Genomic DNA, 144,179 nt, shown 5'->3' on the forward strand with positions numbered 1-144,179 from the left:
AAATGCATTTAGAATCATTTTGTTTTCAGTCCATCATTCCAACCACATTTTGATGATTTTTGGGGGTGACACAATCAAATGCTTTTATCATTTGCTACTTATTATAACTTGATTGGTATACAAGTGAGCCTCAATGAGAACTAGAGCTGAATAACTGGATTAGGCATTCACTTGACAGGTAGATGATCTATGAAGTTTAATGTTTTTGAGTGTGACTTGATGTGATGAGTTTGGGTTTTTTAGAGCTTGAAATAATAGGAATAAAATAATTGACCAAACAATTAATTTTAATGTAAAAAATATCGGGGGGGGGGGGATATGATTCATAATCCTTGCATAAATGTAAATGGAGAGAGCACCCCTCGCTTTTTTTTACATTAAAGTTGTTTGGTCAAGTATTTTGTTCCTATTGTTTCAAGCTAATTTTTAAACATAACTTACTTAGTTGTGTGACATTGTCTTACTGATAAACATATTTTACATTAAATATTATTTTTAACTTTTTCTTTCATTTTGCTACAATAGCATGTTTATTTAGTTTTTAACTATTATTTTATTAAACACAGATTTTAGTTTTTTTTTTTGCTATTTTGGCAAACTATTAAAGACAGAAATTTAGACTAGCGTCAGTCAAGGATAATGACATTTTAGTACTAAATTTGAGCCTTCACATAAATAAGCACTACTTAGCAGTGTTAAATTCCTTTTTGTTCTTTTTGGAAGGTTGCAAACAAATGATAACAAGAAAAGAAATAGAAAATGCTTCATTCATATTGCCATTTCAAAAATTTCAGTCTTCAGAAAATTTTACGTGAGTCAACTATCACCCCTGGTTACCTTCTAGTGGGTCAATTTTTAACCAAAATTAAAGTTTTCCCTTCTGTTCAAATATCTGTCAGTTTGTTGAAAAGTGCAACATTTGATACTTTATTAAAATCTTTTTGGAAGTCAATATAGACATTTACACACTGTTTGTTATCTAAAGTCATGGTTAACTTGTCATTTCAATGTAATTAATTGGTAGCACATTATTATTATCATTATTGGTTTCATTTTAAATAATTTTTATTTTGGAGGGGGGGGGGAGCACAGCTGCTCTCCCTTGTATAGGGGCAGCTGCCTCTCTGTATAAAGACATACCGAATAGTTTTATCTCAGCTGCTTTTGCATAAATATGATTTGAATCAGTATTTACATTTTCTGAAGCCTTTCATTTAGTTATAATCCATGTAGCCAAATGTTGTTTCAGTGTGACAAATTAATTAGAAAAGTAGAGCAAGGAAAGGATGCTTGTTGTTAGTGACATGTGGCTGAAAATGTGCTGTCTTCCTCACAAATGGAGCATAGTACACAATTCTAGTCTGGCACTTTGCCAGTCAAACTCTCTCCTCATAAATAGTTGGTTGGAGTCTATTTTAATCTTTCCCTAAGCAGTGAGCAATTTGAATGTTTGCTGCTTTGCTTTTATTGTGACAAGTCAAATCTGTCATTTTTATATTTGAATAAAAAAATAATTGTATGCCAAAAGTATCTAAACTATTTTCTGAATGCAAATAAAGATTACAATATATTAAAGTTAAGATTTACATAGAGTGCTAATGATAATCTAACTCTGTCATAAACTAAAGGAAAATAACTGGAAGATATTTTAAAAAAGCAAGTTAATAATAATGTTAAATAATAGTTATAGTTCAAAAAATATAGTTTTGAAAATAATTTTTTCGATGTTTGGATAGAATTTTTTCAGCATGCCATTTTTTAAGTGCCAAAGCTTTAATTTAGTTTACTAACTTCACTTTACTGAATATACATTATGGTTACTACTATCAGGGCCCAATACAGGCTGTTTTTGCTACCGTTTTTCGGTACCTTCACAAAAATCTTGTTTTGAAATCGGTACTTTCACAAAAATCAAGTAATGAAATCCGTAGCTTCACAAAAAAATCGAAAATTTTACAAAAATTAGCATTTTAAAATATAAAATTTGTTTCTCTGTTTAAACAAAAATTTACTCATAAAATAAAATCTAAGCAGGTTTATATGAACAATCGCTTAAATAGAAACCTTTTTGTAGTGTTTTAACTAATTTTTAGCTGTTTCTCGCCTAAGTGTATTTATGCAATATTTTCGCAATCTTTCAACATCTGTTTTGAGAAACCGTTTTTCTCATAACTTCCTATATTGTACACAGTACATAGCCTATTAAGCTGAAATTACGATGGTATTTTTCATACTTCTTAGGTTTTTAGCTCCCCCCCACCCTCTTAAGAAACGAAATCTGTTAAAAATAGTACTAGATGACATTTACACTTTTCAAACTAAAATTTCACTTGTTCTACTTTTATAAAAATTAGGATGTCTCTAAAATTTCACAAACAATGCTGATAAAAAAAAAAAAATTTTCACAAAAATAGGTAGCGAGAAAAAAAATCCTGGATTGGCCCCTGACTATTAACAGTTTGATAGTAAAGTATTACAGCTATAAATATCTTAGGTAAATATTGTTAAATGCAACTTTTATTTACCCAATAAAATGATAATCATCCAAAACTGTTTTTTGTCTATGCAGATTAAAATCATTTCTTGATCACAAACAAACTTTATGGTTTGCTTCTTGTGTTCTTATTTATTATTAAAATTTGAAAAGATTTTTTTTTCAATTGGAAATTTTAAATAGCCCGTAATAAAAAATAAGTGTAAATCGTAAAATGGCACAAAAGAGAAAATATTGAATTAGAGATATTTTACTTGTAATATGAAAAATTATTTGTAAATTACTGAAGTGTACCCCCTTGTGGCTGCCTGCTTTTCTGTACTCATGGCTATAAATGTGGGATTAATATTTTATGTGGTGTATTTTGTAGTTTGGCTTTATTTAATAAATTTTAATTTATTTTTTAAAATCAAGGGATATGAAAATACCCCTCTTGCGCCCTTGTACCTGTGCTCGTGCACAGGAAATTGAGATTAATGATTTATGTGATGTTTTGTAGTTTTAAATGTATTTATTACTTTGTAACTTTTTTATTAATTAAATTTAATTTTCAAAAACTAGTCAATATATTCCTTGCTTTAAAACATTGAAGGTTTTTGTAGTAATATTTTATAATTCTCTAGACTTGAAAAATGTGAAATAACTCTGTAAAAACAACAGTGTAAAATTTCAAATAACATTAAAACCTCCTGTGTGAAACATTTTGAAAAAAAAAAAAATATTTAAAAACATTATTTACAGCAGTTCAGAAATAATAAAAAACAGTAAAAACTTCTCCAATTTTCAATTTTTCGTTATATATTTTCCAGGTATAACTATGTTTAATGACTGATAATTTTAGGAATTTATACAAAAGCTTATTTATGAGTATTTCTGAGTCTCATTTTTCTGCAGGTAAATCAAAACCACCTCTTCTTCCCAAGCCATGTATAAGTTCTCCTGCTGGCTCTGGAGAACATGTTATCCCACAAATGGTTATTACATCTGCTGATGATGTACCCGAAGAGCTGCAGAATGGTAGTGAAGCCACCACAGTACCTATTCCCACCTCTATTGAAGCAGCAAGCGCTGCTGCTAATGTTGAGGAAGAAGCGAAAAACGAATCAACTGAAGCTGTGCACCAAAGACCCTTAACTATTGGGTATTATTTTTAAAATGCTTTTATTTTCCCCTCAACATATTAATTAACTTTAAATAGCTTCAACCCCTTGAAAACATCATTAATTAAATGTACCATTGCAGTCTTACTTCGATGTCTTGAAGACTCATTTTATGTGCCATTACAAACTCTTTGAGTTTCATGAAACATCATCGTATGTTGAGAAGTTAATTGATGATTTTTTTAAAAGTCAGTTTAATGTTTAATTTTCTCAATCTGCGGTTCAAGTCTTAAATTTATGAGTTTCGAAGTAACACAAAAATATTTCTGCATTTAAAAAGCTACTTTCATGGTCATCAATAATATAACTACTTTCCAGTCCATGCTCCCTCCATTATATATCCTGGATTCCTGTTTTTTTTTTTTTTTTTTTGAGAAAATTTAATGCAGTAATAAACATCTTCTTTATAATATGAATTGTAGTAAATATCAACAAGGAAAATGGTTTGCATGCTAACCCATACATGTGTCTTCTGGGGTCAAAGCTTGTATTAGTTGTGGAATATTTTAATTTATTACATTTTATTTTGTCGAGTTTCCTTTTTAAATTTCTATGGACATGTAAATTAAAGAATTTTTTTAAATAAATGAATAAATAAAGGTATTATAAGTCATCTATTTTCTCATTAGAACTCATACATCAGCTACTGTGTTATGATGTCGTACTTTATAAATAACTAGCTGTACCCGCACGGCGATGCCCGTTCTAAGAATTTAGAAAGTCCGTTGAATAAGAAAATCCACTCCCCTCCACCCTTTTTTTACGCCAAGTTTGACGCCTACGACAGTTGTTTAAATAAATTTGGCAGTGGTATTAATTAATCAATATCTTTCTTTTTCATATTTTCTATACCTATTTCCAGAAATCACGGTATATCTAGGACAAAAAGGAAATCCCGCACCCCATTTGAAAAATTTAACTATAGAAGAGCTATCGTCTGAGGGAAAAAAAAAAAAAACTCTCGAATTAAAAAAAAAAATATTTTGCAAAATAAACAAATAATCCTCAGCTACATTGTTTATCGCCAAATTCGCCAAGTGACTTTCAAATTAAAAAGAAAATCAATTAACATTCACACAATGAATTTAACAAAAATGACAACAGCGCAATAAGAAATCCAGAATTTACCGGTTCTACTATTCGAACGCAACCGTATACCGAAGATGACGTCTCTGCAGGAACAAAAATCAAGTTTAGCCTTGAAAATTGGCTTAATTAGGATCACAATTAGAATCGCTTATATCTCCTGTTATAACTAAGTGAGAGAAATGAGGCAAGCATCATCTTGTTTGGAAAGGAAAGCTCTTTCCAACGACATATGATGTTAGGGGGTGGGAGGATTTTTTACCGCCTAATTAGGCAAAAAACCTGAAATTTCAGCTTAATTCGTTAATTATGAAAAACTAATTAGATTTTTAGAATTCAGGCTTTGAGGTTCAGTCCCCCGCGGTGCATTCAAATTTTGAGCCAAGTTTCAGGGCTGTAGGTGCTATGGGGTCTTCTGGCCATCGAGTACAAACAAAGAAACACCGTCACCTTTATATAATTAGATATACAGTCGACTCTTGATAACACAACTTCTGACATATACATTACAATCCATGATTAATCATGCTAATTCTATGGCTTTTCAGAAATACTTAGAGAAAACTAAATTTTAAGTATTTTCTGTTTTAGTGCATGTGAAGATGCGCCAGTTGATTCAATACCAAATACACCTGAAGCTAAATCTTCAGATGGCCTAATTCATTCAACAGCTCAAAGACCTTTAATGTTCGAGTAAGTTCTTTATAATATTGTGTATAGTTTGAAAATTATAATATTCACATTTATATCTTCAGTCAAAATAGATGAAATATTAATTTCATTTTATTCCATGTGCAAGAATGAAATATTTTGAAAATCCAATTTTTAAACATTGCGAATGTATTTTAAATACAGTGAAGCACTGTTTATATGTTTTTGAAAGGACACTATGCAGGGTCGGATTTAGGGGAGGGCATGCAGGCTGCTGCCCCTGGGCCTCCACAACAAAAGGGCCCCCAAATTAAAATTTTTACAAAATATCCTAACTTTCACGGGTCAGCAAATTTTACGTGTTTTCTCCCAGACATTTTTTTTTTTTTTTTGCATTTATACAAAGAATGTATTTCTAAATATCATATGAAAATAATCTTAAAAGTACATAACTTTTAAAATGAAATGTATGTTTAGATATAAATAAGAAACAGTAATTTTAAGTCTATAAATAATAATAATAATATTAAAAAATAAATAGCAGTAACTTCAGGATGTATTTACTATTAAAGTGCTGATCGAAAATATCGTATATATACATATATATCAAAATATTTGGATATATATATCAAAGTATCAGATATTTTCAAAAATATGATGATCTTTTCAAACCCTGATTAGGGGCCTCCACTCCTTCATTGCCCCGGAGCCTCCACACTTTCAAATCCGGCCCTGACTGTATGAAAAAAGCGTAAAAATGGAAAAACGTATAATAGGTTTAGGTTAATGTGTATTAGACTCTGCAGGGGCCCATTTTAAAAACATATAAAAGAGAAACTTATAAACGGTGCTTCACTGTAAAAGTGCTGCTCTTAAGATCACCTGTTTATATTGTGAGTTGAAAAAAATGCCTGAGACATTTGTGTGAAGCAAAATATATTAATTTTATGCATTTTGTAATTAAGATTTGTCTGGTATTTTTTTCTTTATAATTGAGTTAGGTCATCTCTGAATAGTGGAATACATTTACTACATTATTATTACATAACTGCGCTGCACATTGCTTTTGATTGGGCATGGCTTGAAGTTGAACTAGATTTTAACAAGCTAAATTTGAATTATTTTAGTTTTCTCTTGTGCAGGTAGAATTTTTGCTGTAATAGAGCAGAGGTGGGGAATGTGTGGCCATCAGTTTCTTGTGTAGCCTTTATGAAAGCTAACTCTTGAATTAATATTTATCCATATTGTGACAGTTTGAAATTGAGTTTAAAAAAATGTTTGTATAAAATTGTCCGAGTTATGTGCGAAATAAGTCACATGTCGAGTCGGAACTATTGTCAATTGTCTGCTTAAAAGTTAGGGATTCCAAGTATAGTAGTATTCAATTAGTTTCAAGTAAAAAAAAAAGAAAAGCAACTATCCCACTAAATTTTTTGTCATTTTTCATGTTAAAAATAGTTCTACTTCGTTATTTCTGTTTGAAGTAGTATAAAACTACATAGTTTTCTTTTAATTTCATTTTTGAAATGCAGAAAATTTGCAAGCATCCTTGTGTAAGTACGAAAAACATTTTTCCTGCAACTTCCCATGTTAAAGAACAAATAAAGGACTTAATGTTTTTTCCTCTATTGCTATTTCTATGCAGTGCAATGAGGTGATAAAACTGTACAGAGACTATAATAGTTACATTCATGTTACATTTATAGGTTTATCAACATATGCAGCCTCCTTTACCACTGCCTAATCAAAATGGCTTCCAGTGGCAAAAAGTGTCCCCACCTCTGTAATAGATCATCAAATTAGGACGATAAAAGAAGTTCCATCTCTTTTATGTGCCTTTTCATTAATCCTTATAACATTATAGCCTAATTTATCACATTAGTTTCTCATTTCTATGCAGGGGCAACATTGCATTGCAATTCTTGAGAACTTGAATAAGTTAAAGAGAATTAACCCAGGGTTTTGAGCCCAAAATTTGTCATTGTGAGAATACCAAAAAGAATTAAAATAATGTTGCTAGTAAAAGTGATAATATAATATTTCTTTTTCTCTCTCTCCAAAAACATAGCGCACATAAAACTTGGAAGTCTCCACTTAAAAATTAGATTTTTTGCCCATGCTTAAATAAGAGACCCTTACACAATTTGCTGTGCAGTTTTAGCTTTGTAGTTTTCAGTTTTTGAATCCTTTTTTTTGCTCGTTTTATGTCTATGCCTACACACTACAAGGTAATAAAAGGCTTCATTTACGTTGTTAAGGTGTGGAAGTAAAAAGTATCTTATGACCTTTGAGACTGCTGATTGGCTTTGTAGACACCATAAAGAAAACAGTACTTTGTATGTAAATTTTTTATTTAAGATTGGGAAAATTTCTAAACCATTCTCATTTCCCAATTTAGTCTTTCATATGAATAGTACTTCATCAGAACTGCTCTCTAAATCTTACAGCCTCTTAAATGATTGATGAAAATTGCTTAAATAGGGAAGTTGCAACCTATTAAATGTTCATATTTTGTCTATCGGATATTGTTAATTGAGCCTCAAAACTAAAAAATTCACCATCGCCGAATTTTAAAACACCGTGGTTGATTTTTAATGAATTTTTAAAAATCCACGCGCAAAAGTGCGCTCTTCTGAAACGTCACGAGCCTACGTCACAGGGCGCGAATGGGCTGCCTTCCGCCGAAGATCCCTTGTTTTCGCTAGGGACATTTTGAGCGCGCTGATATTTTTATTTTTTAGAAATTCAATAATCCTTTTGAACACACTATGGATACCGGATTCGTTAAAGCACAATCTAAATAATCTTCCTCAAGCAATATCAATGATGATATTCGAATATTTAAGAGAGGATGAGAGGTTTAATGTTCCAGATCATCGAAGTCGAAAGCATGTTCTTCGGTTTTTCCCATGACATGGGAACCGGTTCGCTAGCGTTTCTCTCCTATCGGAAGACGCATGACGTCACTTCCTATGCCATTTGACGTCACAAGGGCTTGAACTTTAAAAATTAATTTAAAAAAAACTACTTATCATATCGCAAAAATTTTTTCACCTATGATGTTCATGCATGTTACTCTGTCATATAAAAATAAAATTGAAAAATCGAAAACTTCCCTATTACATGATTTAAATTACTTGAATACTGGATAACTCCAAACCCAGTGGCACGGCAGCCTATAGGGGCCAAGGCCTACTGTGCCCATCTCAGTTTTCCTGACCAAGGACTCTGGTGTGCTAGGCAGATGTTCCAGTTAAGAGGTCAGCCTAATGCGAAACCTCGAGGGTTTAATTTCCTTCATGAATGGAACTCATTTTATCGACCCACTGAAGGGATGAACCATCGAGTCGACCATGCCCGACCCGGGGATAGAACCTGGACCTGTGGCGTGAAAGCGCTAAGCTCTACCACTGAGCCACGCAGCTTCTAAATACTGGGTAACAAGGGTGGTATCTTTACTTGTATTACACGAATGATGAGTCATGTTTTCATCTTTGTCTGAACCTTTGCACCAGTTTAGCAAATCCCAACTTAGTTTGTTTGTTATTGTGTAGTCTATAAAGTTTGTAGTTTATTTTCACTGTTTATAAATAAAGTATTAACTATCTCAAAACATGATAACCCCTTAGATTTTGCTCTTCACATCAATGTGTAAAAATATGTCATACTCAAAAATTCAGACATTTTTAAAATTTTGGTGTATAAACATAAAATAATGTTTTCTTTACTTCTAATTCTGAGTATTTATGTTTTTTTTTTTTTTAATCTTCCTTTTTACTTTTCACTAATCTATAATCCTAAATACTTTTCAGGTCCGAGAAACCCCTTAGTCATGTTGACAGTTCTGGTTTGGAAACAGACTTAAATGGTTCTTCATCCCCTACCTCTTCATCTCAAATGCCAGCACCTACTACATTGCAGAGACCCCTAGTGTTTGAGTATGTCTGGACTTTGTGTGTCCTAGAATGACTATGAAATGTTTAATGATATAAATAAATGAAATTTATTTTAGTTCCACCTTAGATTTTTTTTTTAAACAAAAGAGATTCTAAATATAAAGTTGTATTTTATCCTACTTTTATTTATTTCTCAGAGCTTGAGAATTTGGTTTGAAATCATCAAAATTTAAGTTTAAGTATTGGTAAATGTGATGCGCATGAAGTGATGTTCATGCTGTTCATTGTAGATGCTTTCAACTGTTAGTAACATGCATAGTCACATTATTGGTTAACAGCTGTTTGGCTGTAAAATTGGTAACTGTAAAAGATTACGTACTGAGCTTTAAATAATTTTTGCTTAATATTTTTTAATTTACGCAAATTTCTCATTATTTATTATGGTAAATAATTTTAAATTTCAAGCTTTATTTAATTATATCATTTTAAGTAATTTAAAAAATTTAAGCTGTCTGCCAATATATTTAAAAGTTTCTCTAGAAATTTTGTAGGCTCGTTTAGTTCTGGACAGATCTTCTTGTAAAGTCATGAAACTTGCATGTAACACCTCTAAATACAGACAAAATAAACAAAATACCTGCTTCCCCCCCTCATTTTTTTTCAATTAACAAAGACATGAAAGTGTGTGTAGCTTCTAGGTAAGGGCATTGCCTCTGCATAAAATAATGTTGTACATTTTTTTGCTTTTATTTTTTTGAAAATAATTTATTTTTTAACACTGGCAGGTAAAACTCTCCATAGACTGGTCAGATTTCCCCCCAACGAGTGCTAGTCCATAGAACCAGCGGTTGAGAGTCACTGTTATGGATAATTTACTCAGAGCTACTTATTGATTTGATTGCAAATTGTTACCATGTATTTTACATTTTTTAAAATTTTTTCATTGGATTTATTTTGTGATTTCAGTGGCTCTGCATCACAAACAGAAACTGTTAATACTACAAGTTCTGAGCCAGGACATATTGGGGCAGACTATATACAAGAAGCGTATGTATTATCACAAAATCTCTCTCTTTTTTTAATACAATAATTATGTACTATTTAATGCATTCATTGCTAATGTCAGTTTTATGAGGAAATATTTGAGTTGAATACAGTGAAACCGGATTTTGCATTTCTCAATAAACTAGGTAAAAAAAAAAAAAAAAGAAATATACGGAAAATACATAGAAAGCAAAAATCAAATAGAAAAAATTGAGGTAGTAAAGATGACTTTACTACCTCAATAGAGAAATAGCAACTCTTGTATGAGACTCTTTCAAAAAGTATCATACAAGAGTTGCTATTTATATATATAGCCTAATAATAATAAAACAAATAGCTCTGCTTAAAATCGGTTTTATTGTTTTTCAAAATATTCTCCATGTAGATCAATGCACTTTTGCATACATATGAACCAATTTTCAAAGCATTTTTTTGCCATTCTATCTAAGGTATTTCAAAAATGTTCATATTGAAAGCATTAACCATCTCTTGGGGTGTCGAAAATCGTTGACCTCTTAATTTATTTTTGATGTTTGGAAGTTAAGCTAAGTCTTTAGATGCCAAATTAGGGCTGCATGGCGTATGACCCACCAATTCAAGGTTTTGTCAAATCAAAAACTGTGTTCTGCCTTGTGTCTTGACAAACCGGTAAGGCCGATGAAACAAGCGACCATTTGCTTTGAAATGCTTCTTCCACTAACAACTTTCCTTGGATTTGGTTCATCATGGAAGACCCAAACAGTCAATTGCTGTTTTTTTTTGAACTCATATGCATTGATCCATGATTTGTCACCTGTGTGAATGTTATGCACCGCCTTTGATGTACCTTAAACGAAATTTTTCAGCATATCCATGCACTAATCAACATGAGCCGTCTTTTGAGCATTTGTCAGATTATGTAGGAGCCAACAGGAACAAAATTTGTCATATGATGGTCTTGCTTTATCAGTTCAGGAACAGAATCGATATTTTCTTCCACAACAGATTTTGGATGACCTTCACAGAATTCATCCTGGAGTGAACACCGACCACGATTAAATTCGTTGTACTAATTTTTTAATGCTGTGAGGTGGTGCTTTACCGCTATATAAATAATTAAGTCCATGGATGCACTTTTAACTTGTTAATCCACGTCGAAACTTATGAAAAATAATTGCCCGAAAATGTTCATGATTCAATTCCATTTTCTGTCCGAGATGAAATTTTCAATTAACTGTAAACAACAAATTGCAATAAAAAATGACGAACTGTTTTAAAGCATTTATTGTTAAAAGCATCAAATTTTTGTTTGGAATCTTCTGCGGTCGCTTAGCAGCTCTAAATGTTTCCACGGCCAGAAATATAAATGGCAACCCTCGTATCTATATTTTATGAAAACAACATTATAAGTATCATTTTAGATAATTTCAACACATTTAGTTGCGAATACGGGCGTTTAAGTTGAAAAAAGCCCTTAATAGCGGATTGCTTTTTAGTCTTTGAGTTCAAATTAAATGCAGCATCTTCCAGGATGAAAATACTATGTAAGTTTTTTTCCGTGGTTTTTATGAGAAAGAAAATAGTCTTTTACTATTTGTAAGCTATTTAATGCAATATTGAAAGAAATGACGGGCTGTGCTTCTGTTTTTTTCTTGTTAATCATCATTGTTGGATGTAAAGTCTGATAGCATTTCTGTTTTCATTAACTTTCAACAATGTGGATTATCTTTAAAAAAGTGCAAATGAAGCATATTGCTTATCTTAGAACATTTCTTTTCTTTTTTACTTCCCAGAGAAAATGGAAAAGGCAGGAAATTCATAAATAAAAAACTTACAATCCACACTAAATTAACATTATTAGTATGCAGAAAAAAAAACTGGGACCTGATAAAAAAATGTTAAATGCAGGGAAAACGTAGATTCGTGCGACATAAAATCGGGGTTTCATTGTATTTATTTGGGCGATACATTTTGAACTTTTATTAATTTGATGATTTTTTTAAAAATTTTCTGCTTATGATACTTTTTAAAATAAGTAAAACTAAAAAATATGTTTATATTTATTGCTGCAGTGTTTTTGGATGACATTTCAAGGTAAGAACCATAAGTTATACAACTATTTAATGAAGTTCTCTTTCTCTCTAGTTTCCCCCTCTTTCTATGATCCATCCATTTGCAACAAGTTGATAAAAGAGTGTATATTCTTTAAAAACTCCGTTTTCCCAGAAAATCCATTTTTGTCCCAAATTTTATTTCATTTTTTCTTTTTTTTTAACTTCAAACATTAGTTTCAGTGCCCCCCCCCCCCAATTTTCCATGTTATCTTTTTAATCCCTTCAGCAGCTATTATGTTTCATTTTAACTGTTTTATGGGAACCTAATTTATTCATATACCCAGACTACTTTGTGAGGTTCTGCAGTATAAAGTCATGTGACCAAAATTGTTCTACAAGTGCTTCAAGCATTGTACACATAGAGCATCAAGCATTGTACACACACATGACTTTTCCCACAAATGGGGATCTGAAATTCAAAACTCCTCTTTTCATACAAGAGTATGAAAGAAAAACTTTATTTATCTGTTCAGTACTTAGTCTTATTGCAGAAAAGAGCATGATATCAAAATTTCAAGCACACATTCTTGACAGAAAATGCCAAATCATGATCTATGCCTCATTCTCGTGCCTTTTCTTTTCCTACAAACATCAAAGAGTTTTGAGTGCTTTGATACCAGTTCAGAGTATCTCATTGTATTAGTAATGGTATTTTCCCTCAAAATAACAGCACATGGCCAATAGTAAGACCAAAAGATGGCTACACAAAGATGTTGAACAGAAATATTTTGGCTAATAGCCAATGGTTTATGGATTGACCTTCCAGGCAGGAATGAGAGTGGTCAGAGAGCAAAAAGGAAAAAATCTAAAAATATACCGAAATGTTTCCAGTAGGAGGATACCCTAAAAAGTGTTTAAACTTATCAATTTTAAACAAAAATACTAAGAAAAGCTTCCCCCACTAATTAGCTTCAAATATTTGGGAATAACTTAAGATTACACATATGGTTTATTCTCAAAGCATGGTATTCTAGTATTCTTCAAATTTCAGTCATAAAAAACATCAGAGCTTACAATTTTGCACACAATAAACAAATGCACTAATTTAGCAGGTGCACTAATCAAATGATTTAATATATGTTTAAGAAAATAGCTCACATTTAACCAGTAACAAAACTCACCACAGTAAAAATATATAAATTCTGAGATTTTTTCTTTTTTTCAGTATATATATATATATATATATATATATATATATTAGGGATGCACCGGATAGTGATTTTGCCGAATACCGGATATCCGATGCCCCCTTACCTGCCGGATTCGGATATCCGGGCCAGATATCCGACGGATATCCGACATTTCGATTGCATTGCATGTTCGCGTATTTTCTATAACGCCGTTTCAAAACAATAAATCAAACTTGTTCCACATATCATTTCTTTAAAAACATGTTAAGTACATTCAAATATACTTTTTTAGAGCCTCTATAATTTAATTTAGGAATTGTGCTATAGATAAAATGAAACATTAAAATATTGTTTTATTTCGACAGTTTTTTCGAAAGAGACAAACTTTCGGCAAAAATTAATTCTGTATGTAATGTACACATGGTTTAAACTTTTAATTATTCATAGTTGAAAACTTAAAGGTCGTATAATGAGTCATATTTGTTATTAGATTTGCATGACGTGTAGAAATTTTTTTAAACTTCATCATAAAGTAATACATTTTCTTGTTTCCAATTTAGAAATAACAAAAAATAAAACTTTGCTTTCAAATCATTTTTATTACAGATAATACACATGTAAAATTTTTCTAACATACAAGTTAAAAAAGAAACTATTAAAACAGGGCCAGTTTGACTTAAAAAATAAATAAATAAACTTAAATAATCAACTTAAAATTTTACTTTAATTCCACAAATAAAGGTACATTTTCTCTAAAGATGCAAATTAGCATATTAAATACAGGGATGCCCCCCCTAAGAGCAAGGGCCCACCCCCTAAAAACCATAAATACCCCCCCCCCCCCCCATACTGGTTTCTTGATGGTTCTTCATCCTTTTAGTATCACTGAAAACGGGAGTTTCCACACCGTACTACTCTAAACATTGCTTTGTTTCAATGCAACTATTCCGCATTTTTCATTAGTTTCTTTCATTCTTCGTTTTAATGTTCATGAGATATAATGGCACCAAAGTGTGCATTATTAAATTATTAATGCACTGTAACTATATTATTGTTTTATTTACATGTCTCTCTCCCATTGACCATTAATTTTGTACATCGTAACAGAGTTTTATGTTGAATAATACAGCTTTTTTTTATGCAAGACGGTAATATATAGTTAAGAAATGGTTCGAAATAGCGTGAGAGGTGTTTACAAATGCCTAAAATTTTTTAGTGTGTTTTTAAAAATCCGAATTCATACATTTTTCTACTACGCTAAGTTTCAAATTATGCAAGAGGAGAAGTGGAATGCATTCCTCCTGCAAGTCGGAACTTGACTGTATTTTAATTTTCAACACGGCCGCTCCTCCAACTTCAAGCGCTTTGATATGAACCATTTCAAGGTCGACTTTTCACTTCAGCATGTTAAAGCAGAGAGAGTGAGAGAGGGAGGGAGAAATTATTGGCAAAATACCTTCAGCAGATTCGCGAAGGAGAGGGGGGGGACGACGCGGGGGAATACCAGAAGCTAGGTTTGAAGAGGAATGGTCGTTATTGAAGCAGCAATTAAAAGAGAAAGCATCATCGAAAAATTTATGAAACAGTGAAAGCTTTATTCAGTAAATTACCGCCCATTAGCCAGGGCTAAAGCAGAAATACGTGAAATACACCGCCAGCTCAGTCATTTCCAGCTGAGGATTGCAGTTTCGTGCTTATTAGCACTCATCAGCCCGGCATAGGAAAGTGACTGAGCTGGAGATGGAAAACCTCTTAAGGAAGTCAAGAGTGCGAAACAAACTGGTAGCTAATATAGAATTAGCAGACCAATGCTTCGAGTTGAACCGAACCATTGCTTCGGTCACTCGTCTGGTCTGCTAATTCTATATTAGCTACCAGTTTGTTTCGGACTCTTGGCTTCCTTAAGAGGTTTTCCATCTCCAGCTCAGTCACTTTCCTATGCCGGGCTGATGAGTGCTAATAAGCACGAAACTGCAGTCCTCAGCTGGAAATGACTGAGCTGGCGGTGTATTTCAAGTGAAAGCTTTAACTGGAATTTTTGCAAAAGTAAATTCAAAATTAAACCCTCATTTCGTACCAGATAACCCAACATCAACCCCGTATATCTCTCACATTTTTACCTGATAACTGCCCAGATATCCTGCAAAAAACTGTCGGATATCCGGATCCGGAGTGGCTTGCCAGATCGGATACCTCATAGTTCCGGTTAGTTAAAAAATCAGCCGGATACCGGATAGTTACCGGATATCCGGTGCACATCCCTAATATATACATATAAAACTTTACTGTTGCTATGCATTTTTATGAAAATTAGATACTTCCGAAAACATTACAGCTTTCAACCAAAAAAGATGAATTAAAGATTTCACTGAATTTGCAAAATTAGTTAATCATGAAAACTATAAAATCCCAAAACTTTTAGCAGGTTGTTAAATCGCAACTGATTGAGATTTTCCAAAAATATTTTATAAATGCATAGAAAGAGTGAAGATACAAAGTTTTATAAAAATCTGAACTTGGGTGTCAAACCACAATTTTTTTGGTTAACTTTACATGGCATGAACAAGCAATTAAAATAATGTTAACAACTAAATACATTTTTAAAATGATAACTAAAATAAGTCAAGGTTGTAGTAGCATATAATAAAACATCTCAAAACTTTCTAAATAATTAAAATAGATTCAGGATGCTAAGGTACTGAAATCTTAAATATGGCATGCAATTTTCGAGAAGGCACGTGTTTCGATGTAGACATGTTTCCTAAACATATGTTAACGGTGGAAATTGCAGTAGATTAAGATCGATTGGAAAAATAAGGAAAACCAAGAGCTCTTTAGATTTATAAGAAATGTAGGATTGTTCTGAAACCTGAAAAAGTAAAACAAGGAGAAAGACTAAACAAAACATGCATAAAAAACTGGAATTCTGGCAAAAGCTGGAAAAATCTCATGCCTGTAATGTGCTTACAGGCATAAAACAGGTAAAGGCAGTCAGAGTATATTCTGCAAAAAACGGTAAAATTTCTGCAACTATCTGAATTTTGCACAAAATCTGCAGATTTCTACAAGTTCAAAGTAAATCTCAAGTTCCTGCAAATGACTCAGCAAATTCATTATTTTGCGTAAGCTTTCCGCCGAATAAGCGTAACTTCCGAGAATTTTATATTCCTCTTAACTTCAAGAAATCTGCGGAAATTGTGCAGAATTTCTGCAAAATTATATCTTTATTTGGTCGATATTTGCAGGGAATCTGCAGAAAACCTGCAGCTGTAGAAACAGCAGACAATCTGCGGGTTTTCTGCAGAAACTCTACAGAAGTCTGTAGAATTTCTGCAGAAAATTTGTCAGAGGTTTCTCTCACATTTTGAACGGAGTTGTTGTGCAGCTCAGACATCTGTTCTGTGGCGTACATCCCAAATTTAATAGACACAAAAACAATAAAGTAATCAGTTCCATAAAAAAAAATTACTTTCTACAGATGCAATGGAAAATGGCAGTGATGTGTACTATTTTGGTTTTTAACATTTAGAATGTTTTACAATTTGAATTAAAAAAAAAAGTTCAAATGTAATAGTTTAAAATATGTGTAAGTATAATAGACATTGTAATATTTTAAAAAATCCAATTGTTTTCTACCTCTATATTTCAAAATACTAAATTTTAATTCAAAATACAAAGCTTGAAAAATGCTTGACTAAAGTTTTGAAGGGCATTTCTGATTTTCATTACCTGAAATACACTTGTACAGACGTTGAAAATATCTTTGCTGCTCATAATGGTCATAAGGTGGCCTCCCAATATCATCTATCATGTGAGATTTTTTAAAATTTTGATTTCTTTTTTTTATTTAAATGTCTGAATGTTTTAAAAAAATCAAATAAGTTAGGATCACTGCGAAGTTCAGTACAAGCATTTCTATCTTTTATAATTTCTGTCCATTTAATTTCATTTTTATGGTTATCTAATTGTGGTTAGTGCTTGTATAGTACACTTACGTTAAATTATCATAGATTTCCAATTTTCTCTAAATTATACACCATGAATAAATTGTTTGATTCTATATTTTTTATGTTCAGGCCTGCTGGTGAAAAATCTACATCTGTTCTTGATGTTGTTGATCAAGAAGAAACAGAATTTATAACAAATACTGAAAAATCAAAAGTGAATAATTTTTCCTGGATTCCCAATTTTTCAAAAATGCATGCTTCATCTAAAGAAGCAAAATCGGTTCATGATGAGCCTGTTAAAAAAGATCATTTGACTTCTCAGAGGGATGAAAAGGCTCACTCAAAGAAAGATGGAATGCATGGGGATGAACACGCTCATTCTAAGAAAGATGAAATGCATGGGGATGAAAAAGCACATTCTAAGAAAGATGGAATGCATGGTGTTAAGAAATTCTTTGATTCTTTTAGACAAGATACAACTCATGAAACAAAAGATAAATCTGAACAGCTAAACAAAGATGCTCTTGTGTGTGAGTCAGCCAAAGAAGAACATAAAGAAAAGCATGGTTTGAAAAACTTATTTGGTTTTTCCAAGCCTGACTGTGAAGTAAATGAGAAGAATAACTCAAGCAAAGATTCAAAAATGGTCAACAAGGATCATAAAGACATCAAAGATAACGTGAAATATTTTTTTGATTCTTTTAAACATGATACTGCAAACCAGAAACACGTTCCTACATTGCAAGATGAAACAGTTCAGTCTTCAGACAGGGAAACAGTGCAAAAAATGCACAGTAAGGAATCAAAGCATGGATTAAAAAATTTCTTTGATTCATTTGTACATGAAAGTAGTGATCTTGAAAAAAGGAAGTCAAAAAATTTGGATGAAATAAATAATGAAATGAAAAATATTGAAGATAAAACAATTGTCAATAAATTTCTAGATAATTTTCGTCATGAAAAAGAGCAAAAAGAAAAACCAAAAACAGCTGTTTTTCATAATGATCAAGAAGTAGCTACGAGTATGAAATGTGTTGTAGAATCTCCCAAACAAGTAAAATTCTTTTCAAATCAAGAAATAGATGCAATCCCAGATAAAACGAAAACTGAGGGGGAATCAAAAGCTTCTGGTAAAAATTCTACTCATGGAGTTAAAAAGTTTTTTGACTCTTTCAAACATGAAACAGTAAAAGATCAAAATGTTCCAGAATCACCAAAACCTCTTGAAGATAAACAGAAAGATAGTGTACACGGAATGAAAAAGTTCTTTGATTCCTTTAAGCATGAAGAGCAAAATACAGCTTGTTCAAGTATACCCAAAACTTCGGAAACTTGTGATAAAAAGCAAAAAGATAATTTGTCTGCTGTGAAGAAGTTCTTTGATTCACTGAAACATGAGGAGCATGATTCTAATAGAAGCCCTGAAGCCTCAGTACCCTCCGACAAAATGGTTAAAAAAGAAAAGGACAACGACATGAAAGTATCCTTTCAGCAAGGGAAGGAGGCAGAATATTCTCAAGAATATGATGCTAGCAAAGTTAGTAAGAGCAATGAGCATGGCATCTCCATTGCTATCACTCAGGAAGGGGACAAAGCAGTTGAAATTATTGATTTTCCTAAGCCTGCTATAGTAAGTGAAAAGAAAGAAAAAGAAACTTTACATGGGGTAAAGAAGTTTTTTGATTCATTTAAACATGAAGCACATCCGGAACAAAAAAATACAGAATTAGTTAAAGATCCAGAGCAAGGAGATAAGGTGCATAAAGAAAAGCATGGTGTCAAAAAATTTTTTGAGTCTTTCAAACATGAAACTCCTGAAAATAAAGATACAAAAGAAAGAGTTGATTCAAAGCATGGTGGAATAAAACGCTCTCAATCTTTTAAAGAAACTACTTCTGAGAAAGAGCCAGGAAGAAGTGTTAAAAATTTCTTTGATTTTAGTCACAAAGGTATTACTAAAGTGTCTAGTCAACCTCATGTTTCTTTTGATAAAGATGAACATATTTATGACTTTGTTGACACATCAGTTACACAATCCTGTAGTGCTGGTGCTCCAAATCAAGCAGGTTCTTCAAAACATTCTGAAGAAAAGCACAAAGATAGTCACCAAAGTGTGAAGAAACTTTTTGATTCTTTTCGTTTTAAGGATTCGAAACCAAAAGTTACAAAACACTCTGAAGCTGCCCCAAGAAATAGTTCAGAAATTCCATTGGAAGGATCTGAATCTATTAATGCTACTGCTATCAGAAAAATTGAATCTCAAAGTTCAAAGACAACTGAATTAGTTAGTCATGCAAAAGTTCCTGATCCAACTACCAAATCAGTTCCAAAGTCTTCTGAACAACCCCAGAAAGTTGAAATAAAAAGTGTTCCACAGATTCAAATTCAGGAACCATCTGCTGCAGTTGAGACTAAACATTCTGTCTTAAGCACAATTGGAGAAAACATCCTTGCCATGAAAGATAAAGTAATGAGTTCGAAAGAAGTAAAGAAGAAAGAAGTGTCAAAAATTGACAATTCTAAATTTCAAGAATATGATTTACAAAACTGTGAACAAAGACAATCAGATGAACTCCCGGGCACCTATAAACCTTTGTCTGATTCAATACCTTCTCAGGATAAATATGTCAGGCCGAAAGTTTCCCCCTCTACCTCTGCAGCTACTCTGCCTTCTGATGGTGCAAAAAATTCCAAACAGAAAGCAAACCTTGAGTCTAGCACTCCTGAGACTTTGTACGATACTTGTTGTTTGAGGATAGCTGTCTTATTAAGAGATAAGGCTTTGGAAATAGTTTCTGATCAGACAAAAACACCACCTCAAAAACCTCCAAAGCCATCGGCTGAAGCTATTGCAAAAGCTCGTGCGGCATCTGTTTCAAAGCGACTTCAAGAGCTGCAGTGCAAAAGTCACAGTATTGGTGATAACATTCCTGTAGGTTTTGACGGTATTAGATTTGCTGATGATGAGACTGAGTCATCATGTGATTACAAAGATGTTGAGAATTTTGATTACATTATGGATTATGAATTAATTAATAGATATAAATTTGACAATAAATTTGATACTTTTAGTGTTCCTAGTACTTGTAGTGGTATGACTAGTTATTATACTGCTGACACAGTGACCTTGAAGGATGAAACTTATTCTGATGCTCTGATGGAGACAATAAGCCTAACAGATGCTGAATCTTGTGTAAGGAACCTATCAACTTCCAATGTTGCTGCTACAAAAAGTACACCATCTTTAAATTCCACCTCTAAATTAAAAGATTCCAAAAAGCAGCCATTAATTAAAATATTTAGCAGTGAAAAAGAAAAAGTAACCAAAAAACAATTTGTGCCTGAAGTAAAACCAAGAGCACTCAGTACTGGCCAAAGTGGTGTGAAAAAAGTCCCACCTCCTCTGCCGCCTAAGCCAGTTTTGACACCCAAACCAAAGTCTCCTTTCACTTCTTCAATGTCACCTCAAGAAAATAAACCAGTGTCTCCATGTATAAATGGATTATCTCTTTCTCCTAGACTGCAAACAAAATTTTCGAAAGAATCGGTTGCTACTCAGAAACGACCTCTTATGGTAGCTGATGTGAAAGAGACTCACTTCTTAAGCTTACGCCAAGTCAAATCCAAAGATAGTCAAGGAAAGACACTAAAAGATAGAAAATTTGATACTGTCTTGAAAAATGAATCCTTAAAGCATATACCATCTGCAGTACACTCTCCTCTTTCTGCCTCTAAGTCATCTCCTCCAGATTTTACAGAGAATACTAATGATGTGACTTCAGTAATGTCTAGAAAAATATCTCCTCAAAGGCCACCTCCACCTATAATATCAATTCGTAAAGAAGATTCTAAGCAAGTTGTGAGAGAATACAAACCCTCTCCACCTCAAAAACCAAAGCGTGATGGCATGTCTATGGCATCAAAAATTAACAAAGAAAAGAGAACTATTTCTCCACCAAGACCACCACCTCCTAGCAAAAGTGCCTTAGCTAAATGTCCTCCAAGGCCACCACCACCTACTTCTGCTGATTTAAATTTTAGTAAGTCAACTGATCCAATTCTTACTCAAAGTTCTGAAAAAAATGTTGATGATAATGCAAATAACATTGACGATAGTTTAAAATTATATAATGTAGAAGTAAGACAAAATGAGATAGATGGTCAAGCTCATGATGTAATGGTCAATATTCCCTCAACTTCTTACGAAACAACACATTTAGCTTCTGAGAGTCCGGTTACTTTTGATGTATCAGGAGTAGATCTTGAGAATAATGTTATTTCAACTGAGACTGCTCAGGATGTTAAAATTAGTTCTTTTGTTGCTAATGAACAAGAATCTTCATTGCCAGAAGTATCGAAAAAAGTCACAAGTCACTTTGACCTCAAAGCTGAAGTACCAAAGCCACCTCCTAGAACTCGTAGAATACGGTCTAGAACTGTAGAAATAGTTCCTCTTGAAAAATCAGTAGATTCAAGACTTCGAAGAAGTCAATCCTTATCTGATGTTGATGAAGAAAAAAAGGTGTCTTTTCTGAATGCAGACAAGTCTTCTAAAGCAAATGAATTAAAATCTTTATACACAAAAATCAATAAAGAAGTTAAAAAATCCCCATCAAATATTTCAATTAACAATGAGCCTGGTCTATCAAGTGCAGAAAATGTTTCATCTCGTCCCTTGCCTGCTCCACCCCCACCACCTCGTAGATTCCGGTCCCTTGATAGGAAGTCCATGAAAAAAGACAAAGAAACAGATGACAAAGTTAAGCAAGAAGTCAAAGAATCAAAATTTTCTACAGAAGCGGAAAGTAGACATTTTTCTTCTATTAATAACAGTGAAGAACATCCTGAAACTGAGGATGTTTCTAAATCTCTTCAGCGTGATCTGCATTTTGACAGCTCAAGTTTGAGGCCCCCTAGGAAGAAAAGAACTGAAAAACACAGGTTTCTCAGTCTTCATGGAGATGAAAAAATTCAGAAAATTAGTTCATTTAAGCATGACTTAGAATCCAAACTTCAGCGTTCATCAAGTGAACCTTTAAAGCCAGACAGGAGATTGAAGCAGCTTTCTGATCCTAAATATGATGAAAATGCAAATGTTGCTTTTCCAGTTCTGGCTGAAGTTCATTGCAATCCGAAGCTAGATGAATGTGGAAATGAAATTCTTGAGCTGTCAACTGAGTTACCTGAGCAAAATGTAGCTCCTCTTCCTCATAAGAGAAGAAATCCAAGAACTAAATCTCAATCAAGTTGGTATGATCAACATGAGCCTGAGGAAGAACCTTGGGAAATGATGAATTGGAGTGCAGCTGATGATGCTGAGATTAAGACACACATCTACCCAACTGCTCCTTTGAGACGTAAATCAGATCCTGGGAAAAAAATTCGTGAAACTTCAAAATTTTATGTAGATGTAGAGCAAGGTACAGAAACATTGCCATTGGTGGATAAAGAAACTTCTCCACTTCCTCTAGATTGTTCAGAAAAATCTGTCCAAACTTCTTTAGAAACATTATCACATGGAATTGAATCTCGTGAAGAGGAATCAGAAGATACTGATGAATTATTGAATCTTGCCCAAAATTTACAAAATGAGTTGAAGATTATAATAAATAGGCATAAGTCTGTGAGTGAAGGGCTTGATGACGATAGCAACACACCTCCTTTGTCTGCTGCAAGTTCAGAAAAAAATTTGGAGGATTCAGACAGCAAACTGCGAGAGAAGAGCGCACTCAGTGTTCGTTCTTCCACTTCCGACTTGTGGCCCTTGTCTTCTTCTGATGAAAGTGAAGGTGAGTTGGCTCAAGAAGGATCATCAAGCCTAACAGAAATTGCACGGACTAGGAAGCAGAAGAAAATTTTCTATGTTGCTCAAGAAATAATGACATCTGAGGAAGTGTTTGTTGATGCTTTGAAATTATTAAATGTGGTGAGTTTTTTTTTTTTTTTCTCTCCTGAGTTTGTTTATTTTTGCTAAAACCATCATTTACTGTAAAATTTATTGATTTCAACACTTAATGATAATGTTAGTTGGAAAGTTATTTCTAAAGTTGTATGTGGTTTTTTAATTGATTGATTTTTTTTTACTAATTTCTTTTTGGATAAACTAGTTGAAATTTAATTCATCATTACCTGAAAGGATAATATGCTACAGAAAACAATTCATAAAACTGATTTAATGAACTTGAGAGCTAAAATTGGGTTGGATGTGATTATGGATTTAAAGAATTGTCATTTTTGCACATTCGATAGTTAACCTTTCTACCAAAAATTAACTAAAATTAAATCTTTTTTTTTTTCTTTGAATGCTTAATATTTATTTCCTATGTTTTTATAAAATTTTCTCCTAATCTTCTTTCTTTTAACATTTTTTTTTCCCAATTAACTTTTTCCATGATAAAACTATTGGATCTGCTGAAGCTATCTTGTATTTTTTTCAGGATTTCAAAGCTGCTGTGGATAGTGCAAACAAGCAACGAAATTCAGTTGTTATACCAGATGATGTACTGAGCCAGATATTTAACCATCTACCTCAATTACAGCATTTGAATGAAAATTTGCTCATGGAATTAAAAGATCGAATTGAAAATTGGTACAGTTCTTCTCATTTTTTTAATTGCTGTTGTTATTAATATTATCATTGTTGTTCTTTCATTTTATTTATTAAAAAAGGGGGGGGGGGATATTTTCTGCACAATTATGTATTTTACATTTTTATCAGTATTTCATCTTGTGAAGTATTTAGAACAAAGCAGTACAACTGAAATCAGGAAAAGAAAACAAAAAATGACCTACCTTTTTAGCATTGCTGACTAAACAAATTTCAGGATAAATATTTTTCTACTTCATACCTTACCTATTTGTATAAAGCCTTAGCATAATCTTATTTCATAGACGGAGAGGACGAGAGCTAAATTAAGCATGCATTATAAAAAATCGGTTTTAAAATGTAAGCAGAGTGAGTTAAAAATTTAATTTTCTGAGAAGAATTAAAAATGTGAAAAATATACACTAGGAGTAACGAAAGAAAACACCATAAGCAAGAAAATTACCTTTAATCTGAAAGGTAGGAATGATTTGAGAATGTCCACTGTATTGAATTGATGAGTGAAAGATTCAAATCACAATGAACTGACATAAAAGAATACTCATAAACTTTTTCTAAATCTGTAAAGTAAACTGAAATTGTTAGAACACTTATGAAAGATATGTTTTGTTTTTCCATCAAAGGGACAGGACAGGGAAGATTGCTGATGTTATTGTGAAAATGGGGCCATTTCTGAAACTGTATTCATGGTATATACATGACTTTGAAGCAAATCTCTCATTATTGGAAGAGTCAAAAAAGAAGTATCCGTTGTTTGCTCAAGTTGTCAAAGAATTTGAGGTAAATTTATGTTACTTGTTGAATTTCAAATGAGTAGGGGAGACTAGGACTAGTATGCGAAGGTGTTAGTGTGCGAATGTTAAATAATTTTCTTGTTTTTGGTTTGAAAGCTTGGAGTGAGCTGTTACATAACGGCGTAGCTGCCTCGCTACTGTTAGTGTATTTTCAGTGCAATCTGCCAAACTGATCGTGTTGCTCAAGAAAAAGTTGTTTTTTCGCAGTGTTTAGTGATTTTTTTCATCCTTAGTTATTTTCTTATAAAACATATATAATAGTAGAGTAATTTACCAAAACTTATTAGTATTGAATAACCCATGCTTCTATGCGACAAATGACGTCTTATTCAGATTGTTTTATGAAACCAGTGTAACTTGATTTCAATACAACCAGTTGGGGCTAGTAGGCGAACTTTTCTCGACGTAAGTGTGCGAATTCGCATACTTGTCCCAATGATAAACTTTCACTACAATAAATAAACATAACTAAAGCAACAACTTTCATAAGCTTAAAAGAGTTAAGAATGTTGACTGTAAAAAATAAAATAATGACAGACGATAAAATAAAGGCCATGTCCAAATAGGAGCAACCAATTTTAAACTAATTTAAAGTGAAATTCTGGATGAAACGTTTTAAGATTTGGACAGCAGCCAAAAAAATCTCTTTTAAAACAATTATTAGAATTTTATTTGCTCACCCATACGCAAAATGGCAACACGAAAAAATAAAAATTCCTGAATAACGTTATGTTAATTAATGTTTTAATTAATATCTCCACTAATTAAAGTCGTACAGTCACGAGATTGGTTCTATTGCTTTCTTTGGAAAATTTCAAATTGATCGGTATCTCGTTCAACTCTCGATTCGCTGCGGTTCTCGAGAAGATCGATCTTCAGACAGACAGACGGACGCGAACAGATTTTAATACATAGTAGATGGTTTCAAGGGAGCTAGTGTGTTTCCTTGCAATTCAAACATTTTTCAGGACGGTGACTTCATGCCAAGTTATATCACTGATCGTTCAGACTCCCAATCTCCTGGATCTATGAGTGAATCTGTTTGTCCCAGCAGAAAACCATGTTGGAAGAAAGTAGTAAAACTGGATGTACCTGTCCTAGATCAAATTCAGTTGCTACTGCATTCAATAATTTAGATTTAGAGTTTCTTACTGAAGATAGTGCAATGTCTCAGCAAAACCCACATACGTGTTTGAGCATTGCTCCAGATCGTATGCGGCCTTATCCTAAATCTGGAGAGTTTCAAATCAAAAAAAGATGAAAATGAAAGAGGTTTACTGCAATACTCTTTAATACTCCAGTCAAAAAGGCTCTGCAGGAAGAAAGAATCGCAGCAGGAAAACGCAAATCATCACAAAAAGTCCCCAAAACATACAAGACATCTCTGAATCCAAAAAAAAGGGAATGTAAACCCAAAAGAAACATAAAAAAAGGAATGCAAGCAAATAAAATAGTTCATTTCAAATAATGTTTGCATTTTTCAGCATTTATTTCTACTATCAAAGCTAAACCTTTTATATGGTGTAACACACCTAATTTCAAAGCAATTACAATCCTAATGTCACTTTTTTTCATTCATTGGTAAATTTTACTTGCTTATTTAAAGCATCATTGAAGCTGAATGTGAAATTTTCTGTGTCTATTATGAATTTTTTTCAGTTCGCTAGCTTACCCCCATACAGCTCGCCAACTTACCCCGTGAAGGGGCAAGTGTGCAAACTCTGAAGGTTCACAAAAAATTATATCAAAAATAGACAAAGCATAGTACTGTTAAAACAAAATTACGACTTAAGTGTATTACTGATACCATACAGATTATCCAAGCAAAAAAAGAAAAAATTTCTACTTTATTTACAACCTGAAAAAAAAAAAGTTTAAAAAGTTCGCCAACCATCCTGGGTCTCCCCTACTTCAATTTTCAATTGTATGTGCAATAAGAAGTTATTCTTTTTACAAAAGTGGAATTTTCATTGCTCTAAATTTCAATAAATTTTGGATCAGTTGACCAAAATAATTATTCAGTTTTCAAAGTGGCTTAACTTAATTAATGAAACTCCACAGTTAAGAGGAGTAAAAATGCATATACAATATTAAAATGAAATCATATACAACATTAATTAGGGACAAGTAACTTTTCTGATTAGTGTAAATAAATAATACAGAAAATATATATTTTAAATAATTATTTTGGTCAGCTTTTTTCTTAAACCAAATTGTGATCATAAACACAAAGTTACAAAGTACACAAACACAAGTCACAAGGAGAAATTTTGGTGTAATGAAAAAATAATTTTAGTTACATGAAGTGCAAGAAACATTTGCAATTCATTTGTCATATTTCAGTATAGAATATTTTATAAAACCATAGGCAAATTTATAAACATTCAAACAAATCTGTGGTTTTAGATTCACTAAGTGGCTAGAATTACTTTTTATGCTTTATTAGCTCCCTTTCACATCAGATAGAATCATGTGTCTTATTTTTTTTCAGTTTTTTTCTTAACCACTTGAACAGTGGTGGCGCTAGGAAATCCTCAAGAGGGAGGGGGGCAAGCTTACTAAGCGAGGGGCATAGCCACATTTTAGTTTGCAAGATTCTCCTCCCCCCTCCAATTTAGGTGATAAAGAAACTAATCATTCTTGCGTCTAACAACAAATTCCCATAAAATTAAAAGCAAAAAATAAAATTTTTAAAATAGATAAAATGAAATATGTGGGGAAAAAATCAAATTTAAAAAAATGAAAAACATGAAACTAGGCTTTTGTGAGCAGGGTCATCGCAAGATCAATAAACTAAAACTGTCTGAGAATCAGAATTTGGCGAAAAATCTGAATATGATGTAAAATTATTATAAATATGTGCTCTACAGAGTTTATGCAGAGAAAGAAAATTAACAACAGGAATTTAGTTGTAAATGTATAGAAATTAGGGGGGTCTGGGAATTTTTTCGAAATTGTAGATCTGAAAACGCAATTTTCGATGATCTTCGATGATTTCATGTAGAGAAAGGTTTCGTGCTCACCCCCAAAAAATTTTAAAAAATTGAAGTCCAATAAACGAGATTTTAGTCAATCTGTAATGGTATTTTATAAGGAGTGAGAATCAATGTGCACCCCCAAAAAAGTTTCAAAATTAAAGTATCAAAAACGCAATTGTAGGTCATGTTTGGTAACGTTAGGGTGATGGGGTTAGTGACCGATTAAGATATTGGGGGTTCCTCCCCACCCCACCTCCTTCCAGGGCTAGCTCTAGTAGTTCTGACGCTCTAGGCAATATTAACAAGTTCTGCCCCCCCCCCCCCCCCGCATTGAATGATAATATTAAGGAATAATATATTAATAATAAAAATAACAGTAAAGCCACGTCTGCACTTGAAAGAAGTGGATGGCTTCCCGCTATCAGACTCTGCTGGAGCAATTCAAGGAAAGAATAGATACAAAACATAAAATAATGAAGAGAAAACATCTCTCCCCACACCTTGCAAAACATAAGATAATTTTGTTGCCCTTGCAAGGATATGATTCTCTTTTGTGTTTCGTACATAGCCATAGTCAAGAGGTTAATATATACTTTTATAGAAACTATTTACTGACATGGCATAAATATTTTGTTTATTTAGTTTGATTTAAATATATTGCATAAGGAAATAATGTTCTGATTCCTGTGTCTGCACTTTATGACTGAATTTAGCCAATTTTCATGCCTAGGAGAACAACATTCTAGAAGCAATTGTTACATTATCATCTATCTTAATTTTATGATTCATGTAATTTTCACTTTTTGATTGCCAAGCATATCACTGAAAGGTTTAATTTTTTGAAAATCGTTGAATAGATGAGTGCACGGTGCAAAAGATTGGCCTTGAATCACTTCATGCTGAAACCCATTCAGCGAATACCACAATATCGTCTGTTGCTTCAAGAATACCTACACCATTTATCCGAAGAATCTCCCGACTACCAAGACACAGTTGCTGCCCTTCAGATTGTCAGTGAAGTAGCTAACCATGCTAACGAAAGTATGAAACAAGGTGTAAGTTTCCTTTTTTAAAATAAGTTCTAAAATTTCTAACTGAAATTTCTAACTTCTGTTAATTTTCTTCTAACGGTAATATAGTTCCATGATGTTTTCTTTTTTCCTTTTCCTTTTATATCCTCTGTTTGATTTCAAAAGGTGCAATTTAATATGCTAGTGATAGGGTTAATTTCTCTGAGTTTTTTCCTTGCTTATGAATACTTTCTGTTTTCATAAGTTTTATGGCATTGCTATTATTTTATTAGAATATTTGCTAATTGATGCTCAACTATTAGAAATTAATTTTTTGAGAATGAATTTTGCTTACCGTTTTGAAAATTAATACAGTTTTTAATGTTGCAAAACTTATCTTTAATTTTCTGTAAAGGAATACAGTACATTCTGAATATCTCAAATCTCTTGGATAAAGGGAAAAAATCATGATATAGAATTATTGATTTGTCAAAGTTTTGAAAAAGTTGTGCACTGGAGTAGAAACTTTTATTTGAATACGCTTAAAACAAATTTCTGCTAAGACAAACTACATTTGCAATCCCCATCTTATTTTTTATTGTTTGTCAGATAAGAAGACCTACAATTAAGACAAATTGAGTTAAAGTTCCCTTCAAGCTCATTTTAACAAGGTAGCAACTCTGACAATAACACACACATTCTGTGTGACCACTCCACTCTCCGTAATGATTAAGAATTTATTCTCCAAGACATTTTGCTAGAGTGAAAATTTATTTAAATACCTTTTTCAATCTAATATCTACTGTCCAATTTTTCAACTTGATATCTCGATGTTGTTAGCTGCTTCTGAATGAGCAGACTTCCAAATTTTTATTTTTAAATAATTTCTTTTGTCATAGTTTTTGCAATGACTTTATGTTTTTTGTTTTTATTATTATTTTTAATTTACTTTTGTGGAAGATATAACTGGAAAATATATGAAATGAACAACAAATTTCAACCTTCTTTTTAGGTTGTTTTTATCCACAAGTTTGAATATTCTAGTTTTTTCTTCAAGTAATAGCCCATTCAAAAGCTTCCACCAGCTTTTTTGTAGGAATTTAAAAAGCAGAATGATGAGGTTTTCAGGTTTTTGCTTTGAAAACTGGTCGCTTTGAAAACTCAACCCTCTGTAGTCACAGTTGGCATAGCTGTAGAACAGTGCAAGGAATGGACTTGGTAAAAATTCTTTGAGGAAAAAAAAAGAGTTCAATACCTGAATAGGGTTCAGGTGCTGTACACAAGTTTTGTACTGTCAGGTACTAAACAGTATGAGAGTACCTGCTTATATTCTCACTCCCTTATTATCTTACCCCCATCATCTTTAGATAATAGTGTTTTTGTATATCCAACTAGCACTTAATAGAAAAAATATTATTTTTTTTTTGATTTCATTGATGTTTTTGACATCAGTTTTTCATTTTAGTTTGTGTAAATTATCTTGCTCCCATACCCTATTCATACACTTTTTATGAAAAAAGGATGACAGACTACAAGCAGATTTCTCTAACACTGGTTTTACTACAGAATTTGCAAAGGCTCAGCTAAGCCTTGCTTTTCTGACCAAAAATTTTAAGTGTCAAGGACTTAGAAAAAGACTTTTTGAATATCAGTAGAAAATACATGAGAGATTTTTGATGTATAATGCAGGGAGAAAATTATTTTGTGAGTCATCCAAGCTTCCAAGTTAAGTTCAGATATCAAGGTTTGACTGTAGTTGGGTTGATTTTAAAAGTAATAAATTACATGTAAAATTTGAGGATGCTGCATTCAACTAACTCAAGCATTTTCGCCATTTTTTCTATGCCTTCAAAATTATTTAATTGTTCAAACTGTTCTACTTATCTGCTTTCTATCCATGTATAGTGTGTAACGCATTATTACCATGTTTGAACAATTGTGAAATATCCCAACAGTTTCATTATGTGTAAGATTTTCTTAAAATATTTTTGCATTTGAAATCTTTATTGGGTTGTTTCCAATAAAGTTTGATTACCTGTATGTTTTTGTATGCATTTATTTATTTATTTATTGTTTTACTTTTGTTAGTAGCTAAATTTTTTAATGATTAAATTCTACTGTTATTTGAATTCTTTATTTAACTGCATAGTGGAAATGAAAACTAAAATTTCTTTTTCTTTCATTAGGATAATGCTCAGAAGCTGATATCAATACAAAACAGCATCATGGGACACAAAGAAATTATCAAACCTGGAAGAGTAAGCATTTATAATTTTCAGTGCAACATCGTATTGATCTTGCTAAACATTGGTGTTTATTTGGTTGATCAACAATCAAATAAACAAAGTGACACTTAGAGCAAAATGTTTTGAGTAAAAGTGACACTTTTACTCAAGTTACACAAGTTACTCAAAACTGTTGAATTAAATCTTCAACTATTGAATAAGTTGAACTGACACTAGTTTAAATAGTTCCAAGTTTTCCACAATTTGCAAAGCTCCCATATATCCTATTTTTCCATTTATTTTTTTAAAATTTTACAATTTTAAAAGATTTTTCTTTGTTTCACATTTTTTTTTTTTTTTTTTACTATGACTTCTTGCTAACAAATTTTTATCCACTATGTCTACTTTTATAAAAGAGCACCTTGATCTGTTTGCAATATCCCAATGAATCTACCATATTTATAGTCACAAAATTTGGTGCAAAAATAGTCTGAAAGATGGGATATTGGTTCTCATTTAAAATTCAAAATTTAAAAAATGATGTTTTGTGTGTGTGCTAAAAGAAAAACTTTGCCTGAGGGTATAAAAAGAAATTAATGCATCATCAGAAAGAACAAGGAATCAGCATCAAAGTGATGTTTGTTTAAATCTTCTGTCATAGTTATTCAAATCTGAAAAAATTTTTGCAGAAAAATCACTATAGTTGGGGTAAACCTAACTTGGCAGTGTGCTCTAATTAGTGCTCTAAATAATGCTCTAATTAAGATCTGAATAGTCTTCACAATGCCCCCAGGTTTGGTTTGCCCTAAGTATAGAAAATTTTTGAAACTAAAATCCCTGCTTCAAAATTTTAATTCAGTTATGTTGGCAAAAAATGTTTTAGGTAATAATTCAAACAGTTTGACCTACTTTAAAAGGACAATAGTCAAAACTTGTGTTTAAAAAAAAATCATTCTTTTCTTCATGTGTCCAAAGATTTTATGCACAAATCTGAAAAATGCCCCCTAGTGTTTCTTCAGTTTTCTACTGATTTAAACTTTTATGTAATATTATGATCATATGAATTTGTCTTTCCTTTGCTTGCAAATTTGATTATTCTTTGTGTGATGTTTTCCAGCATGGTCTTGGTCCTGCTAGTTCATACGGTTTTATTCAACCCTTATTAACTGCTTTCTTTTATTCCCCTCTCCTGGTTGTGTTTTACCGAACAGAGATTTCAATGTAATTTGTAAGTTACCTAGAAATTCAGTTGTACTCTATCATCTTTAGTTAATGATTCTGTGTATCAAACTAGCAATTAATAGAAAAAATATTATTCATTTTTTGGTTTGTTGATATTTTTGACATTAATTTTCCATTTTAGTTTGTAAATATCTGTACTTTTTTCTGATTTTGATCTTGCAAAGTTTTGGTATTTTGTTTTTAATTTCACTAACATTAATTTATCTATGTTCTTTACAAGCATAAATTGATTTTTATTGCATACATGTCCTCTTCCAATCTGTACCCCCTTCCCAATCCATTCATTTTTAAGTGATGTTTAATCATAATAATAAAATCGGAACCCACATCAGACTTTTTTTTTTGCCATATTTTTATTGTTTTTATTTTTGTGGGTTTTTTTTCATTCCTTTTAGTTCATTAGTTTATTAATTATATTCTTTTTTTTTAATTCTCATTTCAGTCCCTGCTTTTCTTATATTTATTTACATATATTCTCCTATCATTTGAATTCCTTTTTATAAAAGAAAAAAAAGGAGTTCAGATTTTGTATAGCCTAGTTATTCATCTCTCTTGTGCTCTAGTGGTTAAGACCGTGCCTTTGTCCTGAAGACCTGAGTACGGTTCTCAACATGGGGAAATACTTAACCTCTTCGCACATGCCATACAGCAACGAATGGTACTTTTTGCGAGTGGGTCCATTCGGGGAAATACTTACATCAGCTTCAATTTTGAAAGTTGAAATTTTATTTCACATGGTTTAACATAAAAACACATGTGGCTAACTTCTAACATGAAAATATTTTTCCATGATATATATTTGGAGCACTTGATTTTCTATATAAATTTTTCCATCTGCAGGGTTTAGTAGATTCCTCTAATTTTAGATACTTTGAATTCAGGTCTTCAAGTTAAACTTGTTAGTCAGAGCTTCTTAATGTCCTGAAGCTCATTTTATTTGTTTTCTTTGCAGATATTTATTAAGGAAGGAGAATTAATGAAATTATCCAGAAAAGGAATGCAACCAAGGTGGTTTGTTTTGGTAATTATTTTTATTTATTTTATTTAATTTTTAAATACAAAAAATCAATAGCATTGTTTTTATTATTAATATCTTTCAATTAAAATGGATTTGATAAATTTATTTTTTTGTTGCAACTAGCATTTAAAAAGTTATATGCTCAGTAAGCATAAGAAATTTTGTTTAAGTTAAAAAACTTTTATTACTATGTTGTTTTATGGCGATATATGATAGAGAGTAAAATTCCTTAATATCTTTCACATTTAGCTTCATACTGGCTTAGGTGGTAACTTGCTACAAATTAAGGGAGGGGGGCTGCCTGTTATAATTGTACTTTTTGCTGAATTCAGTAGATTGATTAGATTGAACATTTTATTACTATATTATCTGTATAAATCTATTCTTCCTTTTACAGTTCAATGACTTGCTGTTGTACCTTACACCTGTTCAGCAGGGTCTGTACAGAATAAACCATGAATTGCCCTTAACTGGCATGAAAGTAGCTATCCCAATACAGCAAGACTATCAAAATGAATTCAGTATTATATCTGTCACTCGTTCTTTTACTTTAGCAGCAAAGTAAGTTTTTGTGTTTTACAGCTAAAATTAATAAAGGCTGAATGTTTTATTTTTCAATTTCTTAAATATCAAAAGAATGAAATTTGTTTAAATTTTATAATTTTTTAAAAATCTACCATGTTTGAATGTTTTCTGGAATTTCATATGTATTCCTTACTACCTGATATACCTGGCGGTTTGCAGGCTATTTCAAATATTGACAGAGAAAACTTACAGTGGAGGAAAAAAGTAATGTTTTGGGAAATGTGTCCAATATGCTGTCTTAATGAATAATAAAAAATGTAAGTTAAAAATGCCCCGTAGAAAAAGGACAAGAGTGTGTGTGAGAAAGATATTGAGAGAAAGGTGTACATTCTTATCAGATGTACACCTTTCATTCAATGACCGCAACACACTGGTTACAAAGAAGGAGAGAGTTTTTGTGTCTTCAGATCCTAGCGTTCGCAAATCGCAAAAGATGGTTTAATGTCAGAACCTTGTGTGTGGTCTTTGGTTATAGAGAGTCGTTATATAGCTTTTTAGGCTCTTATATGCCTTGTAAAGATGCAGTGAATTATCTCCTGAATATTTAAATTTATTTCATTTCAATGTGTAATTTTTTTTTATGGAGGAAAGTTTTGTAATAAAAAAAAACTTTTACAGGTTAGTATCTTAAACTCTTTATTTTCTGACATCACTGTTGTAGAACCTTAGAATATTAAAAATTCATTTTTTTTTAATGCTGGAGCGATTTTAAAACTGCTGAAAGCATACTGATTTGTTATTATTATTTATTATTGTTAAATGCTAAATCTAAAAGAATAAATAAAATATAAGTCTCACTCAATGATGTTGCAAAATTTGTTATTTTTGAAATTATTTTTTTTTTTTTTTTTTTTTTTTTTCCCCTTTCAGATCTCCAGAAGAAAGACAGGAATGGATTGTAGCTTTGACTAAATCCATTGAAGAAAATGCTTCAAAGAGAAGAACATTCCCAAATGCCAGACTTCAGCAAAAAGTACATTTATAAACTTTTTATACTAACTATTTTAATGCTTGCAAAGTTTCCGAACTAAGATCTTTTCTCAATTATATTTCCTCATAATTTGCTGTAATTTTCTCAACTTCACCTTAATGTTTTGTTTAATTGTACAGGGATCAAAACATTTAACCACTAAAACAGTTCAGTTCTAAAACTGATAAATACTTTTTGCTTCAAACATTCAGAATTAAAGTTGCTCTAAATCCACAATGTTGTCTGGATCATTATAATTTTAGGTTAGACAGAGATTAAAACTGTTAGCCAATAATATAGTTACGTGCGAAAACTGATAAATATTTTTTACTGAAAACATTCAGAGTTACAGTTGCTCTAAATCCACAATGTTGTCTGGATCAAGATAATTTTAGATTAGACGGATATTAAAACAGTTAGCCAATAAAAAAGTTCCGTACTAAACTGACAAATACTTTTTACTGAAAAAATTCAGAATTGCAGTTTCTCTAAATCCACAATGCTGTCCAGATCAAGATAATTTTATATAAGCTGCTGAATTGAGCATAAAATGCTACTGCTCTTGATCAATGGTGCGCAAGGGGTGGCCCTCAAAGCTGATCTATATGTCCTGTTATTATGTTCAATGTTACAAATAGAAAACTACTTTCTGGAACCGTCCAAAATAGCTGATCATCTTTATGCTGTAAGAACGATTCTTGCAAATTTGGAGCTAAATGGTCAGAAGTTGTTTTCTAAAATGCAGATGTAAACTTTGTGTTAATAAAATAAGCATATAATAGTGATAACAGCTAGGGTTTGTTGATTTAAATCAGCTTGATTTTAATCATGATTTAAATCAAGTGATTTTTTTTTTAAATCAAGTGATTTTTTTTTTAAATCACTGATTCAAATCAAATGATTTTCACTGATTCAAATCAAAGTGATTTGAATCAAATGATTTTCTAAACAAAATCATTACGAAATCAGTTCATTTTATATTTATAAATTAGTTTTGCATTTTTAGAATCTGTTGTTTTAAATTTTAACTACACTGCATTATACAATCTTAACAACATACAAAACTACATAGTGTATGTGCAGGGCCGGATTTGGAAGTGTGGAGGCCCTGGGGCAATGAAGGAGTGGAGGCCCCTAATCAGGGTTCGAAAAGATCATATTTTCGAAAATATCCGATAATTTGATACATATCCGAATATTTTGATATATATATATATATATGCATATATCCGATATTTTCGACCCGTGAAAGTTAGGATATTTTGTAAAATTTTTATTGTGGGGGCCCCGGGACAGTAGCCCCGCCTGCCCTCCCCTAAATCCGGCCCTGTGTGTGTGTGAAACAGATTTTCCCTCTTCCAATATTGTTTTCACTCCAAAATTACAGTTCAATTCAGCACAGAACCAAATAATAATTTGCAGTTTTTCTTATACACCATCACTAATATAGTTCAGAAAAATAATTACTCAACATATTCTTTTACACTAAAACATACATGATGATGGAAACCTTATTTTTAAGCAAAGCATAAAACAAAAGCACTTCTTATCTAAGTATTATAATATATTTATAAATCTTTAAAATGTATTGAATAGATAGAGAACTTGTCTTAGTTTTAAAAGTAAGCTGAATGGATTCATCTATTGTATGAAATATATTATGTTAAAATGTAAAGTAATTAATAACTACAAATTTTTGAAGATTTGAAAGAAATTATAAACCCTGATAACAATCATTCTTGGTTTAATGTTTTTTTCCTTTTCTGTGTTTTCCCATGTAATCTAGAAAATTTTAAATACAGTATAACCACGATTTAACAATGGTCAAGGGATTGGAAAAAGTTATTGTTAAATCAAGAATATCGTAAAATCGAGAAGCATAGACACTCAATGCAGTCAAATCCGAACCAGTGAAATGTATCACTAGAGTGAGGAAATTGTTTGATCAAAGGTATACTGTACAGTTAAATTTTCTCGTTATTTTGACTGGCAAAATTCATCTTAACATGACATGCAGCCTTCTGGAAAAAAAGCTTGGCCACCATTGCTACAGATCAAGGACGCCCATATAGGAGGGTAAGAGGGGGCTCGAGCCCCCCCCCCCCCCCCCGTTAGAAATTAGCACTTCCTTGCTTTTAGTACTTTTTTCTTTGCAAAAATTTAAAAACATTTCTTCTCCTGCCATTAAGTTATTAAAAATGTCAAATTTTAATGACTCTAATCTGTCCTGAAATTGATTTCCATAGGGAAAATATCGTGCTAAACCATGATTAAAATAGCTGAGCCCCCCCCCCCTTACAATTTTCCATATGGACACCCATGCTCTAGATTATAGTTATCCCCCCCCCCTCCAAAAAAAGGGGAAGAGAAGAAAAGAAAAATAAACAAACCATATAATTAAGTTTTTAATTAGGTAAAGGGAAACTTTTTTTTTTTGCTAGAATTGTTTTTCATACCTCTACAAATTGTTTGTTATGTTATGCTATGTTATGCTTGCATCAAATTTTTCTACATAAAACTTAAGAGAATATCTTAGGCAATTCATATGATTAAAATTTTTAGTGCAGCAAGCTTAACTTATTTACTCATAAATTTTGTTTATTAAGCATTATTGAATAATGATTAAATGCTAGTTCAACATCTTAGAAGCTTGATCTTTTTATGTTTTGTTAAAAAAATGATTTCATATTCTTTTGACAGGATCCATTTTCTAGATTCTGACTAAAAATCAGTAATTCAAAAAAAAAACAAGCTGTATTAATGGCCATACATTTCTTTTATATCTAGGCACAAGACAAATCCTCTGAGGATGATGATGTAGGTTTTGTTCTTGGCCGGAAAGCTCCAGTTTGGATTCCAGATGCAAGAGTAACAATGTGCCAATTATGTACAAGTGAATTTACGGTTACTTTTCGTCGCCATCATTGTAGAGCTTGTGGAAAAGTACATTCTCTTTTAATATAGATGTATTTACAAATTATTTATAGTTAACTTAGTATTACTATAGAACCTCATTAATTCAGATTAATAAGGAATCCAAGTTTTCTGAATAAATGAAAGTATGGATTAAACAAAATAACCTATAAATTGAGCCAAGGTTTGTGAACAAACTATTGCACACTAGGGTGTATCAAAAAAAACTTTTTTTCGAAATTCAATTTGTCAAGTTGATAAAAAGTTGCCTCTACCGATCCACATACTACATAAAAAAAATTTATCCGAATCAAAAAATATTTAGGTGTCGCACAAGGCCTGAAATTTATAATTTTTTTCAAAAAATCATTTTTTTCTTTTTCTTATTTTTTTTCTTTTTTTCTTTATTTATTACAAAAAAAAATTTACATTTTTTTAAAAATTGAAAAATGTACACAGTAAAGTTGGAGAAAAAAGTAAGAGGAAAAAACTATCATAAACAATATGTATGTCTCCCGCATTTATTCTAAACTTCCGTGATTTTCAGAAAAAAAGCGTTTTACAAGGCCACGTGGCTTGATTAGGAACAGAGTTTCCAATCCCAATCCCGAATCCTATGCTATCCCGCATGATATTTTACAGAATTACTGGACCAGATTGAGAGCAAAATCCAGGAATATTTCCAATCCCGCAAAAATTTTCTATGCAAATGTTTTCCAACTTTTGCCACTCATAAAATGAATATTTTCACAAGCATTATTTTGAGGTTGAATCACCTTCCTCGTATTTCTACATGAAGAGCAAGAAAAACTTTGTGTCTCATATGATGAACGATGAAAATGAATTTGTATTCTCATTCGAGGTTTCAGTTTCATACGTTCAGTGCAAGAGAAAATACGTAAAAATTATAAACGTTTTTGAAAACGGTCACTAAAATTTCAAATCCAGAAATTTGCGCTTTAGCAAAAATTGAGAAAGTGCAGTACAGATTGCAAAACCCAATGGAGTAACTAGAATACAATGTTGGAACGCTTCAGTAAACTTTTGGAAAACACTCGAAACCTTTAACTTACTAAAAGTGCACAATCTTTTTCTCCGAAGAAGAAAGCAATGAAAAACCTATCATTATTAATGCTCTCTAACCTGTAGAAAATGTCTGCGGATGTCACCGTGAAGATAATATTATAAGTGTGCATAGAACCTTAAAAATTATTTTGTATTAATTAGCTGACTAATCTGCAATATTCACAAAGAGGCGACAGAAACTTGGATGAAACACAGGATGACTCACAGAAAAATAAGCGGCTCAAGTTTTTGAGTGTTGTTGAGTGAGAGGTAAAATTAGCGAAGTCATATAAAAACTTTTACTGAGACTGTAACTTGATGAAACCAATCAGCTTTCACTCCCTGTTGTAATGAATCAAATGCTCTAATATAATGACCAACATTAACATAGTTGAATTGGATACAGCAGTACACAAATCAAAGACATCGTGTTTGTCCGAAATTTGCAGTTCTTGAGCAGAAGTCAGGCATGACTCCCATAAAAAAGAAAAATTATTAGAAGATCATGAGGTTTGTGGATATCTTTTGCTAAATGTCCACAATTATGTAAACTCTGTAAAATTAACTGCTGTAGAGCTATAGCTCGCATTTTCATCAATTGCTTTACTTTTTGGGCAAAAACTCCCTTCCCATCCCATCCAATATGAAGCGAAGGGCACACTTTTGTGTATCAAACGATAGTCGCTTATTATTATGCCACTTTTCAGTACTCTACAAATGGTGCACTGAAAAGCCTCCAACAAAACTCACATCCTTTTAGAGCTGTTGTAAAACAGTATTGTGGAAAAAGCTTGATATAATATGATAATGCACATAATATTCTGCATATGTTTTGGTGTTTAGTTTTTTGTTTTTAATTCTTGTAATAATGTACTTCTGTGTAGAAAAATGAAAACAGTGTTTGCAAGATTATTTTATAACCTTTAAATTTTTTTTTTAAACTTCACAAAACTAATCTTACATTATAATCAGAAACTAAATTCAAGCAGTTTTTATCTTTTAAACATAAAAGAATTTATCAAAAATTCTTAATTAGCAAATACATTTTTAAACCAACATTTAAAAAAATAAATAAATAAATAAAAGCTAATACATTTGTATTGAAAATTGCAACTTGAACTTTTAAAAAATCCTTATTTTTGTGTACTATGACTACTTAAGTGCCGCATAAGAGAAAAACCTTTCATTTGACGTTATTCCCAGCTTCATTATACTCACTATTTTCAACTTGAAAATTTTTTAACATTTTTTTCTGTTATATTCAAAAAAAAAAAAAGAAAGAAAGAAAGAAAGATAATAAATGTTTTTTTTTTTTTTTTTTTGAAGAAAATTATGAACTTTGGGCCTCGTACAGGACACCTAATTATTTTTTGATTCAGATAAAAAAATTTGCTTAAGATGTGGGTCGGTAGTGGCAACTTTTTATCGACTTGACAAATTGAATTTCGAAAAAAAGTTTTTTCGATACACCCTACTGTACACAGTTAAAATCATATTTTGAATTCAAAAGAATGAAATATAAAATTGCATAAGAAAAAATTACAAAAATACAAAATACAGCCACGAAAAATACATTGCGCTATCTCGCCTTTTATTACCTGCATTTAAATGACTGTCTGGTTTAATAGGTTCCAGATTAATGAGGGTTTACTGTATTTAGTTTTAGTTCCCCATCATTGTAGAGTTTCTGGAAAAGTAAATTATCTTTAAATATAGATATGTTTAAGAATTCTGTTGTTTGTCTTTCATATTTATTTTAGTTTTAAGCATGAATCTGGTTTTCTTAATATGCCAAGTGTTCATGACCTTTTGCCTCTTATCCTTGTTAGTAGAAAAGTTACACTTATAGGTAATACTTGACACACACGTGAAGAAAATTCATTCATTGCTTCAATGTCTTACATGAAAGTACAAATATTCTCAGAGTAGAATATTTTTCAACTCGTCTTGAAAGCCTTGTTACTCCCAATACAACATCTTATTGAATATTTAAAAATGTTCTCTAATATTCACATGTATTAGTGGTAAGCTAATAGCTTAATTTGATTTTCATATTCTCTTTTTTAGGTTGTTTGCTCCATTTGTTCTAGCAATCGAATTTCTCTACCATACTTGGGCAACAGAATTGCTCGTGTATGTGATGAATGTCATACAAAACTTGGACCTGGTAATAAATTGTCTAAAATATTATATTAGGTTGCATTCAGAACATATTTCATGCATATTCTCCTTTTTTTCCTCTTTATAAAAATATGCAGGCTAGCAACCAGACACTAAGGTTAGGGAAATTTAATTATTGTTTAATGGATGTTTTTTTTTTTTTTTTTTTTTTTGCAATTATGTACAATTTTTGTAACTTAATATAATATAAAATTTATTGGTTTCCTTTGATCAGAAGAAGAAACATGCAAATTTTACTTTTTAGGGTTATCATTCAGTTTCATCACATTATTTCATATTTTTCTATCTAATTTTTTACAGACACAACTTTTAAAAGGCCCCTTCTGGTAAAAATTGCAATCGCGAAAAATTTGCAAAAATCTTGCTCATAAAAAAAAAACCTTTGCGTAATATTTTCTTAATATCTCCACTTCTGTTTATTGTTGTATGTCCCCCACTTAAAAAAAGTGCATTTCACAAAGCTCGTAAAGGTCATGTTCACAAATATAATGCGAAGAAATTAAAAAAAAAATTAAACTTTTTGAGGCACACCACTGACACTTAAAATAAAGGGGAAAAGGGTCTGATCAATTAAAAATTGACTTGGTGAAATAAAAGAAATATTTATGTTTATCTTAGGGACTTGTAATTGCTACCTGTGGCTTAATTTTTTCAACCCCAAGTTTTTAAACTTTTAGCATGGATGCTCTTGTACTTGAAATTTTTATTCTTCATACTCAAGAAGTGATATTCCTTAAAAAAGTCAAAGCTCTTTTCTTTTTAGTTTCAAATTCGATTGTGTCTCTTCGGGAGGGAGAGAGAGCGAAAAAAGAAATTACCAATTACATTTTTATTAAAATGAATAGCTAGTTCAAAAACATAGAATCTTGTATTACTTTTAAACAGTGTCAAGAAAGAACTTGCTACTCAGTTTTAAAAAATGTCTTTTGTTTCTTTGAAATAAACATCTAACCATTTTTCTGGCAAATAAATCAAAACAATTTTGATTTTAATTTTCTGTTCTCAAAATAGATGTATAAAAATATCATTTTTAAGTTCTAACTGCACAGACTTTCCCAAATCTGAGCTAGAAGTTGCCTTAAAGTATGCTGATCTAGTTGAGCAAGACATCAGTTCTTTTTATGAATCCTGTGTTCTCTTTAAGAGATGAGCCATTAATTCTTATTTTGCTGTAGGGTTTTTTTTTTTTTTTTGATAGCAGTTTTAGTTATACTTCTTTAGTTTGTGTAATTTTCAAATCAATTTTTTAATGAGTAATGACATTCAAGTTATTCCATTTGTATTTGACGGGAAGTGTCAAGTTTGGCAATTTTAACAGCCCCTGAAAAACAAATGGAAAAATGAATTATTATTTTTGAAAATTGTTTGCCACCCAGCCCTTTCTTTTGAATGGTCATGGTCATATATGGGACCAAATAACTTGTAAATCAGTGAATCCTCTAAAGAAATTGAAAAAGAATTTTCTTTCATTAAAATTCCTTGTTTGTTTTGTTCTAAACTCAAATTTATCAGGTATAGATTGAAAAGACTAGGGAAAAGTGCATTTGAACATTGCAAAATAGGGGTAGAGGGCATCAAACATCAATAAAAGGAATAGAGCACTGAGCCACCCTAGGAAAACTTTAGATAAATGTCTTAAGTATGTGAATAAATAAAGCTCTTGCAAACATTTTTTTAAGTGGGGAAGAAATATAACTTTAAAAGTCTCTCCCCCCCCCCCCCCCCCAAAAAAAAAAAATTAATTCCTTCAGATGCTAAAGCAAAAAGCATTTATTTCTAATTTTCACTTTGTCCTATTTATCTTTAAAATTGGTTCTTTTTTTTTTTTTTTTTTTTTTTTTGTGGTTTGTCAAGTCTTTTTTCTTTACATTGTGTATAATTTTTAAACTAGGGATTTGCTGATATAAAAATTAACAAATCTGTTTTTTTTTTTTTCATTTAAATTTCATTAAAGTGCTTAATTTTTTTTTCTTTCATCAGGTTCCAGTGCATGTACAGAATCTGGGGAAACAGACAGTGACAATCAGCAAATTGCAGTTAAATCGCATCTAAGATCAGAACACAGACATGTGAAGAAAAATAGACGAAATCTACCAAGTGTATTAAAAGAGGTATTTGATTTTAACCTTTTAATCTTTTATTTCCATAATTCTTGCACAAGACAATGAGTTTAAATACTGAGAGTACTGAGAATTGACATATAGCTTCAAATTCTATAGTTCCCTGACTAAGTATCATAAGCTAACAATTTGTGATATGACATTCTCTGCTATACATAGAGCATGATATAAACTATGTAGGAGAATGTGGGGCAAAGTAAAATGGTTAATATCACTGAGTTGTTTCAAAATGAACAAATCGGGAAATTGTTTTGAAAATTACAGTACATAAAGAAAGAACATTGTATGTATTTTTGGTAGTAAATTTGAGTCTTCAAAAAGAAGTGGAAAATGTTCACTTTTTTTTTCTTAGGATAAAGTGAAAAATGAAATATTTTTCTAATGGAATATTTTCAATTCGATTATAAAATAAATTTTTACTCAAAAAAATCAGTAAATAAAAGGTTGAATGAATAAATGAAAAGATAATGAAACAATACACGAATAATTTATTGAATAAATCAATCAATATAAAAACAAAAGTAAACGAGCGAGTACAAGAATGAATGAATAAGAAAATTGAATGAATGAATAAATAAGTGAATTAATAAATGAAGAAATGTAAATAAATTAATTAATAAATGGAAACATAAGTGATTTATATTAAATAATTTATTAAGTAAATGAAACAATCTATTTCACTTTGCCCCCATATGTACTTGACTATTTAAAAAATTTATTTAAATACAAATAAGCTTAATATTGACTAAATTAGTACTGTATTGAATATTAGAAGGTCTCAGTTAATACTGAAAATGTTAGTAACAAGAAACTTTATTATTTTATAGTAACAAAAATAATTTTTGACTTAAAGCAAAATATTACAATATGAGTATCAATTTTTTTAAATTGCATATATTAGCAAATTCTTTAATATTCGATGATATTTTGTTCCTGACTGGAATAGACTACAAGCGGTACTATACAGTTAAAATAATACCGGATAGGTGGAGCTAAAAGCAGAGTAAATATTTCACTATTTCACTTTGCCCCATGTTCCCCTACATCTGTTTTAACGCTTCCAGTGTTTAAATTTGAATGACTGGCTATGAAGCTATGTGGAAAGAATAGCTATGCTTTAACAACTTTTAATATTGATTAAACCAAAGGCTCTCGTGAAAAGCATTGCTTTGGGATGCTATTTGTTATGACTGAAGCCCGGATTTGATACAAATGCATATTTTTGCTTCTTTTAGCATTATATCATATAACTGCATAAAAATGGCAAAATTTCAAAATAACTGCATATTAGTACATTTTCATTCCATTTTAGTTTTTTTTTTTCATTAAAAAAATTACAAAATACTATCTTGTTCTGCATAACTTATGCTTTTTTAAATCATGATCAAAATATCTTAGTGCTTATGATCTAATACAATACTTTTTGATTGAAATATAAGTTGATTCATGTATTTTTCTTTTATCAGCTGAGTTTTATTTTTTTTTCTTATATTTGATACTGTTTTATTCAGTCTGTAAAAAATGCTACGGGAGAAAAATAGCATTTTTTTGTTAGGTATTATTTTGGATAAATAATAAAATTTTAATGAGATTACCCTTAAATAAATGCATAAATCTCTTATTTCCTTAGGTTTGTGCTAATGATCAGGGTTCTACTATAAGTGGTTATTTGCAGAAAAGATCTGGGAAGAATTGGAAAAAGGACTGGTTTGTGATAAAAGACAAAGTTTTATATGAATACAGAGCAAGTGAGGTAAGCAAAGAAGTCAAATAATGAATTTAGCTATTAGTGTTAAGTGCTCAAAGAAGAAAAAAAGGCCGAAGAAAATTCAAATTTATCTCACTAAAGGAAAAAAGAAAAAACCAAAAGTGAGCAATATTAAAGAAATGATTTAACTCATGTAATAAACAAAAACCTTTTTTTTTCCTAAGGTTTGCTATAAAAATGTCTATGTGGTACTTATGTTGCTCTGTTGCATATTTTAATGTAATTTAATTATGTATTTCTCATTATAAAGTTCTTTTCATTGTAAAGAAAAATAAATCAGCAATTACAGTCATGGTAATCTCATTTACAACATAACTAATTATTTAAAATGTAGCAATGGGCAGATGGTAACGTTGCATTTATATGATTCAAATTTCTCTCAAAAAATTTTAGCTGAAATGTTGTGCAGAAAAAAACAATCCAATTGTGATACAGTAAAATTTTAATAAGAGTGGTTAGAGCTGTAGATAGGTGCAAATCATAAAATCAGTTACTTAAATATTTCTCTTTTTTAATTCAAATGTTACGTAGGCTGTTTGGACACAGCATTGGTGTTATTTTAATTCAGTGTATGTACTACTTTTGTAAAAAGATAAAATATTTGTTACTGTTTTAAGAACTTGTGTGCAACAAGTGCTGCAGTTGTAAGTTCAAGTTAAAATAGATTAAAAATTACAAAAGCATCCAAATCATGAATTTGTGCATAAGTTGACTCTTGCCAATTTGTGACCTTCTTATTTACAACGATTGCGTATGCTGCAATTTTCTATAATTCACATGTTTTTTTTTTATTATGTAAAGAGCAAAGGAAAAAAAAAGTACAATTAAAGTCACTCACTATTAATATTAATTGCAGTTATAATTTTTACTAACGGTAAAAACTCCAAAACAGTTTACAAAAATCTTGATTAGGTGAACTTCATGAGAAAGGAAATTCCTTAACATGAAATAAATTTGACTGATTATAATAATAATAACTATTAATATTATTTAATTTTTATTCATTTAAAAATTATTCTTGAGAAGGCTAAGAGGGGAATTTTTTATTGCCCAAAGGTTTTAACTGGTCCAATTAGGTCTCTGAGTTATCGAGAGTTTACAATACACAGATTTTGAGAACTTTCTCTTTTTATTTCATACAGGATGTTGCAGCTTTGAGGAGTGTTCCTTTACTTGGCTATCAAATTGAAGCATTTTCTGAAGTAAGTCTTTATTGTAATTAAAAATATTTTATTTTCATACTTAGAATAGTATCATTTAAATAATTTTATGTTTTTAATTTTAGCTAAAAATAAATATATTGCTGCAATGATGTACTTTCAATTTAGTTTCTTGCCTAAATTCTTTAACATACTAGAAGGGATACTTCGAGGATGAAAGTGAGAAAAAAATGGCAATTAAATGCTCCTCTCCCTGATTCGTCGAAGGAATTACTGAATAATATAGTAAAAGCTCATCTATCTCATTCCTGTGACTAATTCCTTTCAATAGCGTCTACCTCCCTCCCCCCTCCCCCCCCCCCCCACCTTCAAAAACGAAAAAATTTGAAAAAAAAAATCACACGAAATGCACTTGGTATTTCTCTCTCTCTCTGTCCCTTCTCAAATATTTCTCTTCAAAAATAAATGAAATGAAACAAACTCACTAGAAACAAATACCAACTAAATCAAGACACGTTTGTTTACATTTAACTGTTGCTAGTCGATAATAAATAATAAGCTCAAATCTTTTGCCACATACCTTAGATAATTATATATGAGATTTTTAAAAATTTTTATTCAATTCAAACAATGCATTGAAATTTAATGAATATTTATCTTTTTTACATTCATATGCAACATGTCAGACACTAAAATTTTGTTGCTACTTTTACGCATTGGAAGTTATGTTAACTTTCATGCTTTGAAAAGTTAAGCTTCTGAGTTGTTTAACACCCAATGCATCGGTTCCCAAGCAGTGGTTTGTGAGAGGTCCAAAGGGGGTTCGCGAATATAATATAGTAATGGCGAAATTTTAACAATATTTGTTTACGATGAAGTCTCAAGTTTAAGCGTTTTACGTTCATTTATTCATGTGTCTCTTGCACATTTGATACTCTTTGGATGCTAATGTTAGCACATTTGCTGACATATTTTGTAGGCTTGAAGAATTAAGTGTCATAAAAAGGCACGGGGGTTTTACCCTTTTTGTTGAGAGGTAAAATTTAACCTGTGCCGAAAAAGTTCAACTTTTGAACACAATGTTTTTGAATTAAAGCATATGAATGCTTTAATTTTCTCATTAGCTTTCTATCGGATAATTGTGTTAAACTTCATGGTATTATTACATGGAGTATATGCGAACACCTAATTTTCAATACTTAGTTTCTGTAACCATTTGAGTGCAACAAAGAACTTCTCGCTTCTCTTGTGCTATACTGAAAATGCAAAAAGTGTAACTTCGCTGCTATTTGTTGCTATAATTTTCACATTATCTCGATTAAAATAATTTGAGCTTTATCAATGAAAAAGAGAAGGAATGGTTAGCAACTCGAAACAAATAGCATAGGAAATATGAAATGGGGAAAAAAAAAGTTAGAAAAAGTTCCTGTGTAAAGCTTGCGACAGTGGGAGGTACACCATAAATACATACAACGAAATTCAACCATGTGCTATGAAACTTAATTTGCACTGTATGTAAAAAGAATATTTCATGATATTTGTGCAGAAAAGTTCTCTTGTTATAGGTAAGCATAAAAATATTTTTGTTGGTAAAATTTGTTTATATAATAACACTGTGGAGCAAAAAAAAAAAAAAAATCTTCAAAATACATCTGACATAATTCTTGCTGATTCTTATGTAAAATGACCCCCTGAATCCAAATATGACTGCTGTTTTCCCTTATCACATTGCCCTTTCTGGAAATACACCCCCCCCCCCCACCCAACATATTTTTCAGTTTTTGATAGGGAGGGAACAAGAGCCTCCTATTAGTCATTGACACTCTTCTGCAGGGCTAGACAGGTGCAAAGTTTAAAAGCATGAACATTTAGAGCAAATTAGGAGACTCACGGGGTTATGAAGTGATAAAATATTGAGCATCCCCAAAAATATAAATAGATACATCAATGCTGCTTTATTAGCATACCTAAGTTCCTTTTTAATCATACTTTTATCTAAGAATGTAAGTTGAATAATACAAAGTTCTTTACTGAAGATCTGCGATGCGACTCTGACTGTGCGACATGTGATGATTTCTATAGATTTTTATATATATATTTTACAATGTGAAACTGTGTTTTTACAACACACAAGAGACAAAAACTATCAGATATTTGAGCCAAACTTTGAATGTCTTTGTTCCACAACTATCCCATTAAGAATTTTTTCAAAGTTGACTGAACCTCAAAGAATTATCACTGGGTTTGTTCTGTTGAATTTGTTTTGCAATCATTTTCTAGCTATAATTTAGTTTGTACTTCTATATTTTTTTTGCCATTAATATTTTTGTTTTTATTATGAACTATTCTTTCTCAAAGTAAAAAAAAATCTTCCTAAATATTATTGTGTGTACGTGGATTGTTACTCAGTGCACAAGGGGTTCACCAACTTTGTTCAGAACTTGAAAGGGGGAAACAATGGAAAAAAAGGTTGGGAACCGCTGACCTAATGCAAGCAGTTTGTCCGCTCACTGTTTATGGGAAATTAAATATTGCATGTTTTTATCAACAGAAAAGTTTTATCTATTATAGTCAATTTGATTTTTTTATTTTATTTAGTGCTATGAAAACGTAGAACCCAATCTGTTGTTTCAACTCACTCATCCTGGACAAGCACCACTAATATTTCATGCAGATACAATTGTCTCTGCACAAAGGTAATCTTTTGTAATGTATTTCAAATTCTTTCCCATTACAGTTAATGTTGAGTGCTGTACTAGCACTTAGTTAATCTGTTGTTTAATGAACTTGATTTTTAAACTGTTGTCTTTGGTGACTTCCTAGTTCACCAAATAGTAATTTTTTTTTTTATTATTATTATTATTTAAATATATTTTCTGCACCATAAAATTTTATAAATTAAGGAAAATAAATGCTGTAATAAAATGGTTCTTAGAAAATCTGTGCTAATTGTGCCGAACTGCACCAATTCTTTATATCTGATTTATCCTGATACAACCCCCCAATTTCTGGTTTTTGCTCTAAGCTGCACCAAATTATGATTTTATAACCTGAAACTGCTCATTAAAAGAAAAAAAATAATAGTTCCGTTCAAGTTTGCGATTGAAAGCCTAAAAGGAACAAGCAAGTAGAAGATGAGTAAAAAAAATTCATTTTGCTCTTATTTCCCGAAATTTGCAATTGTTTCAATCCTTCATCTTATCATCCTGTAAGCTTTCAATTATTTAAAAAAAACTGAAGTTGTTTTAAGCTATGCTAGTTTAAATTGGCTTGTTTTGTATTTCAATGATAATTTTATTTTTTTAAATAAAATTAATTCAATACCATCTGGCCATGTTGAACCAACTGCTGCATAAATCTATGAAACAGAGGATTTTGTTGATATGCTTTTCTCTTTATTATTATTTTTTTAATTCTAAATTTTATTTGCTTACTGCTTCATATTATTACATGTCAGTATCATCAAACTGTCATTTCTTGAACTGCAACTTTTTTTAGAGCTAAATATGTTTGTAACTAATGTTTCTAAAATTATATTTCTCCCAACAGATGGGTTGCAGCTCTTAAAGATGCTACAGTTTTATAGCGAACATGAAATTGATAAATGTGGAGATTTCAATTTAAACATTTGTACAGTATTATTTTGTGATGTGTAGAGTGCTTTGTAGGAAAAAATGCAGCTGCAGATAATTTATGTATAAAAAGTCAAAGAATACTTAGCACTCTCACCCTGACTGTTGTTGCCAGTTTATGAAATGTAACGAGAAAAAATACGTAAATACTTTCTCTGTTTCACTTTTTTTTTCAGAGGAATGTTAATTTTTTTAGAAAGTGAATGTGCTTTTTTTCTTAATATTTCTTACTGACTATAAGTAATGAACTAAGCTGAATCTCACAAGAAATTGGTAGCTCAATCAACATAGGCAACTAAATATAATCAAAACAGTCGACTCCAGAACATTAGCTATTAATTGAATTTGCAATTCAAATGTTGCACATTGTCAGGTTATGTGCATAATAAACTTACTTATACATTAAAAGTATTATTTCATAGGATTAAACCAAAGATTGTGATGAAATATTTAAAATTTTATGTTTTTAAGTCATGATATAGTTGTTTTATGAATTAAAAAGGGAAAAAAATGTGATATTACAACATTCATACTGAATGTGAAATGTAAAATACTTCATTTGTGTGATGTTTCCAAAATCTTAATTTGTAGATATTTGTTATGCAATGATTATGTGAGACTTTGTTGTGCAATAAAAAATTATATTTGTTGAAATCTATTAGAATAAATTTAATATATTATTCAAATTGTATTGTTTCTTTAGTATTAAATTCCTAAACAAGAGTATTCATGTCACAGTCCAAGTTCTTAGAGATTTTCAGTGCATGCCATTCCTCTCTTCTTACATGACAAATGCATATGTGTTCTAATTTTTACCATACAGCCATGACAATAACATATTACTCATTCAGAAAGAACTTTTTCAATCCTAAAGTATTTTTAATACTAGAAGTCATTAAAAGTACTTTATAATTGATTCTAAAAAAGTGAGTCAGTGCCAAAAGTGATCAGCAAAATTAAGCAATTTCTTAATTGTGCTAAAAAAGATAGTATGTTGATATTTAAATAATAAATGTCTTCATTTTATACTCAAGGTTTAATTAGTAGAAGCATATAATGGGTTTTGGAAGAAATGCATTTATTCAGAATAAGTAGTAGATATTTACACCTCACATTGCATAAATAAACATTTTTGTATATTAATTTGGCATAATTTCTAAGTACATTGTCTCTGATTGATCACTTTTTTTCTGGATGCAAAGGTTTTACATATTCAATTGTAGCTTTGCAGAAGAAACATTCTTTATGACTCAATAGATGTAAGGATATACAGGACCTGTAAAAACAACATTGTTTAAATGAAGCATTAAGAAACAAAAATGCTAGGGACAAAAGCAAAAAAAAAAAAATCTAACATTGCATCAATTTTTCTAAAGTAGCATTATATATATAGCATTAATCTAATACTGTAATTGAAGCAGTGAGTACCAAAGGGATGTAAGTGGCAAAATTAAAAGTTTAGAGATAACCAGTACAAATGGTAGGTGAACCTCTCCTCTGTCTTGGGGCAAGAGATGGTACTAGTAGCCCTGGTAAGTGCTGTTATACAGCATGATTTAGAAAAACTTTTCAATGAAAGGCTACCTAGGACCTTATCTTTAAACGCGTTTTACTCAAAACTTGAAAATGTCCACTTACATCCTTTTGCTTCTCACTGCCTCCATTAGTATATTAATAGTTTGCATAGGTTTTATAAATTTTTGAAAATATCCATCCATCAATGTTTTTGAGAAATATGAGTTGAATTTTAACAGATTTTCAGGCTAACTGACATTATTCTGAGTAATTTTAAAATGAATGAGACAAAAAGAATAGATCTTTGACTACTGATATGAATTTAATTTGCTTATACAAATTTTTCCACAGTCCAAGTTCTTAGAGATTTTCAGTGTGTGCCATTTCCCTTTTGTTACATGACAAATGCCCATGTGTTCTAATTTCTACCATACAGCCATGACAATAACATATTACTCATTTAACTCTGATAAGTCCTGAGAAAGTTAAGAAACAGGAACGTCCTCCTTCAAAACTACAGAAAGCATGGATGACTTTATTGCACATTTTACAACCATTTTAGAAATCTTTTCTACCGGTTGGGATTTTTGCTTGCATAAGCAACCTGTTTCCTCATCCACTTAATGATGTTATAGGGTGGATCTTTATCAAATTTGATACAAAATGTCTCACAACGATAAATTGTACATAATATATGAAAAGCCTCATCTTGAGGGAAATGTTTTCTTTCATGGGATCCCTAGTGATGACTCTATACCTAGATGACCTCTCAGTTAGCAGATAAAATTTCTACACTGCTTGACAAATGCTATGGAACAATTACGTTTTTTGGAATAGTCAAGAATAGACAATGATTAAAGAAACAGAACTAAGTACATAGTACAGAGGATGTGCTTTTATTATAAGTAAAAAATAGTACAGATATTATATATACTGCATCAATGAAATAAAAACTTAAATCCTACTTAGATGATTTTCAAACAACCACAAAAAATTGATCCAGGTCAGAATGATGGAGGCATGAGTACCTTAGTATGATGATAGACTACCACGGACACTAATGCGCATTTTGCATCTGTTTTCTATACTCCCCACATATCAAGGAGTGCATGGGGATATTTTCCCTCCCCTTTCTCAAGATGGATTTGAGTTCTTGTACTGTTCTGGGAGGGACGGTTCTTTGTGCAACACGTCTGCCAAGAACATCCCAGGCATGTTCAATTAGATTTTAGTCGGGAGAGTAAGTAGGAGAAAGTTTTCACTTTGCTGTGTGCTTCTGATACTTCAATGCTCCTGTTTGGTTGTGCATTGTCGTTCATCAAGAGAAAGTCTGGACCTACAGTCGCCCTAAAAAGACGAACATGATCCAGTATAACTTATCTGCAATACCTTTGCGACGTAACGCTTCCTTGCTCAGAAATGACGTTCTGCCATTATGCATGGTGCCTGTCCACACCATCATGCCTGGGCCGTACCGATCACGTTCGCAAACAAATTTTTGTGCATAACGTGTTCCACGCTCTCTCCACAGTAGTTGGTGACCAGAATCACTTGTCATACTGAAACGAGATTCGTCAGAGAACATCACTCTAGACCAATGTTGACGATCCCACCAACACGTTCCTTACACCAGCGTAATCTCTCTTGACGATGGCGTGGTTGAAGTGGAATGCAACGTACGGGCTTCCGTGCATGCAAACCAATATTATTTAATCACCATGAGATGGTTCTTTCAGAAACATGCATACCAGTAGCAGTTGCAAGATTTGCAGCTATCTGTCCAGGAGTTAAATTTCTGTTCTTTTTGCCACCATCGCTACATAGCGATCTTCCGAAGGTGTGGTGTTCCTACCACGACCCCCGGCATGCTTTCGCAAAGCATTGCCACCTTCAGGGGTCATCTTTAATTGCGAGATGACGCTTTCTGATACACTCATTGCAGCAGCTACAGTGGTGACACTTTGACCTGTTTTCAGGCGTCCAACCACTAGTCCACGATCGTAGGTACTCAAATGATGCCATGCTGACATTTTACTCTTGAATATTTCAAGAACCAAACAGAATTTCAGAGAAAAAACTTTTCCAACATTCAGTACTATTTTTGTTAAATGCCAAACAGTGAATTTTCGTACAAATCTTGAGCTTGTATGCTCTGCCTTTTATACAGATAACGAGTATTGATCTACCACTTGAACTTGAATTTATCCATCTGAACTTGAATTTATTTCCATTTGCCAGCTGACTGAGGCACAAATTTGCATAAATCATTTGTTCCTTAGCAATTGTCAAGCAGTGTATAATAGTGCTTTTATACTAAATAAATGCACCAAATAAATTTTATTTTGAATCACTATATTTATAAGAAACATAACATACCTGCAAGATTGGTGTTGGCAAGGATGAAATCGAGCAGATTTAGGATTTGCATAACATATAGTACACACCAAGTCATCATCAATTTCTTCTAGGCCACGATTCTGTTGGGCTATATCATATTTTGCATGCAGCAGCTGGATTAAATTTTCAACTTTTTCAATTTCTTCCTTACTTACTTCTTTATCTAAAATACAATGCCTTTCATTATTCTCATTTTAAACTACAATAAAAAATTTCATAGCAGACACTTTAACACTTAAGATTTAATTTGAATTCATTATCAGGCATGAGAGAGAATGTCTGTTAGCAAATAAAATTTTAAACCCATGCTTATCCTTTTGTGTAAAAAAATCAAAATTAAGTTCACTTATGCTATTAGATCTGTTGAAACAATTTTCAAAAATATCATGTAATATGTATGTATCATTTAAATATTATGTAATGTCTGTAGTATCTAAATTTATCGATCCTTTAAAAAAGGCAGATAAGTTTTAATTTCATCTCAGTAAATGTATAAATATTAATAACATGAATTTTAATATTATGTTTCTTATCTTTACTAATAATAAAGATTATGTCTATTAATCATCTTACAGACAGAACTGTAGAACTAGAACCACAACCAAATTTGGCACAGATATATTTTGGAAATGTACTGCTTGGAGCCATTTTTTTAAACACTCAATTTAATTTTTTTTAAATTCAAATTCCAATTTCTCATAAATTTACTATGACCAAGACAGAAGAATTCATCCTCATTTAAAGTTTTTATACCTTTCCAAATACTTCCTTTTTCTGCAAAAGATAAAATCCATTCGAAGCTTTAAAATTACTAGGGTGAGTCATAAGTTTTGCAATAATTTACTTATTTCCTTAGTAAGCATTTATACTGGTTATCTCCTGCACTTCACATGTGCGCACATTAAATAACAGTAGGTTGAAAAAACTCATATGTGTCAAATATTGCAAAACTTATCACTCACTGTAGTAATCAAAACAGGTAGAATAATTTTTTCTCACACCCAAAGTCAAGGGGTTGTGTAAGAAAACTTTTTTTTAAATACGTAATACAGCCGTGCCAGTGATATTGCTTTTTTAAAAAGATTTTATAAGCTTCTGATCAATCAATGCCAATGTTTTAATTTTCAAAAAGGAAACAAACTACCTAAAAATGCATTAGTAATTATAAAAAAAAAAAAACAGTATTTATTTTTTTTGGATTATCATCAGTATGACGCTTGATGCTCTCATAGTTAAAAGGTGTCTTTACTGTTTCTTTTGTTTTCATATTGATGACAGTTCTTGCTTCTTGATATATTTCCACATATTAAACTTTCTAGACTGGAGAAAATCTGCCTCCCAGAATAATTTTCATAATTTATACATATAAAAATAATTAAAATCCTTTTCTTTCAAAAGTAACTGCTGACAATGCACATATGCTTTACTAACAATTTCATGCGGTGTTTGAGATTTCAAATCTCGTTAATCCCATTAAATATTTAAATTATTTTGAAATATTTATGGGATGCCAGAGAACACATAAGAGGTTTATTTCTAATTCTCTGATTGTGACTATTCTATAAATTTTATTTAAGAGCATTTGCTTAACTTGGAACACAATAAAAATAATCTAAAAATAATATCTGTGCAAATGCTGAGAATCAGTATTAGTTACTTACAATCTCGTAATGAAAATGGCTTAAAGTTGGGTGTCTCCTGAGTGGATCCCAGTAAAAAGTCCAGAGAAGAAGGTTGAAAACTCGGTTCGGACAAAAGTGCATTTATTGCTTTCTTCTGACTGAAACATTCATCAAAGTTATTCTGTACATTAAAATGTTTCTCTTTATTTCTAGCAGGTACAAAAAAGAAAGGAGAAATGAACAAAAGTTTTACATATACTTGCAAAAGAAAAATAAATTACAATGTACATTTGTCATAACAATATGCACATAAAAATGAAAAGCAAATTTAAGAGATTCCTACGATTCCATGCAATACACATAAAAAAATTTATTTGAAAAAGGTGATGAATATGTTAAAACGTTCCCTTTGTTTTGAAAATAGAAATGTATCCTTGTTTTGAAGCAAAAGGGTGCAAAAAGACTACAGACTGTGTTTCAAGGTTACAAGGAATTTCTTTAGCAATACAAAATTTTATGAGCTTTAGAATACTAGCAATCCAAGTGAACACTTTCAGCTTCTCTTTGATTACTTATAACTAATAGCTCACATTTTTGCATTAATAAGATGTCCCTTGTAACTGAAACATGTGTCTGAAAATTATTTTGCGCATTTGTGTTTAAAAACATTGAAAAGTAATAAAAACAATTCAAGATAAGCTAAAATTTACAATTTTCATTTTCTTAAAATTTCAAATGCATAAAAAGGTAGTCTTTCATAAATTAACAATGCAAATACAGCATAACCTCGATTTAACTACTGTCAAGAGACTAAAAAAAAGGTATTGTTAACTTGAGGAGCATAGACATTCAATGCAGTCAAATCCGGACCTGTGAAATGTATCATTAAATTGAGGAAATCGTTAAATCAAAGTTATACTGTGTTTCTAACCGGGAAACCATATGTTAGAGTAACCAGTAGCGTCACTACGAGGGGGGGGGGGGGGGCGGTCCGCCTTGGGTGTCACCCTAAGTGGAATTGCAAGTTTTTTGAAAATATAAAGCTAAAATACACTTTTAAGACTACAAATTTGAAAGTTTTCCCCCGGACCCCCATTTTTATTTCTTTTTCGTACATTAGCCCATTTAAAATTTCGTTCAAACACAAATGTTGTTGGTTCCTGAAAATTGCACAAGTTTCATGTTTTAAAATAAAATTATGCTTTTTTTTTTGCATTTGTGAGGGGGGGTGTCACCCTTGTTAGGTACGCCACTGGTGTAATAATGAATTTTTTTTTTCAAAGAGTAGCAATTGAATGAGCATAGTGAAACGTGTGTTTTTGATGAATAAATCATTTGCCCTTGTCTCCCCGTTATTGAAATATAAGGCCTTAAAATCAGAGGCACCAAGCAGTAAGTTACCACCCTTAAGCAAGGGCTAAGGGACCATGCAATATATCAACAGCCCAGTTATCACATCCAGAGATTGCAGTTGCATCCTTGTTGTGGGCCTGTCTTTCTGAGATAGTGAATAGTCAAACTGGAGGTAGATGCATAGGGGGGGGGGGGTGCAAGTGGGGGCTCAATCCCCCCAGAGAAATTATAACTTCCTTGCTTTTAGTACTTTTTTCTTTGCAAAAATGTAAAAACATTTCTTCTCCAGTCATTAATGAATAATTTATTAAAAATGTCAAATTTTAATAACTCTACTCGGCAATGAAATTGGTTTCTATGGGAAAAATATTTGCCCCCCCCCCCCCTTAAAATTTTGCATATGGGCAGATGTCATCTCATTGAATCTGAGAGCGCCAACAAACTGGTAGATAATTACTTTATGATTTGTGATTTCTTTTTTTTTCTATAATAGTCAAGTCTTACTAGATTTCTAAGAGCTTTCTTCCATCTTTTGCATTTGAATGTTCTACTAAACATAATTCAAGTAACGTTTCTCCTTTTTACAATGTGTTTAGCAATGTTTCGATGTCTTAAAACTATTTTTATACACTTTAATTCTTTATTTACTTATGCTACTTTTTTGTTTGTTTCTCTTACAATATATAGGATTGTGTAGGAATTTTTCCCAAAAACTATCCGATTCGGAAATAAAAATATTTAGAAAATAAATTTAAAAATGTTACCTTTTAGGCAGACCATCAATAATGAGCGAAACGAGTATTCCAGTAACGGCTGTTAAAATAGGAAAATGATCTATTGTTTCAAGTCCTGGTATTTCCATGCTAGCAACTAGACAAAAACAGCCTGATTTGGAGGTCACTCTGTTCAGAACTTGACAAACAAGCTAAAGTCAAAAAAAGAAGAACAAATTACTCTTGCTTCACATTATATTATCCTTTATTCTCAGTTTATTTCTCAAAAGTTAAGCATAGATTGGTAAATACAACGCTCACTTTACACCTGCAACAAATTGTAGCTTCTTCAGTGGTGGATTTTTATTTTTGGGGGCATGTCACAATGAATTTGTAGAGCCTTATGGCCCTGCATGTGAGAGGCTAGGGGTACAAGAACAATAGGGGCCTGGTATGAGAAAAGTGAGAAAAAACTACTTTTTAGGCATAAAACTCCCAAAGATTCAATGGGGCTTGCAACATGATCTGGAAAAAATGTGGACTGTGAAAAATATGGAGGTTCTTTTGTCTATCATCCTTAAATTAAGAATTTGAGAAACATGTCCTGTTCAGAACTCCTTTATTGTTAATTCAGATTGACTTCGCGGAATTAACATTTTTCTTTCTGAGCTTAACTTTTGACAGTTCGAGTATATAATCAAAAATTTAATTAGTAAAAATCATTGATAGTAGTGACAAATAGACACAATTTTTTAAGCTAAACAGCAGAAAAAATAAAAGTAGGCAACTATGGAGCTAATAGTATAAACTATATTGTTTTCACCATTCCCAAATTAGAAAAACTTATTTGCATTAGTTTATCATTCTGATTGTCTAAAAAAGAATATTTAATCAAAATTAAAAATTTTGTAAACAAGTGATATTGCTTTTCATACAAATTTTACTATCTAAAACCAACTTTCATTCATGTTGACTGACAACTAACGTTAACTGAAGTATTTAGTTGGCTTTTTAAAACAATTTTTTCACTTTATTTTTGCATTATTTTAAAGATACATGAATAATTTTGGACACATATAGTATCATCTATAAATTAAGTTTACTGATTGAAAATATTTTATAATTTAACTTTCCTTTTATCATTCTACTGTAAATAAAAATGCTTTTACTCACAATTAGGTTCAAAGTAAATATTAAAGTAATACCTGACACAGTCTAGTCAAAAATATGTCTGAAGATGGTCTGTTGGGATCTGTAAACAGCTGAGGGACTAGATGAACCGTCATTTCTAGGACTCTTAGCAAGCCAAGAGCCAGATCAAAGCATGTGGCACATATTTTCAGCTGCCTTGAGTCAATGAAAACCCTTTCTGGTCTGTTGGATGCATTTTGGATCTGAAAGAGAAATTATTTTCAGACCTTATTTTCAGATTTAGCTTCAAACTATATCTCTCAATCATTTTTTAAAATTTTGAATGTACAAAAGTTTTTGTACAACAGTTTTTTTTTTTGGGGGGGGGGGGAGGGGTCACTACACAAGATACTTTTTTGGCTGTTGAAAAATCAATTTGATGATATAATTTCTCGTTCTAAAAAATTTTAAACAAAATATTTGTTTCAATAAAAGAAACTTATTTTCAGATTAGCTTCAAACTATTTCTGTCAAAAATTTTCAAAACTTTTGAAAGTGCATAAGTTTTTGTAAATTTTTTAGGCACTACACAGATAATTTTTTGGTTGTTGATAAATCAATTCATTATTATTATTTCTCTTTATAAAAAATGAAACAAAATATTTGTTTTTGAAAGAGTTTTTTTAAAAAAAATTTTATATTAAGGCACAAATCTAAATGGATCCAAAAAGGTTATTATGACGGATTAAAGTTGAGTTACTTTGGATGATACACTTTCAATTACCTTTTGTTTAGGACTTACATGTCAATTATTTCAGGTAATTGCTAAAGATCTGACAACTTGTTATCAAAACATTTTTAGTGCATGGATTTTAATTTTTTAATTTTCTTTCAATGCTTTGCTGAGCATTTTTTAACACTAAGCAGAGAGGGCATAAAATTAGAGTAAAAGACTAACATTATGTCTCCTCTCACTAGCAGGAAAACATAAACAAAAAAATGCCTGGAAAGTTCTTTAAGGTTTCTCAGGCGCGTCCATCCCTCTAAGTATTGCAGAACCACTCCCCAAAACAAGCGCCCCAAAAGGAAAAAATACTCCTCAAAACACCTGCCCCCCCCCCCTAAAAATTTTAATGCCGCAATCTGCGCTATGATCCCATCTGGGAGAGCACCCATGAGTTTCTATTTTTGATTTGGACAACTTGAAAGATGCTGACTAAGACTTCAAAGAAATTTTTCAGTTTGCATGATTAACAACTAATGGCAGAAATGTTGGAGATGATGGTAGGTTTAAAGAGGAAAAAAAAATGCTTATTCTTCCATGCTTCCATTAAGCTTTTGAAATGTCCTTTTCACCAGAATTCAATGCGGTAAATCCCTGAGATGAAATCGTATAAAAATAACCTAGAGCTTCATGTTCATAGTTTTGACTCAAAATGAAATTTAAGGATAATAATTGAAAGCATGAACAGATTTCTTTCCTTTAAATTTTCAACTATGTGATGTGCAATGATATAAAGAGAAATTTGAATTAAAACCTTTGAAAAAGTTTAAAAACTCTGGAGAAGTTTATATATAACCTCTTAACTGCGTACCCCCAAGCTGAGCTCGGGGTGAGGTTTATGGTCCTTTAACTGGGCAGCCCGAGCCCCTTGAAAAGGGGCAACGGGCTTTCCGGCAGCACTCTTAGCGCCTAACCACGGGTACCCTAAGACAAAGTCCGAAACAGGAGCAGCCGTGAGCCGATGGGGCGTCAGCTGCCGATCTTCCTTATTTCCACTCACTGGACAGGTGCACGTGTTCGAGAGAAATCAGTATGTTCGTCCCATGCTGCTTGAAATGGATGTGCACTCGAAATTTAATCATTTTTAGATTAAAGTTAGTTACGAAAAATCATGTTCTCGCAAGATATATATCAATCTGAAAATGAAATTTTTATTGTAATAAATCAAGTACAAAAAGGTCAGGATTACAGATCTCGGTATAAAATAAATATAAAGTTAGGCCACAAAAATTACAATAACTGGCGTGCCAGTATTAAATCGTAATTAGTCTGTTCAAATATACCTCTGTCGAAGAAGCATACTTGTAGTTTAAAAGAAAATATCATAAATTTAACGTATTTTATAAAAGGAAAGCTGGTGTCAGCAAAAAATGCCCGATGGAATACATTCTACTTAACCTGTAAAATGTTTATATCATGTTTTTAATTTTTTTAACAGTTGATTATTGACTACTTTTAGTGCAAAATCCGGGAATGAGCTGAAAACTTTTTAGTAATGCAACAGTGTTTTAAAAAACTGAATTTCAAAATTTTCCAAGAAAAAAAAAAAGACAAAAAATTGCAATTTTACAAAAGGTTTAAGATAATAAATAATTATCTATCATTGTGCCAAAAGAAACCTTAAAAGTTTCAAAAAAATCCCGACATTGGTTTTGCGGTTACAAGCCCAATTTTTATTGCAAAAAAGGAGTGATCTTGATAATATAAGCACCTTTTCCTTTTTTTTTCAGAAATTAGATTATTTTTTATGATGTGTTCCATCACTAACCCCTTATTATTCACCAACCCTTAGAATGAAGTACGTGGGATTATTTTGAGCAAGCAGTAATTATGCTTATCATCTGCACTTGATCAAAGTTGATGTTGCTCTAATTTTTCAGCTTGGCATGACAACAAGACTAAGCTATCTGGCAAAATCGTTAGCTTTTATTTTTAAACGCGGCGAGGGGGGGGGGACACAAGCTTTTTTAAAGGAAAAAAATATTTATATAGATAATTTTAAACAGCAAAACTACTTCTAAATACGAAATTTCCAAATTACTTATTCCCATTATTTAGGATTGGTAAGAAACAAAAAAAAATAATAATAACGTAATACGCCGCAAATAATCTTTATGATACGAGTACTGGTGGATATGTGTCATAAAATCTTTATTTTCATTACCGCATCCTCATCACCATTTCTTCTTCATGGATGTGCCTCGTATTATATATTCTAGAAAATCACCAGCCATAATGTAACGGGTGCAAATTTCTCGGCCATTTTCATTCCATTCCACTTGTAGAGATAATAAGGAACTCAATGAGTTCTCGATCAGAATTCATGTTTGCGAAAAAAATAATTTGAATTCTAGACACCAAAATTCAAATGAATACTGGGTATTGGATGTTCATTTCTTTACTACAATTTTACTCAATTTCAATGGATATTTTCCCAAAAAATCGAGAAGGCTTCTACACTTCTCATCATTTTTTTCAATGATGTTTTGCAATAAAATTCTGTTAAAATGTATTCATTTGTGGACTGCTACCGCTATGAGTAACCGCTCCTTTTCTCCAAAGAAAGTTCCAGGGCTGCCGTTTGGGTGGGCATACCGGGTCTATAGTACCGGGGGCCCCCGGAGCTTTGAGAGGCCCGTAATGTCATAAGGCTGTTTTTCCAAAAAAGATTTTAGTAAATCCACCAAAGAAATAAAGCAATTTACTAAAAAAGAAACAAGAAGTTCCGTCTTGAACTAAACGAGCCTACTTTCCCGTATACCCATATCTACTTTCTAGTATCTGATCAATATTATCAAACACAGCTAAAATCGCAAATTGTTTCAAACATATTTTTTTGATATTTTAAGCTGATTTCTAGGAGTAAAATATGCCTCACTCATCTAAAAAAGTAAATGCGTAAAAAAAAAAAAAACCGAACAAATAAAATAGCAGCACCTATTAAACAAAGCAGCTAGTACTTTTTTTCATTAAAAAAAACTTAACCACTTTCAAAAAGAAAAAAAAAATATTAAGCTCATGAAAATAAATACATCATTGTACAAAAAGAAAGAAAAACGTTTGTTTTTTCCCCCGTTGCCAAAAAAAAAATGTTTTTTACTGAATTAATGTACTCTCCAAAATAAACAAAATCAATAAAATGTGAACTGAAAAAAATAATTTTCATTGTCAAAAAAAAAAAGTCTGCACATATCTTTTATGTAGAAAAATAAATGACTTCGAGTTTATCCTCCGAAAATTGAATACATAAATTAAAACTTTAGAGTGAAAATAAAAACATGTCATATTAATAATAATTATTTCAGTTAAAACCATGACTGCGGAGTCGGAGTCAATATCATTTTGCGATAAGAGTCAGATTCGGGAGCCGAAGATCTTTAATTCAAAGACTCGGAGTTGGAATCGGTCATTTCCCTTAGAGTCCGCAACTCTGCCAATGTTCGGGAGTCGAAGTCGGATTTATTTTGATATAGAGGAGTCGGAGTCAAATATCCAAGAATCGGAGTCAGTCATTTTTCCTCCGTGTGTAAGTTTTTGCCAAAGCTACGAAGTCAGAGTCGAAGTTGGGGGGGTCGGAGTCAGAATAACTGTTGGACACAGGAGTCGAAGTCAGGTGCCCCAAAATTCTCGGAGTTGGTGTCGGGAATTTGTCGTCAAGAGCTATTTTCAACAAAATTCGTTTGAAGTAAATCCACCTTCTAGTGCGGGGAATCTACATTGACTTTCAGTTTCCCCGTAGGCGCTAATGTTAAGGGATTTGAACTTCAAAATTGAACGAAAAATTGTTCAAATAAAAAAGTGAAGTATGGGAATGAGGTGTCCTCGATGAGATCTTTCGAAAAAAAAAATGTTCGAATCAGATTAATTCACTCAAAAGTTATTTGGGGGGGAGGTGCAGACAGACATGGTTCCCCATCTATATACCCTACTTCTATAGTACCGCTTTTTTAATTTTGAAATATGAAAACTAACACGATCCACGCACTAAATAGCGCACAGCAAAAAATTGCAGACAAAACATAAACCAATTAAAGTATACACGTACAATGCTGCAGTTGGAGGAGAACGTTAAGGGGAGGGATGCTATTTTGAAATATTTTGTTTTTACTGTAAAAATAATGCAATTTGGTTTTAAAAAACTTTTTCTTTCGGTATGGTTTCTTGTGGTCCGAAACCCCAAGATAAGAGGTTAGTTTTCTTTGGATACAGAAAGAATTTCTTTGTTCCCTTTAATTTTAATAAAATCTGTTTAAAAAATAATGAAATCTTCACATCGTGCCACTTTTACCGGGTAGAGTAACTTGAACAGCTCAGACAAAGCACGTGTATCAGAGCTGTTTTCAGCATAGACACGGGAACGAACCGGTTTCTATGCTACAGTGCGACTCCATCAGACACCACCAAGGGAGTAGAGTCAGTGCATTCCATTCTTTGATGGTCCTTCAATGGTCTGAGATTCCATTAGTCCTTTTATTCTTTTTCACAAACACAACTGTGGAATGTCTAGTTTTATAATGGTAAGATTCTGGAACAAGTGTTAAATTTGAATCTTAAGTCTTAAACATTTAGATGAATGTCAAAAGAAAAAGAAAAAAAAAATCAATGATAAAAAATAAAGAAATTACACAGTAAAATCTCATTACAGCGAATACCGATACAACGAAATAGCCGTTCAACAAAAAATAAATGTTCCTTCCCATTTTAATTTTCATTACATTGCTAAAATTCCAATATAATGAAATTCCCGTCAAAAAGTACGTAATTTGCAATACCTTGAAATATGTTGTAATGGAATAGGCACAGATTATTCGAGCAAAGACAGCTCTGATTACAATATTTCTTCTGATGTCCTCGCTCAGGGCTTGATTATCGCACAGGCCAATTAGGCCTAAGCTTAGGTCCCATCTTTTTTAGAGGCCCCAAATTGCTTAAAGATTTTTGCATAGCAAGTTTACGATGTTACAATTCTGAGGAGCCCCAATAGGACATCATATTTATCATAAAGGAATATAATTCATTTATGTAATTCTGTGATACACAAAAGAATCCAAAAATGCATTCCGACGGGTCACAAACCTGTAAATCAACCATTGCATTCCATTATAAAGTCTTCAGGGGGCCTCCAAATTATTGTGGACCTAGGGCCTCACTTTTAGTTAGTTGAGAGACAGAGAGAGAGAGCCCTGTCCGCGCTTTTTTTCACAACAACCCACGAGTCAAGAGTTTACTTTTTTTTTTGAGAAAAAAAGAAAAGGTTGGGGGGGGGGGGGGGGCGGAATTCTCCAGTTTGAAAGTTTTTTAAAAAAAATTTCAGGCTCTGCGAGTCGATTTTTGTAAAATTAAAAAAATACTAATAAATAAGGGAAGAAAAACACCTGAGCGGTTCGGGATTTTTTTTCAAAAGATTTTGCAGGTTTGCACGTCAAGAAAGGTTGAGAAATGCTGGTGTAGGAGAAAAATCAATTTGGTGACTATGTATATAGCAGTCGCTGGCGTAGTCAGAAGTATGTACTTTCTGGGAACTGGCCCGTAGCCTACGGCTCCTGCTCTTGAAATGCTTGGGGTGCGCAAGAGGTATGAGGGCGCATGCTCTGAAAAATATGGCACTAAGATGAAATTTGAAAAAATTTTTGGGAGGAGGCGACAAAGTTTGTCTACGCGCCCCCCCCCCCCCCGATATTTTAGTCGGATCCTGCATACGATTTTGATTTAGGTTATAGTTGAGGTAAACCTAACCTGGCAGCTTCGTGATGTTGTCATTAGGATCTGCGTAGCCTTCAAAATGCTGCCAGGTTAGGTTTGCCCCATCTATAGTTACATTTTGCAAACAGACTCTTCAAATAGGAGTGCGTAAACGTCGGTTTTGAATGACAATTAATATAACATGTATGATACATTCAAGTTCTTTTCTTCTTTTAATAAAATTGCTAATGAACTTTTTGCCAGCTTTAAAATATTAATATAAGACAGGATAAGTTATAAATGTCCTAGTCTGAATTTCAGTTTGAAAACCTAGGTTTTAAGTTTGTTGGAATATAGGAAACACTAGCACACTCAACTATTTGATCGGTTTGCCACAAGCCACTTGTGATACAAGTTAATTCCAGCCTTTGGGTACCATATAAAAATTTATGCAGCAAAACTATAAACTATTTAATAATTAAGACTGCGTTATTGTAATAGTATTTGAGACATTATCTAGATTTTAGGCATGCATTTGTAAAAAAATAAAAATAACTTTGCTTATCATAGTAAAATCATTTCGCAAATGCTAAGCTTTGCAGTTTTAATAAGCAATTCAATTATGCATAGAATAGAATTAATTTAATGTTACACTTTTGTAGAAAAGTAATTTCAACTTCATTCAATTTTTATTTCTTTTTAAAAGTATTTTTTTTTAATTTAATTAATTGGATTGCTGAAGTTTCAAAAGTTGAATAGTGAATTTCAATATCTAAACTGGGTAACTAGCACTAATAAAATGTGCGATATCTGAACAAATGTAAAAATCATACTTAAAATTTCGTAATAAAATGCTTAGAAAACAGCTTCTAAAGCAGGCAGAATTTGAAAAAGGTTCGCGGAACAACTCTAATAAGAAGAGAGAAAGCCAAATGAATAACATTCCAACCTCGAACTGTCATCGTCAACCTACCCCTCAGGGAAAGCGTCCCCTCCCACTCTTTAGTAAACTATCCAGAGCTGGTTTACCATACTGGCTGGATTGATCAAGCAGAAGCTCCTTTGTAAATCACAGGGAGTAGCAACACAGGAGGTCCCGGCATGGGCGGATTTATGGGGGGTCAGAGGGGGGCAATGCCCCCCCAGTTTTGGGAGGACTTTATGTAGTAACAACACATTTTCCAAAAATTTAAAAAAAAAATCATTTTTTTGTTTTTGAATAGTTTAGAAGAGCATGGGTGGATTTATAGGGCGGGGGGGGGGGGGGGCAAAGGGGACAATGCTCCCCAATTTTGCGAGGAGTTTATATAGTAACAACTTATCTTCCAAAACCTTATAACAAAAAAAAATCATGATTCTTTCTTTTTTGAATAGGAAATTAAAGTTTATTTTTTCTTTTAAACTTAAAATAGCCGTTTCTTACAAAGTTTGAACAATACTGTACAACTGTATAATCTACTACTCAATTTCAGAGACTGGAAAGTGCAAATTATTGATAGGTTCTAAAATCCCTGAAAAGAATTGGCACAGTATAGCCTACAAGGGCTCTTGAGCCAAAAACCCAATCTAACCAACCAAACCTTGAAAATAATTAGACAAGTCTTTGACTCCTAAGTAAAAAAGTGTGCTTCAATTTTATTTGTTATCAAGTGTATAAATTAAGAATTGTTCAAATGGGTAGTATGTTACTCTCTTGATACCTATTCTCTAAATCTGTGCACCATTTCTTTTAAAGTATTAACTTGCATCACAAAGCACTTTTAAAGCGTAAAACTTAAAAAAAATTGTTTGCCTATTATTTCCAATTAACCCTTATAAGATTTCAAAAATGCAGAATTTTATATCCATTTTAGATAATTTCCTACAGGGGAGTAACCCCCGGGCCCCCCTAAAACTGGAGATGTTCTATATCCCTCTTAAAAGGGAGCACTGCATCACTCTCTTAATACCAGCCCTCTCTCTTTTAAGGTCAATTTAAAAAGGACAGCTTGATTACATACAGTAATGAAAACGACACATGAAAAAGTAAAGAATGGCCTTACGCATCACAGAAATCAGGCAAAAACATCAGGGGGGGGGGGCAATTGAAAATGTTGCTGAAAAAAAAATCCTGCCCCCCCCCCCCCCCCCCAGGAACTCAGTCCTAAATACGCCTATGGGTCCCGGAACCAGCAGTATTGCTGTGAAAACAACATAACTCTTCGAAATGTTTACGCATAAACTGACCCTTTTTGGCGAAGAAGTTCTCACAGTAAAGAGGTTAATGATGTGAAAACAGAAGTTAGGCGTCTTTAATAACTTAATCCAATAACTCTTAAAAGTTTTTTTTCCTTTAATTTTCCCTCAAATATCAGTTTTTCAATCGTTGATTAAAAAGGATAGAAAAATCACAAATGAAATAAAATTATACATCAAAGTATATTTAATGAAGAAACTGAATTCAAGTTTATATATTCCACATTAATATCTGTAGAACTTTTTAAGAAAAAAGAATCATGGAAAATAGTGGAGTTTAAAATAGCTATATGTTGTTTAGTATGCCATTGTGTTATTGAAAGACATTTATGAACAAAACAGATGAATTTCCCAGGCAATACAAATCTAACTGCACACATTACTGAACTTTAGGACATACAAAGTAGAAGTTATTTTTAAAAATATTGAAAATATTGATTCAAATACAACCTCTTGTAACATTCCAATAAATTCAGAAAATGCCCAATTAAGTTGATTTTAAAACACTGCTCATGAAAGATGAGGCTGATTCAGGATTTTCCAACAACCACTGACTTGCATGCTCAAGAAACACAGGTGAAGGACAGGGAGCTAAAAAGAAGTTGGTTAAATTTAGTGATGAGTATTTTTATTATGTTTTTAAAACCTACAGGATTGAATAAACTATTTAGAATAGAAATACGTAAATGCAGAATTCAATTAAACTAATACATTTCATTTTACAGAGAAAAAAAGAGCATTAAAGTTAATATTTACCATAAAAACAAGAAAAAAAAAACCTTTTAGAGCATTGAATTGCAACCAAAGAAAAGGTGCACAGCTATACCTTATACAGATTCCATATACAAATTCTTAAAATATTTTACAACACACAATTTTAGAGCTGTGCAAAGGTCTAAGACATATGCAGATGTCTTGCCAAAAAACTCATCAAAAAAACAACACTCAGGGAAGGTAAAAATTATTTTTTCTGCGGTTACCCCCCTTTCCCCTCCATTAGAAACATACTTATCTAAACCTTTATTGGAGATTCATGTACTACACGTAATTAGAATACTTTTAAGGTGAAAATAAGAATTTTCTTTGAATGGATTTTTAAAATTGACAAAATGAATGACTCAACTAACAGTCTAAACCTTTGTATGGATGTGCATAGCATGTACATATCTACACATAGATGTTATGTAAAAAAACCCATTTTAGAGCTGGTCAAAATTATAACATTTCCCACTGTCAGACCTCTCCCCCCCCCCCCCTCTTGTTAGAAATGTACTTATCAAAACCTTTTTTAAAGATTCACGTACTACGTGTCAACAGAACACTTTTAGGGTAAAAATAAGAATTTTCTATAAATGAAAAAAAAAACGATATTAATTGATAAATGAATTTTTAAATTACTAAGAAGGAATGGCTCAACAACTATCAGTCTGAAACTCTGAATACAACCTCTTCATCCTCAATTCAGGATGCACGTATTCCATGCAGTTGTTCTAGTACTGAAAAATTTACGAGTGCATCCCTGCATGCAAACATCATAGCTACATAAATATGTCTGAGCTCTTAAAAGAAAGTAACAATTCTTTACATTTTACACATTAATGTTCCTTTCATTGAAATTTATTTTTAAAAATGCAAAAAAAAAAAAAAAATCCAACTTACTTTGTGAAATTGTTGGGAAAGCTTCAGGTAAGGGAATAGATTTACAACTCATTTTCTTCGCTAAGTGTGGTGATACAGAATAGCGGAAAGCAAAACCACACCCCTATTTTCAGAATAAAACGAAAAATATTAAGTATATATACACCTACACATCCTTTATACACCACACACTCCTCATATACAAGAATATAAGCAATTACATTTCTCTTCTCAGTAATACTTAATCATTCACACCAGTGACATACATGCCATGTGCCACATTATTGTAAGTCCTTTTGCAGAAAATATTTTTAATGGTTTTAGCACTATGAGACAAAATTCTGCACAGGGAAGTCCACAATTTTAAAAGAGAGCAATTGATTTAAATGCTAAAATGGCGTTAACTCTTTTATTAAAAAGCTTTTTAAAAATGATATTTTTACATTTAAGGGAGATAGATTTTCGTTTTTCTTCCCCTAATACTCATACTGGAAATAATTGCAGTCAAATCTCGAGAGCTCGAAGCTCATAACTCTAATATTCCTTTATCTTGAAGTTTTAATCGGATCCCAAACTCTTTAGACTGTTGTGAAAACTTCCCATAACTCAGACTACCAATAACTCGAATGTTTTAGCCAGTCCCTTGGGACTTCAAGTTATCGAGAGTTGACTGTATTAATAACTTTCTTTGAATTTACCCTGGGGGTCCTGCTTTGCAATGGGTGTTAATACTTTGTTTTTTCACTCTACCTGCATGTATTGTAACTTGATTCATTCTACTGCTGATTCCTAGCTTGTAGTGTCAGAAAATTAGGTTGCACATAAGCAGGCAGTTCATGTAAATTGCTGTTTGATGAGGGTTGATGATAATGTTATGCGTCCGCATAAAAATCTTGGCAAAAGCAAACTGTATTCAAGTGTTATAATCATACAAGGGTTGGGTAAGTATATTTTACTCTCACCTAGTTGACTTATATTTATGTCTATTTTCACTGTCCCTGTACTCATTTGAGAAAAAACATGAAGACTGTGACTTTTAATGTTGGTTTTGATGAATTCCCAGGGATTTTCTGAAGAAGTTTTGTAAGACTTACTAGCTTTTCTTTCTTAAATTTCATTTAAGCTTGTGAAATAAAGTGTTTTCACTCAAGTTAACTCCTTTCTAACTCCTTCAATCCCTCTATGCGCCCTGGAGTAATTTCAATTGATAAAGTAATTTTAAATTAAATCCCTGAAAGCAACTTTAAATTTATGTATCCAAACATACATAAGTTAATCTTTCAGTTGGTATTCTAAACAAACAAATTAAAGTACATGATGGATGACATGTGAATTATGGTTCGAAAAGGTTGAATGAAACTTGATAGTTTATGCCATACGATATTTAATTCAATAACGTTTATAGGAATATAATAAAATTATCATTGAAAGACTTATAATTAAGAATCCTTTCCCTCACACACATTATACTATCATAAAAACAAATAAAATATTTTTAGTGCCTAAATACACACATGAATATTTAAGCTATAGTCTCTTGAGCTTATGTAGCAGCGAAATAAATTGGAAATGTGTAAACATAATTCATATCTAAATTAAGATTATTCTAAAATGCTTACTTTCCAAAGCCTAATAAGTATCCAATTTGATTGAGCCCAAGCTCTATTTTCATATGGTTGGAGCAGTGCCTTAGTCATCGTCAACCGACTAAAGAGGTACAAAAACAATTAATGAATCTAATAATTACATTACATTTCATTTTAATAAAAAAAAGTAAAACTATATTACCTACAAGTTTTATGTGAATAAATTCTATTACGACGTTTTAAGTTATTTTAATGAATAGAGAAATCATACTTTATTTATTATGTACAAAAGTTTAATTTTTTGATATGAAAATTGCATGGATAATTAAACAAAAAACAAATTCATGTAAGTGTGAATAGATGACTAGATGAGCTAATGAATGGTGCTATTGAACTTTGCACCTTTGAATTAATCTTCTATGATTCTGTGGTACATCTAGATTCTCATGCAACTGAATACTTGAAATATTTTTGCAATTTACATAGCAATTTGAAAATTTTTAGTGTTTTTTTAATTCAGTCAAATATTTAGCGCAATTATTTTGTATACAAGATTTATTACACAATAATAAAAAGGCAATAAAATGAAATGGTGCTATTACTAATTCCTTGAACTCCACAGAGTTAGTACTTTGTGGTGTGCCAGTTTTTACTTCATTTGAGTAGCATAACATGCTATAATACTTTCCTTCTGCCGAGAAAACATTTAAACCTGCGATGGTGACCAACTATCCAACTAAGGGTGCAGTGGTGGATCCATATGAACTTGTTGGGAGGGAAGATTGAGTAATGCATTATGGGGGGGGGGGGCAGTGAAAGTGAAATTTTTAAAAAGTTTAAGAAATGAAGTGTTTTAAGTAGCACACAAGAATAAAAAATTGAAGAAAAAAAAATATTCTAATATTCTGGATCTATTATCTAAATTAAACCCTTCAACATTTGATTCGTTTGAGGACTCATGAAATATTTTTAGTAGCCATTTAGGTCCTCTATTGCACTTTTTCCTTAGAAAAGAAATGCTGCAGTATCAAGGTGGCATCTCTTTTTACCAGTTTTCATACCAAACATAATGAAATACTAAAATTGTATTTGTAAATAAAATTTGGAGATAGTCATGGATTTGTTTGTTGATTGAGTTGTTTAATATTCGCACATAAGTAGGAGCGTTTGTAGGCTCCCCACTGAAAATGTTAATTAGGAATGCATTTTTAGGCTATTTGATGGTTAATAAGAAGAAGGGAAGCTTGGAGGTCCACCTCCGGACAATTTTTGAAATTTAAGGGAATATTTTCGAAAACACTGTTATTTGCTACCTTTGGTTTCTTGAATGGATAAAGGAGAACCAGGAATTCTCCCCAGTCATTTAGTGGTATTAGAGCTTCAAAAGTGTGTTTTAAAATATCTTTAGTGATGCTAAAAACCAGGGTGTTTGGTGTCTTTCCCCCGAAAAAAAAATTGAATTGAAGTTCGAAAAACGCAATTGCAGGCCACCTTTGATGACGCAGCAGAAAACAAGGGGTTTAGAACTTTTCCCCAGAAAGTTTTCGATGTAGGAGTCCTAAAAATGCTGTTTTATACAATCGTTGAATGATGATGAAAGATGAGAAAAGACGGACACGGGGGCTCCTCTCCGTAAAATTTTCAAAATTGAAGTCCTGAAAACGCAATTGTAAACCATCTTTTATAACGTAGGGAGAAGGAACGGGGTTTGGAACTTTCCATTGGAAATTGTTACGAATTGGAGCCCTAAAATTGGAGCCATCTTTCATAGCGCTAATGGAAGGGATGGGGTAAAGAGCTATCCCTCTACTTTTCGATACTGAATCTTCAAAAACGTAATCTTAGTGGATCTTCATTGATGTTAGGGGAAGAGCTCGGGATCTGGGGTTCCCCCCCCCCCCCGGTATATTCTCGAAACTGAAGCTCTAAAAAAGTAATTGAAGGCCCTCATTAACGACATTTTTGAAAAAGTTTTTGATTCCGCCGATTTTTTCGAAATTGAAGCTTTAAATATTCCAAATTTTGGCGATCTTTGATGATATTGGAAAGAGGGGATTGAGGGACTTTCCCCTGGAAAAGTTTTGGAATTAAAGTCCTAAAAATACAGTTACAGGTGATTTTTTGTGATGTGTTTGGTGACCTTTTTCCAGAATTTTTTCGAATTTACAAACCATTTTAAGGGGGGGGGCAGTCGCCCCCCCCCTGTGGATCCGCCACTGCAAGGGTGCTCGTTCCCTTTTTCTTCTACTTATTGTTATCTCATGTGTTTTGTTACTCAATAAAATGTTAAAACAATTATTTTGATATAAAAATATCATTACCTTAAACAAAAAAAAGCAGCATGCTTATATGAAATAGAAAATTTAAAACAGAAAAGTGCGACTCTTCGCTGGTTTTCCTTTTCAACTAATGCAGATTTTTACACTGTTTCAAACAAAAGTCTGAATTTCTGCTGAATTTAAAGCCCAATATGATTTGTTGTTGTATCATCTGAAAGCTAGTGAAATGGGTCAGTTTTTGGTAGATTTACCTGATTGTAGCTCATACGGTTGTTTTTGAAAATGTCGATTTAAAATTTTAGCACCATTTCTGAGTGTGCCCAATGTTTCAGAGCTTGTAGCTAGCTGTAAAATGCGATTATTTTGATGGGAAAAGTGTCATTTTGTAGGATTTAGTTCGCTCTTTCCAAATATGTACTTATTTTGTGTGTAAGTCCTACAGGCATCTCAGAAATTGGTCATTTTCTCAGAATTTTGCTTTCTTACTAATTTTCCTTATATCTATCATAACTCGGTTATGGTTAAGGATTAGACACGATAATGGGTTGTTCTATGTTCCGCTTGGGCTCTTCATCACTCCCTTTTGTACAGCAGATTCGATCAAACTCACCCTGTATATAGCCAGTAATGAAGGTAATTTAAATAACATGCATGTGCATTTTTTTGCTCTAATATATTGCACTTGATTTGCTGATACTCGATTTTATGAACTTTTAATTTATAAACACACACAATCTGAAAAAAAGCTCACCAATCTTAAAATGTCTTTTTTGAAACAATGTTATTCAATTTTACAAACCCTACATTTTATGAACACTTTTTGATGAACCAAAGTCTAAAACCTAGCTTTAAACTGTATATTGTCACCTCAGAACAATAGTAAGACATCTAATCCCAGTAATAACACTAAGATATCCTACTGTTGCTCGGAGGCGACGATATGCTTAGTACTGTTTCAACAGCTTTTGGACTTTTTCCCCCATTGGTATTTCTTTTGGGCAGTAAAACACAAAACATTCACTTGTATACTTGAAGCAAAACTAACCTGGCAATGCCATATTCTGTAACTGGGATGTGCGTAGCCTTCACAATGTTGCCAGGTTAGGTTTGCTCCAATTTTATTTCAGTTATTTACAATTTTTACCACTAAACTAATTTCTATTTATTTTCAAGCTAAAAGGGTCGGTAAAAAACACAATGGCGGTTTAAAAATAAAAATAAAAATTGATGTGTATGCACAGAATATTTTAGTTAACAAAAAAAAAAAAGGAATTATGACAATCTTGCAAGTTTTTTTTTTTTTTGTAACATTGACTATACCTTTCTGAATCCATGCTTTCTAATGCCTGTAGAGTTGCAGGATAACACACATAGGAAGCAAGGGCTTGAACAAGACTGTCTTTTAGTTCTGTAAATATACTACATTCAGAATTATAAAATGTAACTACTACATATTGTGGCTTCACAACAAGTGCAATTTAATACATAGTAGCAAAAATTGATCTTTTTTATCAAGAAAATTCGGATCAATAAAAAAAATAGCAAAATTGTTCAAGCTTTCTTTGAAGTTAAAAGACACTTTCCCTGAATGTTGTACAGCAATAAAGCTAGGTGCACATTGCACAACACAGGTTTTCATAAGATTTCTCTTAAAACTTCCTAGAATTAGAACAAAATTTTTACAAAGTGTTTTAATAATCTTTTTTTTTTCCAGATATTTTTTTTTTTAAATATTTTTAGTAATTTTACATTTTGGAAAAGAATTTGTATCCAGCAAGCAATTTATGATAAAAGAGCTATCCCTCTTCCATAGAGGCTTTATATCATTTGAAAGTTTATTAAAAAATACCTTATGGGCAAATTGTTCAGTGTTTCTACAATGTTTGAAGGAATGGGAACTCTAAATTTCTTTTCTTATTCCTTTCAATCAAAAATTAATTATATCCAACATAAAACTTTCACACATTTTTAAGACTTGATGAAAAGGGTTGCGTTAAAAGAAATTTCCTTCATTAAAATCTAGATTCTATTGGTTATGAACAAAAGAAAACATCAACAATAAAAAACAAAACAAAAGAGAAATAACATGGCATAAAGCATAAGTGCAAATTGAGAAGCATAGACAAGACTGAAACATCTTAACTCCCCTTTCCACCTTGAATAATGAAAATATTATATTATCATAAAATACTTATAAAAAATCAGCATGTATAAAATCTTATCTAAGTGTTTTCAGTAGATTTCTGAAAGGTATAAAAAAAATTCTATTTTTTGTACTTCGCTTCGTTTACAATAGAAAACAAAAACCTATTAGCGATTTTTCTATTCTATTCTAAACTCTATTTTTGGCTATTTCAACCAGCTGCAAATTTTTCCAGACACAGAAGATCCTGCACTCTTAATAGAAGGACAAAATTAACCAAAGATCCATATTATAACTAAATGTTGATAGCCATTGCCCTTGGTATCAGGTTTGGCAAAAATTTTGAAAAAGCATCAGTCATTACACATTATAAGTAACCTACATACGTATAACGCTCATTTGGATGAAGAGTGCCACAATACAAAGAAATGAAATTTTAAGGGTGAAGTTGAACTCTTCAGGCAATTTGCTGTAAGAAAAGTAAATTTACTGTGCTGTCCTGTAGATAATATTCGAACAAAAAACCTGTTACAGTAAAACCTGTAAAGTTGATCACCCTTTTAAGTTGACCACCTGTCTATGTTGACTGCTTTTGTCAGGAAGGGAATTCGTCCTATCTTATATATTGAAAGAAAACCTCTGTAACTTGACCACCTCTCTATGTTGACCACCTGTCTATCTTGAACACTAATGTACACCAAATTTGGTTTGGAGTAGTGTAAAAAACCCTTAGTAAGTTGACCACTTGGTTTATTTTTTAAAACTTTCTTCAGCAATTATTTTATACTTTAATATTTATTTATTTATCTTTTTTTTTTCTTTTTTTTTTTTTTTTTTTTTTTTTTTTTTTGATAACTTTCCAAGAAAATTTTTAATGCTTTTACTAACAGACTAGCATTTTACTGACTAAATAAAACCGCAGTATAAAGCTTTATTCTCCAAACTTGTTTTTCATTCATTGTTCTCTATTTAAGATAGCCTACACTCCATTCAAAGAAAATAGGTGTCAGTACAATAGTACAAATTTTTTTCAGTTACAATATGTTGTGGCAACACTGGAATTTTGCTAAAGAGTAGGTCCAGATCTATAAATTTTGAGCCCCTGCAACAAAATATGTAGGGCCTTTCCCTAGTAGCCAGCAGTGTCTATTTGTAAAGTTAACAAGTCTTAGTGCTAGTTTTTTTTTTCAATTTCTAGGGCCGTTAACACCCTTAAGGATGTGGACCCCCGCACTGCGGGTACGCAGATCTGGGCCTCCTAAAGAGTAAAATTACATATTTCTGGTGCAAGGGGTAAAGAAATAGGACATTTTAATTTTGCCTTTATTAACTGGGAGAGTCGAGCTTGTTGCTCTTTTTCCAGTTTTATATAAAAAGGCATCAAAAATAAAGTTAACTAAACTTGAGATTAATAAAAAGTATGAAATATGAAAATTAATTGAGAAGGGAGAAAGCCAAAGAAAATTATCTGGGCACATATGGAATTTCCAGAATTAGTGTCTAATATGGTTGAAAACAAGGAAAAAATGACAAAAATATTTGAATAGTATTTTCAATTAGTGTTTCATAATGTTAAACAATGAAAGTGAGTTGAAATGAAAGAGTAAGGGTGAATTTGTCATGAATGACATGGTGCAAGAAATGACAAAAAAATAAAAAAAAATCATTACTGCCCTTTATAAGTGGACCACCTGTCTAAGTTGACCGCCAAAGTACTGCACCGCGAGTGGTCAACTTACACAGGTTTCACTGTATTACTTTCCAAAGAAGATAACGTCCATTAAAGGTCTTTAAGCAAAAAAAAAAAAAAAAAAAAAAAATTCATATTATAGCATTTTTTAATTTTATTTTAGAAAACAAAGAACCTATATTCCCCTATCATATTCTGATGGATGAGGTTTAGTAATTTTATAAAATAAGAATTAGGATAAGATATTAACATACTACTTACCTGCATTTACTACTCTTTCATCAGCAAAATGATGTGCCAAAAAAGAGCCATATTTGATAAGTAGTTCATGATGGCCAGCAAAAGCTAAATTAAACCAAAAGTAACGATTAAACATGAATCTAAAGTAGAAGTTGTAGATGCTGTAAAATGAATACATATTAAATCAAAATTATAAATGTTATATTTTATGATGATTTACTAAAAGAAAAGAACAATATATACAACATGTACTTGTATTACTTAAAATGTTTTATTATTAGTTAACAACTTTGCTATTTATGAAATTTACAGTAGTAGGAAAAAATGTACAAAATAGAACTTCTCAAATACATAATTCTTAATTGAAGGCTTTTCAAAACATGAAAATATTCAAAGAACAATTTTTCAAATCTTAAATAAAATACAAAAAAAAAACCCCCTAAAAGTTACAAAAAAAAAAAGACACTGAAAATTAGGTTTTTTAAGCACTTAGCTTACGTTTGACAACCTGAACTGGTAGGTGATCACATGACAGCTACGGAACGCTGTGGTTAGTCATCGGTCGACCAGTTGAGGTTATTGAACGCAACCTTAAATAAGATGTCTAATGTCTATAACACAATTGAACGACACCAATAATACAAGAAATAAATCCATATGATAGTTGACAAGACAAAGAGGATTTAAAAACATATTTCTTAAGCTTTTCAATTCTGAAAGTTTGGTGATTCTTCATAGCTTTTACTAAATTATGAAAAATAACTAAACTATGAAGAATAAACAAATTTTTCTGGAAGATGATTCTCACTCTTGAGAAAGTCATTAAAAATACTTTAAAAAAAAAGAGACACAAAGAAGGAAAAGAAAAGAATCAGATTCTTGAAGAAAAGAACAATGTAAATTTTCTATTCTGAAGTATGTAAATTATAAATTTGAAATTACATTAGCCAAAGCATCTGGGAGAAAGAAATTATAAATTTGGCATGCAATATAGACCTCCACTGTATGAATGTTTGCAATAATAATATTAAAACAATGAAATCACACATTTTTAACATTAAGGTTTTGAACCTTAGATAGTAAGTATTTTTTTCAGTTTAACAAAATGTGAATTTATGAATATAAAATCATTACCAGGTAAACTGTCAGCAGGTGCTGCTGGCGGAAAGAAATTTCGAAGAGCATGACAACATTTGATGCATGCTTCAACATAAAAATCTGGAACAAAGGAGAACAATACACCTGTTTCTGATGCCTGTGATAATGTACGAAGTAAGATTTGTAACAGCCAGTATACATCTGCTTGTCTATCCTGCAACAAAAAAAAAGGGAAAACATAATAAAAATATAACAAAATTAGAGGTTCAAACACATGAGTCATTATTTAAATGGTAAAAATAATTAAAATATCTAATGGAAAAAAAAACGGATTGAACAATGTAAATTTGAAGAAATTTAGATTACCACAAATCAAAGAATGAACTAAATTTTCAGGTACATTGAGAAGTAGTAAATTATTTAGAAATTTTAAAAATATGCCTAAAATATCATAACAATCAGCAGCAAAATTGTTAGAAAATAAAGTAACGTTTCAAAAGAAAGTAATATTGCATAAATTCAAATTACAGTGTCTAAATGATTTGATCAGTTGCATATTGACATGTCCATTAAAGACTAACCATAATGACAACTTGACAACAAACAGAAAAAATCCAGCAGGAAAAGGAAAGGAGTCCTAAAAATCATTATTACATAGAGGTGAGCAGTTCCTAAATAATATCAACAGTCCCAAAAAATTGCCGCTAGAATATTTAAAATAATTGATATATAGGACAATCTCCAACTTAGTCTATACTAATAAAACAGGTTTTAATAGTATAGATTAACAAAAGCTCCACAGAGAAGAAATCAAGTGAGTCGCTTCCCAAAATTTTCCAAATTCACTGCTGCTAGTCTCAGCCATTCAAAAGATATCTTTCAGAGAAATGCAGATACATTTGTTAACCCCCGGCTTTTAATAGTGTAGATGCACACAAAATATGCTAACAAAAGAAAAATACAAAAAAAAAAAAAAAAAAAAGATATTGAAGCACATTTAAAACGATCATTACAAAACTTACAGAAGAATAAACTACTGAAGAGATCCAAGCTTGATGTCGGCCCTGTTCAATAAGCTCTTCCATAAACACATTTTTGGCGAGTTTCAATTCATCTTCAACATCTCCCTTTTGAACTTTTAACCTTTTCTCTATCTCTTTGAGTGCATGCCGATACTCATGCATGCTATCCCGAAGAGCACACATCTTTATGCAAATAGTGAAAAAATATTAGATTTACAGTGTATGGAAAGAATATGCATGTTCTATTTTCATATAGAATCAAGAAATACAAGTAATAAAAGAATTTTTGTCTTTGTTGTCTTGTGGGCGTACCAGTGCACACAATGAAAGAACTACACATGAGTAGGATTATGTACAAACAAAAAACAACTGAGGTTGATATGGGAGGGGGTGGATGGGCCCGAACCCTCTGAACACCCCCTAGTTTGTGTGTGAAACTGAATATGCATAGAGAGAGAGAGGGAAAGAAGACTTTTTAATAATTAGTAAAAATAATTAGAAAGTATTAAAATAAATACACTATTTTTGTTATTTCACACTAATAATTTGACTTCTCCATAAATAATTTTCAGATTTTCATTAGAGAAGAATTTTTAAATGTTTACAAAACTTTTTAGTGTATACTAAAGTCATAACCTTATCATACTCAGTTTACTATGGAAGTAGGGGAGGAAATGCAAAATAAAGGCATATGAGTCATTCTTAAAAATAACTTTTCTGTCACACGCCTTTTACTGTAAAAACTTTAAGGAACAATTCATTTAACGAAGCTTTTAATTTCATCAAAAATATATCTATTTAAACCTGCCAACAATTTTTTAATAATAATTTTTATTTTAATATATTAACACAGATATTTAACACAGTATGTGAATACATCAATATTAGGCATTCAACCAAAATTATTTATTGTCTCAAATTTACTAAATACCATTTTTTAACACACATTTGAACTAAAAGGATAACTGAAAATTAAGCTGTACTTAAGTTAAGAGAGCTTTATATTAGATTCCCACTAATCGTTAAAATAGTTCATTGTTTGCACAATTAACAAAATTTCTACTTTGATACTAAATTTGCTCTGATTTTTAAACATTAAAAGTTTTTTTCTTTTCTTATTTCTGTGAACAAGGCATTTTTTATTTTTTTTTATTGATGAATAAAATAATTGTAACTTAGTTGGGCCATTGTTTATGGTTACTTCTAGGGGGTAACACTTTCATGTAAAAATGAAAAAGAAAAGAAAACAACAGGTTTTAAAATTAAAAATATTTGCGTTCAAAAGTTACTTTTCTGGAGAATGAGCCACATGTTGTGTCATTTAAATTTTATAGATTAAATTTTGTTTTCACGATGTAAATAAAAGAAATCATTGAAAAAACAAAAAATGCTATTAGAAATTGAAGCATACACAACAGGAGTGGTCCCGGACAGCTGTAGCCACGAGAATTAAGTATTTTTTTTTAGCATGGAGGGATGCCTATTTCAAAAAATAGAAACTAATTTTTATAATCTAGCTGTATACAAATAGTACATTACTACTGAAAACCTCAGAATAAAAATAGTATCATTTTTTAATTACTGTTATTGAAAACTACCTGCTAAAATTAATTTTATTAGTAATCAAACAGAAACATTAAACGTGTTATGAAAATTTTGATATTTTCATTTTAACAGCTTTTTTTTTTACATTAAAAATATCTATTTTAACAAAAAACACTTTTCTTTGTATGAACATTTTCCCCCTTACCTTTTCAAGTTGACGATGAGCAGCAATATGATATAGACGAACAATTCCATCAAGAAGTTCAATCAATGTTCCAAAATTATCTTTATCACCTGCATGTTTGAGGTGCTGCGATTTCTTTTCATATTTTAAAAGTTTGCCTAGAACAAACATTCAAACTTTTGATTTAGTTTAAAAACTAAACATCATTAAAAAGTTTATGGATTGCAGATAAATTAATGAAATCAGTTTCATATGAAATATCATCAAAAACTTCGAAATAATCAGCAACACTTTACTTTTCTTTCCTTCTTTTTTTCCATGCGTATTTTCAGCTGTGTTAGCATATTGTTTTTAAAACAACAAAAAAAAAGTTCTAGTTTAAAAGTCACTAAAAATAAACATGAAAAGGATTTCAACTTAGCTCTAAAGCTAAAAGCTCTCTTAGCTTTTTTTATAGCATTAAAGTTTTGTAAATGATTTTAAACTGAGTTTATTATTATTCCTTCATAAGAGTGACATTATCTCATATATTCTACTTTAAAACATGTATCCCACTTTCATGTTAAAAATATTTTTCCAAAAGTTAAGACACTTCCTAATTTGATCTTGCAAACAGTTTTTAAATGTTATATGATAGTGCTAATTTTCCGAACCGGGGCAACAACTAAAATTTTCTGTCCTTAGACATCTTTCTTCAAGTTTTATGTCTAGTTTCAATGAAAAAACCCACAGAAATGAGGTGAATTGGTCGCCTCCCAGAAGTTGACACCCAGGACAAGGGGGTTGTTTCCCCTTCTAGATTCGGCACTTTTACCAACATTCATCAAAGTTACAATTTATTCTTAACTTATAATTATTCTCTAAATTCTTATTGGTATTATAAAGGACCACATTTTCATTTTTAGGTTTTCCCCCTTAATATAACCTGAATATAACTTTGTTTCATTCACGATAATATTAATATTTCTTCTATTGTTCCCCAGCTTCTCCAGTACATTTCTATCATTTTTTAAGTGACATTTTATTTTTAGATATCAAATAATAATCTCAATGCTTATCCATAAGTTTGCCAATGGGTTCGTTTACGAAATTTTAAAAGTATTTTTTTCTGAAAGAGCATGTTTAAAAATTGATCTGATTATTTTTTAAATAATTTGACAAAGCTTAATATTTAAAACAATATTTTTTAATTGGTGCAACGATTCAATTTTCTTTTTCATGCTTCTGCACATGACATCACAACTGATGAAATGCCATTCACTGATGCCATTAGCGCAGAGCACAATACTTAATTTGCTTCTTTACTCACATGTACTGGCAACGATATAGTTGATAGCAAGTGCAGAGCACAATATTTAATTTGCTTCTGAATTATCATAACCTAGAAACGCGGCAGACAGCAAGCGTAAACATTCAGCATGCCAGAGGAGTGCGTGCCGAAGTTCATCACATGTGACGTCAAGAAGACTATGCCTTGTTTGAAAAATCAGACTTTTTAAAACATTAATTAAAAAATAAATGTTTTGAAAATTAAAAAAAAAAATTCTTTGCTCCATATTTATTTTCTGCTCATTCTATCAATTTTAGTGACTAAACGTAGTACTTTTGACTGATGGAAACAACCCCTTTCATTGTCTAATGCAGTTTCAAGAAGCGAGCATAGAATTACATCTTTAATTCTTCATGCAACTGCAAAATTTTGGAGAGGAAAGAATCATTTTAACTTGTTTAAATGGATACTCTTTCATTCATATGTATTTTATGCAATGTTCTTCATTAGATGTCTTTGTTATTTGGTGCTTACTTCTGCTCCAGAATTGAAATGATATTTAAAAAAATGGTCAGAGTGAAGTAATAAAAATTTTTAAATAAGAAATAATACCCAAATCATTTTGGACATTTTCAGATGATGCTGTTTCTCTGCTAATTTCTTGCAAAACAATGTCCTGATAGATTCTCAGCAGATGAGATTGAAGACCACCAATACGCTGTACTTCCAAATAAGGAATAGAATTATCATAGAAAGTACTGCATGGAACACTAAGACCTAAATGTTTTTAAAACAAAATCTTGTTAATATTTGCAACTTTTTTTCTTAAATCAAATATTTTATTCACTTTAAAGTTATTTTACATCAACTGCTAAGATTAAAATCAACAAATATATTACCATTCAGATCAATGCCAGAAGCAGATACACAAATGCGAAGCAATGAAATGAGACGATGAAAGAATGCCAGAGCCACAGGTAGAGGGCATAAATGAACCACTGGAACCTGCAGTAAATAATTCATCATTGAAATTTAAAATATTTTTTACTCATTCTTTCCCCTTTTATATATAACATAAATTTTTAATGAATATGCAGTCATGAATAAAATTTCAACTGTTAAAATGAAATTTATAAATTCTTCATGTTTTTCTACATGATAAAAACTGAAAACAACGTTTATTTATCGATAGCCTGCTTCTTTTGACTAATCACTATTCTGCCGTGCTAAGCACAAATGTCGTATCTGCACTTTTTATCAAAATTGAGTTGCGGTCACAAAGCAATTCTTTATCAAATTATATTTTACCAAAATATAATGTTTAATGATTATTTGTTAATCTGAAATATTTTTTAAAAATTTCTGAAAAAGTTGCATCTGTATCAAATACATGGAGGCACATAACTTTAAATGACAATTTCTCATTTTTAACTCAGATGCAGATACGACTTTTGCATTTAGAACGCAGTATTTCCAAAATTAAATCTATATGAATTGAACAGATACAATTGAAATTTCATATCAACTAATCTAACTTATCCTTTAAAATGACAAAATTGAACTTATATGTTACAATTCAATTCTTCAGTACTCAGAGTCTCAAGACATAATGCATTTTCTATTGTAATGGAAATAAAATTAAGTATATTTTTTTAAATACTGAGACTTAATGACAATGCTATTTTCTAATAGTATCATTCATTTTATTTATCAAAAGCAATAAAGTGTAAAATGCAATTGAAACATTTCATTTCAATCAAACAAAATGAAATTAGTGAATTGAGGCAGTGAGAAGCAAAGGGATGTAAGTGGACATTTTCAAGTTTTGAGTAAAACAAGTTTAAAGATTACCTCCTATGTAGGCTTTCATTGAATTTTTTTTTTCCAAATCATTCTGTGTAGCAGCAACTATCAGAGCTACTAGTACCATCTCTTGCCCCAAGACAGAGGAGAGGTTCACCTACCATGTGTACTGGTTATGTCCAATTTTTTAATTTTGCCACTTGCATCCCTTTGATTCTCACTGCCTCAATTGATCTTTAAAGTCATCGTGATACTTTGGGTTGGATAAATGTTGATTTAATTAAAGGAAAATTATACTATTTTTTTTTCTTTTTATATAGAAGATGAACCCTCACCTATTTTAAAAGCATAATCAGACTCGATCAGAAACAAATTAGGGGAATACTGACACACCGAGTTCGACAATTAAGACTGAACACATTGAGTTTAGTGCTATGTTTTCCTCAGTTTCCATACCCATAAAATGAGTGTTGCAGATAATAATACAAAGGGCTGTGACAGGCAGGGAGTGGTGGGAAATACTTTTTTCTATCAAATTTTCTGAAATATCTAGACTATTTTTGAATTACAGTCAAATCTTTATAACAGAAAAAAATTGATAGCTTTACCTTAAAATTGCTTTAAAAATAAACAATTAATGATAATCAATTTTTAACTGACTATGAAACCCAAATATTTAGGGATGTCATCTAATATCTGGAAGAGAAGTGAAAAGAAATGATTTAAAAATTAAAATTTGAAATGCATTTTTTTTTTAACTTTCAGGGTTTTTATCAGTCATTATATGTGCTTTCATACTGAATAAATGATACCAATCAATATTTGTAACAAAAATTTATAACATTAACAGTAATGCAAGAGGGAAATAGTACTCATAATTACACGAGCTCCTCCAGAATTTTCTTTCAAAAATTCCCTTAATTTTAGAAGAAAAATGCAGCGACTACACTGACCCTATAAATAAAAAGAGAAATAATGAGTTGCATGAAAAATAATTGAAAATAGATTTATCTCATATAAAACAGGATAAGTACCTTATTGCAAATATTTCAATTAAATGATTGCCTCAATTTTTTATACAATTTCCTTTTATTGCTTAGTTTTATTTTCATGTTATTATTGTTCTGCCATGGGCTGGTAAAGGGCAGTAACTGAACTGTTTTCATTTTTTTACCATCCATTGTATATCAGCTTTACTTTTTATGTTACAGACTTTATTTATATACATTGTACATCAGCATAGTTAAGCTTGCTTATTTGGTTTCCGTTGAAAAAAAGCGTGAAAAAAAATGTCTCATTTCAACAGTTCCCTATTGCTAGTATTGAATCCAAATCTTATTTCTTCAAATATTTCAAAAACTCATTTCTACAGATACTGCCATTTAAGTGCCCACGGCAGTGTTATCATTAATAATTCTTTATTGAGTGTAATTTTAATGAAAAACTAGCCAATAGTGAAAAGATTTATATCACTGATAGCAATAAAAATAATTTTTAAACATTGAAGTGATACACGATATATATCGACAGCCCAATTATAACATCCAAAGACTGCAGTTTTGTCCTTGTCGTAGACTCATCAGTCTGGAACAGTCAATAACCAAGCTAGAGCCAGATGTCACCTCACTGCAGCAATATCCATAATTCGAAAATACACTATGCACTAATCAAGTTCACTTAAACAGTACACAAATTCAATGTACTTTACCTGGTGCACATTTGATGCATCAAAAAGCTCCAAAAGAATTTCTAATTGCACAAGTTCAACTTCTACAAATAAAGAAAGAACAGCATGAATAGAAAACAAAACATGTACATGAAGCAGATTTATCTGTTAAAGTAATATTTTCAATTCAAGTTTGTCTTTAAAAAAATATCATTAAAAAGTTGTTATTTTACACTTGCATGAACTGACTAAGAACCTTTCTGTGCATGTATGAACAATTTCTTCCAGTCTATTAATAGGGTAAGTCACTGGCAAACAGAGTTTGGCTGAAATAAAGTACAATGCCCTCGATGATTTTTTTAATTTCAAGTTAAGTGATAAAACTGGAGCAGCACTAACCTGTCAATCATGATGACTCTTGAGTTTGGAAACTGAACAGCCAGAAATTGCAGGGGGCTATATCAGGTTAGTAAGAGGCCTATTGGACTACAAAAGTATGGTTCTCTGCCAAAAACATCAAAATCAAGTGAGAGAAATGAGTTGAGAAATTGGCACTGAAAGCCGGCTGCATCTTTTAAATGGCTTCCGCTTGGTTGTCACCCAGTTTCTGGCAAAATTCAATGGAGTAGCACAGTTTCATATGTTTTGCCATTTTACTTGAAATTGAAATAGCGAGCAAGGACACTACACTTTACGTCACGCAAATTCTGCTTGCCAGCGACTGAATAATTAACAGAACGGGGGGAAATTCACATATGCACGAAGGTTCAAAGTCAGCTTGTGCAAGCAGGCTTGATTCATATTCAGCAGGTTTTCACACTCACAAAAAATGTCAGATACTTCTCAAACAGGCATCATATGTTACAAAGAACCATCTGCTGACGATTCAATTTTGATAAAATTTGCAGATACGATATCTGTCATGGCAGTATAGGACATGCACATAATATGTTTCTTTGGGTTTGTATTAAAAATTAGTGTCACTTCTTTCTTAAACAAGAAAATCAATATCATTAAAGCCCAAAATTACAAAGTTATAGCATGCATGGGTTTTAGGATAACAAGAAACCCTTTTTTGAATGCAGAACATGTTTTGAACTTTTAATACTAAGCTTTAGCTAGCAAAGGTAAATGCTTAGACAAAGGTAAAATAGAATATAAAAACTGAATCAAAGCAAAAATATCTCCACAAAATTTCAAAATCGAATAAGCAAAACAAAAGAAAAAGCTAAGTAAGCATGATTTTCATGATAGATAAAGCTTCTTTGTGTGTGTTGTGTTTTTTCCACTATACACAACACACACATTGTATGTAGTGATCACAATACCAGTATACCAAATACCGGTATTGTGAGCTATTTTGCAATATTGTAACACCAGTATTTGCCAAGGTAAAATACCGTTATTTTTGGTATTAGCTGAAAATAAAAAAAGTTTTAGTTAAAGAGTTTCCAATTTAAGATAGATAACTACTTTCATTTTAAATGTACATTTTTTTCTCCATGATACAGTACCAAAATCAATCTATTGTTGTGAAAAATTTGACTTCAAAAGTAAGAACTAATAGAATATTATTAAATAAAAGTAGCGGAAAGAATGAAAAATGAAATCTTCATTACTAGATGGTGAGATGAATTGCATTTTCGTGAACTCAAGTGCATTACATTTATATTTTTTATATTTTGATTTCACTGATCACTCATTTTGCCTTTTGTGAAAGACAATTTACAAAGTTATTACCATTTTAAGCCTAATTTAGAAAGTATTTGTCCTATGAATAATTTATTTCAATTGTAAATCGCAGTTAATTTATGATTTTTTAAAAATAAGTGTCTCAACTACTGAATTTTGACCAAAATGTTTACTTGTTAGTATAACAATTGGTAATTTGTTGTCACCAGTATTGGTTTGTTGTCTTGTCTAGCAATTTAGCTTTATGCTTGGTAAGATAATATTTAAAAAAATATACAAGGTCAGTTGGGGTAAGTGTGGTCTTGGGGCAAGTGCGGCTTAGGTTAATAATCAGAAACCGGGAATATCTACAAGGCTGCTGCCATCTGGGTAGCTTGGTAAACGTTATTACTTTGCACTGCGTGCGTTAGATCGCGCTACTTGAATGGTAACTCTACGCCCTCCCTCGTTTCCTAACTTTTCTCATTCCCACTACAGTGCCATGTTGTTATGGTTCGAGAAATCATTGTTTCTTCTGTTGTTGTTCTCACTTTTTCGTGTTTCCAAAACGTAAGTACAACTATTTCATGTCTACTTTTCATATTTTTAAAGCTGAGATTTATTATTTTTTACTTTCAAATCAATTAATTTTAGGGCTGCACTTGCCCCAGAAAATTATACGACTGGGAAAGTGCGGCCCGAAAAAAAGGGGCAAGTGCAGCCTCGCATTTTTTGGGGCTGCACTTTCCCATTAATCTGGCAATGTTATTTTATGACAGATATAATTTGTTCGCAACGATTTAATGAAGCAATGTAATTAATTTGTAATCCTTCCGAAATTATTTGAGGAGGAAGAAAGTGACAATAATGAAAATATGAGTTTAAAGGAAGATTCACATGATGAAATGACAATCTAAGAAATGATTGCCACAGAGCAAAAACAGCAAGAAGATATCATTCAGTGGGGAAGGCATCCAACGGAGAGAAAGGTAGGCGACTGGGTTCTTGTGAGATTTTCTACAGAAAAGATGACTAAACATTTTGTAGGACAAATTACTAATATAAATGATGATAATTACCCTGAAATTAAATTTTTAAAGTTAAAAACGGCTGGAAATTATAGCACTGTGTTTAGTTATCCTTCAAGAGACGACGTTAGCGAGATCCAAGACGACGACATTGTATCAATCCTTCCAAATCCCTCTTCAGATCGTTTGAGGAAATTTGATATTCCAAGTAACGTTTTCAGAATATAATACAAATTAAATTGTTAATTACTATACTAAGTGTACTTATACAGAAAAATATGTTCAAGTTCGCCAAAGACATGTTACCTTTTGTCAGTTGTATAGTTACCTTTTGAATTATTAAGCTAATATTTTATAAGTTCGTTGATATTCAAGTTTTAAAGATTATTCCTTGATATGCAAGTTTTGTTTTTGTTTTTTTAAGCTTATTAGCATAATAAAAGTTATATTTCATGTTCCTTGTTTAATCTAAAATAAAAACTTCATAATTTTGTTTAACAATCCCTTGTTTCTTGAACGTTCTTCACTTTACATTGACAGGTTTCGTTAGGGAAAATGTAATAACTTCCCAATGAATAGGTGAAAATTAAAATAAAAAAATCGTTTTTAATCAGGAAAAAATACTCTATTGATTGCACTTGCACCTTATTTTCTCAAAAGGTTTGAAAAAAAAATTCAGACAGGTGATGCTCTTGCCCCACTTTTATTGAGAAAGTGCGACCCTAGAGCACAATAGTTTAAAATGTTTTTTTCAACTTTTTTACTTGCAATGATTTTAACAGGCTCATGTCTCGGTAAATAACACCGTAGACAAAACAGGTAACATACGAAATAAAAATTAAAAAATTTGTATCAAGTCTTGTAATGTCTAGGCCTTAATAAAGTCGATAAATTATCGTCTCTCGAAAAGAAGTTACTAATAGCTATAAATTCAAAGAACAAAAAATAATAAAATTGCTACACACAATACAAAAGAAACACACACACAAAGATTTGTCCAAAAATTGCACGCATAGAGATGAAATTATTTGAAGATGAAGAACTTAGGCACAACTAGAGGAGGTTCTTAGCAGTACCACCGACCTGCATGATTTAAGAAAGAATAGTTTCAACTGCAGGGTATTTGCACTAAAATGAGTTCCTGTTTTAGAGACAATTCAATGGATGCATTATGTTTCTGACTGTTATTGATTTTTCATTATGACATTTGTTCTTTATTTTTTATTTGTTCACTATGCATTTTCATGCATAATTCAATTTTTGCACAAAAATTATGAAATATGGCAACGAAACAATATTTTTCAATAGTTTTTTGAGAAATTTCAAATACCGGTATTCCGGTATCATGTTTAAAAAATACTGAATACTGGTATTGATTTTCAGTCTGATATTGAAATCTCTAATTGTCTGCATTGAAAACGTGGTTCCCGCCAACGTTTTGTATTTTAATAAAGTTGACCTGATTATTTCCTTTTCTGCAGAAAAGGAAACATAATTTCTCAATACAACTATTAATTTGTTTTTAAATAGATTTGAAACAATTAAAGATAATAAAAGTAAAATTAATCATTTATAAAAATTAACATTTAAAAAGTATTTTTAAAATTTGTGCTACATAAAATTTATCAAGAGACCAGCCCACAATTTAAATAAAATGCAAATCATTTGTAAAAATATTTGAATACCTTTCACCACTAACTTAAGATGAGTACAAGATTTTTGATAGCATGCTTTGCGGAACATTTCCTCTTCATTCATCTAGAAATAAAATATGAATTTAAAAAAAAATCTTTTAAGCATATTGAATAATGTTACAGTATACATGTGATGCTTACTTCTTGTTTAAAATCCAGCCAAACTTCAGGAACAACTTCAGCTAAACCTGTATTATCTAGTGGCTTGACTTCCAAGAAAACTGGAAACTTTATTTTGTCAAATGTATGAAGTGGTTAAGAATAGAACAAAAAACAAAAAAATATTATTTAACGAAATATTTTACATACAAATTTACAAAAATTAAATGAACTTTAAAACTCCAAACGTAAATGTTCACAACTAAATTCTTAAGAATCATGAAAACTAATGTTGTTAAAGCACCAAATAAGCAAAATTATTACATACACATGTTTTGAAATTTCAAGAAACCACTTTGTTAATGTAGAAAAATTTTGAGCTTCTAATTTCTAGCAGTGGTCACCAAAGAAGTCTTTGAAACCCTTGAAATAATTTTGCCATTTCATGAAGCTTTAAAAATACTTTTATCGCTTTATTTTTGAAGTTATAGGATTCTTCCTCCTATGGTAAATGTCACAACTTCTTAAACCATGAACAAAAAATAGACAACTAAGCTGAACTTTTAGATATATTTAAAAAGTTGGTCAGTTTTTCTCCACCTATTTTATAAACTCTAATCATAAAATAAACAAATACATTATTTTTAAAATGTCATATTGTAGGAGCCAACCAAGACCAAGGGACCCACAACAACAAACTGAATTGAGAGAACTGGAGCAGCCAGCACTACATGGGAATCAACATATCCCATGAGTCTGCGCAACAAGCGAGGAAGAGCAGAGGAAATGAGACTGAATGGACGCGCCGGAAACCCGCCCGAATAATTTCGCTAGCCTTGGTTTAACATATAGAAGTTGATCTGTAATTCCGTAATTGTAAATATCTTTTTTTATATAAGAGCTAATATAAAATAAAATTTCGTTATGATTACTAATTGGAATCATTGATTGAGTGACTAAGTCTTTCTGTGTCAAGATCAGAACCCATCGGATCCCATAATATGTACTCCCTTGCAGTCCATTTGTAATGCAAGACTTGTTTTCACATTAGACAAACAACTGTTTTCCTAAGTAATCTTTCTTAAAATGAACATTTTTATTGAGAACTCAGAAGCAGAATATTTTTCAGCAGTCTGATGCAGATTAAAAACTTAAAAAGACTGCTAGATAAACAGGACATTAGATAAATCGTAAAACCTAAATCAGCACCGAAAATGCTTAAAATAAGATTGTAATCTAAGAAGAACAAGTACACACTACCTATGAATTCTATTCCAGAAAAGGTTCATCGGCTGAAATTTATTTATTTCTTTATTTTCTTTCTTTTTTTTAATTTTCAGTTATTTTAACTGCCAACTAAGAAATAGTCTGCAGACTTTCTCAAGAATCTATAACACAAGTCGCAAAGTTGGGCTGTGTCTGCTACCGGGATCATGAGTTGAGTGTCCTTAATTTTTCATAAACTGGACAGGAATTTATGCAAATATTTACAGGCAAAAAAAGTGAATTTACAATTTTTTTATGCTTTTTAAAATGTAAAATGCTTTTTAAAAAATTTGCAAAATATATCTCTCTATTACACTTTGATAAGTTTTTCTCTCATTTTTTTCTTCTTTTCTCAAATTTTATATACATATGGAAAATAAGTTATTTTGTTGTCTAAAGTTAAATTTTTGTAGCGTGTATACATAAAGAAAACGGTCTGGAAGGCCCAAAAATCAGAAAAATTAATCTCAGGCATTTAAAAACTTGAAATGCAAGACCTAGTCTGAAGCAACAATGGCGGAAAAAAGCAATACTCACAGCAAAAATTACAGGTTTGAGATGTATATAAAATTATGGTGCCTACAAACTCAAAATTAGCCGACTGGTGGCGTGATGGTTAGGCGCTGGCCTTCTAAGCTGGGGACCCAGGTTCTGACCTGGGTGGTCAGTCAGTGGATTTTCGAGATGCAGAAAATCTTCAGCGCCCATGTCGTATGATTATGCGGCATGTATGAGATCCCTTGGGTATTCGTTTGGCTTAGAATATCCCTTGGCTAAATTAAACTCCTAGTTCAATTTCGCATCAAATGAGAACCCAGGTGCCTCCATCTGATGGAAACTGGGCGTCAAAAACAGTGTCATGCATCAGCACCTGAATGGTGACACAGGAAAGAAAGACAAGTTAGGGGAGCGCACTAGGTCTGGTTATGGCCCAGATGCCTCTTGAGGTGGGTCTCTCATACAGTCCCATTGAAAAGAAAAAAAAACTAAAAATTTAGGAAAAAATACATTTTACAAACTAAACGCATTATAAAGTCATAAACTAAACAAACAAATGCACTTATTTTTATAGTTAAAAGGATATAGAATGTTTTGCAATAAATAATGTTTTGTAGGTGTATGCTGAAGGAGAGCCAAAGTAAGAGCAAGATATTTCTTTTGTTCATGGTACTCGGGGGTGGCAGGAGCAAATCGGTATCCAGTCAGTAGAGCAACAACAATGAATTCCAGACACTGATTTAATTCATGAGGCTACATATAAAAAAAAGTTTTCATCTTACAATTTTTCAACATAAAACTAATACAAGTTCATAACTTTGCAAAATTATTGCATAAATATGTAAACAACAAACAGAATGAGACAATCACTTATTCACTTCATCCATTTTTTTAGCTACTGCACACTATGGCTGTAAAAAAGTTGAATAATGTATTGCCAGTACTTCTGCGAAGTAGTGCATTCCAGAAAAATGGTGCTGGGATGCATACTTAATATGTTCACTTTTGAAGTACATATACAATAAAAACCCTCCTAACGGACACCCCTCAAAGGCAGACACCCCTCTTATGCAAACAATTTTTAATTCACCAGTTCCAATGCAAATAGCACTATTAAATCCCTGTCCTGTGCAGGGGTGCCCACAGGGGGTGGGGATTATGTCGCAAGTTGCGCCATCAAATTTTTTGGAAGGGATTTTTCAATTTTTTAATTTGTTTATTTCAATTTACTTCTCGATTTATTTGAAATTTAAATTATTTATTTTACCTTTTTTTATTACATTATGTTTATATTTTATTTCATTTTGTGAATGTGTGTGACATTGGCGTAGCACACAACTTTTCTATTAAAATAATAATAATAATAACTAAAAATTAATAAATAAACAAAAAAAAATATTTAAAAAAAATAAATGAAATAAAAAAGAACTAAAAAATAAAAAAAGGGAAAGAGGGTTGAGGATTTTTTTTTTTTGTTTAGAAAGGGGGGGGTGTAATTTGTGCCATTGAACTTGGGGGGGGGGATGGGCACCCCTGGTCCTGCGGACACCCTTCTATTGTGGACAAAAAAGGTGTCCTGTTAGTGTCCACATTAGAGGGATCTTACTGTTTTTATTATTATTGAAATTTGTATTTTTAGAAATAGTTGAGAGGCTTAAATATCTCCAAAAATAACATTTAAAATGTTTAACCATTGGTTACCAAACACAGGCTTAGATTTCATTAAAAAGATTTGAAGAAATAATACAAACAAAAGAATACCTCCATCAACGACCACATTATTTCTAAAATAGAAGTTGTCCTTGATTTTGGATCCATAGAGCCTTGATCTTTGTTGTACAGATTGAACAAGAAAGGAATAAGACAGCCTTCAGTGAGAAATGCATTCGCCTAAAACACAAAGCAATGAAAATGTAATGCAAAACTTTTCATTAATGCCTTAAGCATTTTAATGAATATGAGTTAGGTTTGTTTAAAGCAACTAATTGGAAGGAGAGCAAGGGGGGGAAGGAAAAACTTTTCAAGAACCCCCTCCACTCTAAGTAACACATTTGCTCTAAGCAATTTTGATTCCATAAAGCGGCTGATTCAATAAAGCGGCAAATTCAATAAAGCTGGATTTTATTGTTTTTGACAATTTGATTCATTAAAGTGGCTGATTCAATTAATCAACGTCCAATGTATTATCAAATTACAAAGTTTAACACAACAGTTGCAAACTTTATGCATATAATGAGCTCCGCTATATCAAAGCTTTTAAAATCATAACCATACCTTAAAAATACTTTTATACATAATTTTTACACAATTCTATACTCTATTACATTAATTAAATGCACAAAAGAGTTTCAGTACTAACTTATTTTAATGTAACTAGGAGCAAAACAAATAAATATTGCAACATAAAAAGACTTTTATCAATATCCTCCACTTTTAGAGAGCACACTTAAAGCTTACTTCTCTTTATGTTTTTGAAATCTCATTTCTGTATAAAACCACTTTTTTCAATAAAAAAACAGAGAAAACTAATAGTATTATGCAATTATTCAGTTTGAAAGAATTTGTAGCAGCATGAGTATCTTCAGTGCAATTCAGTTATGAAGTAATAATATTAATTGATAGGGAAAGAGATTCGAACAAATTGCTTATTCAGACAAAATTCTTCCAAAATGTCAAAACTAAATATTTAATAACACTAAACATCAAAATTATTTACCAATAAAGGGCTCAGCCTATGCATTAAAGGAGCAGCAACAAGTAAAAGTTGAGCTTTTAAACCTTGCTTATATTGAGGTGGCCAATTCCTTACAACCAAAACTGGATTGGATTCCTAAATTAAAAAAAAAGTATTTCAAACAAATCAGCTTTTAAGTATTACAAATTCTAGATTAAATCATTGTTTTAAAATACTACTAACTGAGGTGGTTATTTTCTAAGCAAAATCAACATAATAAAGCAGGGCTTAATTTTTAATGAAAGATGTGCGAGCCCTACAGTCATCAGAACTTGTTTTAGTGCATAAATAATCTGTACTCCGTCTTATTGAAAAAAAATTTCTTAAAATTTTAAATAAGTGCAGAAGCTCAACTCTCGTGAGCTCCTATTATGCAAATTTAGCTCTGGTATGAAATTAAAGAATTGAAATGTTGACATGATAAAGCAGCAAAAATTTGATCATTGATAAAGTAGATTGTCAATAAACAGTGGAATCATAATCTGAATCTAAAAGTCCCTTTACTAGCTTAGTACCCTTCTTTGAACCGTTTCTGATAAAGAAATATCTTTCTTCAGATAAGGAGAAAAAACTGAAGAGCTATACCCCAAATGAGGTCTTACCAAACCTAAGGCAGATTGGCAAAACTTCTATACATGTAGGTTTCTGTTGGATTTGAATTTTCATACTCATCTTTCTTGACACAATGGAGCAATCACAACACTTGTCTTTTCCTTCGGTACTTCATAGGGAACAGTCAAAGAACAGTCATTGTCTGAACTAGAATAATTTTACTTATCATTAAGTTTTCCTAGTTAAGTAAGGATAGGTCCCAGAATCAATGACACATTTTTTGTTGATACACTTTCTTCTCTTTCATGTTTCAAATACTCACATGATGCAATTGTGTACTACTATACACTACTATTTTATACTCATTACAAAGCAAAAATAATTTCTCCTGATAAACATCTTCTCATGAGAAGTTAATGTGTGAAAGAAAAATAAAGAATGTTTCAGCAAAAAGAGGTGAAACCATGAAATTACTGTATTTCAGGATACCACTACTAGAAACACCAGTTTTAAGAAACTTTGCAATATGATCACAAAACAAACCAAATAACATAAAATTCACTAACAGCACACATATGAATAACTTTCCTATATACTACATACATGTGCAGTTTATGAAAGAAATCTGAAAATAAACCAATGAAACAATTTGAAAAAACTCGAGAAAAGCATTAAAAAACAATTAATTTTAAGATATACCAGAATTTTCTGGGGGAAAAAAACATTTACAAACCTGGGTAACTAAATAATAAATATCAAGCAATTTCTCTAGCCAGATAAGCAATTTATTTGTTTGAACTACATCCTTTTTAGGATATTGTTGAAGAGGATAATAGCCAAGAATTGGATAGCGAAGTGGCGTTGAACCAAAGTTAGCAACAAGATTTTCATTGTATGCTAAGCTGACAGCAGGAAAATAAGCAAGACCTGGTCCAACTTGTACGTTATCAAAAGCATCACCAAGGTAGCTACCATTCCTATAAAATAATGGATAGATATATTGAAAAGTTAAACATGCAAATATAAACAAAAAATAAATAAATAAAATATGTAGAATGATAAATCAATTTTGCAGATTAATTACTACTTTTTATGTATATATAGATGTAGCATAGATGCAAAAAAAAGGGGGAAAACTGATAGCTTTCCCCCCTCTCCAAAAGTAGCCAAAAATATATTTTTTAAGTCATATAGTAGTATTCAATAAATAAATAAATAAATAAATAATAAAATAGTCTCATATTTCCCGTTCCATCTGTGTTGTGTTGCTCTTTAACTTACTATAATTGAAAGTTTGCAACAGTTGAATTATAACAACACTGTTTATAGCTTGTGATTTGCATCTAATTAAAATCTTTACAGCAAAGTTTTTAAATGCAATGCAGCTGAAGACAACTGCTGCAAAAGAGAAAAGAACAAATTTTATTTTTTAATAATGTTTATTAATTTAATAAAATTATTTCGATTATTTTTAACTAGCTGACTTATGCAAAGCATCCATGCCTTTCAGAAAGAATTTAAAAACCCACATTTTAAAGAATTTTTTGAATAACAGCAAAAACATGACTTGTTTGTTCATTGTCTTTCAAAAAGCATTGGTTATAAATTTAATAGGAATAAATGCTTCATTTTAATTTTGACAAACACTTTCCTTTGTCTACTTTTTGGTGGTTGATATACATTTTATATGATATGTATTTTATCAGGCAATATTAAGTTTCACAAAGAAATTTCAAGACGAACAAACATCACCTATAAAATCCTATAACACCTTTATCCAAATCTATGGAACATCCTATGACATCTCCAGTCAGCCATGACTAAAATATACAAAATAATTATGATAATAATAATATTTATCCAAAGTTTAAAATAAAAGATTTTATCACAAAGTTATATAGAATGAAAGCGACTAATGTTGTATTTTGCATGAAATTTTACACATTTTCAAACTCATCATAAGAAAAATGCATTCATCAAATCAGAACCAAGGTGGAGTGGGCATATTATGAAATCTCAATCTTCTGGCATGCTGTTAGACAGCAGGGTTATTTAGCTGCACCTTCTAGGCAGCCTGCTTTGGTAACATTTTGTGAGCATTTTGCCCAACTTGGAGAATGGTGATATCTTGCAAAATTTTAAGCTAACCAATATCAGAATTACATAAAAACAATGTTTAAAACTTTTTTTCAATTCATATAAATACACGAATTGATTAATTTCCCCATTTTTTCTATCACATTTCAAATTGTTTTGCAACCAGTTCAAAAAAAAAATTTCTCTGATGCAATGACTTTGAACTTAGCAGAGCAAAAATTGCTCAAAATTACATAAAACATAAAATAACATTTTGAAAAATAGGAAAACCAAAGTGCAGCACATTAGTAAAAACCTCAACCATGTACCATATTTCATATTCCTAGGTTCTGCTCTTATCTTGGTATGCTTCCCAGAAACAAGAAAACTTTTTATTAAGCATACAAATGTTTATTTCTTTAGCTACTTTATTAAGCAGTAAAAGTACTTAAAATTAAGTATTTCTACTTAAGTATTAAAGCAAATATTTTTGCTTGTTTAAATTGATGAATTCACATTAATGAATGACTTTTAAAATAAATGAAAGTTACAAAAAGGGAAGAAAGAAATTTTAAACAGATAAATGATGCCATGATATTTTTTTTATTACTTTTTATGTACTTTTTTTAAAATTCAATACTTACTTCACCATATTTATAAGTAGATACATTCCATTTCCGAACTCTGTGACCATCATAAGCATAAGAATGGGTAGTGTCTCCTACTCCTTTCTAAAATTAAAAAGCAAGCAAAATGGTTAAAATATTACACATGACATTTTAAGCAAGGGTAATTGTGGCCCCATGGCAAAAACCTTGGACTCCCAGGAAAATTGTCAAAATCTTGCAGTGCTTTTAATCATTGGAACACTATTAGATATAGTTTTGCAAATTGATGTTTCTTAAATCAAAACCATTATAATTTTTACTGCATGAAATCTTTACTAACAATGCACGTAAAAGTATGTTTATTCATTGTCAAGACCATCCCTCTGACTTTGATGATGTTTGCATGAAAGGCCTTAAGAGCATAGGGGTGTGCACTTCAACACATTTTTCTTGAAACAAAACTTGATCTTTTTTATTCTGCTTTTAAGAGAACTTTTATCATAAATTTAGCAACATGGATATGAAAAATTTATTGTACCGTCGTGGTTTTTTATAATATTTAACAGCCAAGTTATTTTTGCATAGAATAAACCTTCCAAAGCTCCCAAGTCATTCAGAAGGTGTACGACAATTGCTTTTAACTCAAATTCAACATTCAGAGGCGTCGCAAATGATACTTTTACTCGTTTTCAAAAGCTATGACTATTACATTACATATTTTTTATGTCAGCATAATAAAGTAACATTGCACTTACTCAAATGTGGCAGTGCAGTCACTTACTCATTTGAGCGATTCTCGAAAAAAAATGTCCCGTGCGTAACGCTAAGTTTTTTATTTTATTCAAGTAACTAGTAATTTAGTATGGGATTTACTATTATGCTTTGATAGTATATTAAAGCATGAATTATTCCGCAACAGCATTATTTTTCGAAGGCTTTTGGTTGGTTGAAAAAAAAAAAACTTAGGGTTACGCAAGGGACATTTTTTCGAGAATTGCTCCTTTACAGACAGTTTGTGAATAGCTAATACCTTAAAAAAAATCAAACTCCTGTTTCGTGCTGAAACTCATGCTCGTGTCTCCATCCCTCGTTGTATACATCCAGGGCCGTCCGAAGAGGGGGCGAGCAGGACGATTGCCCTGGGCACCAAGATATGAAGGGGCACCGTAAACTACAGGTCTTCTGCGTTTCCAATTTTTTTTTAGTTTTTTTTAATTAGTTTTTAAAATCTAAACACATTAGATACCCTTGATACCCCTCCCCCCCTAGATACCCTAGTATAACACGGTTAATTCGTACTGTGCAATATTGAAACCGTGTTGGGTGAGATTTTTGTATTTACTTGTTTAAATTAGTATTTCAATTGTTTTTATGAATTTACGTACCATAAATCAGGGCAACATTTACCGTGTTGTAGCCAAACCATGTTTTGTGTTACAGCAAAACTGTGTACAAAACTTTGAAATAATGTAAATCAATGCAAAGTGTACTGTGTTACGTCAAAATCAAGTCTTAAGGTGTAAAATTTGATGATAACAGAAATTTCGTTACGATAAACATACAAAACACGCTATTAAATTTCATGAAAAGTATTACATATGCATAAAAATACAAAATAAAGAAAAGCAATAAAAGGGAAAAATTATTTACCAAATTAATATACAAAGAACAAAACATATACTATAAAAAAGGAAATCAGAGAATTTCTGCATCAGTTAAGTTTGTCTGAGAAACAACAACGATAAAATAAAATAACGGGAAAACGAGGAACGCTTGTATATGTTTAATTATGAAATAATTGATATAAAAATGTTCCGTACTTTTCCATTATGCTCGCTATTCTGAGGGGGGGGGGGGGCACAACAGAAAGTATTTGCCCCGGGCGCCGTCCTCTCTTGAGACGGCCCTGTGTACATCACAATAATCAGTGTCTTTACCTTTTCTAGAGTTTAGCAAAAATGAATTTGCTTTTTGCTAACTTATTTACATTTTTGTAGAGAGTTATCTTTATAGTAAATAAAAAAAAGGTTTCAAAGAAATTCTGGAAGGAAGTCTGTGGCGAACGTGTGTCCAGGAGACCCCATAGCACCTACAGCCTTGAAATTTTGTACAAAATTACTTCAAGCTCCGGGAGTGTGCACCTGCGGTTTTATTTTTTAAAATTTGAATTAGTTTTTTTGTAATCAATTTTTTAAGCTCAAATTTTGCATAAATTGCCTATTATTGCCTATTAAAGGGGGGGGGGGGATTACTTGCACATATTAATATTACATATCGTTGGAAAGGGTAAAATTTTCTGCATTCTACGCAATTTGTTTCAATGCTCTAACTTAAATACGGCGGGAGTTTTTTGTATTTTTAGCTCAAACTTTTTTAGGGCTAAAGTTTAGGCGTAAAGTTAGACTTTCTTCATCAAATCTATCAGTAAAAAGCGAAGGACAGTTTTCTTTTTAGCACCACTGAAAAGAGCGGCTTTTTTTACTCCAGATCTAACTCCATCTATGGTCGCAAAATTGAGTTTCTATCTCCAAAGGAAAAATGTTACAAGCAGTTAAAAATAAAGTTTGAATAATCCTCATCTCCATTAAAATTATTGATGTTTTATTTGGCGTTGAGATAGTTACATCTTTTCAATTTGCATGTTTCTTCTTTCCCTTATTTGCAAACTTTAAGGGTTTCGATTTTAACGGAAAATCTTAGGCTCAACTCAGTACAAACCCTGAGCTAAAGAGCATAATATATTACTGAGACCATGAGTATACAAAACTGCAGTTTTGCAATGCTCAGGAGCCCCTTAGCCCTTACGGCTCTGCAAATTGGTACAAGTTATTTTGAAACCCGGGGAAGGGTTGCTTTTTGATCCAAAGGGAGCTCATAATGCGTTTTTAATGTTTCTTTCTAACTGATTATTTAAATATTTGCGAATCAAATAAGATTGTGAAGCAATCTTTGGGGGTTGATGAGAGTTAGTGAGCACGGGCAGAGCTCCCTAGTCAGTAAAAAGGAAATCAAGTTACATAAAGTTACAGTATTGCTCCATACAATGCAATTTATTTTAAGGGACAAAATAAATTCCAAATAGGAAATATGACGCCAGAGTCACAAAAGATTGGAAACTCTGCAATCTGGATCAGAAATCACAAAAAATCTGCAAATCTGGAATTTTTTTTTTTTTTTTTTTGGTGCACAACTACCACGGTATTAAGTTCCTAAAAATTTCCCAGATAAATACTTAAACAAATTCTCAACACAAGATTAATATCATTCTTACCTCTTGAGAAAATTTACAATTTATTGTGGCCCAGCCAACTTGCATTACACCTTTCGAACCAAGCATCAATTCATATTGCCATTTCCCTTTATAAAAAGATCAATGAAAATTAAAATACTGCGAAAGCAAACAGCATTAATTTTGCACAAAAATTCAGTTGTGATAAAAGAATAAGATTGCGTGCCGACAAATGATGACAGATATAAAAAATAGAGGCTTTTAAAATTAATTTAATAATGCAACAGTGGGAAGTTTCATTGTGCATAACCAGAACCAGATATAAGTAATATCAACTGTAACAATTAATTTAATAATGTAAGAGGAAATATTTCCCATGCAAAACATGTTACACTATGAAATATGCTTTGAAATTTCCTGAATCTAGCTCAAATCTTTGCAATAATACCTTCTAAAATAAGGGGTTTTATGATATTTTGAAAAAAAAATGTGCAAAACTAGCTTGCCAACAAGATTGATTATAGGCATTATGAACAAAAATATCAGCATCCATTAATATATTTCCAAACAAATATTTCAGCTTTATGTAAAAATATAGACAGTAAATAAATTAGAATATACCATGACTCATTTTCTGCATTTCTTTCCCCTAAAGTATTGCATTCTACAGTTCAAAAAAGAGATAAAAGAAAAAAAAGAAAAAAAATGTTTTCAACAGTTCTTTAGTGTTTTGCACACCGTATATTTTGATTATTATATGAGCCAAACAGATAGTATCATAAGTTATTTCACTAATACTTTGATATAGCAAACTGATGCAAGATACTTGTTTTAAGTGCAGCATAATATTGAATGTTGCTACTGATAGAACACATAAAAAATTCAGACAATGTGATTATCTTTACAAAATTCAAAAAATTACCTTTGTAAACACAACAGTTAGCTCTGATGGAACTGAAGTTACTTTGACTTGAAAGCTGAAAAATTATAAAAATAAATTATAGAGTAAAGACCACATTTTCAGTAATAAGAACATTTAATATACTGGACTCAAAGCATAAAGAATACCAAGGCATGCTGGAGATAAATAAAATAAAATGCAACAAAAGCACGAAGCATCATTTAGAAAGCAATCCAAGAACAAAATCAAACCACTAGCGCCGACTCCATGGGGCTTGCCTCCCCCCCCCCTCTATCCAACAATTCGTATTTGTGTGCTCTTTTTTAGAGAAACTGGCTAGTGCTTTACTAGCAGAGGAGTGTTTTTTCAACTTGAAGAGTACCAGTGAGAATTATAAAGTTGTAAAAAATTTGTAGGCCTTTATGAAACTCCAGATATCAAAAAGCAAAGACCCCCTATATTATTTACTAAAAGGGCTCCTAGATTTGCCTTTTTTGAATTAAAGAGACTGCTATGATGGAGCGTTGCATCAAACATGCGCAGGAAATTTAGTGAACTTCAAAAATTGGTTTTTCATTTACAGTCACAAGCAATATATGCCCACTGCACTGCTCACTGCAAAATTCAAACTATAAAAATATCCTTCAGAACAAGTTACATGGTGTAATGGAACCAAAAATTGTGATAAATTTTTAGATTCTTATACCTTGAAAATGACAGGTTACATATTGTTGGTTCATGCAAATTACACACATCAGAAAATATGTAAAATGGTATTTTCAAGGCACAAAAGTCTTAAAAATTTCCGGGGGAAGGCCACAAAGCTCCATTTCTTCTGGTGGAATCCATGCGACCCCTCTCCATTGACGACTGGCCTCCTCAATAATTTTTGCATTTTAGCTCCCCTGAATCGAACCATCATTTATGGAAGTCATGAGAGGGCGATTGTTCAATATAACAATGCATGAACAGCAACAGGTGGGGAAACAGCAGGGATGGATTCATAAATTTTTCAGTATAGGAACGCCAATACAAAATAATATAATTCTGAGTCTTGACTAATTTTACATAAAAGAGTAATGCATTTTTCCATAAAAGCAGTACTAGAATGTTGTTCCGGTACCAAATCACCCCTGGGAGGTAGGTATATGTAATGCACAGAAACAAGCCTGATATGATGATTGACGCCTTTTTGGAGGCCGAGAAAAAAAAACTGTGGCCAAAAATGGGAGTTTTTAACTAATTTGAATCTTTTTTTTTTTTTTTTTTGTGTATCGTATAAATTCTTACGAAGATAGCTTTTGTAAGGTTTTATTCTCCTTTTCTTTGTTAAGAGTTTTTCAGCCTTTATTTATTTTTTCATTTAAAAAAAATAATTTCAACCACTTAAAACTACAAAAAAAAAAGCCCTATTAAAACTGAAATTTTATCACTGCTAAAAGGAAGATACAATTATAAACAAATATATATATATATATATATATATATATATATATATATATATATATATATATATATATATTATTATTATTAACTAGCAAAAATACCCGGCGTTGCCTGGGTCAGTAATAATTATTAGAAAAAATCGTTACTTGCTTTTGTTTTCTGTTTTAAGTGAAAGAATTTAAAACACATCTTTTTGACGTGATTAAAAATCGAGTTTCTTCCTTACCCATAAAACTAAAATAGCAATAAGTATAAAGAACAAAGTAGTATTGATTTAGAAACGAAAGCACTATATTTAAGCATATACAAATTTAAAAAACATCAAAATAATCTTCTCATATTTAAAAAGATTAATCAGTTGATACTTTTTTTTAACATGGAGTCTAAAACCTTCTCTGTATGGCTAATGAAGTGCGAAGTGATTAAAAAAAAGTAGCTGCTCTCGTAATCCCCTTATACTTGCTTTAGTTATTTCGGGAAATTTCAATCATTGTGGCTCTTGGTGCGATTTTACCGAATTTGCGAAAGTCGTTTCGGGGTACCTTCGATTATGCTCCCCCATTCTTTCCTTACTTTGTAAAACGATCTTATACATATAAAATCTGAGTATCTATCTATCTATCTATCTATGTCCAAGCTTCTTCTCCCGAACGACAGTGAACTGACCATCGAACCAGGTATCGATGGATTCGTAATCTTCCCGTCTTCATGTTTAGCTATTTAACATAATCCTCCGATAATAATTAGCGGAGATATCAATTAAAAACTATTAATTATGACTCTTAGATTTCAAAATCAAATCCCTATTTTTCGAAGGCTTTCCTCCATTTAAATTATTATTCAGTGCTTCATCTCAACTTTCCGCAACAATGCTTTTATTAAAATGTATGTGAGCGTGAAGAAAATCATTGAGATGAAAGATCTGTTGCCATTTTTTTTGCTCAGGTAAAATTCTTGTTTTTGTTTTGAGGCTTTTCCTGTAATCAGGGGATTTAAAATGTTTACTTTTTGGGGTTTTCCGCAATCTGCCGCAAAACTACACTGACTTTTTTTTTTTGGTTCAAGCCTGAGTGTTGAACTCGCGTCACTTGACATAACTTTTATTTTTGAGGTGGACCGTGCAAAGCCGGGCGACGCAGCTAGTATGATATTAATTTTCGTTACAGAGATATCGTCGCCAGACGCTGAGATATTTTTGGTCACCATAAAATGGCGCTAAACAGTTTCATCCGAAATGTTACCAAAATAAGTAATACAATTTGGTGATTTTTTGAAATTGTGCCAAAAGGAAAATTAATGGAAGTTTTTGTGCTGTTTATGGATTTGCCTAATTTAGTTGCTGGATTATTTAACACAGTAAAAAAAGTCTTTTGAAAATTCTTTGATTGGCGATATTTTGTTTACATGGTGAAAGCTGAGAAACATTATGACGTAGTCTTCGGCTTCAAAAACAGCAACGTTGAAAAAACTGCCAAATGCATCAGCTACGGAAATCTTTCTGCAAAAATTTTGGCGATCTGCTGGTTGATTGGATAATGAGTAAGTGTTCAATCAGCATAAATAATAATAAAAACCATTAATTACATTAAAGTTCCGTTTAAATGGAAAATCATTAGCCAAATCATGTATTATTTGCCAATCTTGTGCAAAAATCTTACTTCAAGATTTGACTTGAGAAAAGCCTTGAACAATCACGAAAAGCAAAGAAAGTCAACAATACAACAATTGTCGCTATCGATAGGGAGTTGAGATGATACACTAAATACTGTATTGAGTTGAGAAAAGCCTTCGAGCATGGATCTAAAAAGCTCATAACTCGTTTTTTATTCTACTTAGAAATTTCGAACAGGTGCCATCTTCAGCAGAAAAATCAGAGCTTTCGATGGACATATAATGTAAATATGTGCAAGTATTTTTTCATCCCAATATTAGAGAATTTATACAAAAATTGTGTTTTATTGCCCCCCTAAGGGGGTTTTGCCCCCCCATAACAGGACGAAAACTACCCTATGTGTTATTCTGATGCATAAGCTATATTATTGTAAAGTTTCATCAAAATCCGTTCAGTAGTTTTTGCGTGAAAGAGTAACAAACATCCATACATCCATCCATACATCCATCCATACATCCATACATCCATCCATACAGACAAACTTTCGCATATATAATATTAGTAAGATATAAAGAAGTAAATACTTCAAACTTACACCAAGTCTATCCCGATCAATGACTAAGCTTCCAACATTACTGGAAACATCAAATATAACTTTGTCAGGTCCAATAATTCCTTTATTTTCTGAATGAAACAAATATGAAATTCAGCAGAGCATATGATAACCAAATATCACAATACATTAACATAAAAATGAAAGCCAATAATATAGAGAGCAGGCAATGCAAAAATATTTTGATACAAAGCATCAATTGCTAGTTCATAAGATTGTGCATCAAAATGTTAAAATGAGAACTACAAGGGTGGATACCAGGGAGGGGCAATTGCCCCTCCATTGAGGACCCTGCGTCAACAGTTTTTTGAAATTGAAGTTCTAAAACACAAGTGCAGGCCATTTGTGACAATATTAAGGAAAGGAATGGGGGTCGAATCTTCCATACAGAACTTTTTTGGAATATAATGTTTCAAAAGGGATATTTCAGACAATCTTTGGAGATATTAGGAGGAAGATTTTGGAGACTTTCGTCCCAGATATTTTTTGAAATTTGTCTTAATGAAGCGATTGTAGACATTTCAATTAGTGTTATTGTAAGAAACGGGTTCAGTGACTTTCTTCCGATAATTTTTTGAAACTGAAGTTTCAAAAAAGGGCAATTTCAGACGACCCTTGATTATGTTAGTAAAGACTGGGTTTCAAAATATCGCCCCTCGAATGACGACGAAATTGAAGTTCTAAAATGCAAATTTTGAAGAACCATTTTTAACGGAAAAGGATAGGAATAGGCTTGGGTACCAACTTAGATAAATCTCTAAGTTTTAGTAGTGTCAGATAGAAATGATGTGGTGCCTACCCCCCAAGCATGTGTAAATTGGATACGAAGTAGAGGTAAACTAAAAAATCAACCGCCCCCCCCCCCCTCCTTGGACAATTTCTGGATCTGTCCATGAAGAACTATGATATTAAAAGCAAGGCAAAGATGTTTCAAACAGTTTTTAAATTTTTGTACAGTCAAAAAAAAAATCTTGTTTTTTTCTTTTTCTTTTCTTTTTTTTTTTTTTAATATAATTCTAATAGATTTTACAGAAGAAAATCCTACTTAGAATAGGGCTGTAATGGGGAGTTCAAGAAGAAAATTTGAACTTTTTTTTTTCTTTTTGTGAATCAAAAATTTATTTATGTAAGAAATGAATCTTTGAGATAAAATGCTTGTAACATTGTTGCCTGAATCATTCAAAAATAGGCTTAGCAGAATTTCTGAATCTGATCAAGATATAATTAGTATACTACATATTTCATTTATTATCAATTCCCTACACTCACTAGATACAAAAACAGAGGGGAGCAAAAGAAAGCTACTATCAAGACAATAGCTCTATAATCAGTTATCCAACAATTATGCAACTTAAAAAAACAGAATGAAGAAATTTGGAATGAAACATTTAAAAACATAGAGGAAGAGTTGAATTTCAAAAGAGGCAACTGTAAATAGAATTATATTAATTAACATCTTACCATTCGAAGACATGGACATTTCAGCAACCTGTACTGCTTTCCTAAGCTCTTTATCAATATATTCATCAATGTTGTCTAAATTAAGACTATCTCTGAAAAATTATAATAAAGATTATAAAACATAAAATACTAATAAGGAAGATTTGAACAGCACAAAAAGTGAATAAGGTTTCATACCCTACACTTGAATAACTACTGCTTTAATATCAAACCATCTGCAAGCTGGTAATTGTTTTTTCATGTCAAATCAAAATATACATTTATTTATATAAACTGCAATTGTTAATCTTCCAACACTAATGTCTATGAAAAATTTACGACAATTATAGTTTTCAAAACATTTCATTCACTCAAAGCAAACAGAAAAGTTGAAAGTCACTTCTATTCCAGATTATATCCCAGGCTGTCTACAAACTCAAATAGTTTCTTTATAATTTGTATCAAAATATGTTTGTGTAACTTTTGTTACACATTGTGACCAACAACAAAAATAGAAAGTAATATGCAAATAGAGTGCCACTATGTGACTAGCATGGTGGCTAAAGCATCATGATTACTAATAAATAAGTCATTTTCATGTGTAACAGAAGCTATTGCCACAGAACAACAAAATTAAGACATAATACAGAAATAGAACTAGGGTAAATAAAGAACTTTGTTTAAAAAATATCAAAACTGTCTGCAAATTTTGAAAATTTTCTGTGAACAGCATTGGCTTGTTGGCAGGGGCGGATACAGCAAACCATTTGGGTGGATGGGGGGGGGGGGTCATGGTGAAGATGATTGTTTCTAAAAATAACTACACACACATGAGATCATGGAAATAACAATTTGGAACAATTTTTTCCTGTTATAGCCAAAAGGAAGTAGGACATTTTGATTACTTCTATTGCAGTTCTCACTCCCTCCTAATATAATGCAATAAAGTAAGTTGTAATCAAATGCAAAATTTTAGTTTAAATCTTATTTCTGCTCAATCTAGGAGGAATGTCTTTCATAAAAGTTACCACAAGGGCACATGTGTGAAAATTAATTTGATGAAGAAATATAATATATAAGCTTTCAGATTTAACTTACAAGTTAACTTTTCTGTTTTAGTCTGCTTTAGAGGCACTCAAACAATATATAGGTTGGAACACAAAAGATGGAAATTTATCTCATTGATGTTTTGGATTAAAATGCAGAAAAACAACTATCCAAGCTATAGTTTACAGAAACAAGTTGAAAACCCTTTTCTTGAATATGACATTTTGCATCTTTCACTTGACTTTACTATTACTTAAAACAGTTGCAATTGAATAAATATATTAAATTCACTGCAAATTTAAAGAACATCATTAAACTTACAATAATAAATGGCCATGCTCGCCAAGCGGCTGGCTTCCTCCACCTCCATATACTTGCTTGATCATACTTTCTACATAAAAACACAAAGAAATACAAATAATAAGTTCTCTTTTTTTTTATTGCTTACTGCAATTTTTGATCTGGACATACAAATTAGAACAAAAGAAAATAAGACAATTTTTTGTATTTTAACTTTTTTACTTCCTTTTACAAAAAAGGAAGTATTGTATTCGCAAAAAAATTTCACTCAAAAATCGACCTTAATTTCCATTTTGCTCATCCCCGAATTAATGTTGAGTTTTTTTTTTACTCAACCACATGTGGATAAGTGCCTAAGAACGTATAGACACGCGAAATAACCATTTTGAGGATTCCCGAGGAAAAAACGAGTTTTCTCATGACGTCTGTATGTACGTTTTATGTGCATATATATGTATGTTGCATAACTCAAGAAAGGAATGTCCTAGAAAGTTGAAATCTGGTATGTAGACTCCTAGTGGGGTCTAGTTGAGCACCTCCTTTTTGGTTGCATTCGGATGTTCTAAAGGGGGTCTTTTGTCCCTTTTTGTGGGGGAATCATTGTTGATTTTGATGTAAACTCAAGTGGTGTTATAATTTGGCGGACACTTGGAGATATATCACCAGTCTTTTGGTCGACAAGTTTTGTTGCCTTGGCGAGTTTTTGACAAGTTACAAAACTTGGCGACAAATTTGGCAATTTCTTTTTTATCTTTTTAAAAATCTGCTTCAATTTGGTCACTGTTGGTGATATTTAGAAAGTAAACTATTGAATCACATTAAAACGGCCAATAATAAGAAAATGAAATTAAATTGGAATAGGAGGAAGTCATGTGATGCACACATCAGCTCGTTTTTTTTTTTTTTTTTTTTTTTTTTTGGAAAAGTGCTAGTATTAGCAGAGGTGTTAATGGCTGTTAAAGAAATTTTCTGATCTTTGGTGCAAATCATTTACACCCCCCTCCCCTTCCTCTTCCTCAGAAGTCTGTTGGATGCATGGTGAGTTCTGAGCACTCAAGATTGGATCTTTTTAAAAATATTTTTGGAGTTAAACAAAGTTTTGTTTGAATTTTCTTTACATCTGACAAGCATTAAACAATTAGTAAAGTGCAAAAGAGAAATCAAAAACAGCTTCCTCCAAACCTACAATTCTTATCAGTGGCAGTTTTTCATTCTACGTTTACTGTATACAAATGTTCTAAATTTCAATAATTGCTTAAAAAATCAAAAGCAGAATTTAATTAATTTACAATTAAATGGCTTTGAGTGACATTAACTCGTCCTAATAAGAACATTCATTCAATTGCAATTTTCTTTTCTTTTTTTTTAATACTCATGAAGAATTTAAATTTAAATGAAAACAACATTGGAAAAAAAATTGACCTGCAATTTGGAGGTCATAGATGAATGCTTTAAAGGTTAAAATTTTAATTTCCGTAAAAAGATTGTAAATGACAACACATAAGATACTCTAAGTGAGTTTACAGGGGAAAGAAACTTAAAAGTGTTGGTTGAAAACAGTGAGAAAAAAATAAAATTAATAATAAATTAAAATAAGAGAGAGAGAGAGAAATGAAATAACTTCAGAGTCAGCACTAAAAAAAATTATCAAGTTTTTCTAGGAGAATAAATGGACAGGGCCGATCCTAGCAGGTGTGCAGAGTGTGCGCCGCACAAGGGCGGCCAATGCAAGGGGCGGCCGCAGTACGCATCATATAGTTCTTATAATCAAGTAAAATTCCTCAAGAATTTCTCGCAAGATAACTCATAATAAGTAGAATAAATATGCTGATTTTTAAATGTTCAATTGTCAAAGTATGTATCGATTTCCCGACAGCATAGCATAGTTTAAGAAAAATAGAAGGTTAGGGAACATTGTGTTGGTTCATTGTCCATTAATATCTCCTCTTAACACACATGCTTCATTTGGTTGCAAAGTTTGTGAAAGAACCGGTAATCAAGCATGGATACAGGAGAGGGGAAAGGCCCCCATTCTGAAGCATGAAATGGTGCCGTCTAAAAGGAACACCGAGGGCGGCCACTAATGTTTACCCCCCCCCCCCCCCAAGCTTTAATAGACCTAAACAATGAAGACATATTTTATTTATTTAAAAAAAGCTATACTGATTAGGTACTCTCGCAAGCATTTCAAACAACAAACTATGTAACAAACTCTGTGTTTAACAATCGTGGATGCGTGGGCAGAAAGTGGAAAATTGCGACTCCTTTGAGAATAACATATATGAATGACGAACTAAAATATTGTACTTTTCCCCCTGTACGACAAATTTTCTGATTAAAATCTTGAATGAACTGCGCGGTTTCAGATTAGGTAGGAGGACAGGGCTCTTGCCCCGGGTAGCAAATTTAAATGTAGCTCCAAAACGGAGATCCAAAAGGATGCCATGACCTCCTTGACGAAACTAAAGAAGGCTTAAAATTGCATTTCTAGGACTTAACTTTCGGAAAATTTCGCTGGTTGAACCATCGATCATAGGGACCCAATTAAGGGAAGTCAGTACCCTAAATACTTTCAAAAATTCGATTTTTTGATTTTTATATATTTTGAAACTCTATTTCAATACCTTTTTAATGATACAAATTTCTTGATCGTGCTCATAGTAAAAGTAAGTTAAAATAAGCTTTAAAAAAATGTAAGCCTATTTTGATGAGGTATGATTTTCTCCTTTAATAAATTGCAGTATCTCGAAATGGTATTTTTGAAATTAAATGTTCATTTTTCTCATAAACTAAATTGTGTTAGGCTTTGAAATTTTTACCACCTATTCCATACATCTAATTGCATATACTGAAGTAAATTTTTTCTCATTTTCGAAAAATATTTTTTTATAGAGCTGATTTCGTGCTGCAAAATGGCATTTTTTGAAAAAAAAAAAAAAAAATACAGTGACTTACACATTAGAATTTGTTTAAAAAAACTAAGCTTTCTTTCTGTAAAACTTTACTTCAGTGTAGAGAAAAGAGTATTTAAGGTACAGAAAATATTTCATAATTGTATGTTTAATACATTTTCAGAAAAAGGTACATGAACCTATGCAAATTAACATTGACGGTACTGACTCCCCTTAAGTCTGATTCACCTCTTCCACCTTAATTTAATCAAGCATAGCCTAAAAATGTTGGCCCCAAAATCCAAAACGTGTTTTCAAACGACAGCCCTTCCTATCATCAAACGTCATATAAAATTGCTTTGGCATTTTTCGAAATTTTTCCAGTGGAGGACCCCGAAATCTATTCGCAAACATTACTACCAAAGACAAATTAGTCTTTGGTAGATTCAATTAGCATCTTTAGAGAAGCCCCTAATTCCACCCCCTCTCACTTAATGTATTGAAAAACAAACTAAAATTGCGTTTTTCAAACATCAGTTTCGAGAACTTTTGGGGAAAGACCCCGGATCCCCCTTTTCTCCAACGCAATCACTATACCTGAAAATTTCGTTTTTAGACGGTTCCGTGGAGCCACAGTTTCCTACCTAAACTACCCTGAAATTGACTTCAGTTTCAAAAACACAGTTCGTGAGGGCATACTGAACCCCCGCCCGCTCTTAGTCCCATCGTTATCAAACAATGCTTAAAATACGATTTTGGGTCTTATATTTCTAAAGCATTCCGGAGGAGAACGTTGAAAAATATCTGAAAGATCCGTAGAAGCTTCCCAGTTTTGTTAACGTCACCAAAGATAATATAAAATTGCGATTTTAGAAATATCCGCTTAAGAGCCCCAAAATACTTCCTTCCCAAAAATAGCCTATAATGGGTTTCAGTTCTGAAAAATATTTTGGTTCGTAATATTTTCACGTTTCCCCTATTGTTTTCAAATAAAGTCAAAAATGGGTTTTTAAAAAAATGGTGCCGAGAAATTACCGGAGGATAGCCGCCAGATCCCCTACCGCCACCAAAGACAGCCTAAATTTGCGTTTTAAACATATTTCGAAATCTTTCGATGGTAGACGATTGAATCTCCCTCCCTCTTGCAATGTCAACATAGGTAACCCAAAATTGCGGGTTTAAAATGTCAGTTTCGGAGATTTTTCGGGAAGAACGCCGATCCTTCCTAAGCTACGGTCCTAAAAAATAGCTTCAAATTGTTTTTAGTTTTGAAAGAATTTTAGGAAAGAATTGCGACATTACTTTCACCTAACGTATCGAAAAAGATCCTAAAATTGCGATATTTGACGTCAATTTCGAAAATTTCTCCATGCACCTTAAATATAGGTACTTGACTCTTTTGTCCTTGCAACCAAACACAACTAAAGATTAACTAAAAATATTTTTCATACGCCAATTTCGATAATTTTCTTGGAGCAATCCTCCTCCCCTGAACCCCTAACACCTCCCCCCACGCTTCCCCTTCCTTCGTCCCTTCTCTGATGTCACCGAAGAAAGACTATAAAATGCGTTTTTACGACTGGTAAATTTTGGTATCTATTACTTTCTTCAAAGATATAAATTGTACCTAAGGAGTTTCTTGCTATAAAAAATGTCTTCCTTTTTATAAGATATTTTTCTGCCCCCCCCCCTTTTTTTTAAATTCGAACTTGGCATTTAAAGAAAGAAGAATTTAAAGAAAGATTAATATAGGCGTGTTAAAGATTAGTCAAAATATGCAAATTACTCTTAAGGGGCGGCACATTAGGTCTTTGCACACGGGCGGCCGACACCCTAGGATCGGCCCTGTGGATAAATTTTTTGAACAAGGAGCAAAAAAGTTTTGGACAATTGAGAAACCTGTATTAGATTACAATTACATCTCTGCAGCTAAGGTTTTCTAACTGTGATGAAAAGAATACATTTTAGAAAAAGAGCAAGACATTCAAATTAACTATACCTTGATTAATGAGCAAAACTATTCTACTGAAATTTTCATATTAATTTAAAAATTGTACAAAGGAAAGAAAGCACGTGTGTCTCTTTCTTAAAAACAATACAATAAAATGTTCCATTTAAAAAACAATATTCTGCTCAACTGTAGCACAAAAAGGTACGAAATAGTAATAAAGAAATTAAACCAAGTATTAGCCTTAAACAAACTTTGAAACTTAAAGCTTTCAACAGAATTAAATGTTATTTTTATCTAAAAATTGCTTTAAAACAAATGTGACTTTGTTAATGGTTAAACTTGTACATTTGATAATATATTTGAAATAATTAATTGAACAATAGTAACTAGATTACTTTTTTTAACTTGAACCCAAAATATAAGAAAAAAGATGCTTTAGACATTAGTCCCATTCTCAAAATCTGCTCAAATACTTTTTCATGTAGTCAACATAATTATAGCATATCGTGACCTCAGAGCAACAGTAGGATATCTTAGTGTTATTCCTGGGATTAGATGTCTTACTGTTGCTCTAAGGCGACAAGACTTTTCAAAGACTTTTTGTTTGTTTTAAGTTTTAAGGTTCAGCAGGGGGGGGGGGGGGTTGAACGGTAACCTACTGGGGTTCAACATTTTCCTGTAATTATAATAAGGATTTTAGGAAAATATAGCTTGCACACATGGCGTACCTAGAGGGGGGGTTACATGTTCATACCCTCTCCGAAATCGTACAAAACAGTACACAGGCCCCTAATTTAGAGGAGTCAGGAAGGGTAAATTGCCCCCTCACCCTCATCTGGCTACTAAAAAACAATGTTATACAATGATTGGCTGTGGATTATGTTGTTTTCTTTTTAAATTTGCATTGAATATATTATACCCTATGCCCAAAGAAAAATTCAAACACGGACCTGACCGTATCTCAAGTTGGTTTTATCGACTCTTACATACTTGCTTCCCCATATTTTCAGTATGAAGCTATGGCCAATATATATATCAGGGTAGGTCATGTTTGCAAAGGTGTAAATGTTTTATTCAAACTTTTTATTGAGCTTTACAAGTTCTTATGAACAGCCTTACTGGAAGATATTAAGTGCATAACATGTTGTTTATTTATCCTTTCATTGAGGAAACATCACATTGTTTATATGAGCATTCACTTATCATTGACAAACATTACATAGCAAATTCATGATGCAAGAATCTACAATAAATATTCTCATGATACAACTTATACTACCTAAACAAAGTTCATCTTCTACATGCAGTCGTCGCGTGCGATCGATAGTACACTCCATTTCCAAGTTTAAAGAAAAAGGAAAGAAAAAAAAAAGTTTTATCTATTTATTTGCAATATTACCATCTTCGTTTACCCAAGATTTGTTTACTACATTTTCAATCACGTTCGGTTAGGGACCGAAAGATTCTGAAAGCGTCAGGGTGAAATAGTGCAATATCTTCGCTTTTCTACTTGATTTTCTAATCGTTCATGCTGCCATCTAGCGAACAGATGTATGACTATTAATCAATATTAATTATAAAATAAGGTTGCAAAGCCTTCTTAATGAAGGTTGTCTTCTTCTTTTTTTCCCGTATTCATTTATTCTTTATAATTAGTCAAAATATAAATATTTGAAGAATTAAAAAGGTTACATTTAGCGTTTATGGTGGAAAAAAATGAAAAATAGACTTTTTCATTTACATACATAATTATTTACTTTAGTGCAATCTTATAAAGAAAAGATAATAAGAATGTATTATTTTTGGTTACACTTGGTGTAAATGGGTGAATAAATAAATTTTCAAATTTAGTAATATATAAACATGATAAAATTCAAATTGCCTATAATTGTTAGTAATAATAAAATTATTCAAAGAGACAGGAATAAAGTAGCATTATTAAACGTTTTTTCATTTGGGTTATTCTGAATAAATACATTGCGCATTTGCATGAAATAGACGTAGGATATGTAAGAGGTACGATTCATAAAAAGAATAATTTAAAATTGGACGACGACAAACATTGGACGTTCTTGGGAATTGGCATTATTGCATTTGGAGGATGTAAAATTAATCCTCCGAACAAAAAAAATAATGCAACCTCAACTGATGAAAGTACTCAATAAACTTCGGTAAAAAATATTTTAGAAATGAATAAAAAAATTTTTTGATGGAATTATTTTCTTCCTATTCATTTACTTTTTACAATTAGTATTCATTATTAATTAATGCCAGGTGAAAAATAACTATGTACAATAGAATAAAAGTTATTAAACTAGTTTGTTGATAATCATATCTTTAAAAAGTGAAAAAGGTGCTGAAAAAATGTCAGTTAATTATAAGTGAGCAACGAAAATTTTTAATTGAAAAAAAAATCAAATTCGTTAACAACAAATTTAATATGATGAACATTCAGTTAAAAATATGAGTTTCAGTTTTACATCAAATACAAAAAAAAAAGCAATCAAACATTTTAGTCTGCAAGACGCTCATATGTGAAACACATTTTAAACGTTAAAATTCTATATGAAAATAGTTTTATTGTAATAATGATAAAGGTTATTAGAAATGACTACGTGACATCATTTAACATTTTTTAATTTTCTTTTTGAATCAAAAAACTCGGATTTTTTCATTCAGATTTTTTTAAACCTTGAAACATTCGTATATTAGGGTTGGTTGGGGGTAGTGGGTCACCCCCCTAAAACTGAAATAGGGATAAACAACTCTCTTCAAACTCTTTTCAACTCTTTCAAACTCTTTTGCACAGCTCATGTTAAATTTCATCACAGTAATTGGTTTAACACATATTTGGGATTCGTGAAATTTTTCTAAGCACTTAGTCAAAAAAAATTCTGATTTTTTTTTTTTTTTTTTTTTTTTTTGCGAGTTCAAGCAACATTTTTCAAAGTGTTTCCAGGTTAGTTTTTATTATTTTTTATATGATAATTAATTTTTCACCTATAGTATAACTTAAAGTTCATACAGCAACAAGAATTTTTGAATAAAATATTATTAATAAGTGTTTAAGAGGAGGGGTCCCACTTACCCCGTACATTTTTGCTATACGTGGTAAGTGGGCATTATACCCATCTACTAAGTAAGTGGGTATTATACCTACCCCCTCACAATGGGGTAATTGGGCCCCCCTATAATAATGGGATTTTCAAAATAAAGAGCAACTCTGATTAAGTATTTGTATTGGCGAAATACAAGACAACTATGACGAGTTAGTATAGGAATTGATAGTAGAGCTAAAATCTGCTAAAGCTAGTGATTATGTATTTGTGAAACGGACATGACAGAAAATCATTTCGATTTAAGTAGATCTAATGTTGGAAGTTGATGATACAAATTTAAAAAAAAGTGTGAATAGAAATAGTGACACTTTTTATTGGCATTGTGCAGATAATGTTGGGATAATTATTGAGGATGAAACGATGATGGTTCTTTTTTTTTCTTAGCCAACTTTACAAAGACGCAGTCACTTAGTGTTTCCTTTTTTTTTTTTTTTTTTAACTTATAGTTTTGGCAAATTTACTCAAATTGATCTTAATCAACTGTATTCCGTTCATAAACACACCTTTATTTGTAAAAGTAAAATGTATGTTCCCTATAGGCTTTCAATAGTATTCACAAATGAAATTGCTTTGTTTCTCGTTTTAAAATTTTCCGTGATACAGATTTAAAAGACAGTAAATATCTTATATAAATGGATGCATTCAAAAAAAAAAAAAAAAGATTCACACTAAAAATGTACATACTTTATCATGTAAGACCGCATTACCGCATTTTCAGATATGCTTTATTTAAATTTAAATTAAAGGGGGTGACCCACTTACCCCTTACTCACGCCCGGCTCCTGGGGTAGGCGGCCGCCTAGTGTGGCAGATTTTAGGGGCGGCAAATTTCGAAGTATGAAAATCTGTTTCAGCGCCCATAAGATTCACTGCTTTAAAGCTAAAAGTACAAATAATTTAGAGTGTGTATCAGTGCTTGGACATGCAAAGCATAGTTCGGAATATAACTAAAAATTCAATTTAGTTTTAGGGGAGGCAAATTGCGTGGTTTAAAAGTCTTTTGAAAATATTAACATCCGTTTCAATGATATAAGACGCACTACTTTATTAATGAAAAAGACAACTTAAAGTGTGTACCACAGCTTGGATATGCAAAACCCATGTTATTATTTTATATTATGATTATTATTATTCAATATAGGGGTGATTGGGGTGCGGCACTGGTCAATATCTCCTAGGGCGACAGAATTACTAGAACCGGCTCTGCCCTTGCTATGGGGTAAGTGGGTGCCCCATCCGATTTTTTAAAAAATATAATCGTTAAGAATATTTAAAGCATTATTTTAGAAAATAATGAAGAATTTTTGTTTATTTATAATATGTAAGATAAAATAAGACAATAAGTTTAAAATTTTTTGCTTCAAAACTTTATGCATAAGGTTTCAAAAACGAACCATTCTCAAAAGGGATCCCACTTACCCCAACCAACCATACTTTACATTTAAAAACATAATATATTTCCCACACAATAGGTGAAACAGCAACTTTTTAGCTATTTTCATATTATGGCAGTAGCTATGTTTGAATAATAGGTATAAGTAGACTAGTTTTAACACAAATAATGTATGATTCAAAATACTTTTACCGTTTAAAATTTAAAAAAAAGGTTCATAGAATTTTTTGATCTTTTGGTGCAAGTCCAGAGGCATAGTCCACAATAAATTTTTATCATAAAATGTCTGTACATGTACATTTTGTGCATAGTAATCTACAATTTTCCCCCAGTCTCTTCTCCCCTTTGTTCAATTAGTTTTCAAGAAAATTTTTCTCTTTTTTTAAACTGAAAACTGTCACACATGATGATAGAAGTTTTACAATGACAATTAGAAATCCTTTAGAACAAATTTCGATTATCAACCACTTTAGCTGCTCTGCCCCTCCCCCTTCCCCCAGCTACTACCACCTATCCTGCAATTATACTTCTAGGGAACAGTGGTACGAAACAGGGAACCCCGCTCTGCTATGCCATCTAGGGCTTCCAGAGAACGGACCTTTCGGCCGGGGCCCCCTTACCCGTAAGGGAACGAGAACTAAACCACTTACGACTCTAGACACCGTGGACCCAGGTACGGACCTGACTCCGGTGGTGCCCATTGCCTACTCACTGTTCCACTCGATAGCCATTGGGCAGATACAAATCTGCTCAAACGCAAGTAAAGAGTGGTCGTTTTACATACGTGGATGCTACACCATCGTACTAGCCCTTCTTTTCCAAACTCACTCCTTACGGGAGTGGATCGTTCCATTTCCCTTACAGGTGGGGAAGGTAGAGATATTCGCTGCTCTCGAAGCAAACTAATGCGCATGCTCAGAAACTTTGCGCTGAAGAGCGGGGGAATTGTTTGTTTTATATTCTGTGGTTACGATTTTGTTTACAGCGTGCTATTTTGCCATGTGTGACCATTTTAAAACAAAAAGGCCGTTTTCAGGGCCAACTTCAATTAATTTGGATGACGACTCGGAACGGATTTTGGATAATGAATTAATGAATACGGATCAAATATTGACTTCAGACAATAATGTTGACGACTCGGAACGGATTTCGGATGATGAAAGTGAACTGAAACATTAAGGTTATGACAGTAAATTACTGCACCTAAGCCAGGGCTAAGGCAGAATCTCATGCAATATAACATATATTTGCATTAAGTTGATGATTAATGATGCAGAATGCTTACTTTAAAAGGAACTAAGATAACATGTTTACTTAAACATTTGATTGTGTATAAAATAATTTGGATGAACTTCAGTGATGAAAACGTTTTGGGAAGTTATTCATAAAAAAAAAGAATAAAAAATTGAATCTTAAATTTAGATAAATTCAATCAATAATATCTTTAATTATATATTCTAGTAGATTCTGTGTCATGATTAATCAAAGACAATTGATCAATCCTTTAAAATACAGCTAATACAAATACAAATCAAAATTTTCATAAAATTCTTAAACTAAGTGTTTACTATAATCAAGTATTCATAAGTCTTGCCAAAAAATTCAAAAACTGAACCGAGTACAGATTTAATAATTTTCAGTAAGCAAAATATACAGTTCATTTTTTGCTCTTTTCTTTTCTTTTCTTTTTTTTTTTTTTTGTTTGTTTGTTTTGCTAAAAGATTAATTAAGTAGAGAAAAAAGTGATTTTATAATAATAATGACTTGTGGCAACGGCCTAAACGCAGAGAAACAGCGCATGCAAATCTGAAAAAGTTTATTTAAAAGGCTCCAGCTGAGTTGGCTAGCGCGCGGTATCTGGATTGATGTGTTGTGTGTAAATGTTAGATTATTCCGAGATGGAACTGATTAATTTATATTTATTTCTTTTAATGGTAATGTGTTTTGTTGCAATTTACAATAAATGTTCGCTTTTAACAACTGGATTACCCGTCTCTACATTGGTGACCCGGACGTGATATATTCAACTTATGATAGAGAATTGTTGGCAGCATATAGTGCAATTCAGTATTTTCGATACATGTTAGAGGCAAGGAAATTTATTTTGTATGTAGACCACAAACCTCTAACTTTCGCATTTCGGCGGAAACATGAAAAATCCTCCCCCCGAACTATCCGTCAGTTGGATTTCATATCTCAATTTACTACGGATATCAGATATTTACCTGGTAAGGGAAATTTGGTTGCGGACAGCCTATCGCGAATATCGGAGATCACATTTTCATCTCTAGATGATATAGAAATGTGGGAAAAATCACAATCTGAGGATGAAGAACTTCAGGACGTTTTAGAGGGACGAATTAAGTACAGTGGTAAATTAGCTAAAGTTCCTATGCCTGGTACCGATAAATCTCTATATTGTGATACATCAGGAAATTATAATAGATTCTTTGTTCCGCAAATTCTAAGGCGTAAAATTTTTGATACAATGCACGGTTTGTCTCACCCCGGCATACGTGCTACAAAACGTCTTATCGATAGCAAATATGTCTGGCCAAATATAAACAAAGATATAACTGCTTGGTGCAGAGCTTGTGTTCCGTGTCAGCAGACTAAAGTACATTTGCATACTAAATCCCCGTTTGTTCAATTTTTAGTTCCTGATGAGAGATTTTCTCATATTCATTTAGACATAATAGGTCCACTAACACAAGTTCAAAATTTTAAGTATTGCTTGACTATAGTGGATAGATTTACGCGGTGGCCTGAAGTTGTGCCAATTACTGATATAACAGCGGAAACGGTAGCTCGTGCTTTCGTACAATCATGGGTTTCTCGATTTGGTACTCCGCAAAGGATAACATGTGACAGGGGCAGACAGTTTGAATCTGAACTTTTTACGAGTCTATCAAAGATGCTTGGCATAAAATTAGCAAGGACATCGCCGTACAGACCCCAAAGTAACGGTCTGGTGGAAAGATTGCACCGACCATTGAAGCAAGCTTTGATGTGTTACAAATCCGATTGGTTTGAAGCACTTCCATTAGTGCTGTTGGGACTCAGATCTACGTTACGTGAAGACCTTGGCGCGTCCGCGGCACAGCTGACTTATGGGTCAACTCTACGGTTACCTGGACAGTTGTATGAAGAAAAAACTTTATCTAATATGCCTGACTACGTTGCACGTCTTCAAAGACTGATTAGCTCGCTAAGTCCATCTACTCCTGTTCGGCATGGTCAACAACGGATTTATATCCCTAAAGATCTGCAAAACTGTACACATGTTTTTGTGCGCTTGGATGCTGTAAAAAAGTCATTGCAGCCGCCATACGAAGGGCCTTATGAGGTCCTAAAGAGAATGGACAAGAACTTTTTGATTTCGGTGAACGACAAGGAAGAGATCGTTCACATCGATCGCTTAAAACCAGCATTTTTAATTGCTGGAGATTCCAATCAAAGGACTCCTGGAGTTACAACAAGGTTTGGCCGCAAAGTACGTTTTCGTCTCCCAATGGTCTTGTGAGACTGGTGAGGGAGTCTGTGGCAACGGCCTAAACGCAGAGAAACAGCGCATGCAAATCTGAAAAAGTTTATTTAAAAGGCTCCAGCTGAGTTGGCTAGCGCGCGGTATCTGGATTGATGTGTTGTGTGTAAATGTTAGATTATTCCGAGATGGAACTGATTAATTTATATTTATTTCTTTTAATGGTAATGTGTTTTGTTGCAATTTACAATAAATGTTCGCTTTTAACAACTGGATTACCCGTCTCTACAGACTCAAAAGTACAATTAGAACAAAAGAAATGTAACTCGTAGGCAGGACGCCCGAAACTTAAATTTGGGAGGGCAGAAATTCTTAATTTGCGGAACGACAGAATTCCAACGTGCCAAATGATAAAATACGGTTATACACATATCGATCTTATAAAAACGGATATTCTGACATTGGAAATCAGTCTTGCAAAGATGTCGCCAAATCGTCGTTAGAGAATATTTGCCGAATAAGGAAAATTTTCCAGGAGTGAAGTAGTACCTCAGCTTGTAGAAAAATTTTATTTTAAAATATAAAAAACTTGAAAAGCATTATTGCTGTTTCAATTTGAAACCAGTAGATGGCGCCACTATTTTAAATTCAGGAAGAAATATTCTTCCTTTCCCCACCTGCAATAGTAATGGAACGATCCACTTCCATAGGGAGTGAGTTTGGAAATGAAGGGCTAGTCACCATCGTAAAACCCTCCCCATTTACCCGGGCTTGGGACCGGCATAGGGACGGGCCCGGTCCCCCAAAGACCAGACCCCACCTACGGCTGGGTTAGGGAACAGTGGTACCACTATTTCCTATTATTATATGTTTCATACCTTTTAGAAGAAAAAAATCTTAAAATTTGGCAGTTTTCTATGTTTATCAGCTTAGAGTCGACAAAAATTCTGAAATAGATTTAATTGGGGTGAATAAGGCTATAGTTAAAACTTGGTTATAAAGCAGTCTGAACTGATGAACCTTTCAGCTTACTCTTAAAATTAGCATTAGTTCTCTAAATATTCAATAAATTCTGAAGATTCATAAAAACGTTATAATGTTTAGACAAGATGCGATTTTGTTTTACGCTTTGCTTAATCAGGGGTGCCCCTCATCCTAAAGGGAAAGAGCACACCCCCCCTAAATGTCACGAAGTCCCCCCCCTGATCAAGAGCTCCCCAAAATTTAGAAAAATACTCCTAAAAACAACCCCCCTAAAAATTTCACTGGATCAGTCTGCGGCATGACCCCTTCCCCTCCCTTGGTGGGCACCCCTGGCTAAATGATAAGGTTTCCATCATTTTGTACATTTTTAGTGTAAAATAATGTGTTAAACAATTACTTTACTTAATAAGTTTACTTAATTACTTTACTTAAAGTCATGGTGTTATAAGAAAAAATGCAATTTTTTATATATACTTTTTGCCGAATTGTAATTTTGGGATAAAAGCAATATTGCAAGAGTAATCTATGTAGTTTAGCAAGTTGAAGTTAATATTGTATAATACAGTGCAGTTACATTGAGAGCAATACATTCTAAAAAATTCAAATTTAATTAATAAAAATAAAATCAACTGATTTTAATCAATGATTTTGTTAAAAAAAATTTCTTGATTCAAATCAACGTTTTTTTTTTCTAAATTACTTAATTTAAATCATGATTTTAATCATAACTTAAATCAAGCTCATTTAAATCAACGAACACTGCTTAACATTAAGTAAGATTGTCAAGCAGTTAACAATCAGTATTAACAAAATCGAAAGCGTGTATGGCTCCAAATTATGAACACATTGAGTATTAAAAAATGATAACAATTAGGATTTAAAAAAAAATGTTGCTAATATTTTAATATTTTGTTGTCAGTCAAGAACATTTTTTTAAACGTTTTCTTAAATTAGTCAAGTGCGTGCTGGGCAAAATGACATAGTTCAATTCGCTTACTTATTCAATCATTTTAAGTATTAATTTATTAATTTATTAACAATTGCCTTATTCACCCCCAATTGATTTTATTTTAGAACTTCAGTCGACTCTGAGCTGATAAACATAGAAAATTGTCAAATTTTAAGAATTTATCTTGAAAAAAGTATAAAAGTTATAATTCTAGGAAATATAGTAGTACCAATGTTTCCTAGAAGTATAGTTGAATGATTGGTGGTAGTAGTTGGGGAAAGGGGGGGGGGGGGGGTGGACCAGCTAGAGTTGAAACCTAGTATTGACGAAATTTGCAAGGATTTCTAATTGTTCATTGTAAAACTTCTATCATCATGTGTGACAGTTTTCTTTAAATAAAAAGAAAAAATTCTGTTTGAAAACTGCGTGAAAAAGGGGAGAGAAGGGACTGGGGGAAAATTCTAGATTGCTATGCACAATGTACAAACATTTTATGATAAAAGTTTGCTATGAGCTATGCCTCTGAACTTGTACTGAAAGATCAATAATGATAATTGGTATCTACAAATGTTTCAAGACTAAAAAAAAAAAAAAAATGAATAAAAAAATTCGAATTTTTTGACTAAAAAAATTAAAAAATCACATTCCCTGATGTTAAGTAGTCATTTCTAACCTTTATCATTATTACAATAAAACTATTTTCATATAGAATGTTAACATAGGAAATGTGTTTAACATATGAGAGTCTTGCAGAGTAAAATATTTGAGGGCTTTTTCTGCAGTTGATGTAAAACTGATACTCATATTTTTAACCGATATGATCATCATTAAATTTGTTGTAAACGAATTTGAATTGTTTTTTTTTTATTTATTATTTTATTTTTTGCGCAATCACGATTGCTTATTGCTTTCATTTGACTGTTTTTTGGCGTTCCTATGACTTCATTTTCCCACCAGCACCCTCTGCAGCACCACCGTCGACCGACCGCCTCACGATGCTGCTCCCTCTAGCGAAAACCGTCTCCAGGTTGCGTCAATATCCTACACTTACACGCATGCATACACGCACGTACACACACACAAACATATACACACAACACACACATACATACACCTACACACACTCAAACACATACAGACACGTACACATACATTACAGATACCTACACATACATACATGCTTACACACACATTGACATACCCCCCCCCCCCACATACACATAAACACACACGCCTACATACACACACACACTCGCGATTGCGAAAAACATAATTTGAATTCAAAAGGTGAAAATTCAAATTAATTTTATTTTTATTTATTTTTTTTTCATTCAAAAATTTTCGTTGTTCACTTTTAATTAACAGATATTTTTCAGTACCATTTTCATTTTTTAAAAATATGATTATCAACAAACTATTTTAATAACTTTTATTCTATTGTAAATAGTTATTTTCCACCTTTCATTAATTCATATGAATGCTAATTGTAAAAAGTAAATGAATAGAAAGAAAATAATTCTATTTTAATGCTTTTTTTTTCCATTTCTAAAATTCTTTTTTTGCGAAGTTGACTGAATACTTTCATCAGTTGAGGTTACATGAACTTTTTTGTTCAGAGGATTAATTTAACATCCTCCAAATGTAACAATTACCATAATTTCCAAGAACGTTCAATGTTTGTAATTTTTCTGTCCAACTTTAAATTACTGTTTTCATGAATCGTAGCTGTTAAATATATTAAGTCTATTTCATGTGAATGCGCAATGTATTTATTCAGAATAACACAAATGAAAAAAACCTTTAATAATGCTACCTTATTCTTGTCTATTTGAATATTTTTACTATTATTAACAATTGCTGGCAATTTGAATTTTATCATATTAAAATATTACTGAATTTGAAAATTTATTTATTCACCCATTTATACCAAGAGTAACCAAAAATAATTCATACTTCTTCTCTTTCCTTTATAAGATTGCACTATCTAATTTAAATAATCATGCACGTAAATGAAAAAGTATTTTTTCATTTTTTTTTCCACCGTAAACAAAATTATTAGCCATTTTAATTATTCGAATATTTATACTTTTGCTAATTATAAAGGACAAATGAATACTAAAAAAAAGAAAGAAGGAGAACCTCCATTAATAGGACTTTGCAACCTTATTTTCATAATAATTTTTTATCGATACTCTTACATTTATCCACTAGATGGCAGCATAAACGATAAGAAAATCATACAGAAAAGCGAAGATATTGCACTATTTCACCCTGACGCTCTCAGAATCTTTCGGTCTCTAACCGAACGTTTTCAATCTATCCCACAAGGCTATGGGAAAGAAGTCATGTAGTATTGCCAAATGTCAATAAATGTCTTAAAGAGAATACAATTTTAGGAGATGAGAATTCCAGCAATAAAAGCGTAGGTGAGCACGGGTTTTACCGGTTGACTTGTTCGAACACGACCCTTGCACTAGAGGGGGGGGAGAAAAAGAGGGGAAAAATGGACGCTGCCTGCAACGCAAGTTATGGGGACTGTAGAAAATGAAGAACAAGCAAAACAGCTGCAAGAGGATCTAGATCATATTACGGAGTGGGTCGATAAATGGGGTATGGCTGTTAATGTTGGGAAATGTCAAGTGCTACATTTAGGGCATGGAAATAAGTGTACAAGTTATTATTTGCAAGGTTCAGTCCAAGGACGTAGCCAAGGGGGTGGGTCCATGGGGTCCGGACCCCCCCCCCCCTTCCCGAAAGACCCCTCTCCTTTTTTCTCAGTTGTTGCATCTCGCATCAACAAAATTTTTCTGAAAGATAATGATTTTATAAAACGCAGCATTCTCTCCCCTTAAATATTCCCAGTAATCGGCAATTTTCTCAGCGCTTGAGTCAATTTAGAACACGAGAACCTCGTGCAACAACTGCAGGTTCCCAATTTTCGTCTGTTTTTTGCTGTGTCACCTACTCCGTCCGAAACGGGGAAATGTCCCTTTCGACTTTCAAACCAGCTGGGTCCTGTGACCCCCACAGTCAGCGTGGTTTTCTTTATTTCTTGCTCTTTTCTTTTTGGATTTTCGTAGATTTCGTAGACGCATGTTGTACGAAAGACAGCCAGAGTGAGGTGCGTTCCTGGTGAATCAGTAATTGAATTCCGATTCTTTTCTGTTTTAACACGCAGTTTTTATCTACGTCATACTTATAGGAAACATATCTTGAACAAAATTGTATGCAAAAGAAAATTAAGTTTACCCAAACTAGGTAAGTCGTAGTGCTCCCTTTTAAAGTTTTCTTGATAATACGAGCAATTTTACGTGTTAATGTGTTTTTCCATTCAAAAACTAATTTTAGATTCTAAGCCAGCAGCGAAAAAAGAAATTCTGCACATTTCGTGTGTTTGAGGATGAGAAAAATAATTATTGATTTTTTTTTTTTTTTTTTTTTCATTTTAACTCTATTTTTTGGCATGGTTCATTTCAGATTCATTTTATATTTTGATAAAAATTTTATTTGAACTTTTAGATTACTTTTAACATCTCTCTCTTTTCTGAGTAACAAATTACGTAGATTTTTTACTGATGTCCCCCCCCCCCCCAATATTTAAGCATGATCATGGAACATATTAAATGCCCCCCCCCCAAAAAAAAAATCGTGTTTGAAGGTAAAATAAATAAAATAAATGAATAAATAAAACTTGATGTAACAAACTTTTTACGGTATAAAAATTTTATAGAAAAATTAAATTGAAAATTACTTGAATATTTTACTGTGATTAGTTTATGAAATTACAAGTTCGGCCACATTAACGCATGTAATAAGTAATTTATTAGAAATTATTACTTTTAAATCTTACTGAATTGTGATTCTATGATCCCAAAAGAAAAACAGTTTTTAATTGGCGAAAAAAAAATCTTATTCGATGTTGTTCCATAAAACATATTTTTATTTGCATCATTGGAACACATTTTCTGATTGTTATTCACTGGCTTTGTACTAAGGAGTTATTTAATTAGCATCTATGCATCCATCTTTAGTAAATTGTGAAGGTAGCATTAAAAGTAACAAAAAACAGGCATGAGCATTTAAGTATAAATTACTAGGTGAAAATTACCGCTATTTACTGCGTTACAAGCAAAGAAACAAAAAAAGGTGAATACGAGGTAAATGTTTTTGAGCTTTTCTTTTATATATTGCCTTTTTTTTTAAACACTTATTTTCTTCAAGCTAAAGATATTTACTATTTCTTGCAATAGAGTGTTTTGCTAACATCGTATTGAAGAAAAAAAATCATTACCTGCGTCGTAAAATGTGCTATGTATTGTTGTTAAAATTAACAACATGTTGTTAAAAAAAATTACACAGATGCTTAATTTAATTCATTAGGTATACATTCCATTAATCGTCATGTAAAAGATCCCTTAGGTCGTTTGACTGTGAATACTCTTGACAAAATTAAATTCCTTTTGCAGTTTCGCATCGAAGGGAGCTCAGGTGTCTCCATCTGGTGGAAACTGGGCATCAAATTTTCCTGTGACATTCACATCCGCGCCTTAATGGTGGCATATGAATGACTGGATGCCATATCGTTGGTTCGCACTTGTTCCGCAAAAGGCTAAAGTCTCTAACACAGCCCCGTTAGAGAGAAACAAATAATGATAAAATACGCCTTTTCCGATATTTAAAATTTTTTCGAACAGCTTTCACCCTTTGAGGAATAGCGACTTCACTTGAAAACACCATTTATTTCTTGCTCCTCTTTTTTTTTTTCAGCTAACTGAAATCACTGTGTCAGTTGGCTGAAGAAAGAAAAAATATATATATATATAAAATGGTTGCAACAAAGGAAGCCTCCGTCCCTCAAAGAGTTAATAGTTTGTTCAAGCTTTTAATTGATGATTAGGAATGATAATTAGAAAACGGATAAGATTGGAAATATCATTCAACTTCGTGTTATCAAAAGAATATTATAAATATAAATAAATAAAAACTAATTCAAGCTTTTTAAATGAAACCTTGTTAATATTTTCGTTGAGAGAGTTGTGGGATTTTGCCTGAAATGTTGTTCAAATCGGACAGAGTTACGTTATGTAACATTCGCATAGTTATGCATTCGACTCTACAGATATAGATTTATTTATCCTCATATAAATAATGCCGATGATCGAGTAACCCGCTTGTTTCAACAATGAATTCGCATCACGGCATGATATGTAATTCGATAATATGTTTTGGTAATGTTTAACATGCAAGGAAAGGCTTTATTGTGACAAGGCTGAACTCGATCCGGTAACTTGAACAGTTTTACTGGTAAAACTGTGTCATCTCAGAGGAATGAAGAAACGAAAACAATGAACGCTATCTACTGGAGTTTAGGGTTAATCCACTGGTGTTAGAGTTAAAATTTCAACTATCAAAATATCACCAAACAGGCAATTGCTTCGTTCAAATGAAGAAGAGTTGAAGCAATTTTCACACGTCATGCCTTGACGGGTGACTTTCTAGTTTTCAAATAAAATAGCATTAGTACAAATGTACATATTTTGTTGAAATATATTACAAAGCTTTAATATTTTATTAAATTATCGCATGCATTTTCCAAGTAATTTCTAGAACAGTTTTCGCTTTCCGTTTTTCTTTTATTGTGCCCTTTTTATTAATAGAAAATATATCACTTATTTTCAGGAGGATAGAGGTTCACCCATATTTGGAAACTTTGTATGTGATAACTTTCAGTTTAATGTTAATTTACAAACTGACAATAATTAATTTACCACTTAACATAAACTTTTTGTTAACTAATTTTAACTAATGACTTTATTAATTTGAATTATTTAATTAATTTTAGTTAATTATCATATTTTAATGATCAGTTTTAATTGGATTTATCTTAGTCTTGTGTAATTATCAGCTACTAATTCTGCTGTAGTATGCTTCCTCTTTTGAAGTTCGTACAACCTTGGACCCCCCCTTAACAAAGTTCTAGCTACGTGCCTGTTCAGTCATTAGTCAGGCAGACAAAGTTACTGATCTGGGGGGTCTTAATAAGTCAGGATTTAAAGTTTAGCCAACAGTGCAGCATTGCTATTAACAAGGCCAATAAGATGCTTGGGTTTATCAATAATCTATTTCAAACAAATCTAAAGAAGTTCTTCTGCCCTTATATAGAAGTTTGGTAGGACCTCATTTGGAGTATGCTGTTCAGTTTTGGTCTCCTTATCTTAAGAAAGACATTAATGTATTGGAAAGGGTTCAAAGGCGAGCTACAAGGCTAATAAATGGACTTTCTCACTTAGACTATGATTCCAGGCTTAGAAGGCTAAAAATGTACAGTCTTGAGCAAAGAAGAGACCGAGGGGACATGATTCAGTTGTTTAAATTTATTAAAATGAAAGATGTTACGGGGCTGAAGTTTAGCACTGAAAACAGGACAAGGGGTCATTGTTTTAAGCTATTTAAATCTCAGGCTAACATGGATGTTAGGAAATATTATTATTTTAGCAGGGTAGTGGAACCTTGGAACAGTTTACCGGAAAAGGTGGTAATGAGAGTAGATAGTTTTAAGAGGGCCATTGATCTTCACTGGATATTGTAAATTGACTAGGACCAGTCTAGCTGGGCCCAGAGCCTGTTGCTGGTCGTCACTTTTGTATTTGTATTTGTAATTTATTAAAAGTAGGACCGTCATTCAGGGGGAACAAGGGGAGGCTTAAAGGCCTCTGGAGTCATCCAGGCCAATGAGGTCCCTTCCAGAGAGGTCGATTGACCCCTCCCCTCCCCCCGGATTTCTAAAACATAGTGAAATTAGGCATTTTGCATGTATTTTGATGCTTTTTTCCCATAAAGTTCCAGCTTCTGGGTTTTGAGAAGTTAATGTATTTTTTAAAAAATGTTTTAAAAAACTGCGAATTTTCTGGTTTTCTGTTCGACACAATATGCATTGAATATCTTTATACCTTTTACCTCTCCCTCCCCTCCGCCGGAAAAGTGAAATGACAGACCTGATAGATTAAAAAATACCGATTTATGCGAATAATAATAGCAATATATAAGAATAATAACAGCCCTTGCAGGGAGGCGGGAGGTCATGACGCAAACAATGCGATTAAATTTTTTACAGAAGGATTTTAATCCATTTAAAAGATGGCGGCGTTTTTCTTCTATTTTGGGGGGGGGGGGAAGTGATAAAATTGACGGGAGCCACCATTCATGAGGAGGGGCATTGGCACCCCAACTACATCACATACATTATAAAAGATCTGCAATACAGAAAAGTCATCGAACATCTTGTCATAGGCGGATTTACGGGGGTGCCAGGGGGTGCGCCGCACCCCCAAAATTTTTGGTTGGGTTTTGAAAAAAAATTAGTTTAGTATATTTCACTCAGAAACGTAGTTGGAGGAAAAAAATTCATAGCTGCTATACTAGTAAATTTACTTAAATCCAGTGTATCACCACACGTCCCTAGTGAAAGAAAAACATAACTGTGCTCATATTAAGAATTAAAGTAAATTTATCCATTTGGAGGAAAAAAAAAACCTAATAAATAATTTCATGCAAATAAAGAAACTTCTCAAAGAATTTATTGTTCAGTGCCGTGTTATTGTGTAGAATAATTGCATGTTCTGTAATTGGGTATTTATTCGTATATCAATACAAGTTCTTCTATTGTTAAACAACATTGGCTAATAAAGTCCAAAAAAAAAAAAAAAAACATGGCTATTGCAAGAAACTTGATCACACCGAAATCAACCGAAAACCAAAAATTTTAAGGTAAAATATCAAAATTTTTTGAAGGAGGACTACCGGACAATTTACTGCAGTTGTGCATCCAGGGGGAAGGGGCACAAAACTGGTGACCCTCCCCACAAAATGCTGAGTAGAAGTTTTTACAAAAATATTCTGTATTATTGAAGAGAAGAAAAGATCTCATTTTGGGAAAACGCAGTTATTTTACGGAAAAAAAAGAATGTTGGGAAAAAATCTTAATTTCTCTTTCAAAAAGAAATATTGACATATAAATTTTTCAACAGCTTTAGATTATTGGCGGCGAATTGTGTGACTTCTCGCACAATCCTCTTTCTTTCATATCTCCCCCTCCCTTTTTACTTCCTTTTACAAAAAAGGAAGTATTGTATTCGCGAAAAAATTTTCACTCAAAAATCGCCCTTAATTTCCATTTTGCTCACCCCCAAATGAATGTTGAGTTTTTTTTTCGATTCGACCACATGCGGAAAAGTGCCTAAGAATGTATAGACACGCGAAATATCCATTTTGACCATCACCGAGGTAATTACAACGACTTTTCTCGTGACGTCTGTATGTATGTGCGTATGTGTGTATGTGCGTATGTGCGTATGTGCGTATGTATCTCGCATAACTCAAAAATGGTATGTCCTAGAAAGTTGAAATTTGGTACATAAACTCGTAGTGGGGTCTAGTTGTGCACCTCCCCTTTTGGTTGCTTTCGGATGTTCCTAAGGGGGTCTTTTGCACCTTTTTGGGGGGAAATCATTGTTAATTTCGATGTAAACTCAAGTGGCGTTATAATTTGTCGGACACTTGGCGATATATCGCCAGTCTTTTGGTCGCCAAGTTTTGTCGCCAACTTGGCGACAAATTTGGCGGAGTTTTTTTTTTTTTTTTTTGGTTTCAATTTGGCCATTGTTGGTGATATTTAGAGAATAAATATTGAATCACATTAAAATAGCGAATAATGGGGAAATGACATTAAATTGGAGTAAAAGGAAGTCATGTGATGCACACATCAGCTCGTTTTTTTTTTTTCTATTTCGTTTTCATTTTATCTATTGGTCCTCAAAATGTTTCTCCTCCAAATCTTGGGCTTCACTTTCGTAAAATTTCCAAGGAAGATCTTCTAATCACCTAAATACATGGAAAATCGTTTAAAATTTCGTTTTTGGAGCTTCAGTTTTGAAAAACTGCAGTGTCCCTAACGTTACCAAATATGGTCTTACACTCATGTGTTTAAGACTTTAATTTTGGAAAATATTCGAACAAGGGCCTCTGACCCCCCTTTCTCTATTATCATCAAAGAATGTTAATATTTTGGTTTTGAAAACTACTATTTCGAAACATTTAAGTGGGAGAATCCTTTTTTTTTAATACCATGGATTATTGCAGAAGTACTTCATTTTTAGGACATCAATTTCGAAAATTTTCCAGGGGAGAGTTCCAGAACACCCCGTCCGGTAACAGCATCAAAAATTGTCCTCCGTAGTATTTTTGGAACTTCAATTATGAAAAGTTAAAGAGGTAGCGTGGGGGAGGGGGTTACGTATTTCTATCTGCTTTTCAAAAAATCGATTGGAGGCAGTCTATGAGTCTCATTCATAACCCAAACTATAAATATGGACAATAACCACATTTATAAGACTAAAATTTCTAAAAATAGCCTTGGAGCCACACGTACCTTTCTTGCCTCTAAAATATCACCAAGAACTGTAAAACTGCGTTTTCAAAACTACTATTTCAAATTTTTTCTGGGGCGTGAATCCCATTCCAAACCAGTAGCTAGATTTACCCATTGCTTCTAATATCGACTTTCGTTTAAGACTTTTTCTGCAGTTTGAAATGTTAAGAATTGCCCATCCCCTAATCTTACTAAATATGGTTTACATCGCGTTTTTTAGACTTAAAAGTGTGTCCCCTAAAATTATTTTCTGATTTCGCCACTGCCTTGTTATTCGGGAAATAGCCCCCCCCCCCCTCCTCAGATCCCTATTATTGTTGCACTCCCAAATATTTCGGCCTAAATCCGCCTATGATTCTTGATAAGCAAATGTTCCAGCAATTTAGACGAAAAATAATGCCTAGAGCAGGGTACCCATTCGGTGTGTGTGTGGGGGGGGGATCTTGAAGTTGACTATGCCGTTGAAATTATCAGGGAACTTATTTAAAAGTATTTTAGTCCCTTAAGTAAAGACTCTTGTTTTGGGGGGGGAGGTGGGGGGCATAGACGGATTTAGGACTGAGTTCCTGGGGGGGCAGGATTTTTTTTTAGCAACATTTTAAATTGCCCCCCCTCCACCCGTAATGTTTTGGTCTGTTTTCCTGTGATGCATAAGGCCATGCTTTACTTTTTTTGTGTCGTTTTCATTAATGTGTGTTTTCATGCTGTCCTTTTTGAATTGGCTTTAAGAGAGGTGACTGGTACCAAGAGAGTGACGCAGGGCTCCCTTTTAAGTGGGATATTGAATATCTCCAATTTTAGGGGGTTCAGGGGTTTCTTCCCCGATTTTCAGTCAAAAATAATGAATACGGGCATATTATATAGCACCCTAGTGAAAGCTGTACTATTTGTACTTAATGTTCTTTTTTTTTTCTTTTCTCCCATCAGAAAAGGACATTCGCTATTCTCTTCATTTTCATTGAACTATTTAAGGGGTCACAGTACCTTTCAAACATTTTTTTGAAATTTAAGTAAATTTTATATTTCTTTGAAACCATAACATGCATACTTATTTCTTAATCAATAATTTATTTTCAAAATTTAAAAATATTGCCTAATTTTTAAAAAATGAAAAAAATTGAAGAAAATTTCAATTTTTTGAAATCCCTAAGGCTTTTTTATTTTTGCACTAATTAAAAATTTTTTTTTTTGCTAAACGAGCACTATAATCATTTCTAAAAATCTGTGCATTCATTTGCTTATGAGTTTATTCGAAACTTTTCTTTGATTAATTATGTAAAAAATCAAAGTTTTTTTTTTTTTTTTTTTAATTGGTAAGGTTCAACACGCTCTAAGCATTTGAGTAATTTATAAAATGCTTATCCAATGTACAGTTTTGTCAAATATGTTATCCCAATTGCAAAAAGTATTACTTTAAAGCTGTATCTTTAAATAGAAAAAAATCCTTAGGGATTCTAATGACATGAAAACACAAAAATACCATCATCGAGAAAAAGCATTTTAAAGTTTTTCTTTTGCATAAGAACACATAGAGAGCATGGTCTAAAACCACTCAAAACTTTTTAAATATTTGAACTAAAGCAATGAAACTTTTTCCCTGTGTTCAGAATAGGTTTTTGTTTTGAAATAAGCAATATTTTTTTTTTTTGATTGTTTCATCATTTTTGAGGTACTGTAACCCCTTAAAAAAGAAAAAAATAATATATTCTTTGTTTTAAGATTTTTGAAGATGTGTTGTTACTATTTTAAGTCCTCCCAAAACTGTGGGGCATTGGCTCCCCCTCCTATAAATCCACCCATGCCCTTCTAAACTAGTCAAAAAAGAAAAAAGAAAAAAAATGATTTTTTAAAATTTTTTTGGAGGATGTGTTGTTACTACATAAAGTCCTCCCAAAACTGGGGGGGGCATTGCCCCCCTCTGCCCCCCATAAATCCGCCCATGGTGGGGGACTTGGTAAAATTAAAAATGAGAGGGGCATCACACTATATTTAGAGATTGGCAGAATTAGCATCATCATCAATACATAAAGATCTGCAGTATGAGAAAAACCTACGAAAATCTTGAAATGTAAATAGGGTAGACCGACCAGTGAATGGACAGTTAAGCACTATTTCGTTTTTTAAAAATCCTAGTAATTTTAAATTCTACACTATACAGATTGTGATAGCTAAAACATTTTAATTGATCTATGTAAATATTTCTAAAAAAAATCGCGGGAACATAAATGGTTCCGCTTTCGACTTTTTTAGGTGTTTAAAGAAAAAATGGCACAAAGACCCAGTGAATGAACACCTCGAACCAGTAAATGAACACAAATTGGTCCAGTGAATGAACATGATAAATTTTGATTCAAAAAGAAACTAAGTTTCTTAGAGATCTATCTATCTATCTATCTATCTATATAACTACTATATCTATTTATCTATCTATCTATCTATTTATGTAACTATCTATATTTATCTATCTATCTATCTACTTATCTATCTATCTATATATAACTACTATATCTATTTATCTATCTATATATCTATCTATCTATCTATCTACTTATCTATCTATCTATATATCTATCTATCTATTTATATATCGTATCTATCTATCTACTTATGTGTATCTAGCTACGTATATCTACTTATTTATTCTTCTATCGATCTGTCTACCTATCTGTATCTAGCTATCTATATATAGTTATCTATCTATCTATCTATCTACTTATTTATCGATCTATTTATCTACTTATCTATCTATATACTTATCTATCGATCTATTTATCTATCTACTTATCTGTATCTATCTATCTATCTACTTATTTATCTACTTATATATATATATATATATATACTTAACTATCGATCGATTTATCTACTTATCTCTCTACTTATCTATATACTTATCTATACATCTATCTACTTATCTATCTGTCTATCTACCTGTCTATATATTTACTTACTATCTATCTCTATATCAGTCTCTCTACCTAGCTATCTATCTCTATATTAGTCTCTCTATCTACCTATCTATCTGTTAACCACTACCTATCTATATATCTATCAATAAATCTATCGATCCATCTATCTACCTAATTATTCTATCTCGATATTTATCTACCTATATATCTATTTACCTATTATTTTATATATATATATCTCTCTTTATCTTCCTCTATCTATTTATCTATCTATATACAAACATAGATACATATCTACCTATCTATTCTCTCTCTTTGTATATATATTTCTATTTCTCTATCTCTCTATCTATCTGTCTATCTATCAAGAGAGATAAAGATATAGAAAGATAGATGTAGGTAGGTAGGTTAATATACAGATAGAGATATAGATAGACAAAAGATAAAACTCAGTAAAAAGTGCATTGTTTACAAAGACAAAAATAAAGAAATTATAAAATATATAATGAAATCTTTACTAATAATAAAGCTGAAAGTCTCTCTGTCAGGATCTCAGTGACGCGCATAGCGCCTAGACCGTTCTGCCGATTTTCATGAAATTTGGCACAAAGTTAGTTTGTAGCATGGAGGTTTGCACCTCGAAGCGATTTTTCGAAAATTCGATGCGGTTCTTTTTCTATTCCAATTTTAAGAACAAAAATATCATAAGCTGGACGAGTAAATTACGAAATTATCATAACGTGGAACCGTAACATGGGCACAAGCCAATTTGCGAGATACGAAATTATCATAACGTGGAACCGTAACATGAGTACAAGCCAATTGGCGATAAAATTTACCATACATTATTTGTAAATATACAGGCGAACCAAAAGAACTTTTAATTTTTCTATTACGGGCAAAGCCGTGCGGGTACCACTAGTACATAAATAAATAAGCATATAAAACTCTCTGCATTACAAATAAGTAAGAAAATTAAAATATCTCTAAGAAACTTCAAATTTCTTTTTAAATCAAAAGAAATTTTGCCATTGTTCATTCACTGGGTTTTCGCAATTTTTCGAACCCAGTGACTGAACACCCCTCTACCTGAAAATCTACGCATTCTGCATTGACTGAAACAATTTAAATCCATAGCCTAAATATGTATACTTAATTTTTCTTTCGTAAAGTTAAAAAATAAAATTTATCAATAAAAATAATATTCATCAAAATAATTGCTTGCGCGAAACCAGCCTTATTATTTTAAAAGAGAAAAAGAACGATTCACGGCAGTAAAACTTTCAAATTTTTTTCAGGAAAAAAAATACGTATCCAAAGTAACCAATCAGGTGTCAGATAACTTAGAATATCAATAAAGAACACTTTCATAGAGAATTTATTTAGAAAAAAATTTTTGAAAGCTTATTTTTTTTAAAAAAATGACGCGCTGTTCATTCACTGGGTGGTGTTCACTCACTGGTTGGTCTACCCTATTCCAGCAATTTATTCTAATGATAAAGCTGGGGTGCCCATTTGTAGGGAGGGGGGGATACCACATGAGGCTGACAATACCACTGAAATTATCAGAGGAGTCATTTTTAAAGGATTTTGGACTCTTCAGCAGGGGAGCCCGTTGTTTTCGGGGAGGGGGATGACGCTCAGTACAATTGGAGGTGTCGTCGCAGTTGGGGGGGGGGGGAGTGCTTCCCTAACTATATTATTTGTGTATTGAAATCTGCAATGGAGGGAAGCCATCGGACATTTTAAAAGCTAAATATTAAAGTAGTTTATCCCAATAAAAATTGCTCAAGCAGGGATATGCCAATGGGGGGGGGGAGCATGTGGCAGACTATGTAACTGAAAGAATCAGAGATGCTATTTCAAAAGGATATCGCCTCTTTTTTGAGAATCCTATTTTTAGGCGGGGGGGGGGGGATGAGGTTTGGTAAAATAGAGGGGAGGGGGGCATCGCACTTGGGAAGAATTCCTAGCTACATGATCTGCAGTAGAGAAATGTCATCGTAAATCTTGATCTGAAAATATTTCAGTAATTTATTCTAAGTGTCCTTCCTGGGAGGGAGGGGGCATGAGACAAACTTTACCACTGAAATAATTAATGAAGGTTTCTTAAACGGATTTTAAAGGGATGTCATGTTTATGTCTTTAATGAGATTTCATGTTTATTTTCGGGGGGGGGGGGTAATTGAGGAGGTTATTTTAGGGGGAGGCACTTGGACATATATCTATGCATATCAAGATCTGCAATTGAGTAGTATTTCTGCAATTTTTCAATAATATTCGCTACAACGACCCTCCCCCCCGCTCATGTGGTGAGGGGGGTCACAAGGCACAGGCCAAATTGTTGAAATATTATAAAGGGTATTTGAAAATTTTCAAGTCTTTGTGAAACAGACCTCAGTATTGGGGAATAACATTTTTAGAGGGGGAGGAAGGAGCCATGTAAACTTTCGAGGGGGGAGGTAACATCCATACTTAAATCATCTGCACATTAAAATTTTCTTCCTTTGCATAATTGCAACGAGCTGATGTGTGCATCACATGACTTCCTTTTACTCTAATTTAATGTCATTTTCTCATTATTGGCAGTTTTAATGTGATTCAATAGTTTACTCTAAATATCACCAACAGTGGCAAAATTGAAACTAAATTTAAAAAAAAAAAAAAAATCGCCAAATTTATCTCCAAGTTGGCTACAAAACTTGGCGACCAAAAGACTATATCGCCAAGTGTCCACCAAATTATAACACCACTTGAGTTTACATCGAGATTAAAAATTATTTCACCCCAAAAATAGGCAAAAGACCCCCATTGGAGCATCCGAATGCAACCAAAAAACGAAGGTGCACAACTAGACCCCACTAGGAGTACGTACCAAATTTCAACTTTCTAGGTCATTCTGTTTTTGAGTTATGCGACATTCATACACACATACGCACATACATACGTACATACAGACGTCACGAGAAAACTCGTTGTAATTAACTCGGGGAACGTCAAAATGGATATTTCGGGTGTCTGTACGTTCCTAGGCATATATCCACGTGTGGTCGAGTTGAAAAAAAAAACTCAACATTCATTCGAGGGTGAGCAAAATGGAAATTAAGGCCGATTTTCGAGTGAAAATATTTTCGCAAATACAATATTTCCTTTTCGTAAAAGGACGAAAAAACCATACAAGTTCAGAAATGAAAGTTTATTTTCGGTTTTCTAAGACAATCTATGTTTCGCAAAAAACAGGAAATCCTATATGCTACGCCAATTCCTCAACCTATGTTTAATCAATCGAAAAACCCCAAGTACGTAAATGCGTAGAACTCTCACAAAGATATCTATGTCCGTGCAAACTAGAATTTGCATTCGTTTAATCATTTCAACTTCAATCCCAACGTAAATGCGTATAGAGCTTACACAAAAAACACTATTATGTCTGCACATGCATAGAAACTGTCTGGCGACAACAGGGATGTCGGAAGTTTCAGTTTCAATTTCGTTCCGTCAGGGCTGCCAGCGATAACGATTTTAACCCGGGAGAACTCGCATCGGGCCTCTCAGGCCCGGTCATTAAAAAACCACGCTGCCAAAAATCACCCATTCAACGGAAATGAATGAGGTCCACAGTAGTTGCGTTTGAGGTGACCTACATACTGACCACATGCTTTTCAGGAATGTACATTTCTTCCTTTCCCCAGAAAATTCCGGTTCGGGCCTCAGAGGCCCGGAGCGAGAGCTCACACTTTTCATTTCAGATTGTGAATGTAAAGGAAGAGGTTGTGAAATGCATCGCTATTTAAGCTACAAAGATGAAATGAAGACGTTGCAGACCTTGTTGGTTGAGGTTTCAACTGATGAGAACTCCTTTAATGAAGATGATGAAGAAGTTGACACAGAACAGTAAAGCGATTTTCAGTAATGCTCAGAAGATGATTTAGATCCATGTATCATAAAACTTTCTTAAACTTTACTTTTTAAAACATATTTTAGAGGCTGTTTATCTATTTATGATTCAGTGTTGAAAACAAATTTTTTTTTTCTTTTTTGCAAACTTAATTTAATAAATAACCACTCCGGGCTTACGGGGCCCCCCGCGAGCGTTCGTGTGACGAAAAGCACCGCGAGTTCTCCCGGGTTAAAATTGGTATACGTACTTGGAATTCCGTTTCAAGTGGTGCCGTGTGTTATGAACGAAGTCAATATTTTTCCTCTTAATTCGGGACTTATAAGTTGTATTCGTTCAGCTTCTGCGGTCCGAAAGGGATAAGTTATGCACTCGCTAGTGAGATAAATATACGACAGAAGTAGTCTCATTAGTTTTTTTTTTTGTTTTTCATTTTTACTTCCTTTTACAAAAAAGGAAGTATTGTATTCGCGAAAAAATTTTCACTCAAAAATCGACCTTAATTTCCATTTTTTCTCACCCCCTCAATGAAGGTTGAGTATTTTTTATTTTTTTTTCGTCCCGATCATACGTGGATATATGCCTAGGAACGTACAGACACCCGAAATATCCATTTTGACGACCCCCGAGTTAATTACAACGAATTTTCTCGTGATGTCCGTATGTACGTATGTATGTGTGTATGTATCTCGCATAACTCAAAAACGGTATGTCCTAGAAAGTTGAAATTTGGTACATAGACTCCTAGTGGGGTTTAGTTGTGCACCTTCCCTTTTAATTGCATTCGGATGTTCCTAAAGGGATCTTTTGCCTATTTTTGGGGGGAATTATTGTTAATTTCGATGTAAACTCAAGTTGCGTTGTAATTTCTCGGACATTAGGCGATATATCGCTAGTCTTTTGGTCGCCAAGTTTTGTCGCCAACTTTTCAACAATTTTGGCTTTAAAAAAAAAAAAAAATCTGGTTTCAATTTGGCCACTCTTAGTGATATTTAGAGAGTTAACTATTGAATCACATTAAAATTGCCAATAATGGAGAAGTGACATTAAATTGGAGTAAAAGGAAGTCATGTGATGCACACATCAGCTCGTTTTTAGCCTACTTTCCCAGTAAAAGTCAGAGAAAGAAGAAAAAAGCATGAAAGGACGCTTAACGCATCTTAAAAATATCCCGAAAAACAAAAACCAAAAAAGTCCAAAATAAATAAAATAGTTAGATAAATATTGAAAAATTAAAAATTGGAAAGTAGGGTATTGAGATGGGGGAAAATGTCTGTCGGTCTGCCTGTCTGTCCCCCTCCCCCCCCTAATAACTTTTGAATGAATAGTCCGATTCGAACAAACTTTTTTTGTTTGAAAGATCTCGGTGAGGACACCTCATTCCCATATTTCACTTTTTGATTTGAACTATTTTCAATTTTGAACAGTTCAAAAAAACTTAACATTAGCGCCTACGAGATAATTCAAGGCAATTCCGAACTGTAAGGCGAATTTGCTTCAAACAAACTTTGTAGGAAAAAGCTTTTGATGAAAAACAAGTTTTCGTTCAATTTTGAACAGTTCAAATCTCCATTAGCGCCTACGGGGAAAATGAAAGTCAATATAGATTCCGAACTTAAAGGCGGATTCACGTCAAACAAACTTTGTTGGAAATAGCTCTTGACGACCTACTCCCGACTCCGACTCCGATAATTTTGGTACACCTGACTCCGACTCCGACTGCTGTGCCCGAAAATTACTCGGACTCCGACTTCCCGACTTTGAATCTGACTTCGTAGCTTTGGCAAAAATTTATGCACGGAGGAAAAATGGCTGACTCCGACTCTTAAAAATTCGACTCTGACTCCAACTCCTGTATCAAATAATAAGTCCTACTCCGTCTCTGCAAATATTGGCAGACATAAATATACTACATAAAGATATGCGCAGACGATTTTTTTATTTGACAATGAAAATTATTTCTTTAAGTTGACATTTTATTGTTTTTATTTATTTTTGAAAGTACATTAATTTACTCATAAAATTATTTTTTGCAACAGGGTAAAAACAAACGATTTTTTAAATATGATTATTAAAATGAGCTTCTAATTTGAATTCTTTTTTTTTACTTTTTGAAAGCAGTTGAAGATTGTTATTTTGATGGAAAAAATGTATTTAGCTGCTTTGTTTAAAAGGTGCTGCTATTTTATTTGTTCTTTTATTTATTTTTTACGTATCTAATTCTTTAGATGAGCGACATACTTTATTTCTCGACATCAGCTTAAAATATTAAAAAAATATGTTTGAAATAATTTACGATTTTAGCTAATTTTGCGAATACTGATCAGATACTAGAAAGTCGATATTGGTATACGGGAAAGTAGGCTCGTTTAGTTCTAGACAGAATTTCTTGTTAATACAAATATTTCTTTTCATTATTTTTCGCAAACCTTTTATTCAGCGTAATATCAATGGTATTTTTCGCAAAACTTTTATTCAGCGTAATATCAATGGTTTACGTTTAATTAGAATTATGAATCGTGTTGATACCTCGATTGGTTAATTTTTAATTGTTGCATTAAGATGCTTTTTTAACCAACACGCATTCACTTTTTAGGGCCCACGAGAGGTCATATTAGCCTTGTCAGAAACTAGGGGCACGGTCCTTAGAAGGGCCTCGCTTTTGAAAAATTTATAGGGGGGATGGGATCCGGAGACCAAATTGACAATGGGTCCACCTTGACCTTCGGCGGCCCTGTTAATTTTCCCTTTTACTATAATTAAATATTAAATTACTGACTGAAGAATGCAGATAATTTCTTGAAATTTCAAACACTCACACATCACACAGAATTATCAAAGATTGCGTATTTTTGAGTTAGTATTTTAATTTATCCGTAATTATGTTCCGTATTTCTGTTTCAAACGCTATATCGGACGGATAGAAATCTAAGTATCGTCACCCCGGTGATAGAGATATATATCGATATATGACGATATATCGGTATATCGCCCAGTCCTAGTTGTTTCCTGTAGTCAAAAGTACTATTTTTAGTGACTAAAATTGATAAAAAAAGCAAAAAAAAAAAAGGGGGGGGGGATTTTAATTTTTTCAACGTTTAATGTTTAATTAATTTTTTTAAATGTCCGTTTTTGGAAATAAGGCGTGGTCTAAATGACGGCACAACGCACAAGTGATGAACTTTGGTGCGCTGAATGCTTACGCTTGCTGTCTACCGCGTTTCCAGATCATGATAATTATGAAGTGAGTTAAATATTTCGCTCTACGCTTGCTATCCACCCTATCGTTGCCAGTACGTGTGAGAAAAGAAGCGAATTAAATATTGCGCTCTGCGCTAATGCATCAATGAATGGCATTTCATCACCTGTGATGTCGTGTTCAGAAGTGTAAAAAAGGAAATTGAATCTGCGCACAAATTCAAATAATTGTTGAAAAATATTAAAAGTTGTCCAATTTGTGGGGCCGATTTTGACATTCTGCCCCACATGCATGGAAAGGGATATCCATCCCCTGAACCTTCATTCCGCTACAAATAGCCTCCCTCGCATTTTTGAACGTCTTTTAGGTTAAGAAGAGTTGACCTTTTTGTCGCGGCGCGGCGGTACATTTTCCCGTGCAGGAAATAAGTTCAGACCCCCGAGCAGTTGCATCTCATAAAATAGAGAGTTAGAAATAAACACATTTTGGCGGGAAAGTTTCCCTCCGCTTGTTTTGAGTAAGCGACACTTGGAATTTTCTGTGACACCCGCATTGGGTCAAAAGGGGTTAGCTTCTTTCGGACATTTCAAACATTTTCCCCCTTTCCGAATCACAGTTGCAGGATATAACTTCTGAAGTTCTGACATTTTCGAGCCCATAAAATAGAAGACTTGGGAATAACAAAATTCCATTCTGACACTTTGCGACACTCCGTACCCCATAAAGCATAGGGTTTTCCTAGAAGCTGGATCTCCAGATGTTGAACTATGATCCCCAGAGAATGTGCCCCGATCAGGGAACTTTATCCCCCAGAATAAAACAAGGAGTTAAGATTTTTCGAGAGGAGAAGAGATAGTTTTGGAAGGTAGAGGAGACAGAGTTTTGAGGGGAGAAGATCTTTCGAGAGCTCGGCGTTTCTCCGAGACGTTTGTCCGGAGTCATGATAGAAACGCGCTGTGCCTTTGGATGACTTAATGGAGAAAGGACCGAAATCTTGGTACGTACAATACTAGCTCCCACTTCCCACAACTTAATTTAAACCAGTAGATTAAAGTTTAATTCCTTTGGAGAGCAGAATCATGATGTACTTAATTATTGAAATCCTTAACATTTTGAGTATTAATGTTTAACTCCTGACTAAATATCTAAACTTAGGTTAGAATTGTATATGAACTATTTTATTTAATAAACTTTCAATGTGCAAAAATGAATCCAACTATTATTTCTACTCTATTCTACAGTCCAAAAGTCCACCAAATCATAACACAACGCATTGTACTAACTCCACTATGGGGTTTCGGCCCAACAAATTGTTTAAAAAATGGTTAAATCCTATGTTTTTAATCATGTGCTTTCAGAAAAAATATTTTTTAAATTTCGGAAATAACCCAATTGCTCCAAAAAAAGAAAAATTTTGTTCTTTGAACACCATCAATACTACTTTTGAACTTAATTTTTAAAATCAGCATAAAGGTAATGGATGAAATAATGCGTTACCGTCAGGGTTGTGAACGACTGATTTTGGGGTAAAAAGGAGTCGAGAGTCGAAGGTTCGAAGTGTCAAGAGAAGAAGTCGAAGTCGATCATTTTCTCGCAAAGTCAGGGGCCATGGTGGCCTGATCGGTAAGGCATTGGACTTGGGCCAGGGTCTTGGGTTCGATCCTCGCTGGTCGAAGACCACCGTCGTCATTAATGGTGACTGGGCGACGTTAAATATTCTCGAGGTCACAATGTCCTCCAAGTGAAACGATACCTCTGGGGGTGCCAGACCAGAAAGTTATTCGGCTCCTGACCTGGTT

General features: G+C 32.2%; 2 protein-coding genes across 2 annotated transcripts; one reads left to right on the top strand and one right to left on the bottom strand.

Annotated features, from left to right (window-relative positions):
- Positions 1–3,388: 3,388 nt before the first annotated feature.
- LOC129218941 (uncharacterized) lies at positions 3,389–50,435 on the top strand (the record flags this gene model as incomplete). The annotated part of the gene is given in 19 exon segments (XM_054853263.1): positions 3,389–3,635; positions 5,332–5,433; positions 9,204–9,329; positions 10,254–10,334; positions 17,631–23,427; positions 23,939–24,090; positions 24,729–24,885; positions 28,735–28,932; positions 31,074–31,145; positions 33,307–33,375; positions 33,770–33,933; positions 34,828–34,930; positions 37,715–37,870; positions 40,973–41,072; positions 43,067–43,197; positions 44,837–44,959; positions 46,117–46,176; positions 48,733–48,830; positions 49,684–50,435. Coding segments are annotated over 19 exon segments (7,973 nt in total), but the record flags the coding sequence as incomplete, so codon positions are not given.
- Positions 50,436–50,829: 394 nt separating this feature from the next.
- Positions 50,830–114,445, bottom strand: LOC129225235 (E3 ubiquitin-protein ligase RNF123-like). The gene is given in 32 exon segments (XM_054859812.1): positions 50,830–51,042; positions 53,658–53,841; positions 55,340–55,458; positions 57,418–57,578; positions 58,572–58,760; positions 67,649–67,696; positions 67,698–67,789; positions 68,858–68,960; positions 70,456–70,543; positions 74,022–74,109; positions 76,796–76,879; positions 77,909–78,086; positions 78,895–79,077; positions 80,645–80,781; positions 82,506–82,670; positions 82,793–82,898; positions 84,579–84,650; positions 85,405–85,466; positions 89,747–89,819; positions 89,897–89,999; positions 92,205–92,371; positions 93,380–93,508; positions 94,335–94,448; positions 95,638–95,881; positions 96,657–96,724; positions 97,625–97,711; positions 100,860–100,945; positions 101,740–101,794; positions 105,372–105,460; positions 106,851–106,942; positions 108,198–108,267; positions 114,298–114,445. Coding segments are annotated over 32 exon segments (3,591 nt in total). The 5' UTR covers positions 114,356–114,445; the 3' UTR covers positions 50,830–50,945.
- Between the last annotated feature and the right edge of the window lie 29,734 nt (positions 114,446–144,179).

Source organism: Uloborus diversus, chromosome 1 (genome assembly GCF_026930045.1).
Source record: "Uloborus diversus isolate 005 chromosome 1, Udiv.v.3.1, whole genome shotgun sequence".
NCBI lineage: Eukaryota > Metazoa > Arthropoda > Arachnida > Araneae > Uloboridae > Uloborus > Uloborus diversus.